The 121896-nt window shown below is 37.3% G+C and overlaps 4 protein-coding genes and 1 long non-coding RNA gene across 14 annotated transcripts; 1 reads left to right on the top strand and 4 right to left on the bottom strand.

The window, feature by feature from the left end:
- Positions 1 to 13330: 13330 nt before the first annotated feature.
- LOC131153108 (F-actin-capping protein subunit alpha) lies at positions 13331 to 33364 on the bottom strand. 3 transcript variants are annotated; one of them, XM_058105162.1, is made up of 10 exons: positions 32913 to 33364; positions 32660 to 32775; positions 32011 to 32100; positions 23872 to 23936; positions 15958 to 16119; positions 14850 to 14928; positions 14647 to 14724; positions 14235 to 14309; positions 14118 to 14153; positions 13331 to 13683 (listed from the first exon to the last, which is right to left on the bottom strand). In XM_058105162.1, exons 1-10 carry the CDS (start codon positions 33010 to 33012, stop codon positions 13576 to 13578), a joined length of 909 nt encoding a protein of 302 aa, XP_057961145.1. In that variant the 5' UTR covers positions 33013 to 33364; the 3' UTR covers positions 13331 to 13575. The 3 variants fall into 3 exon arrangements, with proteins under 3 accessions (XP_057961145.1, XP_057961148.1, XP_057961147.1); XM_058105165.1 differs by lacking the exon at positions 15958 to 16119 and having other exon boundaries at positions 32913 to 33359; XM_058105164.1 differs by lacking the exon at positions 14647 to 14724 and having other exon boundaries at positions 32913 to 33357.
- A 597-nt stretch (positions 33365 to 33961) lies between these two features.
- On the top strand, positions 33962 to 44887 carry LOC131153107 (uncharacterized). The gene is made up of 2 exons (XR_009136163.1): positions 33962 to 34162; positions 44571 to 44887. It is a non-coding gene; the product is annotated as an uncharacterized LOC131153107 (long non-coding RNA).
- LOC131153106 (uncharacterized) lies at positions 35392 to 45024 on the bottom strand. Its single transcript, XM_058105161.1, has 7 exons — positions 44605 to 45024; positions 41614 to 41732; positions 41457 to 41522; positions 40643 to 40840; positions 39863 to 39981; positions 37671 to 37776; positions 35392 to 36348 (listed from the first exon to the last, which is right to left on the bottom strand). The coding sequence occupies exons 1-7, from the start codon at positions 44825 to 44827 to the stop codon at positions 35785 to 35787; spliced, it is 1395 nt and encodes a 464-aa protein (XP_057961144.1). The 5' UTR covers positions 44828 to 45024; the 3' UTR covers positions 35392 to 35784.
- A 1531-nt stretch (positions 45025 to 46555) lies between these two features.
- Positions 46556 to 70150, bottom strand: LOC131153105 (uncharacterized). 7 transcript variants are annotated; one of them, XR_009136161.1, is made up of 9 exons: positions 69552 to 70150; positions 69063 to 69140; positions 68828 to 68970; positions 60438 to 60508; positions 59919 to 60014; positions 47569 to 47661; positions 47336 to 47431; positions 46914 to 47084; positions 46556 to 46830 (listed from the first exon to the last, which is right to left on the bottom strand). XR_009136161.1 is itself a non-coding variant. In XM_058105159.1 (8 exons), the coding sequence occupies exons 1-7, from the start codon at positions 70029 to 70031 to the stop codon at positions 47349 to 47351; spliced, it is 1044 nt and encodes a 347-aa protein (XP_057961142.1). In that variant the 5' UTR covers positions 70032 to 70127; the 3' UTR covers positions 46556 to 47096; positions 47336 to 47348. The 7 variants fall into 7 exon arrangements, 4 of the variants coding, with proteins under 4 accessions (XP_057961142.1, XP_057961143.1, XP_057961141.1 ...); XR_009136162.1 differs by having other exon boundaries at positions 46914 to 47005; XR_009136160.1 differs by having other exon boundaries at positions 46914 to 47096; positions 69552 to 70140.
- Positions 70151 to 84782: 14632 nt separating this feature from the next.
- Positions 84783 to 116353, bottom strand: LOC131153484 (ATP-dependent Clp protease proteolytic subunit-related protein 3, chloroplastic). Of its 2 annotated transcripts, none has more exons than XM_058105823.1 (10): positions 115806 to 116353; positions 96656 to 96757; positions 93526 to 93648; positions 89337 to 89396; positions 86973 to 87069; positions 86805 to 86878; positions 86588 to 86641; positions 86417 to 86500; positions 86182 to 86307; positions 84783 to 85179 (listed from the first exon to the last, which is right to left on the bottom strand). In XM_058105823.1, exons 1-9 carry the CDS (start codon positions 116082 to 116084, stop codon positions 86212 to 86214), a joined length of 969 nt encoding a protein of 322 aa, XP_057961806.1. In that variant the 5' UTR covers positions 116085 to 116353; the 3' UTR covers positions 84783 to 85179; positions 86182 to 86211. The 2 variants fall into 2 exon arrangements, with proteins under 2 accessions (XP_057961806.1, XP_057961807.1); XM_058105824.1 differs by having other exon boundaries at positions 84783 to 85175; positions 115806 to 116332.
- Positions 116354 to 121896: the final 5543 nt, after the last annotated feature.

The raw sequence follows: 121896 nt of genomic DNA, 5'->3' as shown, positions 1-121896 counted from the left end.
TGCATAGTGTTCGGTAGTGCTCCAACATGACTTAACATACTGGATAGCGTTCAACCGTGTTTCTGCATATGGAGTAAGAAGGTGAGAGCAGAGAAAGTGTAAAACTTGCCACTTCCTATATGAGCATTCGCGTCTACCCTAAATGCTCAAAGTTTGGACTTTATTTTATTTATGTGGCCCCAATTGTGCGGTTTTGATGCTAAAACAACCCCTAGATCGGTTGAACGTCGTGACTCAATGTTCGATTGTCTTCAGCTTCCTTCTTTCCATCACTAGCAGGATATGCGGAGTAAATGCATTTCCTTTAGATATTGCATTATGAGCAGCCTCCCATCGGCTATTGAAATAATGTGCAACACGATAAAATGTGAGTTGCACAAAGGTCGTTATTAGGAAGCCATGAGCTCCTTTTAGGATGGCGTTGAAACATTCCACAAGGTTAGTGGTCATGTTCCCATACCGGCGTACGGGCCGTGAATGGTAAAATATGAAATGCCGGCGTACGGGCCGATGATTTTCACGTTATATATGCAAAATGATATGATGATATTAACTTGACAATTATTATTATGAACTACCCATGTATTACTGTTTAAAATATGTTATATGTTATCAGAACCTGGTTGATTTGGTTAAGGTTTACACGTGCACGGTACCATAGCTATGTGTTCATGATCATTATGATATTAGTGTTATCGCTGTCCTATGGGGCAGCATGAGGATGGATAGTCGATGTGGTTTATTGAAGTGTATGCGCCCCTAGTGTACGGACCAGGTCTGACAGACCCATCGTACTTACAGACTGTACTTTTGACTTGACAATGGTCGGTCAGCCATTGTCAGGTCTCGCCTTCGGGCCATAGAACCCAGTCATGTGGGGGTAATACATGACAACAACCAGCTAACCTTCTAGGGTATTTTCGTATTATTGATATATGAGATGAATTATGTTTGTGGAAATCCAGTATGTTCTACCATATGATGATTATATATGTTTTCCCTGATATGATATAGACAGTTTACTAAATATGTTTATGTACGATTTATGTATAACACAGAAAAACTCATATTGCTATACACTGGTATTAGTTTATTTTCCCTTATTGAGAGGTGTCTCACCCTAAATCATATGAACATTTCAGCAGCCCTTGATAGGAGAGCGGATAAAGCTCCCCTAAGATAGTTACAACTGAGCTGCCCTTTTTGAAGGGTAAGTGTTTTGGTAAGGTCGGATGGATTTTGTGGAAAATGACCCTAGGACTCTTTTGGGTTGTAAATATTATTACAAGGGATGTAGTAGCTCTGGTATTGTGTTGGATGGTGTTGTGTATATGGTATTATGAGATGTTTATGATTTTATGTTTCCTACTGCTTAGGCTTTCATACTGCATTTCTAATGTATTCCTAGTACCCACAGGTTCAGGTTGATTATGATATGCTGAATTTGTTATATTGGTTTTTAGTTATCAAATATATATGGAAATTAAGCAGGTTGTTATAGTTTGGTATCAGAGCCTAGGTTGTTAGGTTCTATAAACTTTAAAATGCAGCGGAAAAGATACCAGAGTATAAGAGAAGAATTTGAGGTGTTGTTCTACAGTCTAGAGGCAGGACTTCCATGGTGGTTTCTGTGTTTTTCCTGAGGTGACGATTTCAGGAAAACCATAATAAACTATTGTTGGGTTATGTTCCTAGAATATAGGACTGGGGTTAGGAATAAGCTGAGAATGTTAAGATAAGAAGTTAGGTTAGGCGGGTAAATTATAAGGATAGAATTTCTAAGTTACGTTTGTTGTCTTTCAGGATGGATCCAGGAGGAGGTAGTGCCCATGCAAGTTGCAGTGATGGGACAGGGCCCTCGGGTGCAGGCAGGACTGACTCTGACGCAGTACTATGTAGCGTGGCTCAGTAGGTTATGACTGAAATCACTAAGAGCTTTAGAGAGCAGGGTGGTCCGTCTGCAGGCCATGGGTGTACCATAGAGAAGTTTACGAAGATGAATCCTCCGACATTTTTAGGAGGAGTCGATCATCTGGCTTCCGAGAATTAGATGCAGGAGATTGAGAAAGTATTAGTTATGTTGCAGTGTACGAAAGAACAGAGGGTCCTCTTTGCCAGTTATAAATTGATGGGGGAGGCCAAGAGGTGGTGGAATGCCGTGAGACTTCTGAAGCAGCAGAGGATGATGCCGATAGCCATGACTTGGGATCAGTTTAATTCGATAGATATTTTCTAGCTACTGTTAGGGATGCTAAAGTGGAAGAGTTCCTAAGTCTGAAGTAGGGACAGTTATCGGTTCAGTAGTATGCGGCGCGGTTTATAGAGATCTCTCGCTTTGCTCCGTATATTTTTCCTGATGAGGTGAAAAAGGTGAGACAGTTTGAAAGAGGTTTGAGGCGAAGCATATTCAAGCAGGTGGTAGTGCTAAAGATTCAGGATTTTGCTGAGTTAGTTGACAGAGCAACGTTGGCAGAGGTTGGTGAGCGTATAGATGTAAAGGATTAGAGACAGAGGAAGAGATCTGCATCTTCGAGCTACCAGCAAGATTCTAAACAGAGTCAGTGGAGGAGAGGAAACCATGGTAGAGGACAGAGGCAGGAGAATGAAGGTCATGAGGTTCAAGCAGTGCAGAGTCCTCTTGTTTGTCAGACTTGTGGGAGAAGACACTAGGGAGAGTGTCGAGTTGGTGGAGCTATCTGATATCGCTGCGGTAGACAGGGACATCTGATGTGGGATTGCCATACACCACCAGATGCAAGCTCCCAGATCGTAACAGGGAGGCTATCAGGTTCCACGTGGGGGCCAGTAGAGGAATATGATTTCAGCCAAAGTGTTCGCTCTGACGCCGGGTGATGCTGAGACAGCCGGTGACGTGGTGATAGGTATGGTTAGTATGCTTTCTTTTAAAGTTATTGCATTGTTTGATTCAAGAGCCACACATTTGTTCGTAGGTATGTGGTGTATTAAATTGTGCGGGGCAGAAACACAGTTGTTAAATACCGAATTATTAGTATCTACACCAACTAGGTCAGTAGTGAGGTGTAGTAGGGTACTCCAGGATTGCCCAGTTGATATTCAAGGGGAAATTCTATCTTCCGATTTGATAACGCTAGACATGCATGGGTTCGATGTAATCTTCGACATGAATTGGCTAGTAGCTAATTTTGCTAGTATAGATTGTCATTCACGAAAAGTGATATTCAGACCTCCAGGAATAGCAGAATTCAGGTTCGTAGGGTCGCGAGTGCAATCTTTGCCCTAGTTAATTTCAGCTATTCAGGCGAGTAGACTACTATTGAGTGGTTGTCGGGGGTTCGTGGCTTTTGTGAAGAAGAGGTCAGAGAATGAATTGAAACTCGCTAGCACACCAGTAGTAAAGGAGTTTACAGATGTTTTTCCAGATGAGTTACCGAGGTTGCCACCTGATCGTGAGGTAGATTTTCCTATTGATCTACTTAAAGGTATAATGTCGATTTCTAAAGCACCTTACCGTATGACGCCAGCGGAGTTGGCAGAATTGAAGAATCAGCTACAAGATTTGCTTGATAAGGGCTTTATACGACCTAGTGTATCTCCGTGGGAGCTCCAGTTCTATTTGTGAAGAAGAAAGACGGGTCTATAAGGATGTGCATAGATTATAGGGAGATTAACAAAGTGACAATTAAGAACAAGTATCCTCTACCCCATATAGATGATTTGTTTGACCAGCTCCAAGGTACACGGGTGTATTCTAAGATCGACCTCAGATCAGGCTATCATCAGGTGAAAGTGAAAGGGGAAGACGTCTCGGAGACGACCTTTAGGACCGGGTATGGGCATTACGAATTTTTTGTTATGCTGTTTGGTTTGACGAATGCTCCTGCGGTATTTATGGACTTGATGAATAGAGTCTTCCACCAATACTTAGACCAGTTCATTGTTGTTTTTATTGATGATGTACTGGTCTATTTGAGGAGTTATGAGGAGCATGAGATGCACTTGAGGCAGGTTCTACAGATGCTCAGGGAAAAGAAGTTGAACGCCAAGTTTAGTAAATGTGAATTCTAGCTTGAGAAGGTCGTATTTTTGGGGCATGTTATCTTTGGAGATGATATTTATGTGAATCCTAGTAAGATTGAGGTGGTAGTGAATTGGGCTAGATGAACGCCAAGTTTAGTAAATGTGAATTCTAGCTTGAGAAGGTCGTATTTTTAGGGCATGTTATTTTTGCAGATGGTATTTATGTGAATCCTAGTAAGATTGAGGTGGTAGTGAATTGGGTTAGATCGGGGAACGTCTAGGAGATTAGGAGTTTCTTGGGGTTAGCTGGGTATTACTGTTGTTTCGTTGAGGGATTCTCAGTGTTATCAGGGCCTCTAACATAACTGACTAGGAAGAATACTAAATTTGAATGGGATGATAACTGTGAGTAGAGTTTTCAGGAGTTAAAGCAGAGGCTTATTACGACGCCAATGCTGATCGTCCTATCAGGGGGTGAAGGTTATGTTATTTACAGTGATGCGTCCTTGAAAGGACTTGGCTCTGTATTGATGCAGCATGGTAGGGTGGTAACGTATGCTTCCAGGAAGTTGAAAGAATATAAAAAGAACTACGTTACCCATGATCTTGAATTGGCTGCAGTAGTACACGCATTGAAAATTTGGAGGCATTACCTGTATGGCGAGCGGTGTGAGATTTTCTCTGACCATAAAAGTTTAAAGTACTTCTTTACCCATAATGAACTGAATATGAGGTAGAGATGGTGGTTGGAACTTATTTAGGATTTCGATTGTATCATCAGTTATCACCCAGGAAAAGAAAACATGGTAGCTGATGCTTTGAGCAGGAAGTCTGTAGAATCAGCGTTGACGACTATGGAGATCCATTATCCGGTTATGATGGATCTGGAGAGACTCAGCATCGAATTAGTCGAGGGTGATTCTTAAGTATGTATCGCCAATTAAGTAGTGCAACCTACTCTGCAGGAAAGGATTAAAGCTGCTAAGAAGGAAGACCCAGAATTAGTAGAGGTGATGGACAAAGTGCAGAGTGGTTAGGGGGAGAAATTCAATATTACACTTGACGGAGCTTTGCGGTTCCGTTTCAGATTATGTGTTCCTGCTGATGTTGATATCAAGAAGACTATTTTATAGGAGGCTCATAGATCTTTGTACACAGTTCATCTTGGTAGTACGAAAATGTATAGGGATATGCAAGGGTCGTATTGGTAGAGTGGTATGAAGAAAGAGATTTCCGAGTATGTAGCCTAGTGTTTAACATGCCAACAGGTAAAAGCTGAGCACCAGAGGCCGGCAGGGCAGTTGCAACCATTATTTGTCCTAGAGTGGAAATGGGATCATATATATATGGATTTTGTGTCAGGACTGCCGACGGCGTTGCATGGCTAGAATGTGATTTGGGTGATAGTAGATCGGTTGACTAAGACCGCCCATTTATTACCTATCAAGATCAGCTACTTTCTCAATTGTTTGACAGATATTTATATTCAGGAGATAGTTCGTTTTCATGGGGTGCCAGTATCTATTGTGTAAGATTGAGACCCGCATTTCACGTCACGTTTTTGGAAGAGTTTGCAAGAAGCCTTAGAGTCTCAGTTATCGTTTAGCATGACATTCCATTCTCAGTCAGATGGGAAGACTAAGAGGACGATACAGATACTAGAAGATATACTCCGAGCATGTGTGTTAGATTTTGGGGGTAGTTGGACTCAGTTCATACCGCTAGTGGAATTTGTGTATAATAACAGTTATCAGGCTAGCATTGGCATGACACCATTTGAGGCGCTTTAGGATAGGAGATGTCTTTCTCCTTTATTTTGGGATGAAGTGGGTGAGCAGTAAGTTGTGGGACCAGAACTTGTTCAGTAAGCTCGGGATAAGGTACGGCTTATCAGAGATAGAATCAATGCAGTTCAGATCCGACAGAAGAGTTACACTAATAATCGCCGCAGAAAGTTAGAGTTTGATATCGGTGACCATGTATTTTTGAAAATGGCTCCGTTAAAAGGAGTTATGTGATTTGGGAAGAAGGGTAAACTTAGCCCTAGGTTCATCGGTCCGTTTGAGATTCTAGAGAGAGTAGGGCCGGTTGCCTACATGTTAGTTTTATCACCTATGTTATTCAGGATGCACGACGTATTCCACGTTTCTATGTTGAGGAAACCCTTCTCATATAATCAGTTATGGAGAATTAGAGCTCAGTGAATCACTAGTTTATAAGGATGTACCAGTACATATTCTGGATAGGAAAGTGTAGGAATTACGTAATAAGAAGATTTCTTCGGTAAAAGTTTTGTGGAGAAATCACTCGATAGAAGAGGCTTCTTAGGAGTCCGAGGAACAGATAAGGCAGAAGTATCCGCAATTATTCCAAAAAGTTCAACTGGGTAAAATGTAAGTGATTGTATAATGTTTCTTTTGTTGTTGCTACATGTAATAGTTTAATTAGTAAGTAGCATTTTAGTTTTGGGGGAATTTTCTTTTGTATATGTAATCTCCCAGGACTTAGAATATAACCACGGTATTCCTCCGCCATAAGTGAGGGTAAGTAATAAAATAAGTAGACCGTTTTTCTTTTAAGGGATGATGAATCACATGAATAGCAAATTTCGAGGACGAAATTTTATAAGGAGGGGAGAATGTAGTGATCCAGAGAAATTATAGTATTTAAATAATAAAAGAAGAGGGAAAAAGGAAAATGTAATAGGGTCTCGTCAACGAATACAAGGGGTTCATCGACGAGAGAATATGAGGGGCTCATCAACGAGGTAGCATTTTGTCGACGAGAGGATACCAAGAGGATGTTTTGGCAATTCTGAATTTCGTTGACGAGGGGAGAGTTCGTCGATGAAGGCTAGTCTATAAATAGGCCAAACTTCATTTTTTGGCTGAAAATTGACACACGAAACACTTCCTCTCTCCTCCCTTCGTCCCTCCACCCTTCTCTCTTAAATTCTGGGTCTGTTCTTTGTCGGATTGACGATCCAAAGCCACCATGACACTTCTGGGGAAGTTCTCTGCATATCTGCTGGAGTGGATCGTCGGTAGGGCTAGTTTGAAATCCATCCCAGATTCAAGGTAAGACTTTTTATTCGGAATTTGGATTTACCATAGTTGTAGGAAATGTTATATACGAAGAAATACTAAAATTTAGTTCTAGGAGATGCTATTTTCAAGGTATTGACCGGGGAACCTTGCGGGTGTTGGAGTGATTATTTTAGGGGCTTTTTTAGGAATCAGGTAAGGGGATAAATTAAGTTAGCTGCTTTTACAAAAATATATGTATAAGCGGATAAAGCTCCGCTGAGATAGTTACAGCTGGGTTGCCCTTTTTGAAGAGTAAGTGTTTTGGTAGGGTCAGATGGATTTTCTGGGAGATGACCCTAGGACTTTTTTGGGTTGTAAATATAATTACAATGGATGTAGTAGTTTTGATATTGTGTTGCATGGTGTTGTGTATATGGTATTATGAGATGTTTATGATTTTATGTTTTTTGCTGCTTAGACTTCCATACTGCATTTCTGATGTATTCCTAATATCCACGGGTTCAGGTTGATTATGATCTGTTGAATTTATTATATTGGTTTTTAGTTTATTTTGATACAAATATATATATATGAAAATAAAGCAGGTCGTTACATGATTGGCCACAGTTGTAGCAGTTACCTCCAAACTGCTGGCATTCATCGTTATGCCATTTGTGGCACCTGATACAACGATCACGCGATTGATTCACCTGAGAACTTTGGTGCTCAGTATTTTGACGATAAATTGAGCCCTTGTTCTTCTTCTTCTTCCATGATCTCTGGCGAGATCCAGACTGAGAACCAGAAGATACTAGCCTCTTCTTCAGTTCCTGATCCAACTCATCCTCCCGAATGCCGGTTTTGATCACAGTGACCTTATCCACTAAATTTGAAAGCTCACAAATCTGAAGCATACCCACTAATCTGCGGATGTCCTTCCTCAGGTCCTTCTCGAACCTCTGAGTCTTCTCATACTCGTTCGAGATCAAATATGGCTTGAAACGGGATAGCTCTATATACAAAGCAGTATACCTCTGCACCGTCATATCTCCCTGAGTCAGAGCAGAGAACTCATCCGCCTTTACATCACGCATGGAGACCGAGAAGTATCTTTCAAAGAACACTTCCTTAAAACGACTCCATGTCATCTCTGTAGGACTGGCTCTCCGCTTCTCCAGCAGACTCACCGTAGTCCACTATCGTCCCACCTCTCCAGATAGCTGGAAGTAGTGTAGAGGACTCTCTACTTATCTATGCAATGTAGGACCTCTAGAATCCTCTCGGTCTACTCGACCCAGTCCTCCGCTATTGTTGGATTAGGTCCTAAAAACGTTGGAGGGTGCATACGTGTGAACCTCTCGATGGTACATCCCGCAGCAGTAGGAAAGCATTCACGTCTCCTAACACTCCGCCCGATCTCCCACATAACCTGCCTTATCAAATCTTGAGGCACAGAAGGAGACTCATCGCTCGCAGTTTCCTTGGAGTCACTTTCCAAGTTGTTATTTTTGAGCTCCATTCTAAAAATACAATAGGAATCTACTAGCACTCCTATGTTATGTATAGGTAACACAATTGTTTACAACTAATCATGTTAACTACCATCTCACAGGTCTAGGTCTGTCCTATCACACCAACACGAAAATCATCAATGGTTTGCCGTGATTTTACTGAAATCGTCAGTCCAGGAAAAACACTAAACACCGCCAACGAGTTCTTGTCTAAAAACACAACAACCATCGACCTACTCTACCTATTTCCTACATCCTATACTTTGGTATATACACATAACTATACCTAACCAAGTCTACGAGACCTAACAACCTAGTTAACTCTGATACCAAGCTGTCACGCCCCGAACCTGGTAATGAGACCTGGGGGTGAATTAGTAACCTAACTTGTCCTTGTATCATACAAAAGACCAATGATACACCGTAATGAATGAGGGTCCGACCCCCGTGGGGTTCCCGTACACCCTATACGCATTCACATATATGACAAATAGGCAGCGAAAACTGTTCTTTCTATACATACATTGTACCATACCAGAGTCTATACAAAAGGAGTCTAAGCTCCATAATATAAAACACAACCCAGGTGTCAGCCAAAACCCAAAATGACAACCCAATAAAGTCCTAATACTTATACAAGTACTTCCCGCAGTACACCGACCACTACGCTCCCAACACAAGGATGCTAGTTCCGGTTATCGAAGGACCTAAAAACATGTACGTATGATAGGGGTGAGACACTTCTCAGTAAGGCAGATCCAGGTTATATCGGTGTGTGGCATATGAGTGTTATCATGACATAAAACGTACACAGTTCAATATAGTTATAGTATTTTCACAAAAAAAGCAATACGATTTGGTGTCATCACACCCTTCGGCCGAAACCAGACTGTCTCGTGGTATTTCACACCCTTCGGAAAAAGTCGACTGTCTGGTGGTATTTCACACCCTTCGACAAAAGTCGGTGCCCCCGGTAACCTAGCATAGCATAAGCCCACAGCGTTGAACCGGTGCAGATATGGTGTTTTCACACCCTTTGGTAAAAATCGGCCAATCTAGTGGTATTGTGCACTCTTCGGTAAAAGCTGGACATCAAAACCTGGAACAATTCGGAACCCCGTTCCTATTTCATTTCATGAAAACACAACTCATGCATATTCATATAACAATTCAATCCACACTCATTTGGTAATCCAAAAATCATGATTTTCCAAACATACAATTTAAACAAGTCAAGGTACGACCATCCTCATAACATAATATATATAATAATATATCCACGGTTTTCCAACGAAACCAGAGATGCAACCCAATGCCCCCTTTTTCCCAAAACTGTAATATGCAAAACCCATAATTTTACCCGTTAGATTTCCCCAAATGAGTAACCAAAACACATGCAGGACCGTGAACCACAGTTCTACCGAGTCCGATTTAGAAAATAATCGATTTAAACAGAATCCCCTTACCTTTCCCCAAATATCCAAACCCGAACTCTATGGCTCATAAACAGCGAACCGAGTTCCCAAAACCTATAAATCATGGTACAAAACATACTCACAACTCCATTCCCTACAGAACTATCGAAATGGAAATGAAAACCGAGTCTTACCTTGATTTTGAGTCAAATCCCAAAAATGCTCGAAATGAAGATCCGATCCACAAATCTTGAAGAGAATCCTTCCCTGATCCTCGTTATAACGTCAGATCGTCGATTCTAGCAATATACAGTGAAGAAATCTAGAGAGAGAGTGTAGGTTCGAGTTCTTAAAGAGAGAGAGAGAGAGAGAGAGAGAGAGAGAGAGAGAGAGAGGGAGGGAGAAATTAGCTAACTTAGCTAAGAAGCAACCCAAATGGATATTTATAGCACATTTGACTCGGCCAACCTTGTCAACGAGTCAACGAAGGGAGTTCGTCGACGAAGTGGTGGCCTCGTCGACGAGCCTGAGATTTTCGGATTTCCCGAAACCCCTCGGCTTCCCCTCGTTGACGAGCACCTGCATTTCGTAGCTGAACAACAGAAGAGACCTCGTCGACAAATTCTAGCTTCATCGACGAAGCCTGCTCGATTTACCGTTTTACCCTTCTCTTATTTATTTATTCCATATATCACGGTTTTGGTTCTTACAACTTGTAACCTCTTCCAAATTCAGGGTTTCTTTTCCCCATGTCAGAGTAGTAACCAGATTTTCATACGTATGAGATGCAGGTAGGGAATTCAATAGCATCAATGCCTTGTCTTCTTCTTCGAACTTCACACTAACCAGCATTAAATCACTAATAATCTGATTGAATACATTGATGTGTTGGTTCAAATACAAACCCTCTTTCATTTTAAGCCAATACAATTTCTGCTTAAAATACAACTTGTTCGTTAAAAACTTGGACATATACCAGCTTTCTAGTTTCTTCCAAATAGCTGCCGGAGATTCCTTATGCATGACGTGATTCAACACGTCATTAGCCAAACAAAGCCTGATAGTCGCCCAGCCTTCGCTTCCAATTCCTTCCAACTTGTTTCGTCCATGCTTTCCAATTGACCTCCGTATAATGCCTTCACCATACCTTACTGCACTAATAGATCTTTAACCCTTCTCTGTTGTAGTACAAAATTTTCTGTTGCATCGAACTTAACAACATCGAACTTTGTAGAAGAAATTCCAGAAGCCATTATAACCTAATGCTCTGATACCAATTCGTTGCGCAAATGAATGCGCAGCAGAAACAAACGATCTTGTAATGTAGTAACCAATAGTGAAATATACAGAAAATACAATCACGCAAATTATATGAAAGTAATAAAATAATAACACGAAGAATTACGTGGTTCGGCAATACCTACATCCACGAGAGTAAACGACAGTGATTTTTCACTATCTTCTGTCAAAAGACGTATGAATTATACCATACAACATGTATATATAACCCTCCCGAAGGTTTTTCCCTTGAAACCCAACCTATACAACTTCCCAATTCAAAATTCGAAAACTAGCATTGAGTAACCAAGCAAAACCGTCGATGATTTCAGACATACCGTCGATGGTTTAATGCGGAGACCAAATAGTCGATGTAAGACAACAAAAGAGTCAACTGTTTCTTCTGTATCTGGACAAAATCGTCGACAGTTTCAAGCAAATCATCAAATTAAGATTTAGTCCTACAGACCAGCTTCTCTATTTTCCATAATGTTTTCTTTCATATATGTGTTTCACTCAACATATGAGCCACATATTACAATAGTATAATTCTGTTCGAAAATATCCCGCAGTAGAGTGTTCCAGCAAACGTTGTCTGAGCACGCCCACTCTCATTTTCATTTCACGCCATGCGAGCACACCAATAGGAAAGCTCGAGGTGGCAACGCGAATGTTCTTGATCCCTCCCGAAAGAGTCAATTTGGGGTCGGGGGGATCATTTGGGTATATTGTGTAAAGAACAGGGATAGAGGTGGGACTATAATTTAGAAAACATGCATTGCACAATTGCAGTTCAAAACTCACCATGCAGTCTTTCAATTAAACTACTCCTTGAGATATTTGAAGAATTTTAATTTAAAATTATTTTATTAATTATATATTTTTAGAATAGATGAAATAAATATTTTCAAAATTACTTCATCTAAAAATAAGGAACGTACTTTTTTTGATAAGATACATGGATTTGTAAAATAAGTTTGTTGGATTGTATAATCACGTAATTGTGCATCTGTCCTCATCTTCCGGGTATGTACATAAGTATACAGATAATATATACATAATTAATGTGTTAGTTAATTATTAATTATTTTTTTGTTACATACACATAAATTTAAGCGAGAAATTTGGAGTTCGGGAAAAAAGCCATACATCTCGTGGACACCATGCACAATCAATTATCGTAGTGAATCCTTAACTTACTGAATAATCCTTTATTATGTAGATAAGTATGTAATTAGGTAATTAATAACTCAATTATGTAATTATAAGACAGTATGTAATTGCATATGTATAATTATTAATTTTGATGTATTATATATATTTGATCAAACTGGTATTTACATGGACTCAGTTTCATGTTATGCATAAAAATAATCTCCAATGTTCAAAGAATTACGATAAAGAATTTACACAAAATAGTGATATATGGTTTCTCGGAGTTTTTTAATAAATTTTTTGAAGTTCATTTTTATCAATAAAAAACACTTACATCTAACATATTGATTTTCATTAAGAAAACTAATGGTGTTATGATTATTCATAATTTTGAAAATCACAAAAAAGGGTTTAGTATTCATAATAAACACACAACGGGACTCTGTTTTTTCATTAAACCACAGGGAGGATTTCTATAATTTTTTTTCTTTATTTAAGCAGTGTCTCACTCAATATTCTTGAGAATAAAGAATTTGAAACTTACTCCCAAAGCCCAAACTCCTTATTTATTTGAGGCACAAAAATCAAATATATTCATCATATAATTTTTCATTTCATTTCGTTATCATTTATTTCCATTCCAATGTACCAAATATTTCCCTCCTCACTAGGCTTAGAAGCATCTTATCATACTTTTGATTAGTGGTTAGATCATCTTATCAAAAATTGGGTGTTGCCATTGTGTTAAAATGAATATATTTCTTTATTTTTATTTTTTTTAGAAGTGCTCTAATTCCCAAAAAAAAATAAAAGGAAAGAAAGAAAGAAAATATAAACTCATGAAGAAATTTTACAGTGTATGAATGTTGGAGAATCTCACACGCACACGCGCGAGGGAATATGCGACATAAACAAAAGCTAAGCAAGAGAAGCATTAGCAGCACAGTTTTTGGTAAGTACAAAAAATTTACATGACATCTGATACCTTCCAGCACCAAAGCAGGCAAGTGCAACACTTAATTACAAATGAATTGATGAAAAGAACAGAAAAAACAAAAAGGCCCCAACAGGGTACCCCCTGAAGGAAATCGTCTGTTCAAAAAGCAATGGAACAATATATGTTGGAAAAGGCACAACTGACTTTTGTTCTAGACCTTCCCTAAACATGCCTCGCAAGTTACAATTTAATATTTATTTCCCGATTCCAAGTTCTTTAGTGATATCTCTTGTCAAGCTGAACTGCAGTGTGTTATGCCATGGGAATAGGGTACGCGTAACTGGCAGCTTCCTCCGCAGGTCCTGCATTGCAATCAAAAGTTCAGATGGGAACTTCGAATGAGGAAAATAATTTCAGATGCTTACAAAAAAAATAAAGGAGACGTTGTTATTCCTGAACATGATTTCATTTCCACAATTCCCACTCTCTTTGGTTGAGAAGAAGTGGAGAAAATGAAGGGAAACAAGAAATAGATTTCTCTCCACTTCTCTCATTTTGTTCACATAAAGTTGAGAGACGGGGAGTCTCTCAACAAGTAAGCTCAGCTCAGCTTGGCCCAGCTCGACTTGTTTGCAGCCCTAATGTTATCCCTAAAGAGAAAGTTGCTTCAAACTTAAATTTTAGGCATGTAAAAACCACCAGGTACAAATTACTGAAGTCTGTAACATTATTCTTCCTCATTAACTCAAGTTCAACCAATATTTTGCTAAAATATTAGTCAAAGCCTGGACAATACCTTGAAAGTAGTATCTGGCAAATTTGAATATGCTGCCTGCCAATTTATAACTGTCAGTGAAATATTCCCAGAAAATTCAAGCATTTAACCATAGAAGAAAAAAAAAATGCATAGCACCTCAAGAGATGTAAGATATTCTGTCTCATGATGACGAATGATGTTGGCAACAGAAAATGCACAATCTTCAGGGGACTGAAACAAATATAAACAAATGCACTCATAAGAGAGACTACCAGAAGTGAAAAATTAAAAATTTATGAGATCATAACATCACAGACTATCGAGGACAAATTGTAGATACTTTAGAAGTTGTTTTTTATTTTCTCTCCCACTCTCTTTTTTCTTTTCTTATTTTATTTTATTTTATTTTTATTTTTTTGGGAGGACGGGGGTGGTTTGTTTAAATAAAAAAGAACAATCCCTCTCGCACAGATCAAGACTCATCTACTAGCATTCTTATCCATAGAAATTATAGTCCTACTTGTTGAAATAGTGCCCACGTATAAGACATGCTAATTTTGAAAATGACCTGAAATATTGTTGAATCCTCACATTCATGTTTTGCATCCAACTGCACATTTCCCTCTTCAAAATAATGAGCCCCTACCTAACAAAAGAAGAAAAGAAGGAACCAAGAGTGTTGGTAAACATGTATCTTGATGCACTCTAAGCCATATGGGAACAGAAATAGCACCAACAATATTGCAATGTTTGAAACCGGACATTGGTTACCTGCAGTCTGCCCCTGATTTCCAATCTTTGAATTTCATCCTTAAACTCAATGTTCCATATGGAGCGCCAACTTCCATTGCTATGCAACACACACAACAGAAGCACAAATAGAAATTATACCAAAGAAAATTGTACATAATTGTAGTTGATACTATGTAGGCAAAAGGTCTATCAACCAGGAACAAACTACCAACATAAAGTAATAAGGTATCAACCAAAATCTACCACAATTTTTTTTCAAACAGAAGTCTTGCAATGAAGGAACACAGTGAGCATGCACCTTATATACATTATGTAATATTCAATTCCAAAGAAATTAAAGCATAACAGCAGAATTTCATGATTCATCTAGGACTTTTTTTCTGGGGAAATCTAATAAACTTATAGCAGAAGGATATAGGATAGATGCCCCTGCAGAAGCATCAGAGAAATAATGGTTCTAGCATAAATAAAAATAAAAAGAAAGAAAATGATTTAAATATTTTATTTAATTCTATTTTATATTCCCGTCTTAGACTTTCCTGTATTTGTCTTAATGCTACTTTTATTAAAAAAAAAATGAAGATATTTCAAAATTATTTTATTTCATTCTACTATGTTTACTTTTATTTTTCTTTATTGAAATTTTGTGTATTTAATTTCTTTTCATTTTTGAATTTCAAAAGGAAAAAAAAATGAAAGCCTCTAAAAAAAAATATTCACAAAAAAAAAAAGGCAAAAAAAAAAAATTAATACATTTAAATTTCTTATTTTTATTTTCTTCTTAGCACATATTTCCATGCCTCTCCAGAGATTGGCACCTTATGACTGAAAAATTAAGCAAACGATGAAATATGTGTGTGCAAGCGCAGAGGCACATAAATGTTGGATGCATATAGTAGCTTAACTCAGTATTTCATTCTTCCCACTATTATAACTAGATTTTTACTGCACAGAAATGCACAAAACAAGGGATGAAATGAACCGTACGCCAAACCACCACATGGAATAACATCAATGACAAAACAACATGGAATAACATCAATGAAAAAACAATCTACCAACAAATGATAAGAAAATAAGTACACAGATGGCTACTCCAGTTTGTAATTTGACTAATTTCACACACCAGAAATTCTGCGGGCTATGCCTTGCTGCTGAAATGACAACTACAAACTCAAAATCAGATCCTGGTCCCTCCACATCTTTTCCATTAATACAGTAAACGGAAGATACTCCTTTTGGGTATGCTTCACCAACATACTTCATAATTTCCGCATCCATAGAACATCTGGCATGAAAGAACACTGTGTAATTTATATTATTTTAAAAAAAAATCACTTGTATGATTGGACAACTAAATAAGGGAAGTAGCCACAGGGTAAAAAAAAGAAAAAAGAAAAGGAAGACTGATTTGTTGGTGTTTGCTTTTTCACTCTGTAAAATAATCCTATTTTCCTTCCCTGATAATAGTGCACAAAAGGGCAGAACTCCAATATAATTGCAATAATAAATTGTCAGTAAAACTTATTCCCTTCTCCATGCACCCCAGCTCCCTTTGTATTCAAAATTTGAGTCAGCCACATAACCCATATCCTTTCACTAATAATTTTAAGGACTGTGTCATGAAATCATGCCCTAAGGTTATGCACGCGCGCGCGCGCGCACACACACAGCAGTTAAATCAAAAGAGAGAGGAAGAAGAAAAAGTTTACGTGGTTCGGCAATGTGCCTACGTCCACAGAGTTCCTACGCAATTTCCACTATTATCAAAAGAAAACTACCTTGGGATTTCAATCCTTAGCTACAATATGTATATAGTCTCATATGAAAAACACCAAAATACCGTCATATGATAATACAATTGCATTACACCCTGCGGGCCCCTGAGCCCTCCCATTTATAACAGTCTTCAAGTGGTTAACCCTCTGAATATGAGTCATAACTCAACAATCTCCACCTTGACAAATATTCACCCCCTTGGAGCTTTCAAACCTGTACCTCCACCTGAAACTACACATCACCGATTCAGCAACTAGCAATATGGAGTAAGTTAAAGAAATGCAAGAACTTCTCCTTAGTAACAACCTTCATCAACCTGTCAGCTGTATTTTTTTGTATAGCCACCTTAACCAACTGAATCACATTAGTACCAATCAACAAGTATCTTGTGATATTTCACTACAATTTGCTTTGCTTTGGCATGTTAGACTTGGTTCATTGCTAAGTAAATAGCAGTTTGACTATCACAACGCAAATAAATAGTTTGTTGTTGTATGCCAAACTTAGTTACCAATCCCTTCAACCACATAGCCTCAGCCTTTGTTACTACCATGTACTCTACTCAATGGTAGATAAAGCAACAAGTGTAACATTGATTTCCAACAAATAGGTCCACTTGTCATAGTGAATACATAGCTTGTGTTGGACCTCCTGTCATCCAAATCTCTTGCATAAGCACTAAAGCTAAATCTTGTCATGCACCAAACTCAATGTCAATTTTTTCAATGCTTGTCAAGTACCTGTTCCTTACCTGTATTTGCCATAAACTTATTTACCATATTAACTGCATGTACAAGATCTGGACAAGTACAAATCATAGCATACATCAAGCAACCCATTGCTTGAAATGATTTGCCAATGTGGTAAACACTGACTTAGCGTTGCTCATGCTAAATCTCTCCAATACCTTCACTATGTAAGCATTTTGAGATACTCAAAGCTTCTGACCTTTCCTGCCTCTCTGTACTTCAATTATTTCCATATCAAGGATCTTATTTGCAACACCAAGATCCTTCATCTCAAATTCCTTACTCAATAAGAATTTTAAACCATTGACATCAAGGATATTCTTTGCAACAATCAACATATCATCAACATATAATAGTAGAAAGATAAATGAACCATCAAATGGAATTCTAAAGTAAACACAACAATCATACTCACAGTAGGTATATTCCATACTCATCGTATATATGAATCAAATTGTTTCTACCACTGCCTTGGTGATTGCTTCAAGTCATACAATGATTTCCTCAATCTGCATATATAATTCTCCTTTCCAAGTTCCGTAAAAACCTTCTAACTACTCCATATAAATTTCCTCTTCTAAGTCACCATGAAGAAATGTTGTTTTAACATTTAGCTGCTCTAACTCCAAATCAAACTGAGCTGCCATGGTCAATAAAACTCGAATATGGGTATGTCGGACAATTGGAGAAAATACCCGATCATAATCTATTCCTTCCCTCTAAGAGTACCCTTTTGTCCCTAGTTTGGCCTTAAATCAATCACAGTATATTTCTAAAATATCATTTTTTTTATGAATACACATTTGCGTCCAGTTGCTTTTCTTCCCTTAGGAAATTCTATCAACTCCCAATTCTGATTTTTATGCAAAAACTCCACCTCTTCCATCTGCCTTCCATCCACCTATTTCTCTCGAGGCCAAAAACTGCACCCTGAAAAAAAAAATATGGATCTCTACTACCACTAACTAGAGTAAAGGAGACCATATCCTCATAACCATATCTCTGTGTTGCATATGCAACACGTTTGGGTTTGCCTGTAGCTACACCGTGGTCATCTGATTGTCGTTGATCATGTTGCCCAACTGAGGGCACCTTCAGTTGCTGCACTTAAAGTTTACCAAGTTTCACTTGCACCACTGGCTCCTTCTTCTCAATTTTATTGCCTTATCCACCTTCTTCGTATCTCAGCATTGATGCCTCATCAAACACCGCATCTCTGCTCATAAACACCTTCTTATCCCCTAGATCCCACAACTTGAACCCTTTAACGCTCTTTTCATAGCCAATGAAAATGCACCTCTTGGATTTAGGGTCCAATTTAGATCGAAGCTCACTAGAAATGTAAGCATATACTAGACAATTGAAGATCCTCAATGTAGAGCAATCAACCTCTTCACCTGTCAAAACTTCCTTGCCACTTTACCATCGTAGAAGGTGACATGTTAATAATATAACATGTTGTACTAACTACATTTGTCCGGAAATTCTTGGGCAATTCTACATGTAGTCTCATACTCCTAGCTTTCTCAAATAAGGTCTTACTCATCCTTTCAGTCATCCCATTCTGTTGTGAAGTACAACAAACTGTAAAATGTCTAACAATTCCCTCGGACCTGCAGAAGTTCAAAAATTCATCAAACTTGTACTCCAATCCATCATCTGACCTGAGACACTTCACTTTCCCATTTGTTTCTCAACATCTTCCTTCCACTGCTTGAATTTGGAGAATACCTCTTACTTTTTCTTTATAAAATAAACTCAAAGCATCCTAGAGTAATCATCAATGAAGCGAACAAAATACTGAACTCTATTCCTAAATGGTACCCTTCCAGGCCCCCAAACATCACTCTGAACATAATCTAAAATTTCTTTACTCTTTTGGGAAGATAACTTGAATTTCACTCTATAATGTTTATCCAAAACACAATACCGACAAAAATCAACCTAGCACTCCTTCAACATTTTTAGCAATTTTCTCGTATGAAGTTCCATCATACCCTACTCACTCATATGTCCCAAGCACATATACCAAAGCGTAGTGTCAATTGTAGGGGTGCACAAAAATTACCGAAAACCAGACCGAAATCATAAATGGTTCGATTTTTCGGTTTTCGGTTTCGGTTTCGGTTTACAAAAATAAAAAAATTCGGTTTCGGTGTCAGTTTCGGTTTTTATGTAGAACCGAACCGAAAAAACCGAAAAACCAAAAAACCGAATAATATAAGATATATATATATATAGGGTTTTAACTTTTTTATTATTTATTTTCACTTTTCACAATTTAACTTTTCAATCAATTTCACGCCGTCTTCGGGCTTCGACCCTTCCCAGTTCCCAATTCCCACTTCCCAAATCCCATTCCCAAGTTTCCCCTCCCGCCTCCTCCTCTTCCTTCTTCCACAAGCCTCAGTTTCTCTACTCTGTTCGGCTGTTCCTCACGAGTCATCTCTCTACACTCTACACTCTTGACTCTACAGGGAACTTCAACAGTTCAACGTGACTCTGTGACTGTGACTCTGTGAGTGACTGAGCGCCGTGTGTGCGCAGCGGCCAGTGTGCCTCTCGACTCCGCCTCCTCCTCCTCCTTCTTCATTTTTCTTCTTCTCCTCTCGGCTCTCGTTGTGAGCCTGTGAATCTGTGACTCTATTCAGTCTATTGACTGTTGTGTGCCATCCGTCGTGCGTGGCTGCATGCCTCCCGCCTCCGCCTCCTCCTCCTCCTTTCTCATTTTTCTTCCTCTCTTCTTAGCTCTCTGTGACTCAGTTCCGTCGTGCGTCCGTCGTCACTCCGGCCAAGACTCGCTCGTCCGGCTCTACCTCCCTCTCGGTTCCCGTGGTCCTATCCGGCCATCCCTAGTCTTCACTCTTTAGTTCTTCAGAGTTCAGAGCTGAGAAATAAAGGTTTTTTTTTTTTTTTGTAAAAAAAATCAGTTTAAAACCGAAAAACCGCAACCGAACCGCCACATTTTCAATTTTCAATTGGAGCATATTTTCGGTTCGGTTTCGATTTCGGTTTGAAAATCCCAAAACCGAAAAATTCGGTTTGGTTTTGGCCAAAACCGAACCGCACCGAACCGTGTACAGCCCTAGTCAATTGTGTTAGTATCCAATTAAGCGGATGCTACACTACTTGCAACTGTACTGCCTATTAATCGATACAAATTGTTATCAACTCATTTACCCTTTATAACAACCATAGAATCCTTTGACACCTTTAGGATTCTACTTCCAGGAGTTGTTGCAAAGTCTTTTCTAAGTAACTTAGAGAAAGTAGGTTCTTCTTCAATTCTAGAACATGTCTAACATTTTATAATGTTCTAACAATGTCATCAAACATTATAAATTTCACAATACCAACTCCAATTACAGAACAAGGATGATCATCTCCAAGAACTACCGGTCCACCATCACATTCCCTAAGTATCAAACCACTCCCTATATGGACAATAATGAAAAGAGCAACCAAAATTTATAGTCCAAATATCCTCAAAAGAATTGTTACCTGAAGCAACCAGCAAGAGCTCTTCATCATCTGAATTATTTGCCACCACACTTGCAAAGCTTGAAGGTCGGTCTTTCTTGTCTTCATCTTTCTTCCAAAAAGGACAATCTCGCTGGTAGTGCCCCTTTTGTTTGCATTTGAAGCACTCAAATTTCTTGACCCTTGATCTAGAATTTAATCTACCCTTTTGCTTATACTTCTCCTTGGATCTCCCTCTCCTATGCTCAGCCTTAGCAACCAAGCCCCCTAGTTCATGGTACTCTTTGTTGAATATTCTTCTAGCCTCATTTGACCTAAGAACCCCAAAAACCTCTTCATAGCTTAAAGTGAATTTCCTGTAGAGTAGTATCGTAACCAAGTGTTCAAATGAAGAAGAAAGAGAAGTTAACAACATCAATGCTTTATCTTCATCTTTAATCTTCACATCCAATTTGAGCAAATCACTGAGAATTTGATTAAACTGATGCTAGCTCAGATCCCCCCTTGGGCATGAGAAAAAACAACAATGACCTTTTCAAGAGCAATTTGTTAGTATTGCTTTTTGACATATACAGGCTCTCCAATTTCGTCCATAAACCTTTGGCAGTTCCTCCTCCATCACATAGAATACGATAGGATCTGCCAAACAAGATCGGATAGTACTGAAGGCAATCTGTTCTAGTTCCATCCAATCATCTTCATCCATCTTCTCTGATTTCTCTCCTATCCGAACCTTGCAAACCTTCTATTAAACCAATAGATCAGTTATCCTCATTTGCCATAGGCTGAAGTTCCCTTTACCATCAAACTTTTCAAATATGGCCTTCACGCTGCTCATTCTTGTTACAATCCAAATGCAAACCCTAGAAAACCTAGTGCAAACCTAGGGCTCTAATACCAATTGTTGCAAAATCACACCCTACGTTTATGCACGCACACAAAAAACAGTTACAAAAAATAGAGAAAATAAAAAGAGAAAAAAAGAACAACAAATTTATGTGGTTTGGCAATGTGCCTTCATCCACAGAGTCCTTGCACAATTTCCACTATCATCAAACGAAAAACTGCCTTAGGGCTGCAACCTTTGGCTATAATATGTATATATAGCCCCATATGAAAAATCCCAAAATACCCACATATGATAATACAATTACATTATGCCCTGCAGGCCCTTGAGCCCTCTCATTTGTAACAACCTTCAAGTGGATAACCCTCTGAATATGAGCCATAACTCAATAGACATGAGTTGGGGTAGGTAACCAACCAAACCTATATAGAACAATCATTTTTAATATTAACATCCAATATCTAACAAACACTCAAGATAGCTTGATTTTATGTGAAAAACCACCATAAGAGGTAAAACTACCATAACCCTTAACGATAACACCATTTCCCCAAACCATTACGGTTAATTTCATATATGATTAAGGTTTCGTACAATAAAATATATTCATTTATATTTATATGAAAAAAGTTAACATTTATAAACAATTGCTGATTTAAGAACTTTTAGTTTAGTTATAGAAATGTGTACGGTGCAATTTTAAAGGCCATGACTGGGCAGGAAAGAAAGCAAGTTAGGGCACTGGGAGTTACTCAAATTTGAGACAACACAATAATGTAAACTTAAAATTTGGCCCTATGAATATGATTACAATGTGTCAGAAATGTGCATGCCCAACTGGGGGAAAGAAATCATTCAATTTTCAAAGTAAAGCACACATTACAATTTTGCTAAAAAAATAGATCATCAACGTTTTAATAGTTATTTCATAAACACATAAACCTAATTATATAATGAACATATAAGACATAATAAAATATAGTGTTGTCACAGAGTTAGCTAAAAGAGTATATATAACTTATCAAGTTTTTTTTTTAAGAAAAATGAATAGATAATTAAAAAGTTCTGAAATAAATAATTCAATACGAGCACAAGAGGATTAAATAAATTAATCTAAGAAGTTTGCGCCTGCAATGATCAAACAATCGTCTACAGTAATATGTGACCAAAAGGTTAAAAAAAAAAAAAAAATCCAACCCTCTCACGTAATTATATACTTGGTAACATTCCTATTCCCACTCTCCCCCCTCACCCTACCAAAAACAATAAAAGGAACAACTACCCAGAAACCAAATAATATTAATATTAGTAATATTAACTATAATAATTATAATGATGATGATGATGGTTGTTAAAGAAATTTCATTTTAGCATACAAACAATCCTCCACACCTTCTCACTCCAGCAGTCTTATCGAATTGGCCCAATTAAAGAATCAAACCTTTCTAATCATCAGCATCTTAGCAATTAAAAACTACACAAAGGCATAATTGAGAAGGATAATTTAATAGGGATAGTGTCTATTAAAAAATGAAGCATGCCCTACCTGAGCTACCTCACAAAAAAAAAAAAATTACATTTCAAGTACCAAATATCCATATATTAGACATACTTAATCACATGCGTATCTATTAAGTTATCTTTAGTACATTTTCTTTATAAAACACAGCATAAAGGAAAAGATTTTAAAGGGAAATGTACTTTCTAATTTCACCTCCATTTACATGCCAAAAGAAAAAAAAATTATAAAATTGTCATCAAACTTTTTCATTCCCAAAATAAGGGTACCCTTTTATGCCCAACATTCCCCACATAATTAAGGTATAATGCTTGTTAAGATTTTCCAAATACAGCCAAAATTATGTCTGTGAATGAACCTTCAGAAAAGAAGAGACCTCCTAAGAGTAGTATCATACTACACTCACGAGGTGCAGAAAAGCGACGCTGAAAGGACAAACAAGTGAACACAAATTACGCAGTAAGAAATACAATTATGTCTAACAAATCAGAACTCCCAGGTCATGCTTTGATTTTTAATTTTATTTTTCCAATATAGAAAATTCAAATATTTCTAATCAAAAATTAAAAAATAAAAATAAAGCCATATATTTATTTCAAGTAAAAAGAAACTCCCAAGTGATTGTATGAAGCATTCGTGTCCATTTGTTAAGCAACAAAAGCATACCGATATTCCTCAATATATGGAGATGAAAGTTCCTCATCAGCAGCAGGTCTCACCTCTGTACAAACCTGAACCAATTTAGCACATCATGACAATAAAATAGGTGAAACAACATAGACAATTAGTTGACAACTCACAACAGATGTAAAAAAACAAGATATATGATTTAGGTGCGTTTGTGGTTACAGCTCAAGCAACTGCGGCAAAATGGAGAATTCTTATTGCTAATATTATAAAGTGATTTTTTTTATTGTTGAAATAAAGTGGACTGCAGTTTGCTTGTTCTATCAATTATTTCTTGATTAGCCTCATTATCGTGAATGTATTTACTAATAATTTTTTTTCTGTTGATTCAAAAAAAAGAGTTGTGCAATGATACGGATGCTTGATGATTGGGATTGGAGGATTTTCATTGTAAGAGAGTTTGATGGTTTCTTCCTAGATTGAATAATTTTAGGGGTACTATTTTTCAGGTGGGAATCAGCCCAGGAAGGGAAAAGTTATTCAATTTTTGTTTGGTCAATTGAAAGGGACTAACAGAATTTTTTGCTAATTATTTCAAATCCATGATGAGATTCAATGCTTCAAAATCTCATATTCAGGGTTTTTTTATTTTAATCAGGAAAAAGAGAGATTTTTAATTAAAGGTATCAAGTCCCACCCAGTTACAACAAAAAGAACAAAACAGGAGTCACTGAAAATGTAAAATATTGAAAAGAAGTCCAAAATAGTAAAGGTATCTAGCCTCATATTCTGGGCTATGCAGGCAGCAATTGGTTAAATCAGCTGAAAGGCAGATCGAACAGCAATGAGTGTGAAGGTGCATCAAAGTTCAATAGCGCAATGGCAATGCAGAACCAAGAAGAACCAAAATCGGAGTAATGTCTGATGGCTAAGGTTAGCAATGGATTGAAGAAAGTAAGATGGTGTGCACGGACACAAATGCGGAGGCATGCTATGGGAAGGAATGGTCAATAAAAATTAATGTCATTTTGGACCCAGACCAGTTGTTTCTCAATTCTCATGCATAACAATAGGCAAAAATGGACAGGTTAGTAATGGCCCAAATAATAAAAGAGATCCAAGTTATTTAGGGGCAACACTAGAATTAATGCTCCCTAATGCCCCAGTCATTTCCTCTAAATCAAGTTAACCAAGTTTCAGTTGTGAGCTGAGCTAATAATGCTAGAGCTCTAGTTCAACCCAGTACTAGAGCCCAGTTTCAACAATTCTTAAGGCCTACTTAATGGATAAAGTGTTGAGCATCGCACAAGGAGCTCGGAGATCAATGAGGTTGTTAAAGATTATACTCTGAAGTTGAAGGAGACAAGTTGGATAGAGTTAGTGAACATCATTGCAAAAACAATCTTTGCCTTCTTTCACTTACATTAATGATGGTTGCTCAGATGAAAATGGTAGATTCGAAATCCAACGGATAATTTATTGTGACGAGATATGAGGTGGCAGGTTCAGTTAGAGAATCTTCTCGCTTAAAGGCAATTTAAGCTAGAATAGAGATGCATTATCTAGAATGAGATAGCTTCTTGTGGGAATAATTCTCATTAATCGAAACATAGGTACAGGTCTGTATAAACAGATGTACAGCAGAAGAATAGAAGGAAAGAACCAAGAATGAAAGAACCAAAGATGCTAACTTCTAAGGAAACTAAATATTCTAGGATATTCACACATTTACAGCCAAGATTCTCTTAGAAAAATAGGAAAGTTAACTAAACAAATTTGAAACTTTCCAACACTCCCCCTCAAGTTGGCTTGAAGATATCTTCCATGGCCAGCTTGCTAATGAAGTTTTCAAACTGTTTCTTTGGCAGTACCTTTGTTAGTATGTCTGCTACTTGCTCAGTTGTCAAGATATATGGCAGACAGATTACTCCCTCAACTATTTTCTCCTGGATAAAATGCTAGTCACCCTCCACATGTTTAGTTCTATCATGAACAACTGGATTGTGAGCGATAGCTATTGTAGCTTTATTGTCACAATACAATTTCATTGGTAGTGAATTAGTAATCTTTAATTCTTCCAGTAACCTTTTGATCCATAGTGCTTCATAAATTCCACGAGCAAGAGCCCTAAATTCAGCCTCTGCACTACTCCCTTGCCACCACATTTTGTTTTTTGCTGAACCACGTTACTAGGTTTCCTCCAACAAAGATGCAATACCCAAAAGTTGATCTTCTATCAGTAATACTTCCAACCCAATCTGCATTAGTGTATACTTCAACCAGTGAATTCCCATGTCCTCCAAATAATAAACCTTTACTTGGAGTCCCTTTTAGGTACCTTAGAATCCTCTACACAACATCAAAATGCTCGGGTCTTGGTGAGTGCATAAATTGACTTACCACGCTTGTTGCAAAGGCTATGTCAGGACGTGTATGGGAGAGATAAAGGAGTTTCCCTACCAATCTTTGGTATTTCTATCTGTTGATCACTTCTTCAACCTTAGCTAGTTGGAGTTATATGTTCAACTCTATAGGTGTTTCTGTTGCTTTGTATTTCTCCAAGTAAATCAAGCACATACTTGCGTTGGGAAACAAAAATTCCTTTCTTTGACCTTGCAAATTCCATACCAAGAAAATACTTCAAGTTGCCTAAGTCTTTGATCTCAAATTCCTGAGCAAGGATCTGCTTTAACCTCTCTAGCTCATTGCTATCATCACCTGTCAGAATTATATCATCTACATAGACAATTAGGATAGCCATTTTACCTTCATTCGTGTGTCTATAGAACATAGTATGATCAGCTTGACCTTGGCTGTAGTCATGACTCTTTACTACCTTCCCAAAGTGTTCAAACCAAGCTCTAGGAGATTGTTTTGAGTACATACAATGATTTCCTCAATCTGCACACCTTGCCTTTGCCGCCTTTCCCTTCAAATCCCGGCGGTAGATCCATAAAGACTTCCTCCTCTCTAAGTCTCCATTTAAGAAGGCATTCTTCACATCTAGTTGATGGGCCATTTAGAGTGAGCTGCTAGAGAGAGCAACACACGGATTGAGTTCATCTTGGCTATAGGAGCAAATGTTTCCTGGTAGTCAATTCCATATGTTTGAATGAATCCCTTCGCCACAAGGCTTGCTTTGTACCTTTCTATACTCCCATCAGCCTTGAATTTTACTATAAATACCTATTTACAACCAACAATCTTCTTCCCCTCCGGTAGGTCACCAATTTCCCAAGTGTCGTTAGCAATTAGTGCATCCATCTATTCTTGAACAGCCAATCTCCATTCCGGGTGATCTAGTGCTTCCTAAATGGTTCTTGGAATAAACAGATGAAAAACATTTGAAGTAAAGGCCTTATGAGAATCGGAGAGTCTATGATAGGATAGATGGTTGGAAAAAAGGATTTGTGGTATAGGTTCTAACTCCTTTCCTAAGGGCAATGGGCAGGTCAAGATCAGAAGCATTATCAAAAACAAGGATCTGGAGAAGAAAAAGTACCTAGAGTAAGTGAAGGAGGACCAACTTGTGTAGGAATGATGATTGGCCTTGCTCTGGATTTGAAGAAAGAGCTCTATTATTCTGATGATTTCTTCTTCTGGTATAAACACGAAGCTCAGATGAGGGAATACTTGATAGTACTTCTCCCCCTGTTTGTGAATCAGGTATGCCTTGTATAGGTAGACTAGGATTTCCATTATTTTCGCTGCTTAAAGTATCGGTTTCTTGACCTTTTAAAGAGTGGATGTCAATGTTAAGGAAAACATTTGGAAGAGACTTAGAGGTTTTCCAGAACTCATCTTCAGTTTCCTTTTTCTCCCCCTGAAGATAGTTATGGCCAAAAAAGGACTGATTTTCAATAAAAACAACATCCATACTGATATGAATTTTTCTGGCCAAAGGGTTAAAACATTTGTACCCTTTTTTATTAAGAGCATATCCAAGGAAAACACATTTTTCTGCCCTAGGATCAAGCTTGGATCGAAGATTGGTAGGTATATGAACAAAAACAGTGCATCCAAACACTTTTAGTAGTAGGTTTGATGTTATCCGACATGTAGGAAACAGTTGTTTTAGGCAATCTAAGGGAGTGATGTATATTAGCACTCGAGTGGGCATCCTATTAATGAGATAACATGCAATTAAAATAGCATTACCCCATAGATATTTAGGAACTTGCATTAAAAACATTAAGGCCCATGCAACCTCCAACAAATGGGGATTTTTTCTCTCAACAATGCCATTTTGTTGTGGGGTGTCACGACAAGTAGATTGATGTTGAATACCCTTTGTTGAAAGAAACGTTCCTAAACAAGTGTTAAAATATTCAGTATCATTATCAGTTCTAAGGATACTGATTTTCGTTCGGAACTGGGTTTCAACCATATTATAAAAATCCTGAAAAAAAATTTCAACCTCAAATTTGTCACTCAATAAGTACACCAAAACACAAACGAGTATGATCATCAATAAACGTAACAAACCATTTCTTATCAGAAGTAGTAGTGATTTTTGAGGGACCCCAAACATCACTATGAATTAAATAAAAAGGGTTGGAAGAATGATAAGTTTTTGATTGATAGGTGCTTCGGCGACTTTTGGATATGTGGCAAACATCACAATGAAGAGAATTGCAATCCAGTTTTTTAAATAAGCTAGGAAACAAACGTCTTAAATAGAGAAAACTAGAATGTCCTAGTCTAAGATGTCAAAGCATTATTTGTTCACATACAGAAACAAAACTAGTACTACAACTCAAACCCTAAGCTTGTTTATAGTAGAATAAAGTCTCATCAAAGTAGTAGAGTCCATCAATCATCCTAGCACTACCAATCATCCTCCCCGAGAGTTAATCCAGAAATTCACAATGGGAATCAAAGAAAATGACACGACAATTAGAATCCCGAGAGTTTCCTAACAAACAACAGGTTACAAGCAAGTTTAGGGACGTGAAGGATAGATTTGAGAGATTTGGATAGAACCTGTTCCAGCAATGGATGAAAAGCTTCCATTTGCAATTCTAATCTTTTTATTACCAGAACAAGGAGAATAAGATTGAAACAATTGTGAGGTACTGGTCATGTGATCAGATGCATCAGAATCAATAATCCATGGTGCAAGATTTAAGCAACAAGGGTAGGCACTAGAGTTATCACCTGTTTAGTGGGCCAATGAACCAATAGGAAGACAAGAGGCAGAAGTAGATTTCAGCAGTTGAAGAAGATGATCCACCTGCTCAACACTTAGGAAATTAGCTTTATTGGCTTTAGGGACTGCATGATTGCTACCAGAGAGTCCAGATTTGTTGCTCTTCATGTTTGCTAGCTTTCCATGGAGTTTCCAGCAATTTTCTCGAGTGTGGCGTCGCTTATTGCAATAATCACACCATACTCGAGGCTTATCTTCCAACCTCCTTTGATTAAAGTAAGGCCGTTGAGCAGAAATATTGGCGGTAGCCAAATCTATGTTACCAGCAGCATGAGGAGCAAGATTATTGGCAGCAAGTAGAGCAGTTTCCACAGTCACATCCTCCTTTTTCTTCATCACCACACTCCTTTGACAATCTTCTCGTCGTACTTCAGAAAATACTTCCACGAGTGGGGGTGGAGGCTTCCTCCATAGGATTCTTCCCTTAACTTCATCAAACTCATCATTAAGTTTAACCAAGAATTTAAAAATTCTTACATTCTCCACCATCTTCTTATTGTGATTGCAATTAGCAGGATTTTTCCATTCATATCATTGAATAAATCCAGATCTTGCCATAGGCCCTTAAGAACATTGAAATACCTTGTTACATTGCAATCTCCTTGATAAGTATTTCTGATCTTCTGCTTAGTTCATAAATCTGAGAGTAATTCCCAAGGTCGGAGTACATCTGACTCACATTGTTCAGAGTTCCTTTGCAGTAGAATAGCACATGTAATTAGCCTTAAATCTTAATCTCTTCATCCATAGCATTCACGAGCCATGTCATCACCATGGAATTTTCAGCATCCCATATAGCATAAGATGGGTTTGACTTCTCGGGCTCCTTAGCTTCACCAGTCAAGTACCCTATTTTCCCTCTTCCACGAACATACATCCTGATAGATTGTGACCACCGCAGGAAGTTGGCCTCATTCAATCGTATATTGGTAATTTGGACAGAGTAAGGTTCAAAATGGGTAGGTCTAGTTTTAGGTTTGGTTTCGGGTTTAGCTTTGTTTGAAGTTTCAGCCATGACTACAGCAACAGAAGAGATTAGGGTACAGTTGAACAAGGAAGAAAATCCTATAGAGATTAGGGTCAGATTGGAGCCGCCAAGGGAAACTAGGGTTTTCACAAAGCCAAGAGCTGGACCTAACTCTGATACCATCTAGAATGAGGTAGCTTCTTGTGGAAATAATTCTCATTAATCGTAACATAGGTACAGGTATGTATAAATAGATGTACAACAGAAGAATAGAAGGAAAGAACCAAGAAGGAAAGAACCAAAGATGCTAACTTCTAAGGAAACTAAATATTCTAGGATATTCACACATTTACAGCCGAGATTCTCTTAGAAAAATAAGAAAGTTGACTAAACAAATTTGAAACTTTCCAACACATAATCATTTTGAGCATAAGGCTAAACAAATCAATGTATCCACAAGGTTGTTAAGAGAAATGGAAATATTAGTTTTCTAGATTGTAGAGATTCAATCTAAAACAGATTTCTATTCTTCTTGTGACTTGGATGAACAAAAGGTGGGGTAACCAAGGTGATGATTGTAAAGGGGATAAGAATTGGGATGATGAATAAGGAGAGGAGGGTGACTTCAAGTTCAAGGTAATATTGGTAGTTTTGATGATGGTTTATTGTAGGAAATATTACTAGTATGGATAATTCTGCTGGAAAAGGCTTCTCAAGTTCAGAAAGCCAAAAAGGAGTTAAAATAGTTTACTTACGAAGATGCTCATGATAAAGGAGTTGATACAAGTTAGGATGGCTTCAAAGGCATGCAAGGTTCTGAAAATAATCAAAATAGCACAGATGGTCTTCTGACTTCGCCCCAAATTCCTGCTGGAAAAGGCTTCTCATGTTTCAGAAAGCTCAAACATTTATTGGAATTCAGAAAGGAGCTACAATGAAGAGGTCTTTGTCCCATTTCTCAGCTGGAAAACGCTTCTCATGTTTCAGAAAAAGCCCAAAAGTTTATTTGGAAGGAGCTAAAATATTTTAACTATGAAGAGACCCATAATAACAGAATTGAGACAGATGAGGATGGCTTTGGAGGCATGTGGGGTTCTCATATACTCAAGAGTAGTAGAGGTGGTGGTCTTCGTCCCATCTCTAGACAAAAATGACTTCTCTACCTGAAGTCAAATGAAGCTAGGCAAAGGACTCATTAATATGAATGGATCAACAGAATTTACCGGATAAATTGGTCTAGAATTGGTCTTCAAACTGGTCAAAAAAATTTGAATTTCTAACCTGGCAACATGTCTTAAAAAATAATGGGGCAAGGGAATTGAACAACTTAAAAAGAGCTCCAAAAATTAGGGAGGGGCTTCTTGGCAGACTTCTCGTTCTTTTCATACTTCCTACTTTTCCCTTCAATAAGTTTCCTTTTAATACCAAAAGAAAATAGATATAGATTATGTCAAGCAGCAATAGAAATCATTAGATAGGTTTAAAGCAGATTCAGAGCCTTTAATAATTTTCTTATTTTCTAGCTATTGCATAAATCAATATGAGTCTGAAGCCAAATCAAGGTAGCTTTTTGGTAGAGCTCCAATCTACAAAACATTAATGGTTAATTCCCAAGCCTCCTTGAGGATTGATTCCCAAAAGATTTAGAAATTTTTTTTAAATAGATTAATTGAAAAAAAAAAGTTAATGGACAATTAATAAAACAACAATTCCTAGACTGTTTGCAGTATAAAGTTACAACAGAATGGAGCACAAGTATCCTCACCCTTTCTAAAATTTGACATTCTTTTATACTTAATTGATCAATTATGCAAGTTCCAATCATCTGATAATTGAGATTTATGTTCTACCATACAAGAGTTTCTACCATCAAACTCTCAGATCTATTATTTACCATTAAAACGATGACAATATACTATGACACCTTACCTTTGTTTTTTGTTTGGTTGTTTACCCTAGTAAATGCAATGTACAATATAGTAATATAGAAAATGTAGCTTACTTGCTTGACATGGTCGACTGTAGCAACTTGGGCAGTCCTAGGATCAAGATATTCATTCTCATCAAGCTCACTAAATGATGAAATCAGCACCTGTAAATACATAACAAAGGTAGAGAGAGAGAGAGAGAGAGGGAGAAAATTAGCACCTCTAAGAAATGTTGTAGCAGTTTATTCAGCATGCAGAGGGAGAAATCAAGAAATCCTAAATTATTATAACCATCACGTCCAAAAGCATGTGTCCAAGTGTCCAACTGCCCAAGCTAAAGCCTCAGAATAATTACTTTGCTGGGAAATGACAAACAGATAGAGACAATGTACGAATGCAGATGCCCTAACTTAACTCCAACTCAATTTTCTCACTACAATGAAAAGTGATGGCTCAAATAAATAAAGGTATATTTGGACCACTAAACTTTGAAAGTACTTTCGTGCTTTTGAGTGCAAAAATAGCATTGATATCAGGTGAGCAGTAACCCAAGCACAACTCTCACAAAAATTTCCCAAATGCAAATATAAATTGCAGCTAAAAATAGAATAAGTAAACCTAAAATTAAATAAATCAAGGAATGAGATAAGAAAATGTAGCAAACACAACTGAGATGAACCAAAGAGTCCTCCAGCAATAAAATAAATGGATCATAAGACTTACATCACCGCTTCTGTCAGGCAGTTGGAGGCACATCAAGTGAGATTTGTTGTACAAAGGAAATGCCTCTGAAGCCGCCATATTGTATGCATTGTCGTCGTTCAAAACAGATCGGAGGTCTGCAAATCCAAACGAACATAATGCGAACCAAAATCACATAAATTTCACGAAAGACCAAACAACGATTGATGGAAAAAGCAAAATGCGAATAATAATAAAATTTTAGAAGAGAAAAGAGAGAGAGAGAGAGAGAGACCTTTGGCAACGTATTTGATTTCACCGGCGGGCGAATTGAGGAGGAACCACTTTGCGATCTCTTTCTTCTGCTTCTCGCTTAAGTCATCCTCGTCGGCCATCGCCAACCGCTGAGAGACGGAGACCAGATTGATCTGATAATGGACAGTATGGGAAAATCACTTGTTCAGCCTCATACTGAGAATTAAAATGGCGAGGTATGATCGGCAGAGAGAGAGGATGGTGATGCCGTGATGGTGATGAGGGGGGTAGAACTGTAAGGATGATTGTGGTGGGGGCCTGAAATGATTTCGATTGGTGGGAACTGGGAACTGCTACGAAGTACGAACGATCTGCTGATTGTGGCCGTGTATTTACCACGCCAGCGACGCATCGGCGGTGTGCTTCCTCTGACAGAAAACGACGACATTTAGGCTTCTGTTTTGGGCCAAACCCAACAACTATGGCCGACCCGATCCAAAAGCTAGAACTAACCATTAATGGCCTTATGGGCCATTTAGGAATTAGGGCATCTTTCATTGGGGATTATTATTATTATTTTTAAATAACAGAATGTAAGAAATATATTAAAAATGTGTTCATTTACTTTTAAAAGTATGATTTTAGAATTTTGTTTCAACAAGGATGTTATTTTTCTAATTTTGAAAAAAAAATTATTCTTTCCCAATATTTGGAGAGACTTTAGATTTGGATTTGTATTAAGTTTGGATAATATGTTTAATATAAAATTATATTAAAATTTGTCTAAATCTAAATCAAAGGCTTAGAATTCATACTTCTAAACGTAGTATTTGTGAATTTGTGCACAATTTAACCGATACAAATCCATTAATAGATACAAATCCATTAATCTGAACCGAATTTGACTCATTTTAATCGATTTATAATTAACCAATTGTTTGGTAAATGAGTCGAATATGATTTTTTATTTATATCCACCCTCTTAGTGGGTCGACTCGGGTTTATCCAGCGAATATCTGCCAACCTGCTTAAAAGTTCATTACTAATTAACCTATAAAAGTCCTACACCCCCCAAGACCCCAACCCACCTAGCTCACTGCCCACACCCCATGGCCACGTGCACACAGCCATAGTCCACACGGCTCTCACACGCCAACGTGTGAAAAGGGGTCAGGTCAGTGGTAGAGAGAGATGGATTGCGAGAGAAGCACGCTGTCTGCTGCTATCTGCTGTTGCCAGAAACAGAGAGACGGAAGGCTTGAGTGAACGACGGCGGCGGTGATAAAGAAGGTGAGAAAAAAATAGGTTAAAAATACTTAGGGCTCTGATAGCATGTTAAAATTGAATAAAGACATTATTCTCTATTTATTATTTAACATTACAAGGGTGTATTTATATACATGATTCAAGGAACAAGATCCCAAATTATTCCTAAATAATTACACAATAAATGAAAAATGAAAAGTGTAGATATTTCTCTAATAGTTTAAACTATTGAAAGTTGGTTTAGATTGTTAGATATTGATCTATTTAGTTATCTAAATTAATATTTTCTTACCATGTTGCTTCATTTGATTAATTGAGAAATATATAATTTTGTGATCTCTAATGATTATTTAACAACTTAAAAAGTATTTAAAAATACAAAAAATGGAGAGTTATTCATTCATTTATAAATTATTATGACACAAAATAAATTATTAATAAAATAATTAAAAAATTATATTTTAGAATGGTGGATCATTTGCCATCCGTCATGAATTATCCGATCTGAACTGCCACCAATCCACCACTTAAACAAGTCGAATATGAATTATAATTTCTTCACTCGATAATTTGCCTATTCCGCCACAAATTATCCAACCTAATCCACTTTGTCAGGTCTAGGGAGTGGCTTCCACCAAAGATGGTGATCGAAAAATTGATATGGGTATATGTTGTGGTTGTCAATGACTTCCACCAAATATGGGAATAAAGTCAAAAGAGGTGAACCTAAATCAAATTTTAGTTAATCAAATACATTTTTTACTATAAAAGATACGTAATACACTATCCTTTCATTTTCATGTTTTGTTTAAATTGCAGTTTTAGTTAAGGACCTGGTAATGATTTGTTTGTCTTAATTATAAATTTATGTTGTCAATTTTGAACTGTTGTGACAATAGACAAAAAAATTTGAGTTATGGTAACATGTGACAAATGAAATGAAAATGACATCACTTTTTGTCAGCCCCAAACTGAGTATTTTTTTTTTCATTACCATCATTTTTTGAAGATGGCATCATTTTTAAACGAAAATGCTTTTAACAGAACAGTATTAATAAATAAAATAAAATTTGAGTTCATTACCATATATAAGCATTCTAGAGCTTAAAGGGAAACAACCAAATTGGTACCAACAAAAGGATGGGAATAATTCTTATTAGACTTTTTAAACCACCAAAACCAGAAGCTCTACTAACTCATTTAACTATCTCAAAATTCTCAATCACCTCATACAACATTTACCTGGAGAGCTCTTGAAAATGAAATTATATTAGATTTGAATAAAATATAATATAAACTTATATTAAAATTTATCCCAATATACCATAATCTAAATTTAAGATTCGAACTTCCAACCTACCTTAAAATTTTCACAATAAATGCATCATAGGGACTCAGGTGGGATGAAAATAGCTTCCAGCTTGCCATCATATACAAAAATCGAGTTTCAAAACCACACCCTTAATCTTGCAAGCTCGAGTCCATTCATCATTACCAATAAGTGCTTGATTTCTACACAAAATAATCCAACATATCGGGAGATTTCATATCACTATCCTGATGCATTTGTCATCTCTAACCTGAACAAAGAACACATCAACAGTCCCCCAGGAGGTATTTACAGCTTGAACTTCTAGACAATATTGCTAGCATGAACTCCACTGTTGTAACACATTAGTTTCCAAAAATTGCTTCCATGCCTTTAAGGGTTCAATCCTGGAAAGACTAGCAGGATGGTCCTCTCTTTGGCGATTTATAAATAAGCCTCTAGCAGCAAAGCCCATTAGCTCAGTTGGGTAAATGTAACCACGAATCCTCGACATAATCCCACCTTCATAAGAGGAACCCATCCTAAAACACCGCTCTGAAGTGGGCTCAAGTGACGGGGCGAGATTTAGCTCTGGTTGCGTATGGATTTTGAGTTCTGATGAGTTGGAGTCATCTTCAGGGAAGATGTAGCTTTTCATCCCAAATGATTCCCAATCAACTTGCTGCAACATCCCAGCAGCTCTTTCTGTGCTCTGCAGGGGATAGTTTTGCAGTTGGAGCTGCTTAATTGCTAATTTGTCCACTTGAACTTTTAATTCATGCAATCGTTGACCAATCCTTGATGAAATCGCATCATATAGTTTTCCTCTTGATACATGCTCAGATCCTTCCAGGTTGAGTAAATCATCGAAATTAATAGGATCACCAATAAGTACTGTCACCTGCAGATCCAGGCAAAGAGTTGCAATCCACAGCATCAGTGCAATAACCCAAGATTAAGTGAATGAATTTCATAATAATAATAATAATAATAATAATAACAATAATAATAATAATAACAGAAATACCGATGGACAATGAACCTCCGGAAAAAATTAAATTAACAATTACACACCTTGCCTCCAAAATAAAAAAATAAAAAATAAAAACACACAAAAAAAGGCAAGCAAGCAAACAAACAAACAAAAAACAAAACAAAAGAGAAGGATACCATCTAAGCTATTTATATGGTAAAATTATTATTTATATTCCTTTTGTTCTCTTTTCGTGACAATTGACCTTCGGGGTAGTTGTATTTCAGCTGCTGGATGCAGTCCTGAGGTTTTGCACCAAGGGCCAAAACCACCAACTGCTTCATTCTCTCCCCAACCATAAAAACATGCAGCCATTTGCATATGTTACCAATAAATAAATAAAATAAAAACATAAAATAATTATCAGTTCAACCAAAAACAGAATGAAGTCCTTGAGGCTTGTTTGTACTCTCTTGAAAAAAAAAATCTAAAAAAGGCAAATCTAGAAAAGAAAAAGAACGATATGATGACCATAAAAAAGTCATAAAACACCTCTTAGGTATGTGAGTACCAAATGTCTCACTACGATAGAAATATTTAATAGAGGATCAACACCCTTCCATGGTACAACTTGGAAAATCATCTGATAATACTGTCAAGGACTCCAGCTTTCCTCATCCTATGCCCTGATGGTGACATTTATAGCTTGATATTATGAATGGAAAGATAGGAAGGTGTTTCATCCAAAGTTTAGGCTATAAAACAGAAAATAAGGCTGGGTTTCAGCCATTGGATCAAGAAACTTTCCTCCCACTTTTCCACCCAAACGAACACAACACAAGTTTCTATGAAAAGCTATCTATGGTGCTGCTGAAAATGCATCAAAAACAAGCTTGCTTCAACAACAAATGTGTCAACCATTGTGGGTAAGGATACAGAAGAATAAGAGATTCACGAACACAATATTGGCTACCAAATATAAAGCAGCTAACTTAATACATCATAAGCAGTTTATGAAAAAAGTGCATGCTAGCATTAATCCAACTTAAAAGTTCTCTCTTATGAAAAGTGACAAGTTCAGGTAACAGGCTGTCCAGATCTCCTTCCCATACTCTGTGTATGGGATATATGAAGGGAAATTGGTTGACATAAAAATGACGTGTAAGCCTAGGAAACCCGGCGTATCGAAAAAATATATAAAAATGACGCCTTCACATGGCTTGTGTAAAACAATAAATAAATATACTCACAGTCTTGCCAATCCTTGGGACTTTGGCTCCAATAGGCATGATCTCTTGCATCCCAGTATGTACAAATGGGACAACAATAGGGATATTATCTGCATCCAGGATCAACCTGTTGAGGTTTGCAAACACACAGCAAACATATCATCTTCAAAACCCCAAAAAGAAAGCAATAAGAGAACCAACAAGAGAAGCAATCAGAAGTGTCAAAACATCATTTTCTTTATGAACACTAGCAGTGGGTGCACACTGCATGTGTGGTCCACAGCCCTAAATTTAGGGGGAAATGGGGGATTTACGAGTAGTTTTTAAGGAACATTAAATTGCCAAATTACCCACTTACTCAGAATTTTATTTTAAATTCAAACTTATAGAAGAACATGGCATTTTAGGAGCAATGAGGGAGGGAAATACAGATTGAAAAATGCCTCAGGTTCCTTTAATGACTAGTATAGATATCATGGTTTAAATAGCAGCAACGGGTAGCATAGCATAACAGTAACAGTCGTAGCAGGAGTCATGGATGTTACATAACAATGGCCATGAATCTTTTTCAAGCACACACAATCTTATGTATACTGGCCTATTTGCATGTTTTAAGCTCTTAACCCTTCTTAAAAAGAGTTTTCATGCATTTTGGATTCTTTAGTTCAACTTACTAACGATATTTAGTAAACAAAATAAATTCTACATTTGTTTTAAATCAGTATTGACAAAAAAAAATTGAATTTTTTTCACTTTTTCATTAATGATATAAGTGATAAATTAATTAATAAAACAAAATGCATTATACACTCCAATATCTTATTAGGCACATAAGACATACAAATAATACAATAAATTAAACAAGTTCTATTATTTTATTTGTTAAAGTAAAAAAAATCTAATAAATTTAGACCAACAAGTTGTGATGTATAACTATAATCTCAGATTGAAAAAAAGTTAAAATGATTATATATTATAAATAAAGTGCTAACAACTTGAACACAGCATAAAATAAGAAAAGAAAGGAAGGTTGAAGTTGAAAACTATAGAAAAGAAATATCAAATTACTAATGTTATCTAAATAATTTTTTTGTTTTTTAACAAAATAGAGTTCATGTTAAATTGTTAAGTAATCAACTCTTGTGAATATTCATAAAAATAAATATTTTTTGTCGCATTATCATCCACGACATAATCTTCTTCCCCTCTCTTCGCATAACTTATTGAGGGTATTTTATGACAGGGAAAAAAAAAAATTTTTTGAAGAGAGTTTTAAAATATATATATTCGTAACAGCTCTATGGCGGTCCTTAATGACCACTACAGCTGTGAATTTTCTTCCCATCGATTTAGCAGTGGCAAAAGGAACCAAAGAAATTGTGACGTGACTGCTTAGATAATGATCACAGCCGTTATTTAAAACCATGATATATATACATCACAACAATAGGAATATTGTTTGCATCCAGGAGTAACTGATTAATGTTTGCAAACACAGCAAACACATTATGTTCAAAACTGATAATCAAGAGTGCAAACAAAAATGTTAAACTCCACATTTCTTTATGAATATAAAAACATACTTCACATACATGCCCACGCACGTCACACCCTCCCCCCCAAAAGGAAGGTAGTAAAGTTGGTGATATATGCCCATGTTTGTTGTAACAAATAGAAATATCAACGGTAAGATTGCTCCTTTGTGACAGGTTGATCACAAGTTTGAGTTCAAAGAAACAGTCTCTCTGCATAAAAGCAGGCTAAGGCTGCGTATACTTTGATGACCCTCCCCCAACCCTCACAAAGCAAGGAACCTTGGGGCCCAGGGGCAGCCTTTAAGGAAAGAAGAGGCAGTTTTCAATCTAACATTTTTCCACCCCATTATTCTAAGAATTCCCTCAAACACTACAAGTAATCATTTATTTGCGAGATTACAAACCATGGATGCATAAGTAATTTAATAAAATAATTTTAATATTAAAATTTTAAAATATATTATAATCCTCACATTAGCCACATAATTCCACTCCTCCCCAAAAAGAAAGGGGCTATGGAGCACACATGTAGTGAAAAATCAAATTTTCCCTAATTTGAACCAAAATGTTCATAAATCACAAAAAGACAGTTGACTTGAAACAAGGAACTATGCCTTTTTCCTATAATAGGACAAATGCTTCCTTCAAATTTTAACAGCAATCATCATAAAAACGCACCTCCCAACACCTCTCTTGGCAGACCCTACAGTCTTCCCACCGTCTCGAGAACGAGTTCCTTCTGGAAAGATGTGAACCCATCCACCAGTGTTCAATTTTGAAACAGCCATATCCAACCCCTGCAATGCAAGGAAATAACATGATAGCGACAGTTAGCCAATGTCACTAGAAACAGATATTAAAATTTTCTTCACCTTTTCTTAGTCCATTAAATGGCTATCTACACCTGAACTACATGATAGGACTACAAAATCCTCCCTCCCAAACCCTTCCTTTCCCAGAGTTCAAGCATACAATCTGTCTCTTACTAAAACTTCTACTTTGTACTGGCATGCTTCCTGCACACTCCATGCAAGTGGATCAACCAAATGAACATATTTAAATCCTTTCAAAAAATTCCTTGCTTTATAAACTTTTTAGGTTAGATTTGTTATGCTCTTCAAAAATTATTATGCCACATGATGACAGAGAATTAGAAAAATAAAAACATCATTGAATAGATCCCACTAGATAAATTGACAGGTAGAAAGGATCATTTTAGTGATTGTACCAGTGTGCCACATAATAAGCGATACACATAAAAACTAAATAACCCCCAGGAAATAAAGTGCCAAGTTCCACTGAGAAAAACTCCTAGTATTTTCGAAAATTTAGTACATGAAGAAGGCCCTCATGGTGCTTAAAATCCAACCAGAACTGCCATCAATCCATTAAATGGTTATAACAGCACTCAGCAACCTAGTTACTTCATAGAGTGCATGAACACAGATTTAGGAATACCTTTTGATAAACTCCCTCACCGCGAGAAATTGGCAAAACCTTGCCACAGCGAAAGAATGCAGAAGTCACAGGATTGGTAAAACATCTATCAGTCGCACAAAGTGTCCACCGCAGGATATGTGCATCAAATAAAACACTTCGAGGAAGCAAAGAAGCAATGACAAGTGGATCATCCATGGAAGCAACATGATTGCTCACCTGCAGCCAAATGCAAAATTCAACAACTCTACCTACTGGAACATAACATGCCATTCAGTCAAAACTGAACTAATAAATCAAAACAAGAAAAAATCAGTTGATTTGGTTCACTTCAATCATTAATTTGGTCGGTTCAGTATGATTTTTCAAAATACTTTGTTTTCAGTAATCGGTTCACTTTGGAAAATTTGTACACACAGGGGCACGTACACATACACATTAAAGATCAGTAAAGAAAAGGGAATTCTAAAAAGTTGAAAATGCTTTGAGTAAGCATTATAAAGATGTTCTACAACCAAATTGGTAACTGGGAAAACTAACTTGGTTTGGTTAAATCTTGGTCAAAATATGCAATTAGATTGGTTTAAAGAAAATAATTAATCGTCATTTCTTTGTTTAGTCAAAAAATTTGGCTGAATCAACAGAACTGCATAGCTATAGCCCTAGCTCTAACATCATCTTCTTGATTTGCAATAATCAAAAATGGGGATGCAGATTTGGAGGTAGCATAAGGTTAAAGGTGTAAATAGAAACCTAGAGAAACAGAAAAAAAAAAAAAAAAAAAAAGGTTCAATCGAGTCCATTAAATCCATTCAATAATGTGCCTGCTACATACCGTTATAAGAGGCTTGCGGTCTGGTCTATGTAGCAATGCTTGATGTAGTTTTTCTGCACCATATACCTGGGATATCAGCCAAGGTGATTATTGTTGTGTAACAACTGCTGGATAAAAGTGAGATAAACAAATTTTGAATAACAGACAACCCAAATACCTGAACACAGTTCAAGCCATGCATAAAAACATGACAAACATTTCCAATTACAGGAACAGCCAGAGACTGAAGCATGCGTACAATGACTGGATCTTCTTCTGCAGCAATGTCCTTACTCACTGTTATCATAAGAAATTCACAAATCAATATCCAGGGGTTCCCCATCAAGAATACAGTTGCTTGCAGCATATATAGTGCAGAGCATAGACAAGTTTATCAAAATATTTTTTAAAAGTTAAGAAATGGTTACCCTTGGTACCCTGTCAAGAATACTTTTAACAAAGCTCTTCATCCAAGAGATCAGTAACTTAAAATATGCTTAGAAGATAAATGCCAAAGAGTATGTAATAGGAGCTCAAAGATCAACATGTGCAGGCATAGAAACTCAAGACAGGCCCAATCGATAACAAATTATAAACCAGAGACTAACCAGGCAGGAAGCAAAAACTGCAAATAGAAAAGATATGCCTAGTTATTCACAAAGGAGTCAAATGATTCTCTTTCCCTTTTCATTCTGTTTTGTGTGGGCAGCGCAGTGGCTTAAGATAATACAGCAATAGTGAAGGAATTTTGTAAGGGATTCAGATTTCAGAGATGCTAAAAGCCCCGGGTTCTGAGCAATGATTTTGACGATTTCCAACCTGTTACTTTGATTTGAAGCTTATATGGAACCATTTTCTAAGTTTCAGCTTCTACGCTAAAGATCGTACTCTGATTTTTGATCCCTAATGTCTCTAAATTCAAGAGAACAATATTCTGATTTTTTTTTTTAATTTCATCAATTGATGCATCGACTCTAGTAAAATGAGCAGCCTTCTTAAAGTAACTTCCAAAATGAAAATGGTTAACCTTATGATTATTTTACCAACTTTCTGGAGAGAGTGGTGAAACTTTTGAAAAGTAGATAATCAAATAACATTGTCAAGTGAGATAACTACCCAAAAACTGACCTAAAAACTGTCTGTGGGACAGTTCATGGAGGATGACCATTTAAAAAAATATAAGTATATAAGACAAGAATAGTTTAAAATTTAAATGAATCTTGCCTTTGGGAGGGCACCAAAGTCACCTACTTGCTTAATCAGTACTTAATAATAATAGATTGTATATGAACACATAAAATTGAGCAAATACAATTGTAACAAAAAAACCAAATGCAATGGCCTCCAATTATGAGATATTTAAACATGCAAGCATTGATTAGAATACAACTGGACAAGTGTGATGCAAAATAAATACATAATTTGTTATTTAAAATAAACTTAAAATGTTACAGCATCCTAGTCAGTGTTGATAACCCAAAAAAAGCACATCAGATTTCTTTAAAATAGCCAAGTATTTGTCCAACGAAAGAAAATTAGTAATTATTAAGAACCACTTTACCTTAAAGCTTATGTTATTAGGTTGTGGCCAACAATGTATATCAAGCCTTAACACTCACCCACACAGTCTAAGTGCACATGAAGAGATAAACAAACGATAAAAAATGCCCATTACAAGGAATAATATAATTTTTAACAGCCATACATGAGCAACAAAACTAGAACCCTGGACCCTTTGGTAACAATGGCTCCCACTTTACCTAAAAACTTAAATTGTTACATTGTGGGCCAACAATGTATATCAACCCTTAACTAAGATAACCTTAATACTTGGCTTATCATACATGGTCACAAATTTGGACCACCCCTCCCCACCTAAAGAGAATTTTTTATTTTTTGGGTAAATTAGAAACATCAAACTCAAGACATAAACCGAAATCTCGCCCTATCCTGTCATCCGGCTACAGCCTTAGCAGCACCTAAAAGTAAAATTTACCTTTCATAAAATAACCATACAAAGTAAGGAATTTCTTTTCTAGCATTATAGATAAATATAGCTATAGATGCTAAACAATCTCTCAAATGCACAACACTTGTTTGTGATGCAAGTAGTAAAAACTGATGTACCAAAATAAATAATAGTATGGTGGGAACATAATTTTATATTTACTAACCATGGACGAGCACAAAAAGTCTGCTCCATAGCGCCCAAAGTCCTATTTTTTAGGGCAGGTATAGAGATCAGGATAGATTATCTCAAGGTAGTGGTTGCTTTCTTTGCCAGAAAATTTGACCAGTTTCACCTCTCTGGCTGTGAGAAGGATTGATTAAGCTCTCAGGTAGGCATCAACAATTGTGATCCTGTACGAGTGAAGAAGTATATTATGACCCACTGACTTGCCAGTAATTCTTTCATACTGGCCATGGGCACACATCATGCGACACAGCCCTAAGTTATTATTTTTTTAGAGCAAATAAAAGAGATAGTTTAAGAGATAGGATCAAGCTACAGCAAAAAGGTGTGCTGGATGAGAATTTGCTTATAGTAGTACGTAAAGATACCTATTTCAGAATTTTTTATTAAATGGTTACTTGTAAATTTGGATAGGTTTCTTCGAAATACGTTGAAGGAAAATAGTTGAGATAACACAAGTTTTGCCATATATAGGTAGCATCTGAAATCCTTTCTGAATATCCTGGTGGAAAATATGCTAATGAGTGCATGCTTGGCCTTTAAATGGGAAATTTTTTGACTCAAAACTCAGACTGCTGAGCACATGTCGAGCCCTTAACTAAATACTTCCCAACTACAGATAGAATTTAATAACCTGCCGCAAACTTATCTGTTAATGGGATAGATAAAATTTAATAAACTATTTAAAAATGTCACTTAAAGAACATTAACGTATATCTTCGAAATAATTTAGAAGTTGAATTGTTCAAAAAATTTTAATCATCCCACTTCACTAACCCGAAAAGAAATGAACAGAACCCTATGAAGATCATTCATTTACTCATCTATTTATATTTATACATTTTCATAGCTCCAACATCAATAACTCTATCAAATCACAATTAAATTCTGCACAATTTAGCAACTTCTCTTCACACTAACCGTTGATCCACATTACGCAGAGAAGGGGAGAGCGGGGAAAAGATAAAGATATACCTCTTTTACGGTAGAAAACCGAAGAAGAAGGCAAAGACTCTCTGCGAAAATCACGAAAATGGTGAAGCCACCGCTGCATCGTCGAAGAGAAATATCCGTCGGAGAGGCCCGGCCGCCGGCAATGCCGATCGACGGCGACCCTGAAATGGTCTCTGAGCCGAAGCTTCAGGCACTGAGCCTTGTTCATCCACAGATCCACATGCTCAATCCATTGCCCTACCATGACTATACCGATCGAGTTCAGAGAGAAAGCGAGCCAGCGTGCGCGCGCGAGAGAGAGAGAGAGAGAGAGAGAGAGAGAGAGAGAGGTCAGGACTGTGTATCCATGGTTTCTGCAGGGAGGAGGGGGAGAGCGGAGTGGGAGGGAGGGAGTGGAGGGTTTATGAGCATTTTTCTAGGGTCGGCCCATATAGCGCCGGGTGCGCATTGCGCATGGTCTGGTCAATGGATAACATGGGAATGCAGAAACATACCTTGAGGGTCCCATAGCGCGGTGACACGTTTCGAACAATGGGCCAGTGGGGCCCACCACTACTGAGGAACGTGACAAGTGACAACATTAGCATGCATACTGATTTCTGTTACACTACAAGTATCTGTCTGAATTGATTGTTTTGGTTCGGTTTCGGGTTTGAATTCGGGTTCGGGTTCGGGTTGTAATTAGTAAATACAAGTATTCCCAAGTACTTAGGATTTAGAAGACATTTCAAAATATAAAATAAAATATTGAATAGTGAATTTAAATCCAATTTTCAAGTTAGTTTTAAGTTTAATATAAATTTATTATTAAATTATTTTATTTTACATGTCAAAATATGCATTATTTTTAAATTTAATTTTTTAGTTATCAAGAGTATAATTACATAAATTATAAGTTCTTTATTTCACTAAAGGTAATTTTTGTATCATATATTTAACTAAAATTATAAACAAAATTAATGTAATTTATTTTTAAGAAAAATTTATTATTTTCATTTTAACCACTTGAATTTTTTTGTCATTTTCATTTTTTATAAAGGATAAAATTATAAAAATAACCTTTGAGTTTCCCTTTTGTCAAAGACATGTTTAACAAATTTTAAGTAAATTAAGAACTTTATTTCTATCTACAGGCATTTAACTCAAATAAATGCTCTCCTAATATACAAACAAAACAATGTGATGCATGAAATTGACTTTTGTAAAATTTAGTAAGAATATACACATCTTTTTAGATATTTATATTCTTTCCTAACTTACCTTCTGCTAATAATAAAACATATTTTTCTCCTTTAAAATTTGATCCAAAATATAAAAATTAAAAAAAAAATAAAAACCACTTTTGAATTTCGTAAATCCCATGAATCTTCGACAAAAAAACGTAGTCCTCCCATGTTCAGCAAAGTGTACAAAACATTAATTAATTCAATTTTCTTTCAAAAGATTATAATTTTTAAAATTTTACATAGTTTTAAATGGTTGCAAATGCAAGAGAATGATTTTTAAGCAATTTAAAATTTGTTCTTTTTAAAATTATTTTTTATCATTTTTTAAATATTTGATTACAATTTTTTATGAATATGAATATGCTAGTTTTCAAAGATTTTCTTAGAAATAACTAGTTGGGTCTTTTTAAAAGTGCAAATATTTGGCACAAAATCAAATTGTGGTTTTGATTGGTAATTTGGCCGACTTAAATGTCAATGGATATATTAGCAATTGACAAAAAATTATTAATTTTTTCATTCAAAATATGCATTGTTACTAGCATATTCCAACATTAACAATCACATCAATTTGTCAATCTATTTTACATAAACATTTAATATAATTGCATATAAAATATGAATATAAAATTAATAATGAGCAATGCTTGAACCAAAATGATCCATCCTGAATCAATCAACTGACTGATTCACTTCTAAAAACCCATCAAACCAAGATGGGTTTTAGGACATTGAGCCTCTTAAAATTGGGAACTTAAATTTGTATTGTCATAAATTTAAAAATAATTTAACACAATTTTACATTTTATTTCAAATTTATACAAATTCAAATCTATAGACTAAAGTTCGTTCCCAAATGAACAAACAAAACGGCAACACATTGAATGTTATCCCAACACATGAATCGATAAATCTGATGGGAGAAAGAAGGTAGTATTGAACTCCAGACACTCTTCCATCTAATGCTTGAGCATACATAGCCGCAGCTACTAGCAGCAATTCAGGGAGTACAACCAGTAATCTACAACAAAATTTTTGTTGAGCAGTTTAAAATAACAAAGGTGTACAAGTCAGCGGCAGAAGGGCAGGGCCATGAGGCATTACCAGGGCCACGGTCCATTCACATGCCACACCACAAGCCACCACCTCAGTTTCCATCCAAAATGTAAAACCATATCATGCTGGGCAGAATATATCTGCAAGTATTGCCTATAATTATTCTTACAGATTGCTTTCAAGCTATCCTTAGCTCCATAATTCGTCCATAAGCTCGTCCTATGATTAATACTAGACAGAAAAATGAGTTGATAATTTATGGAATAAAACGTGATAGCAATGCAGGAAATCATCATTCAGCATCATTAAATCAAACATTAGGGCTTTTTTTTTGGGGGGGGGGGGGGGGTGGTGTGGGGAGAGTTTGGGGAGAATTGCTGCCTACCTTGAGAAAGGTGTCAACAGATGAAGGGGCGGGGGCGGGGGCGTGGGGGGGGTGTGGGGAGAGGTTGGGGAGAATTGCTGCCTACCTTGAGAAAGGTGTCAACAGATGAAAATCTGATAATCAGGTGTTTTATCCCCTACATTTAAGTAGTTGACATCAACCACGACTTCCCCAAAATCATCTGCACAACTCCAATAGTTAACATTAGTTTGATAGTCCTGGATTGATGCCATAACGGTGAATTAAAATTCTACTTTTGATTACTATAATACTTAATAATTTAAGATTGCCTACGAAAGATGACACTGAAATTCAAACCTTCATATATGGTTCTCACGTATTTTACGTATTCAGGTATGAGATCTCTATATATGATTCCTCCAGGGTGTGCATCCAGCACCACCAGAACACCTATAAAAGCCAAAATTAAACACAATTCAGATATCTACAGAACCACAATAATGAACATTCCTTCATGCTATGTTTGACAATATGATTCTATAAAATCATATCTGCAGCATCGAAATAAAATTTTAAAAAATAATAATAATTAGAAAACAGTTGGACAAAGATGGTCACCGAACTGGTCACTTCAACCCAATTTGGTTACTGTACTTTAATTCCTACGATTGAAGTCATTCAGCTTTTAGAATTGGTTCAATGTCATCCAAAATCCAATGTCTGTTAAAGAGAGTGGACAGAATGCTGCACTAGCATCCCAGCCAGCCTTCTACAATGCCTACTCATCAGTCAGCTTGACCAATTTTAAAGTGCCTTTTACTAACACCCAAATCCTGAAAGAGACTCTCTTGGCTTCCCTTTTACCCTCACTCGTCTATACTCCCAGTCTTCTTATCTTACCCTTCATTCCCGCCTCATCACTCAAAACCATTTTTTTTTTTAAATTCTCGTTGGGGCATGTAGCTAATCTGGCAATGACCTTGGCTCCTCTCTTGCAACTCTTCAATTTGATCACTGGCTGCTGCCACAAGGACATCACAGGTGTCACTGGACTCTTCAATGATGGAGTTTTCGGTTGTCAGGAACGACTGCTACTTGCTGAGATGTGCTTCTGGCGGCAACCAGTGCTCCCCAAAAATTAGTTATAGCTCTGTCATTGCTCTCTGAGTGCATCGGTCTCGGGATTGGTTTTGATTAATGGCATTGATTGGTGGGGAAGAGGAAGGTGTGGTTTTGATGTGAGGGGTGTTAGGATGTGTGGCTCGTATGAGTGTCGGCAGCCACGGCAGCCACACCACCCAGCAGAAAATGTTGAAGCTGGAGATGGACGGCCACCAACAATCTGCCTACCACGTTGACATTACAGCTTCCATATTTGACTTCTTCCCCCTCCCATGTGTATATATATGTGTTTGTAATTGTGTGTGCTGTGTGTGGTGAACTGCAGCAGTGTGTAATGAGTTGCAGCTGAGTGCAGCAAAGTTGCAGTGTGTGTGTGCATGCAGAGAGCTGCATTGTGAGAGTTCAGAGAGCTGTGTTGCAGAGAGTGTGTGGTGCTGTGTTGTGAGGCAGAGTGAAGAGAGAGTGAGAGAGGAGTTGAGGGCAGTTGCCTCCTCCTTCTTCTTGTGTAATTCTCCCAGTGATTATAGTAAATTTGTGCTCTCCCGTGAACGTAGGTCACAGTGGACCAAACCACGTAAATCTGGTGTTCCATTCTTGTTTGTGTATTTTTGCTTGTGTGTGATTGTTGCTCATAGATTTACCACCAACAAATGGTACCAGAGTGAGGTTTGAGCAAAATCTCCGGATCGAAGCAAAATTCCCAGATTTGAGCCTCTGCCCAGTAGCTCGAAACTTGATTTTGAGACCACCACAATATTCCTCTCGTCAAGACGAAGCCAACGGTAGTAACCGGAGCTCAAACGGAGCTCGTAAGAAGCCGCACGCGCCACTGGCGTAAAGACCGCAATGCCTTCATGCGTCAGCAACTGATTGAAAAGTGTCCTCGCGCGCGCCCACGCGCCGGCAAACATTCGGCGCACGATTCGAAGGTTGAAGACACTGACGTCAGCAGCCATGTAAGCGCAGAGTCAGCGCTGCGTCAGCCAGCGTCAGGCCACAACAGCGCACCGCATCAGCCAGCGTCAGGCCACAACAGCGCGCTGTGTCAGGCCACATCAGCGAGCCACATCATCGCTAAGTCAGCTGCACAGTCAGCGGCCACGTCAGCAAAGGACCGGTGACACGTCAGCAGCCGTAAAGTGACACGTCTGCAGCCGTACAGTGCCACATCGGCAGCCGGGACCCACAGCCACGCTAGCAAGTGGGCCCCATAGGAGGTGGGCCCCAGTGACACGTCAGTAGGTGGGCCTCACAGAAGGTGAGCCTGTTGCCACATCAACAGGTGGGCCCCAGGCCACATCAGCAGGGTGAACGCGGCACCACGTCATTAACGGAGGAATATTCCGTTAAAGTTAACGGAATAGTTTACTTTTGTTGACCAGTTTGACTGAGAGTTTGATCGGGCTTGTCGAAGCCATTTCGGGTCGATTTTTCGAGCGGCTTGAACTATTTCTAAGGTTTTCGGCCGTTCCGGAGCCATTGACGGTGTCTGTTTTGTGAGAATCGGAGTAGAATGGCAGGTATTGACACTTCGAAGTTTGAGGTGGAGAAGTTCGATGGGCGGAACAACTTCAGTTTATGCCAGAGCACGATGAAGGACATTTTGGTTCATAAAGGCTTGATCAAGCCGTTGATTGGGAAGAAATCAGATGATTTCAAAGATGATGATTGGAGCGAATTAGAGATGAAGATGGTCAGCACAATCCAATTGTATCTAGCAAATGAAGTTAAGTATTCGGTGTTAGACGAAACCTCACCAATGGAGCTCTGGAAGAAATTGGAGCAAAGGTATATGTCAAAGTCCCTTACCAATAAATTGTTTCTGAAGAAGAAACTGTATCAACTTCGAATGAACGAGGGAAGTAGTCTTTTTTATCACATAAACTATTACAATAAGATTTTGACCCAGTTGTTGAGCCTCGGCATAAAGATTGATGAAGAAGATAAGGCGTTTCTACTATTGTCGTCTCTACCAGCTTCATTTGATGGCCTGGTAACTGCATTGCTCGTGAGGAAGGAAATCTTGAAGTTGGATGAAGTGATGGCATCACTTCAAGATTCTGAGACGTTAAGAAAGCTGATTGTGGCGTCTCGTGAGCAAGCTTTAGTGGCTAATAGTGAGAGACAAGGAAGAAGCAAAGATCAAAAGCTTGGAGGTAAGCAATGGCGTTCGAAATCAAGAGGACGAGATACGAGCGAGGTCGTATGTTACTGGTGTGATAAAAAGGTGCACTTCAAGAGGGACTGCGAAGATCGAAAAAAATACGAAGAAGAAAAGAAGACAGGGGACGGGGTCAATATATCGGAACATGCCACATGGCACGGTAATGACAAGGCCCTTGTAACGGTAAGTAGCTCACATTGACAAATCAACCGAAGAAATGTGCAGTGTCGATACTGTAAGAAGCACAACAATATGAAGAGAGAGTGCCGAAAATTGATAAAGAAGAACATGAATGCTCATGGTAGTCCAAACAATGATGGATGGGTTTGGACTCTGGGAGTTCAGTTCATGTCTGTTTTAAGAAAGAATTTTTTCATTCTTTCAAAGAAGTTCGCGGTACGGTATCACTCGGTGACGAGTCTTCATGCGATGTCAGAGGGATTGGATCTGTGAAGCTGAAGATGTCTATTGGAGCGGTCCGTATTTTGGATGACGTTAACTTCGTTCCACAGATGTGAAGAAATTTGATCTCCCTTAGTCGATTGAATTTTAAGGGCTGTCAAATCTATGTCGCAGGCAGAGCTATGGAGGTTACATGACACCATGGTTCGAAATCGCGGTCGCGGGTAACGTCGCGAAACGGTCGCGGGTGTCGCGGGTGTTACGTAACGGGAAGCGAGCGTAACGGTCGTGAATTTTTTTCACGCATACACAACCATGCCAAAATTAAAAAAATAAGCATGAAATCCATTAATACATGATTTTTAATGAATTTTGAAGGCTTTCATTCAACCTACAAATGCTTTTTAATAGGCATTATGATTTTTATATTAATTTTAGTGCGCTGTTTACAAAAAAAAACATATTTTTTTATAGTTTACATTTATTTAATGAGTAAAAAGATGTAGAAATGTAAGAATCAATTAATTAAAGTCATAAAGTTACTAAAAATGAATCAATACTCAATAGACTTGATACTCAATATACACATTACACATACATGAATTTAAAAAGTGATTAATATCAAATATCAATAAATAGTTGAAAATATATGAATACAATATTACAAATTTATAACATAACACATGTCACCATCAAAAAGAATGACGTGGAGGGTCTTCATAATTTGCATCTGTATCTTGAGATTGGGATAGGAAATTATCTCCCCATCCTTGTGGAAATACATAGTTGAATGAACCCAAGTTTGCGTCATTTTGTTGTTGCTCCTGAAAATGTACTGGTGATGAAAATTCTCTTGAATAATGTCTATAAGTTGGGGCAGGGGCTGGCTCTGGGTAGTGTGTAGAAGAAGACTCACTAGATCCTGAGATTCCTGATCCACTCGGATAAAAATGTGAGTCACGAAATGCATAATGTGGATATGCTAGATGAGATCCATATGATTATGATAATGAACCATCTAAACCAAAGTCGCCAAAACTACGAACCACACCATATGAATCTTTAGTAGAATCGCTAGGGTCACCACGAGCACTCCTTCTCCTGGGTTGTGAAGATTGGTTCCCTAGAGGAATACCCAAGTCATAATTTTCAGGTATGTCATGTAGTCCATAAGAATCAGAAGGATATATATCCCTTGCAAATGATGTCCCTGTATCATATCCATAATTATATTCTACACCGTCGCCTCCACCACCACCACTGCCACCCCCCCCAACCCCAACTCCAGCACCACTATTACCATCATCATCACTTGGTGGCCTCAAACCAAGATTGTCATCACTTTGTGTACGTTCAGGGCTTGAACTTGAATCATCATGCACGTTTATTGGTGGTTGATCATCTCCTTCTGTAGTACCACCAACTTCTTCATTTAACCAATTTGAATTGTCCTAACCGTCGAATAGTGGTGTCTCTCTCTCTTCTAACCATTGACTTAAAGGATCATCTTCTTCGAAAATGTAGTCCAAATTGATAGGATTGAAACTCTCTTCAATTTCTCGTTGGCTTCTTCTCATTGTACATCTTAACTTTAACCTCATGTTGTAATGTACGAAAACAAGTTTTTGTAATCTCATGTACTTTAATCTATTTCTTATTTTCATATGGATGAGGCTAAAGGTGTTCCAATTACGCTCACAATTCGAAACTGATGTGGTCTGGCTAAGAACTCTAATTGCTATTCTTTGGAGCTCAGGAGCACACAAGCCATAATGAATCCACCATTCAGCTGCATGAATAATTAAATAGAGTTTTATGTTAGTATAGCGTATATTTCAAAAGTCAAATTTGAACACAAAGAGAGAAAATAGAGTCATTCTCCATTATTTAGCTATATAGTCATATTTACTAGGATTTGTTTGTTTCACTGCCTTTTGAGCCAACGGGGTTCCAAAAGTCTCCTACCTATCTCGATATAGCAACAACTAAAAAAGAATGATTGTGAAATATAATTAATTAATTAGATGTATTAATAATTATTCTTAAAAGTATTACAGAATACTAGAACAATTCATTATTCAATTTAATGGAACCAATACTTACTTGATTAATAGCCCGAATTTGAGTATCTATATCGGGTACCAACTTGGTTATCACTTTTTTAACTCCATCCATGACTTCTCTAGCAACTTCAGGAGAAGGTGGGGCACCATTAAGAAATTATGGGTTTAAAAAATACCCTACAATTAAATTTAGAAACATATTAATCAATAGTTTTCTAATGCAACTATGCATAATTTAAAAGTTAAAATAATAAGAAATTGTATTTGATTTACACTTACCAGCAGCGTGCAAATCTTAGTGCAACTGAAAACTCCACTGGTTGTCAATAATTTTCCAATAGTCTTTGTAAAACCGGCAATCTTTTTGAATGACCAACTTCGCTCTATCAATTGCCTCGTATATGAAGCTCATGGTTGGTTTTTCATCACCATCAACCAATTTAACAACTTTCACTAAGGGTTCTTACACTTTAATCAGAGGCATTTTGCCAAAACTCTTTGCCTAAGATAATTTTCTTTAAATCATATGCTGGGTCTGATTTTGCCATTCCAAACCTTGAGTTTTTCCAAGCATCAAATATAAACATTTCCCTTAGTGCTTGTTTATGCCTGACAATAGTCTCTAAAGCAATGAAATTTGTGACAAATCAAGTGATGGCAGGGCGACGTAACTCTCTATTATTTGTGAATTTCTTCATAAAATTCACTGTCCATGTGTGGTTGTAAATAAATGAGGTTATTGTTCTTGCATCTTCTAAAACCTTCTTAACGTTACTTTTCTTACCAATATCTTCAAGAATAAGGTCTATGCAATAAGTTGCACATGCTGTCCAATAGAGATTAGGCCTTTTCTGCATTAATAATTTTCTTCCTACCTTCATTGTAGCTTCATTATCAATCACTATTTGGATAACATTCTCCTCTCCAATTTCTTCAACCACCTCGTCCATTAATCTGAAATGAAGTTATAGATTGAATAATTACTACTATTTAATTAAAAACATGCAAGTCCATAATACTATTTGCATATACAATTAAAATTAAAAAATTACCTAAAATAATATTCAGCTGTTCTGCTTAGCACATCAGAGGCATCAACTGATTTATGAAACACGGTGCCTCTATCGCAATAAACTAAAAAGTTTATAATGTGTTTTCTAGTTGGTCCTGACCAACCATCACACATAAGTGTTACACCTCTCTCCTTCCAAATTCAAGCAAAAGAAGCTATATAATTTTTCATTTCTTGATACTCTTGCTCCAAATAAATTTCAGATATCTCATAGGGTGATGGACCCTTCACCCCCTTTCCAACCTCTGCAGCAATATCAAGCATAGGCTGCATAAATGAAGAGTCAGTTACATTCGCTGGAATCCGATTATAAATTAGGAATTTTCCAACCACTTTTCCTAATTTACTTCTTAAACCTTTCAGTAACTTTGTGTTGATTTTTAGTTGTTTCGCACTATTTACTTTTTTCTAAAATAGGATCCATTGCCTTTAGTCTAACTTCAGGGGCATCAGGATTGATCCATTGTCGTCCACTACCTCCAGTTTCTCGACCATTATAAGATCGAGCTCCTGCTCTATTGAAACCACTGGTAGCACCACTGCCAGAGCCACCTCCTCTTCATAAATATTACCCCTTCTAGTTGTTCTTACTCAAAATCTTTGTCTCTCTTCCCATTGTTGTTGTGATCGTATGCTTTCTTGTCGAGCAAATCTCATACTTTCTTCTTCCAAGTCTTCTTCATCGCTCAAATTCTCAAAATCTCCTCTAATTTGGGCTTCTGCTTCTTCTTGCCTTTTTTGTTTATCTCTTTTCTTCTCAGCATACTGTTGTAGATGTTTCATCATTTGTTCTCTTACTTGTGTAGTCACATTTGAGCATCCAGCTACTTGACCCTTTTTATTTGCCAAGTGTTGTTTCAAGCGTGTAATGCCCCCTTTGATTATCTTCCCACATAACTTACACATAATAACATGTCTATTACCGTCCACCACAGTACCAAAATGCCATCCAATATCCTCCCTAGGTAAGTTTTCATTTCCTCTATCACGTGACATATTGATAGACTTAATTTGATGATCTTTCCTCTATCACGTGACATATTGATAGACTTAATTTGATGATCTCTACACAAAACATAAAGAAAATACAAAGTTACAACCTTTCTACAATGACAGGAATAATATAATTAGTAATTTAGTACATATTAAATAATAAGTACTAAATAGTCCTAATTTTAAATATTTATTACGTAAAAATAAAGTATAATATTTGATTAAAAATAATAAGTAATGTTTATTATTTTTATATTTAAATAAACAAAATTATAAAATATTAGATATTTTATTACAAAAAATATATATTCCGTTATCTTTAAAAAGATATTTTCATTATTTTTTATAGCTTGATTTTATTTTCATTTATAACTATAAGAAATTAACATTGTAATTTTAAAGGTGAAAAAGATTTTTGCTCTACTTTCATATGCATCATAGCATCATAAATAGAGATCCACACATTACAAATTGACTATTTAATTTTTAAGCATTTTCTCAGTATATGGATTAAAAGTAAATTTTTCTACAAATTCTAGTAGTAATTAGTAAAAATCAGATTTATTAATGTATTAACTATTAGGTTAATTTTTTTTAATTAAGTTATCAATTTTTACTTTATTTAATAACTAAAAACAAAAAATCGATGTAAACATTTATTTTACCTAATTTTAAATTTAAGGTCAAAATGATGTTTTAAAACTTAAAAAATATTAATAAACAGGGTCACCCTACTCAAGAAATGGCAAGTAGATACACATGTAACATAAAATGGGTGACAGATGTTGTTTAATTTAATTTTTTTTATAATATGAATATTATTTAATATTTTTTCAATAGATGGGAGTGAATATGATATCTTCTTTATCAAAATGACCACTTTGTCCTGCTGACATAAATAGTATGTTAGCCAATTGGTGCCATGAATTAATTTTATTTCTATAAGTTTGGCAAATCCTAAGACTAAATATTATAATAATTGTGCAGAGCATTCCTTGGAATTCTTTAAATGGTGAAAAATAGAGCTCAATTAAGCCTAAATAATATAAAATGCCATCACATGGATGTCTTGTGTACATACATTATTTTAATGCTTTGTTTATGACGGTGATTGGTGAATGCAGTAGTGGATATTCAAATATTATTATAAAAAAGGCTTCAATTATTATTGGTAAATATTAATTATTTACTAACCTTAAAAAATATTAATTATATACTATTAATAATTGCTTGCTATGTCATGGAATTAATTTTCATAATTATCTTTCAAAAAATATAATACAATTAAAATATTTATAAATTAAGAAAATTTTATTTTACATAATTATTAATGATTTCTAATTTTTTACTCTATTAAATTACTTTTTTTTTTTAATTCAATTTAACAAACCTATTTTACAACAAAATATAATTTAAAAAAAAAAAAAAACATAATGACAAGTGCTGTGGGTGTTAAGTGTTGAGAGTTAGAGTGTCTCATACGCTGGGGCCTGGGAGTCGAGTCAGACCGAGAGAGGGGAGGGGTTCGAGGGAACTTGGAGGAGCCTCGAAGGAGCGAAGGCTGCGAAGCACAAAGCAGCGATGACTCCAAGCTCCAAAGCTGAAATCAAGAGGCTGGCTGGTGGCGACTGCGACGACTAGCGGAGGAAGGTGCCGATGGGCTATCGGCGACTCGCAGGGGTGGCGGAGCTGCTACAGACCTGTCGCCGATGACTCGTCAAGCTGTTGCAACTGCAAGTCTGCAATTCCTGAGTCCTGGAAGGCTACAAAGTGCGAAGATGAGTAGATCTGCTTGGTGTGCTCACTCTCAGGCTTCGAAGCCATCTTATTGCTTCGGCCAACAAATTTTCAAGGTCAGTTTGTAACTTTCCATTTTACCCTTTGAATGGCAGATGGGTGTGGGGATTAGGAAGAGGGGGAAAGCAGCGCTGCTGCCTGCAACAGAAAGCCTTCAGCGAATCTGCAACCTATCAGCCATGTAACGGTCCGTAACGGACCGTTACGACGTGTAACGTTAGGTATTGGCCGTTACGTGCCGTTACGTCTCCGTAACGGCCATTACGGCCGTGAATTTTTTCCCAACTGCATTATCGGCCCGTATTGGTTTCGGGGCCTCCGATTTCCGTTACGTATCGGCCGTTACGCTACGTAACAGCCGTTATTTAAAACCATGCACGACACGACTCAATGATATTCACTGGGAAGGAGTTTCGTGGGCTATATCAGTTGATGGGAACCACGATGATTGGTGGTTTGACCTCGGATGATGATAGCGGCACGTCGTCAAAAACGAACAGACGAGTTCGGTTTGCCGATGAAGAAGGCAGTACTCTTTACATGGTTCAGACGTTTGAACCAAGTTATGAAGACTTGCCTTGATCAAGTTCGTATCAAGGTGGAGTTGTGGTTTTTTGGGAGTTGATACTCGCCAAGGTGGAGATTGTTAGGATGTGTGGCTCGTATAAGTGTCGGCAACCACACCACCCAGCTGAAAATGTTGAAACGGGAGATGGACGGCCACCAACAATCTGCCTACCACGTTGAAATTACAGTTTCCATATTTGACTTCTTCCCCCTCCCATGTGTATATATATGTGTTTGTAATTGTGTGTGCTGTGTGTGGTGAATTGCAGCAGTGTGTGGTGAGTTGCAACTGAGTGCAGCAAAGTTGTAGTGTGTGTGTGCATGCAGAGAGCTGCATTGTGAGAGTTCAGAGAGCTGTGTTGCAGAGAGTGTGTGGTGCTGTGTTGTGAGGCAGAGTGAAGAGAGAGTGAGAGAGGAGTCGAGGGCAGTAGCCTCCTCCTTCTTCTCGTGTAATTCTCCCGATAATTATAGTGGATTTGTGCTCTCCCATGGACATAGGTCACAATGGACCGAACCACGTAAATCTGGAGTTCCATTCTTGTTTGTGTAATTTTGCTTGTGTGCGATTGTTGCTCATAGATCTACCCCCAACAAAGGGATCACTTTCTAGGTGCCAGTGGGGCAAGCAATCAAGAATTCTGATCTGAAGTCGATGTCAATCAACAATCCTTCCCCTTCCAAAATCAAGTCTATGAATTCATATTCCACCACAGTTAAATTTGTTGCATAGGGGGGCAAAATAAAATCCAATCTCATCCCCATTTCATCAATCACAATTTGATGATCACTGTGTTGCTTAAACAAGACACTAAATTGATTCCGTCTTTTCGGAGTCCAAAAACAAATTCAAAAGTGAAAGCACAACTAATCATGCTTTAGAATCCCCACCAACAATCCATGGCCCATTAAGCAAATTTGAGGTATGATTTGTCAATCTCCATTAGTTGTGCTTGGACTCCAACAGCAAGAGTGATAAAGAGTGCCCCACTAAATAACAGCATCTTGTTTCCTTATAAATCTTCTTATTTTTAGCTGTTTCAACCATCCTAAAAATTTCTTCAGAAAAGTAAGGTCAGTAATTTGAAATTTTTCTTTTTTTTTATTGATTAAAACCACATTATTTATCTCACAGCTCTATGCTCCCCATTTAGTTTATCTTTCTCGCCATTAATGACTATTTTTATGAGCACTGAAAATACTTTTTCATTTATTGAGAGCAGAGCACACATATAAAGAGGCAAATTTAAGAATTTGCAGAGTACACCCTGCACCTCCAATTTTGTGAATCAAACAAGAAAATATAAGAATTTGCGCAAAGCCGCAGAGAAGCTACACATGCCACCATGACACCAAACTGCACATCCATAGCTCTTTCTTCAAAACAAAATCACACAAACCACCAAATCAGACGCAACCAGAAAAATTTGTAAAAGCATATATGTGAATATCATCAGAAAAATCTTATAATATTTGCATTTACGGTTTGTTTTGAGATCAAAGAATATCAAACATACAAGGGGTTACCAAATTGTAAGTCTTCAGTAAGAATCCTTCGGGAAATCAGAAATCAGAAATTCCAGTCAATTTTGGCATCCTTGACATGGACGAGTCCAAAGCCTTCACCGGACTTGTGCTTCGGACTCGTTGGTGGAGAAGGCGAAGAAGTAGCAAGGAAAGAGAAGACGAACAAAGAAGAAAAAGAAAAGGAGTCTGAGAAAAGAAAAGAGAAGGAGAAAAAGAGAGAATGGATGCTGACTGGATACCTAGGGTTGTGACTGGGTTGCCAGCGCAGCATTGCATCCACTCTCTTTACCGAACATTGAATCTTGGATGACATTGAGTCCATTCTAAAAGTTAGATGACTTCACTTGCAAGAATTAAAGTATGGTGACCAAAGTGGATATAATTGACAATTTCAGTGACCACGCTTGTCTTAACCCCATTTCTCTCTCTCTCTCAACAAAATCCAAAAGATAGTAAGTGGGATCCAGTACAAGGCTATTTCCTTTCTCTATTAATAGGAATAACCTTCCATGCTTATATTTCTATTCCCAAATCCAGTCCTTACATTTCGTACCAAATCATAACAAAAAATTAAGGTAAAAAACATCCCTACTTTCATATATTGTTGATTGAAGTTAAACAGGCCCATAGAAAGAAATCAAAGAATAAAAACAATATATTCATATTAACAATTATTGATGCTAAATTGGTTTTCATGAACTCAACTACCATTATTCAGGACTCACTAATGTTTAAGCATGCAAAAAAGTTATCAACTGCAGTATGAACACGGAGCCTTCTACATTTCACTCCTAATCAATCAGCAACATAACATCAACTTATTACATGGTTAAATGCTGTAAACCATGCCAATAACACATCAACATTGCACATATGGCCAGCTACACTCAAATTGAACAATTTACACTAATTAGAGCACAACATATAAGTTGTATCAATGAGTAGAAATGGTTTAATATTGGAGCAGGAAAGTTTTTCCAGAAGAACAAGGTAGGAGAGGTACCAGGGGCCGCCCAAGGTTCAGTGGAATCACCAGGCAATGGAGCCAGCCAGAGAATGTTACGGAAATTCATTGAATCATCATATGTCACTGTAGATCCTGGAGGTGAGAAAAACACATTTCTATCAGCACCACAACTGCACAATGGGATGGATCAAATTCCCATGCCCAGTAGCTCTATAAGGTAGATTGTCACTAATCATTTCACTACTCAATATAACATGATCATTAGATTTTGCCATCTCCCAGTGCTTGATTTAAATATCAAAAGTGTATGGAAAGTTTGAAAACAAAATTACTTTGTAAACTCCATTCTAATTTCTTTATTGTTATCTTTTGACACTTTCAAGTCACAGGTTTCAAAAGATATAAAAATAATTGAACAATTAAATTATTAGAATATTAATCTTCAAAAAAAAAAAAAAAGGTTCTTGAACCAATTCAATCTAATGCAGAATGAAATTTGAAAGGAATGAGCAAAACCGTCAAAAACAATAAATATCTCATACAGCCAAATATTACCTAATTGACAATAGCCCATATTGTATGGGAATATTTCTTTTTCGCATGCCGGGTATTCCTTAGCATGGAACCTGCAAATTTTGGTGCCATAAAGTTATGAACCTGTGACAAACCAGAACATACATTTATTTCAAATAAAGGTCATGAGTGATATCTCCCCCCACCACACACACACGTAAAAATCTATTCTACTATAACTCATTATGCATTCACCAAAGGAACAAATACATTATTAGGGGGGAAAAAAAAAACACGCACACAATTAAGCAAGCAGATGCCTCAGATTCCCTGTGCTTAGAAAGCAAGCAGGTCAAGATCACTTTGGCATGCAATAAGCACGATAGACCATCATAAGACAAGTCCTAGCGACTAAACCCCTACGCAAAAATAGATCTTCTTCCTCCTATTCATCTATAATCTGTAAAGTGGGAGCGACCCCATCCTACCTCAATCCTAACTCCTACAAAGTTAAGGCCCTCACAACAAGCACTCCCACTAAGTCTTGCAAATTTATCTCGAAATTCTTCAAAAATATTTTGAATCATGATTGTTGGATCTCTTAAACTTATAATAAATAGGGACAGTAGTTTAGGCTTAACATTGAACTGCAACTATTCTTTTTATTGTACTAGCAAATATGTCACATGCATTGCACATGATTGTGAATAATAATGTGCAAAATAATGTATTTCTAAATTAATAATATATTGTTGTAAATTAGTTTACAAACATAAATGCGTATCCAAAGTTATTTATGGAAATTAATTTTTTAAAAAAATTAAAATTACTAAACACAAACATCAGCATGAGATTCTATCATGACACCATGCGAATATAGGGACAAGGAAACTCAAAAAAATATTAGATTTGACAAGACAAGAATACTCTAATTAAAATTAATATTTACATAACATTATAGACAAAAAAAATTAATAAGTAAATTTTCATTAATTTTATTATTATTTTTTATTTTATAAAAAAATTCAACATATGACTTCTTGCTGTTAAAATATTAAAAATTTTATTGTTTCTAAATTGTGATTTGCTATCTAAAATCTTAATTATTGCTATTAGTTTACTTATGATCATTTAATGAGTTTTTAAATCTTACATAAATTTAAGATTTATTATTTGGAAGGTGCTTCTAGGTCTATAATTTCATTTTAATATTTATCTTTTAGAAATTGTATTAATATTTACCTAAATGATGCAAGACATTTCAAAATAATTTCAAAACACATCAAAGGAATTTATCTATTTTATTTTTGAAAAGTAAATTTTATTTAACATTTTAACACCATTGCATTCAATTTATTTTTTTTATCAAAATAGATTTTTTTACGTCCAAATCTTGATCTATTTAAAATAAAATTTTTAAATGCAAATTTATCTAATTTAATTTAATTTACTTTTTTTCATAAATACTTGCCTTAGTTCTAAAAGATAATAATATTTTTGTCTACAAAATTATTTACATTATTTGTACTTTATATATGATATGTATATACTCTGTCAATTTTTATTTTTTGGCTAATAGAGTTTTTTTTAGGTTCAAACTTTACATATCTGAAATAGATTTTATAAATATAATTTTATCTAATTTTAGTTGAATTATTTTTTTATGAATTTTTTGCATTGCTTTTAAAAATATAGGGATATTTTTGCCACAAAATGATTTACTTCATTCGTACTTATATTAATTTTTATTATAGTATATATATGGATATAGATATATTTATATAATATTGGTTTTTCTTCTTTTTTAACCAAATGCAGGTTTTTCTTTATGCACAAACTTTGATTTTAAGACATTATAAATATAATTTGATCTAGTTCTTTGTTGAATTTACTCTCTCTCTCTCTCTCTCTCTCTCTCTCTCCATATATATATATATATATTATGAAATTTTACTTCATTAATTTAAGAATATTTGGTCTTGCTTTCAACATATAGAACATTTTTGTCAATTAAATTATTTACACTTTAATAATATAGAAATTTACCTCTCTTAGGAATGTTCATTTGATAGAATTTTACTTTTAAAAGTAAGGATACTTTTATCCACAAATTAATTTCTTTTCTTTTTTTTTTTTTTTAATTTGTAGTCTTTCTTTCAAAAGACAACAATATTTTCGTACACAAAATAATTTACACTATTCGTACTTTAATATATGGTATAAATATAAGCTTCTCCAGGTAACTGTAAAGACATGCTGCACATGCATGGATGCATATACAAATGACTGTATGCTTAGCTTATGCATGCTCTCTATCAAAGGGTTCACACATATAAAAATTAAGAAAACAAAGCATATGTAAGAATTCAACATTTTAAATTTAAGATCTAATTATCTAAAGTTCAATAAAATAGCAAGCCTCAAACATAAATTCAAAGAGTGATGCAAAAATATAGTGGCCATTGGCTTAGTCATTACTCATTAGATAGATTATTTGAGCATTCTATAGGTGTTTAGCACATCATGGCAAAAAGCAAAGGAGATAAATACAAGACACAATTAGTTATCCTTTTTTTAGTAGAAAAAGAACTTCATTAACAAGAGAGAGAAGAATTCACAAGAGGCAAAGGACAAGATCCTCCTAAAAAACCAAAGAGAACAAAAACAAAAGAAATTAAAATAATGTCTCCCCCTCCAATTCCTCTAAAGACACAAGTCATCTAACAAAAGTAATCCCCAGAAAAAACCAAAAGAATGAGCCCAAAAAGACAAGGGGAAGCCCATTGTATCCCATGGGAAACAAAGTAGGATTGCTTTTCCATTAAAAAACCTTGCATTCTACTTCGTTCAAAGAGTCCAAAGGATGGTGAAGATACCACATCTCCAAAGAACCATCCCTTCCTTGCTTCCCCCAAAACCTTTATAACACACTTTTAAGAAGGCTTCAAAAGTCCATGGAGAAACCACAACCTCACCAAATACTAAAAACAATAGAACCCAAATCCCCTTAGCCATCCGGCAATGAAGGAACAAGTGAGCAATAGTTTCATTTGAGTCATGGCACATAAGACGCATATCTAACTTATAGATTTGTTAGGCCTCCTTGTCTACAACAAATCGTTGGTGTCGGTAAAGGATCAAAGTCCACATAAAGCTCCTATTTTGAAGGGAACTTTTGCCTTCCAGATGAAATTATTAAAGGAAAAGTGCATGACTCGAGAATTTTATAAATTAAGCAAAAAAGATCTAGTGGGAAAAAATTAAAAAACATTAAAAAAAAAACAAAGGAAACCACTACCCAAATCCTCAAGTCACCTCTCACCGTGGAAGAAAAAAATTCCAACACTCAATAAAATAATTAAATCATCAACCTCTCTCGCATTAAGATTCCTAAAAAAGTAAAAATCCCAAGAAAAAGAGCACCCTTCCAAAGTATAGAAATTAATAATCGGAGAATTATGTAATCTAGACAATTTGATAAGATTTTTTTTGGGTGGGGGGGGGGGGGGGCGGCGCTAAAGACTCCAATAAAACCTCACCTACAAAAGTATCTTCCAAAAACAAATGTTATTTTCAATTATCAACCTGAAAACAGGTAGGAGGGTAGAATAAATGGGCTATCGGAGAAATGAATTTCCAAGGGCTTGCATGAGAAGCACAACCACTTCCTCTAGTATACCACCCATTCTGATGCAGACCATATTTACTTAATTGTCATGTTCCAAAGGGAGTCAACCTCTAAGAGAAACCTTCAAAGACTTTTTTCCAACTAGCGAGATGTTTTTTTATGCCATATTCCCAAGACCCAAACCCCCTTCAAGATAAGGTATTCTAATCCTATCCCAACTTAGTTATGATCTCTCTTACCTTCCCCCAACTCCTGACCAAAAAAAAAATCCCTCATAATCCTCTCCAAGGTCTCTGCCACCTTAGCTAGAATTTAGAAAAGCAACAGCAAATATAAAGGTACATTAGAAAGAGCAGGATTAATAAGAGTAATGTGGCCTCCTAATGATAAATGAGCCCTCTTCCACCCCTTCCCCCACCCCCCCCCCCCCCCAAAAACTCCCTCAAAATCTACTCCCCAATCTCTCTCCACCACAAGGTCCCAAAATGAAGTATAGTTAGGATTACCACCAAGTAGAAGAACAAAATAAGTTAGAGGCCACTCCAAAATGGTACAACCTGCTAGGCCAGCCAAGCCATCTAACTCGGCCAAACCTAATTGATAATCGCTACACTACTTTTTGACATGTTAATTTTAAGGCCTAAACATTCTCAAAGATTTCTAATAAGGTAAGAGTGAAAATTGATAATACTATCCTTTGGAAAAAAAAAAATAGAAGGGTATCATCAACAAATTGGAGATGGGACACTATGACCTCCTCCTTGCGTACCTTGAGACCTCGGATGACATTTGACCCTAAGCATGATTAATCATCCTACTCAACACATCCACAACTAAGATAAAGAGAAATGGGGAAAGAGTATCCCCTTGCCTCAAGCCCTATGAGGCCTGAAACCACTCTCTCAATTGGCCATTCACAATAATTAATACTGTCATTATGGAAAGGCACCCTTTTATGCACTTCCTCCAAACCCCACGAAAACCCTTCAAGGCCAACACATGATCCAAGAAACTCCAACTAACCGCGATGCATGTGAACCGAACAGAATAAACTTTTAACTGAACTGAGCCAACGCATTTACTCGATTAATTCGGTTTTGGCCAAATTATTCTCACCCCCTATTCCCTAACACCTTTGGAAGCCTATTTGATAAGACCTTGAAAAGAACTTTGTATAGGCTAGTTAGCAGGCTTTCTCAATCGGAAGTCTCTCCCCCTCTTTGAATGCTCCTTCTTAGGGACAAGAGCTATAAATGTGGCGTTCACATTTTTCCCCATCTACTCGTTTCTATGGAACTCACAAAAGAAATCCATCATGTCTTCCTGAATCACCTCCCAACTATCCTAGAAAAATGCCATGGTAAACCAATCGGACCCTCAAACCTTACCCACTATCCATCTCAAAACTGCCCCTAGTCTCCTCAATTTCGAAAGGTCTTTCCAAACAAGTAACAAGGATATCATCAATCGGACTACAATTCATACCATAGTTGTTAGAAACTTACGATTCGCGGTTTGATTCATACGATTCGTATCAATCCTACAACAAATCAATTTAAATCTTACTAGCGAATCTAAAAACAACTAAATCATTGTGAATCTAACAATTCGATCTGAAACTATAGATTCACACGATTCTGACCTTGTTATATTCGAACAAACTTGACTAGTTTGAAACCCCCAAAACAACATTTCTTTCCTTTTAGTACTTTTATTTTACACAATTACCTTCCATTCCATGTCTATGTCAATTTTGTGCTAAAAAGAGGCGCAAATAAAGCTTTAGGTCTGAAGTTGTCTTCACAAAATCTTCTTCACACTAGGAGGAGTATAATGTGCTACCATTGATAAGAAGCAACAGACCACTCACCGGCTAAGTTGGTACTCTTGTTTCGTTGTGTTGTTAAGGTTTATAAGTTGATTTTTTTAGTAGTTTGTTCAATTATTATCATTTTTAAGTTAATTTTTTTTTCTTTTTAATCTGTGAAAAAATATGAATGAAATATAATTATTTTTTTTAATTGTTGATAAACATCAAAAGTTCAACTTTTTATTCTTTTTTCTTGATTCCTTTATTTAAACAACATAAAGTTCATTTTTTATTAATATTTCCTGACTTATTCTCTTACTTTTCATTTGTTTAGGGAAAGCATACACATGAAATATGATTTTTTATTGTCAAAATTTAAATGCATTTTACTATTTTTCTTGTTGTTTGTATATCAATATATGCATGTCATTTAAAAATTAATTTTGGAAATTGGTACCAAATCTTACGATTCGATTCAATTCTCGATTTTCGATTCCCAAAACCAAAATTTTAATTCACGATTTGAATCTCGATTTGACAACTATGATTCATACCTTTAATCATCAATGTATTTGTCTCCTTGATCAAATTCTTTCACCTCCTACCACTTGCGACTTTATAGAATAATTTGGAATTACAATCCCCTTCTTTCACCCACTTCATCCTAGATTATGTTTCCAATTCATACTCTCCCTGAAGAGGATAATCTCCAAATCATTACCAAGTTGGTCCCTTCTAACCCTATCCTCTTTGCCAGCCAAGCCACACTCCTCCCACCTATTCAAACACTCACTCATATAGAACTAGATTTTTTCCCTCCCAAATAATAGAAAACTTCCTTGTTCTAGAGTTTCAATCTACTTTTCACATCCTTCAACTTCCTCATTGTCTAAAGCCTGCCTGCCCTCCCTTGAACGTTGCACTCTCTCCATCAAGACTTAATGCATTCCCTAAAAGAAGGGTGCGTCTACCACCTATTCTCAAAGAAAAAAGGAGTACAGCCCTAGTGAACAAGGTTGTTATCCAAGAGAACTGGGCAGCAATTTCGAAACTGGTCTAACTAGAACCCACTGGGGAACATTCGAGAAGGTATCCTCCCATTCATTGGTGAACAAAAAGTAGTCAATACAAGAGGAAGCAATCTTGTCTCCCAAAGCTACCAAGGTAAAGTGGCTTCTAGTCTCTCAAAGCTACCCAGGTAAAGTGGCCATTATTCAATAAGAAATCCTTAAGCCACAATCACAGATAATGGAATCAAAAATTATCATGCTACTACAATTAGTTTCCAACACTAATCATCTCCAATGCAACTGTAATTTCTTGTATGAGCTATGAAAAATGATACACCATTCCTATGCCATAACACAAACATACATGGACAACTTGAAGGACCCATTGTGAGTACAAAAGGAAATGAGAATGGAGTCAGTGATGCCTTATTGAAGGGATATGCACAACCATCAAACCCAATCCTTTGAAAAATTCATAAGGAGACACTCCAAGCTTGGAATCAAACTCCAAACCCCCTTGAATATGAAGCCAATGCTAAGGAAAACAATCATGTGCATTCCTGCAACTAATCATCTCCCACATATGATGCATCTGCCTTCAGCATTTCAAGATTGCCTTCCACAATTGTCCTATGCGTATGTAACCTTTCAAACACCAGTAAAGCTTCAAGGGAGCTCTTTTTATTGTATTTTATTCCACATGTAATAGTATTAGGAACATAATATCTAAAATAATATATGTCCCTGCCTTACTAATGTAGAGTTGAGAAGAAAAAATTATTGTCTAGTAGCTAAAGGATAAATCAGCTTTTAGGGTTTGTAAACATAAGAAAGAAAATGCGTCTAAGGTTTTACTAAATAAGTCTGCAAAAACTAGACCCTCCAAGAGAGGCTTTTATAATGAGCTATAGAAAGGCCTACAATCCCAACCTCTGATCCTTCTAATGAACTTTTATGTCAACCTTACATTATTTAAAAGGCCATATGCTAGTCATGAGATAAATTAGGCAGAGCACCTATAGAAGATTAAGGTGAGGGAGGGGCTGCTAAGATGTTTAGGGCACCTACAACGTAAACCAAATAATGCACCAATGAGGAGTGAGCTAATTAACATTAGTCACAGATGAAGGGGGAGGGATACACTTAGAATAACTTGGAATGGGATAGTAAATATTTAACAGCCATCATTTGTCGAACAATAATGCCACCAAACCTTGCAAAGTGGTGGAAAAGGAATTAAGTAGTTGACCCTACCTAGTGGGACTCAAGAGCTTGGTTATTGTTGTTGCTAGTCATGAGAATACTTAGACCTGGACAAAAATGGGATGCACATTTGAAGTGGATACCAAATTTATTATATATAACATGATTGACATGGCAATTGATCGAGTAGTCCCTTCTTATATCCAAGAAAAGATATTTCAAATTTTCTGGGTCTAATCACTGACCACAAAAATTTCTAGATAGGATAAGTAAGTTGCTATTGTAGCTTCATGTATATGATTCTACTATTTATTGGAATAAATGATCAAAAGATAAAAAAAACACAAGAATATCTAAAGAGACATAAATGCCCTTAAAATAAATAAACTACTGTGGGTTACCCATAGTACCCCTAAACTACTATGGGTTACCCATAGTACGCCTACTCAGTAAATATTCTTCTTCCCCTCTCCTTTAAGACTCCTGCTCTAGCATCCTCGACAAAGTGGTCTTCTTTCACACAAACACAAAGCACATTTAGTAGGCAAAACAACATCACTACATGCATGATTGTTATTTATGCTTCAAATTATGAATATTTTTAATGGAGAAAAAGGTTTTCACCAAGACAAAACAAGTTCCACTCATCATTTACCTCCACACACTTTTATACTTTCAGTTTGGCCCACGTCAAAATATGTTTCAAAGCTTCAACCACTGCTTTCCAAATTCAAGGTAAATAAAATGGAGAAAGACCCCGAGTTGCCAAGTGCCAACTTACAATATGCCAAGTCTTCTTGAATCCGATGCAATGAAAAGGTGACCATGAAATAGATCATAACGACTCAGTGAAACATTCAACCCAATACTAGGACCCCGGGCAGCAATGAGTTCAAATAAAAATTTAATGTATGAATTCAACTCCTGCAAGTTGGGGTGGGGAAGGGAGATACATAACTTTTAAAAGAATCCCGATAATAATGTCAAAAGAAGAAGAAGAAGAATTTGATGCAAACCTCATTAATGAATCGCCTTCCATATGGAGTTCTAGTTAGCTCACATTTGTTCTCCTTTGATCCCTCAACATCAGGCACCTATCACATTACTAAGCAAACCATGATTTACTTAACAATTTGGAATTTTTTGTAGATATCCTCTCTATCCTTTCTACAAGTCAGACATGTTTATAAGCTTTGATATGCGGAGCAAAGTTCAAGCCTTTGATTTTTGAAACCAAAGAATAAAGGCCTCTCTAAGCTCTAGATCCCCCAATACAAATTTGCAGTTTTTGAAATAAAATAGATTTTTTCACTAAACGTGTTATGCACTTTTCAAAATTTACAAGTCTGTTAATATTCTTATTAATAATCTAACTCATTTAATCCTATTTGATAAATAATACATAATTTGCATTCTGCAACACATGTTCGAGTAGAGAAACACGTTATCAGAAGACATTTGTAGCATGAAAATTATAAATAAAGATGAAAAAAATAAACACTTACAGGGATCACAGTTGGATCTAGGGTTAGGTGAATAGCCCCCGGATCGCCGCCTGAATCAACTGCAAGGCGAGCCAGCTCCAGCACTGGCCGAGGGGGCCACCACACGAGCTCGTCCACTTCTCTCCGACTCGCGCCAAGCAAACGGCCCTGGATACCGGTGCCAAGTTGACTCGGAGAGAAAGGAACGAGAAATTTCAAGCACGATCTGAGCTCGTTGGCGACCAGGGGGTTGACGGTCGAAGCTTGCTTTTCAGCTCCCAGAAGAGAGATAAGGTCCGAAGCAGAGGCTTTTGGTGCGGTAGAAGATGACCAAGGCTTGATGGAAAACGACGACAATGGCGGCGACGACGACGATGCCGATGATGATGAAGGGATGGGGGTTGTTAGATGGTGAATGCGTGCGGAAGACGAGGAGTAAGAGGCTGCGAGAGAGAGGGAGAGAACAAGGGCGAACCTCATCGACAGTGATGAACTGCTCATTCTCTCTCTCTCTCTCTCTCTCTTCTGCAAGAGGGACGGATTGGAAGCCGGTTCAGCTTGAAGAGGCCTTTTGGTTTACAACATCAAAATGTGCATGTAAAATTAGATTAGGGATGCCCTCTTTAGCATTGGGGATGGTAAAATCTCCTGGCCCTATTCAGCTGGTTTCTTCAAGCCGGCCTGGTCCATAGTAGGGATGATGTCACCAATGCTGTAAAAGAATTTTTTAACAGTGGTAGATTATTGAAGCAATTTTATCATACCAATATTGCCGTACTTCCTAAAGCTTCCCATGCCAACTCACTCAGTGTTTATAGACTCATTTCATGCTACAATGTAATGTACAAGATTATTTCTAAGATCTTGGAAGCCAGAATCAAGCCTTGCCTGGTGGACCTTATTAACCCTGCTCAAGTTGCCTTTATTTAGGCGAGAAGTAAGGTGAAAAATATTTATCTAGTGTAGGAGTTAATTAAGGGATATGCTAGAAGGAGAATTTCTCCTAGGTGCCTCTTGAAAATAGATCTAAGGAAAGCATATGACACAGTGGACTGGACTTTTCTCTCTGATTTATTGGTGTACCTAAAGTTCCCCCCTATGATGGTTAGATGGATTATGGAGTGTGTCTCTTCCACCTCCTTCTCATTTCCCTTAATGGAAGATTATGTGGGTTCTTTAAAGGTAGGAATGGCCTTCAACAAGGTGATCCCATCTCTCCTCTTTTATTTGTTCTATGCATGGAGTATCTGTCAAGGCTTCTAAAATCACTGGAAGGGAAACTTTTATTTAAATATCACCCGAAATGTGAAGAACGGGGAATAACAAACTTGATATTTGCTAATGATCTCATGTTATTTTCCAAGGGTGACTATGTGTCTGTTAAGTATTTAATGGATTGCTTGGAAAACTTCTCTCAGTGCTCGGGACTTGCAGCTAACTCCCTGAAATCAAGTATGTTCGAAGCTGGGATTAAGGATCAGGAACTGGGGAAAATTCTGAATTTAACCGGTATGTGCTTGGGTGAATTCCCAATTCATTACTTGGGTGTCCCTCTACTTTCTTCCAGGTTGACTTCTATGCACTACAGTCCCTTGGTCAATCGTATTTCTGACTTGTTGAAGGTTTGGCCAAGGAATACCCTCTCATATGCATGGAAATTGAAGATTATTAATTCAATCATTCAAGGGGTGCAATGTTTTTGGCTTGCCATCTTCCCCATCCCCTTGAATGTGCTCAATCAGATTGTGAAGCTATGTAGGGTCTTCTTGTGGAATGGAAGAAGGAAACCACTGGTAGCTTGGCAGGATATCTGTCTCCCTAAGGATGAAGGTGGACTTGGGGTTGTTGATTTGAAATCCTGGAATAAGGCCTTATTGACTAGAGGGCTTTGGAACATACATGCCTAGAAAGACACCTTATGGGCTAAGTGGATTCACCATTACTATTTAAGAAATTGCAGCATTTGGGAGGTTACAACAGAGAAGGAGGACTCTAACCTATTCAAGAAACTGTTGGAGATCCGAGATCAGCTGGTGGAGAAATCTAGGGGTGTGGAAAGTGCTTCTATGCTACTGGAAGAGTGGAATTGCTGCTCCCATAGAGACTATGATTTCTGGAGAGAAAGGAAACATAAAATCCCTTGGGTTAGCGAAGTATGGTTCAATGGAACCCAGCCAAAACAAGCCTTCTGCCTCTGACTGGCAGTGAAGGGAAGACTCCCTACATGTGATAAGCTAGTGGGGGTCGAAACTGATATGGAATGTACCTTCTGTAAAGCTGAAACTGAAACTATGGATCATCTCTTTTTCAAATGCAACTTTTCAAATGAGGTTTAGAAGATCATTAAAGAATGGTTGGGCTTAAAGAGGGGTATGACAACCATAAAGGCTGCTGTGAAATGGATGCATAAGGAGGCTAAAGGGAACAACATTATATCTGCAGGGAAGAAAATTGGCTTGGCTGTAACCGTGTATTTTATATGGCATTTTAGAAACAAATTCAAATTTGAAGGGCAAGCTATCTCTCCCCTTGAGCTTGTTAAAGTCATTCAAAGACACACTTACATGGCCGAATTTAACAAATTTGATATGTATGTGGTTAGCTAGTTCCAAGTATTTCACCCTAAGCTAGTTATGTATGAATTGGTTTGAATGACCCCTAGGGATGCCTAGGCTTTGATGAAATTCTAATATAACTCATGTATGGCTTATGATGTATCCTGGGTATGCTCGGGTCTCCGGATGTAATTTTAGTATGATTGGAACCTTTGTTCCTGGGAAGTTGATGTAGCTTTTGAATTTTTTGGAACCTTTGGTTCCTTAGTATTGCCTAGGGATGCCCAGAGTAGTTGTTTATACTTACTTTGATCAATATACATTTACCTTTTGATAAAAAAACAAAAAAAAATTAGATTGGAGTGATAATATATGACATTATGTTATTAATAGATAAATAAATTAGATAAAATTTATGTGCTATAAAATATTTAGAAAAAAAATAATTTTAAGTAAAAACTTGTAGCTTCATTAACAGGTAATAATTAAAAGGTATTTAAAATTTATATGTAATATAATAATTTAAAATTTTAATATTTGGATAATAGTATCATTCCCACCAATAGCAAGGGTAATTAACATTTGTGTGTGTTTTATTATTTTTGAGAAGTTATTATTTATTTAAAATATTCATAAATTTCAAAATCATCAATTGGGTAATACATGTTAAAATATTTATATATAAACACAATCTTTTATATATATATATATATGCTATTGTACATTAAGAGGTAATAGTTAAAAGGTACTTAATGTTTACATAGGATACCATTCATAGGATTCTAATACTTGGTTTGAAAAATTATATAATATAAATATGAATAGTTTCAAAAAAAATTGTAATTATGTGGCACTAATTTTGTAATGTAGTTGCTAAAAGGATTCAAGAAAGTAACATGTAAATAAAAAAATCACAGTAAGATTAATTTTGTTATTTTTAATGTGAACTAATACCCTGAAAATGTAATTTACGAATAAGTCTTAAATTAAATATAAAGAAAATAAAAATTATTGTATTACATGTAAACATGTGAAGTAGAATCTAAACAATTGTTGTAAAATAATAATCAATAGTGATTCTTGATGCCCTACTAATCATTTTTTATACAATTAAAAGTTTGAAAGATTTTATTTACAAAGAAAAACAATTATGTGGCCTCCACTGCTATGCAATATAATCTTTGAATACGTAACTTAACTTTCTTCCAACTGCTTCTCATTAATGTTTGCATTGAAATTGCATAAATAATAAATATTGAACCTAATTTTAATTTGTAACTGAAATCTCACGAAAACCCTAACTTTTTCGCAACCTCAAGCACCTGAACACTATTCTCTCCTCCCTTGAAGCTTCGTCTTTCACTTCTTGGAGTTCTGCCACTCAAATTTAGCCACTAAACCTCCATTAAACCTCCAAATCTTGCTTCCTTCTCTCGTTTTAATAGATTTAACCGAACCATTTTCTCCCAAATCATGCCTAGAACGAAGTCTAGGGCAAACCAAAGTTTAACCTTAGGGAAGGATGATTTTGAGACTAATAAGAGGTGGCTCATCTCTCCTGCAGCAAGAAGGATGACACGACCCCAAAATTATTACCATTTTTTTCTTTTCCTTTTTTATAATATACTGTTACTCTAATACCCAAAATACTAATCACTATAACGTCTCGAATTCAAAGTGGTACCGAGGATATACTTGTTATATTACATACCATCTATGTAGCGGAAAACATAAAAGCACTTTAACCTTATTTACAATACCAGAGTTTCAGTATTTCCTAAAATATATATATACATCTCCCAAAAGAAACCCAATGTCCTAGGGGCATACCCAAAAATACAACTCCTAACTCAAAAACTTACCCTACCATTAGGGCAGTACTAAAGTCCCCTCTATCTCGGAGTTCACTCTGCACATCCATCTGGATCACCTGAAATGTTTGGAATTATTGGGTTAGACACCTCTCAAAAAGACGGAATAAATTACGACGAGTGTGTGGCAAATGAATTTTACTTGAATAACATAATTATTAAATCAACTATAACTGTGATAACACTTCAATGTAAAACATCTCATTACTCACACTTATGCTTTTAAAATAAGTTTTTTATTCGAACATACTTTCAACTGTAATAGATAGTTTATGTTCTTTGTAAAACTATATACATTTATTTATATAACTGTGAAAACTTCCCTAAATGGATACATGTATGCATGAATTAACCCTACATGCTCGGGTTGTGCGGCCCGTGGGCGGGACTTAACTCTGACTGGCCTATCAGGCTAAGTCAAACTATAAACCTCTGTAGTACGATTGGCCTCCTCAACCTAGACCTGACTGCCAGGGAGCTTTCGTCTCTCCTCTAGGTAGCACAATCGACTGTCAATTCCACACTCTATCTGAGATGTGTGGTTGCACTATCTATACTGTATAGTTACGGTACTGTACTCTGTAATCTGTTATGATCCATCAGGGATCGATCTGATACTATATAATACTATGTCTGTATATTACTGTTTTACCATGATTTTGTATAAACTGAAATAACCATGACTCTATATAATAACTATAAATCATAACTCTATAATAACTACATCTCTAGGTAAAGATAATATCATGGTAAAAAAAATAATATCATGGTCAAACTTAGTGATCATCTTGTCGGTTCTTGCCGACTGAGAGAGTGGTGATGATGGAGTGAGGAGTGAGGACTGCTCGCCACCTAGCCGGACGACGCCATGCAACTTAATTAATTGCTGCATGCATAGCACAAATAGTGCCAAATTAAATTTGCGTTGTCCAAAGAAAAATTAAGTGAGGAAGTCGCCGACAGCCACTCTTACCATACATCGATCCGATCCATATCTATGATGCCCACATCAAAGCATTAACTAATGGCGACTCGGGGAAGAAAAAAAAGAAGAAGAAGAGACCAGAGGAGCCCATGTAAGGTGATGTCATGTGGGATGGCCTAAATCTAGCTAGCTAAAGAAGGGGAAAGGGTGTGTGTGGACAAGCACCCTGCTTCCTCAGCATATAGACCAGCCTGCAGTGCTTTAGCAAGCCAGCTTTAGGTTAAATCCGAAGTTGAAGAATGATCACCACTGCAATGGAGAGGAAATCACTAACCCTTATCTTCTGCCTCCTCCTTATTCTTGCTTCTCCTAAGACCATCTCTCTCCCTCTCTCTCTCTCTCTCTCTCTCTCTCTCTATTGGCACACCCTAGAAAAACTTGCATCTTTATTTATATTTTTTCCAGTTCATATCATTTTGATCACGTTAGTTTTTTTATTTTCATAATCCGAAATTTCTATCTAAATAAATTTTTCCGACCCACGCACCAAACCGAAGAAGTGCAATCATTGTCTCCTATTCAATAATACATTCTTAGTAATTCATTTGACAAATCATAAAGTGAGAAATTAAATTCAAAACCTTATGATGACCAATTTCTCTATTACCATTTGAGCAAAGGACTAATTGATTAAGGCAAATTAATCGAATCCTAAAGGGATACTTAGACACGGCCTGCAGGGTCCTTAAAAGAAAATACATATACATATGTTTTGAATACATGAGCCAAATTGCATGCATGCGGAGAGTAATTATTCTGATGATAAACCGCGTATTATCATATTTATGTATGCGTATATAATACAAATGTGTGGAATTAATTAATTAATGGATGGAATATGGTATGTGCTGCAGGGGAGATGGTGAAGGAAAGTGAGGGGAGAATATGCGAGGCACCGAGCGAAAAGTTCTTGTTGGGGGTGGATCTAGAAGCAACAATCGCACGCGGGAAAATAAACAAACAAAATGAAACACCAAATTTACGTAGTTCGATCGAATCGACCTACGTCCACAGAGCACACACAACTTCACTATGACCGAGAGAACAATACAAGGAGGACGAGGCTATTGCCTTCAACTCAACTCTCTTCTCTCTCGATCTCTCTCTTTCTCACAACACACTCTCTGCACAATCTCAGCTCTATGCACAACACTACACACACTGTGCACACTTCCACCCACACACACACACACACACACACACACATATATATACACAGATGGAGTAAAATTCAAAGGAAGGCGGCTGCAATTTCAGCATAGTCGGCAGAGGTTCGTGGCCGCTGGTCTCCAATGTCAAAGAACACGGTTGGGTTGGTGCGGTTGTCGACGACTCCACACCTGCAATCTCAACAATCTTCCACTTGGAGACGGAGACACCATCTCAACCAGTGTATAGGAAAATGATGTGCTCATGTCTGTCTTCAAGCATGAAGATCAACTGAAGTTGAGCACAAATTCAGCTTCTCTGTAGTCACCACCTTCAACAACATGTCAGCTGGATTCCTGCTACCTTGAATCTTTTCAAGTTCCAACACTTTATCCTCTAATAGAGATTTGATGAAGTGATAACGCAGTCCAATATGTTTGGTTCTAGAATGAAATGCAGAGTTCTTTACTAGATGTATCGCACTCTGACTGTCACTATACAAAACGTTCCTCTCCTGCCTTAATCCAAGATCTGTCAACAAACCCTGAAGCTAAATCATCTCTTTACTAGCTTCTGTCACTGTTATATACTCAGCTTCTGTAGTGGATAATGCAACAATATTTTGTATCTGCGACATCCAACTAACAGTTGTTGTGCCAACAGTGAACACATATCTGGTGGTGCTCCTACAATGATCAATTTCACCAGCAAAATCGACATCTACATACCCTTTGACTTTTAAGGCTCCTTTGTCAAAATATAAGCACTTATCCATAGTGCCTCTGAGGTACCTAAAAATCCACTTCACTACTTCCCAGTGAGTCTTCCCTAGATTTGACATGAACCTACTGACTGCTCCCACTATTTGGCCAATGTCTGGTCTAGTATAAATCATGGCATACATGAGACTTCCAATGACTAAGGCATAACGTACCTTAGCCATTAAGTCCTTCTCTTCATTTTTCTAGGGAACCTGATCCTTGGAGAGGCGAAAGTGTCTTGTCAATGGCGTATATACTGCTTTGGTGCTGCTCATGTTAAACCTTTGTAAAACACGACTAATGTACTCCAACTAAGATAACTGCAACGTTCCCTGTCGCTTATCTATGGTGATCCACATTCCAAGTATCTGCTTCGTTGAGCCTAAGTCCTTCATGTCAAACTCTTTTGACAATTGCTGCTTCAATTTCCTAATCTCTTCTATATTTGGTCATGCGATTAGCATGTCATCCACATACAACAACATAATGATATAGCTATACTGATAACTCTTGAAGTAGCAACAGTGGTCGACGTTGCACTTTAGAAAATCATTCCTATGCATAATGTCGTCAAATTTTCGGTACCATTGTCTGGGAGCTTGTTTGAGACCGTACAAGCTCTTCTTCAACCTACACACTAGATTCTCTTTACCTTTCTCTGAGAATCCTTATGGTTGATGTATGTAAATTTCCTCATCAAGATCACCGTGAAGAAATGTCGTCTTCACACCTAACTGCTCGAGATATAGGCCCTCTGAGGCAACAATGCTCAAGACTGATCTGATGGTTGTCAGCTTCACAACTGGTGCAAAGATGTTGGTGTAGTCAATTTCTTCCTTCTTCTCGAAGTCTTTGACTACCAACCAAGCCTTGTACCTCTTGGAGCCATCATGCTCCTCCTTGATCTTGTACACCTACTTGTTGTGAAGGGCCTTCTTACCTTTGGGCAACTCAGCTAGTTCCCACGTACAATTAGAGGTGAAGGACTTCATCTCGTCTTTCATCGTAAACTCCCACTTGCTCACATCTACCACCTAACATGCTTCATCATAGCATTCGGGCTCTCCTCCATCTGTAAGAAGTAAATAATCTATATACCTTCTATTTGATACATGAGGCCGAGAAGATCTCCTAAGCTCCGGAGCTGGAGTAAAAGGCGGTGGTGCGACGATCTGCTTCACTGGTTCCTCCACCTGAGGATTCTTGGCATTTTGTTGTTGCATCCCGACACATTCAAGGACGTCATCCATATCTACATAGGTTGAATCTCTCTGAATTGGTTCGGTGGATGCTATTGTGTGCCTATATTTGTACATCACCTTTTCATTGAAAATCACGTCTTTGCTTCTGATCAACTTTTTGTTTCCATCATTGCAAATGTGATACCTATATTCATCTTCACTGTAACTGATGAAGGGGCATTTTCGAGACTTAGGATCAAGCTTCTTTCTGACATAATCACTAATATGTACATATGCAACACAACCAAAAACTTTCAAATGTGAAAGTATCACCTTTTTTCCGCTTCATGCCTCTTCTGGTATACGATGGTCCAATGGTATTGATGGACCCTTGTTAATCAAGTATGCTGCTGTGCCGACTGCTTCTGCCCAAAACTGCAATGATAAGTCTGACTGCATACGCATGCTTCTGGCTCTTTTAGTCAACGTTCGGTTTATCTGCTCGGCTACCATTGTGTGAGGCATACCTGGCACAGTTCTTTCCATCTTGATACTGTGCTCGTAGTAGAATTATTGAACTCGGTGTCTTCATACTCACCACCATTGTCTATTCTCATCTTTTTGATTCTCAAACCAATTTTGTTTTCAACCATAGCTTTCCATACCCTAAAAGCATCAAAGACTTCCGACTTATACTTTAAAAAGTAAACTCATACCTTCCGAGAATGATCGTCAATGAATGTGATGAAGTAATTCCTTCCGCCTATGGATGAGACGGGCGTTGGTCCCCATACATCTGAATGGACTAGTTCTAGTCTCTTCTTCTTTGGGGCACGGGTGTTTTTCTGGAAATTGATCCTCTTCTGTTTCCCGAATATGCAATCCTCGTACATGTCAATCTCGACCGACTGTAGACCACTCAATTTTCCATTTGAGTGTATTACTCTGAGTCCTTTCTCGCTTATGTGACCAAGTCGTTGGTGCCAGATGTTGCTATCGTTATTTCCTGCAGCAATTGAAATAGACATGGAGGCATTGGAGGTTAGATAAAGTGTTTCGTTTTTCTTACCTCGTGCAATCGTTAGTATACCCTTTGAAACCTTCCATTCATCCCCAATGAATGTTGTCGTGTATCCCTCATCTGCCAGTTGACCAACTGAGGTCGAGTTCTTTATCAGATCTGGAATATTTTTGACATCCTTCAGCTTCCATATTGACCATTTTATCTTGATCTCCACAACTCTCTTGCTAGCTATGTCGCAAGGATGATCACTGCCAAGGTACACCTTACCAAAATTGTAGTGACCCGAAGAATAATATTATTTTAATAATAAAGAGGGAGGAAAGATGAAAATAGGAACAGAAGGAGGCAGTAGACTTCATCGACGACATCGCATTTTGGAGATAATAACAATAATAGTAATTTTAAGGGATTGCTAGGATTCGTCAACGAATACAGGGGTTCGTTGACGAGAAAATACCGAGCGAAGGTTTTGGGCTGCTCTGAATTTCGTCGATGAATACAGGGGTTCGTCGACGAATTTACTGAAGGACTCGTTGACGAGGTGACGTGTCTCGTAGACGAATCTGGAAATATAAATAGTGGAAAACCTAAATTTTTATCCATTTTCAACGCTCCTCTCTCTCTCTACGTCCCTCTCTCACTTCTCTCTTTGTTTCCGGGCCTGTTTCTCGCCGGATCGAAGATCTGAGGCTACCACAACGCTCCTAGCAAAGTTCTTTGAAAGTTTGCCGGAGCTAATCGTTGGAAAAGTTGGGTTGGATTTCGTCACAATCTCAGGGTAAGACATTTTATTCAATATTTGTCTTTTCCTCAGTTATAAGAAATGTTGTAGGTAAGAAAATACTGATATTCTGTTCTGACAAATGTTATTTTCAGGGTGTTGTGTAGGAGGCCTTGCGGGTGTTAGGCCAGTATATCATAGAGGCTTTTCAGTAGTTAGGTAAAGGAAATATGTTATGCTAGGAAATTTTGTAATATTATATAGTTTATTAAATTATGAAATTTATGTATTAAAGTATGGTGTGGCTTGAGAATATGAATATAGTACGGAGATATGATTTTATGAATTTCAATATCCTGATTTTACGAATTTCAGTACCATGATTTTATGGATTTTAGTACCATGATTATACGAATTCTAGTACCATAATTATATGAATCCCAGTACCATGCTTATACAAATTTCAGTATTATGATTATGCAGTTATCAATATTACGATCGTACAGTTCTCAGTATTATGACGTATGAATTACAGTTATTTTAGAATCATGGTAAATCAAATAGCTGTATATAGAAATATATTATATAGTATCAGACCCTGTTGGACTATGCAGGTACAGAGCACGATACCGTTGTTACATATATTTATGTTATGAGTGCAATCACCTATTTAGATAATACGCGGTAGTAAGTCGATCACCTAGGCCCTTGACGTGGATAGGCTCCCCATCAGATATGGGTTGAGGTGGGTAGATCAGACCGATGGAGTATAGTAATTTATTCCTGGTTGGCCAGCCAGAGTAAATCCCTCCTACGGGCCGCAAAACCCTGTCATGAGGGGTTAAATCATGACACACAGTTATCCACAGGGAAAGTTTTCAGTTACTATTACGTATGTACAGATTTACAAAAATAGGAAACATACTTATGTACACTAAAAGTATTTTGAATAGTAACCTATAACACTGTTATGTTAAGCAACATGGAAAGGGTGGTGCATTTTATTACTTGTACTGTACTTACGTATCCAGTTATACATAAATATATGAAAACAGATTTTCATAATACTATAGCTCATTTGTCACACACTAGTAATAGCATATTTCGTCTTATTGAACGTCGGCTCATCCCAGTGTTGAAATATTTTTCAGGTGATTCAGGTAGGCGAGCAAACCAGGCTCGCAGATAGAGGGGTCACAGTACTACCCTATCAGTGAAAAGTGAGTATATTTTGGGAGTGTTTTTGTATAGCCCTCACCAGTTAAGGATATTTTGGGAGCAATGATATATGTATATTGTGGGAAACTTGTTAGCACTCTGGTATTGTACATTATTATATATGGATATGTTTATTTGATTTCTGCTTCTTGCTGTTTAGGCTAATAATTGGATTTACCCCAGTATGGTCTCAGAGCATGTAGAATATCATAGTATGGAAAATATATATATATATATATATATTCAGTTAATTAAGCAGGTCATTACAGAAATTACCTAATGTGTATTCCTCTAGGCAATCTCTGCTGCAAATGGCATAAAATGAGGCTTCGGAGTCTAAGACCCAAGACTCCTTCTTGCTCTCTAGAGAGCATATCACTGCATCTTTTTCTCTTGAGGAAGAGGTGAGATTTGCTTCTATCTTCGCCTCATATTCCTTTCTCGGACTTTTGCACTGGTTTTTGAAATGCTCGCCCTTTCCACAATTCCAGTACTCAACGTTCTTTGTGCCCTGCGAACCTCTAGGATTTTTGGATCTAGACCGCCTGGTCCTAGATCAGCCGCGATTGTTTGATCGTCCATGCCTGCTTCCTTTTCCTTTGCTTTCCACATTCAAGGCTGAACTTGAAGTGGAGGTATTGTTTGACTGCATTATGATCTCTTTTGTTAAAATCACGTTGATAACCTCGTCATACTTCAGCTTCAATTTTCCTGCGGAGCTACTGATCGCAGTAACAATACATTTCCAATTCTCAGGTAGTTGATTGCGAATAAGTAGGGCACGGATCTCACTGTCAAATGTAATTTCAACCGAGGCAAGTTGATTTGACGGGTCGTTGAAATTATTCAGGTGTCTGCTAAAACTTTCACCTACAGACATACTCATGGTAAACAATATTTTCATCAAGCATACCTTATTCGCAGCTGATGGCTGTTGGTACATATTAGATAATGCATCCATAAGGGACTTGGTGGTTGTCAAGTGCTTGATGTTAAAGGCAACATACTTTGCCAACGTCATTCTGATAGCTCTGAGAGCTTTTCGGTCAAGCAACTCCCACTCACTTTCCTTCTTGGATTCTAGCTTCTCCTTCAATAATAAATGCAACTCCTTACCAAACAAGTAGTCTTCAATTTGCATTTTGTAAAAACTGAAGTTTGTGCTGTCAAACATCTCGATCTATGAGCTCTTTTCATTCGATATCTTGATTTGTTGATCTAAAAACTGAATTAGCTTAAACGGATAGCACAGATGGATCCAAAACGGTCGAAAACCTTAGAAATCGTTCAAATCGTTCGAAAAACGGACCTGAAATGGCTCCAAAAATCACGATTAAAGATCTGGTCAAATATGGTCAACTATAACAGAAATTCCTCTAATTGACAAAATATTCCCGTCGGCGTTAGTGACGACGTTAACTAACACCGTTTGCTAACGTGGCAGCTTGGGGCCCACTGCTCACGTGTCTATGTGGGGGCCCTCCTTCTAGAGTGTTACTGTGGGTCCTAGCTGCTGATGTGGTAGCTGACGTGGCGTGGGCCCGGGGTGACGTGGTGGCTGACTCACCGCTAATGTGGGCCTGACAAGGTGCTAACGCGGTGCGCTGACGAGGCGTGGGGCCCGGCTGACCTTGTGCTGACGTGGACAGGTGACATGGCGCTGACATCACGTTGTCTTCTTCCTTCCGTTGCTTCACCGGGCATTCGCCGGCGCATGGTCGCACGTCGAGTGACCTGCCGATCACTAGTTGGTGCGTGAAGGCGCGTGGGGGCACGTGGAAACGTCGCCCCCACGCGCCTGGACGTTGGCGGCGCGTGCGGTGGCATCTGAGCTCGTTTCGAGCTCTGGATACCACCGTTGGCCTCGTCTCGACGAGAGGAAAACGATGGTGTCCTCAAAACGGAGTTTTAGGCTATTGGACAAAGGCTCTAATCTAAGAATTTTTCTCCGATCTGACGATTTTGCTCCAACCTTCACTCTGATACCAATTGTTGGGGGTGGATCTAGAAGCAACAATTGCACACAGGAAAATAAACAAACAAAATGGAACACCAGATTTACGTGGTTCGGTCGAATTGACCTACGTCCACAGAGCACACACAACTTCACTATAACTGGGAGAACAATACAAGGAGGAGGAGACTACTGCCTTCAACTCAACTCTCCTCTCTCTCTCTCTCTCTCTCTCTCTCTCTCTCTCTCTCTCTCTCTCTCTCTCTCTCTCTCTCTCTCTCTCTCACAACACACTTTCTACACAATCTCAGCTCTACGCACAACACTACACACACTCTGCACACTTCCACCCGCATATATATATACACAAATGGGGGAGTAAAATTTAAAGGAAGGCGGCTGCAATTTCAGCATAGTTGGCAGAGGTTGGTGGCCGCTGATCTCCAATGTCAAAGAACACGGCTAGGTTGGTGCGATTGTCGACGACTCCACACCTGCAATCTCAACAGTTGCACACGTCATGCTTCAACAGCCCTAGGTGAGCTATAGTCTGCAGGAGGCTCGACGGCCATTGCTCCGGTCTCCGCTACCTTTGCTCCCGTAACTATTGAATCTTATATTTCATGCAGCTCTGACCCTCCAGCCACCTCCACCATCCATCTATCATATAATAAAACATAACATGGCATATCCATCCATCCATCCATGCAACTATATATCTATAGCTATACATAATAAGTATTGCTGCTGTAATATATATATTCAATAAATTTTTGCCATGTTAATGCATATCTATATATAATTATAGGTTACTTTTGTCTTTTTTTTTTTTTTTTTAAAAAAAAAACACCTTTTATCAATACCCCTACGGAGGGATACTTTTGTCCTAAAAAATGTTTTGCGTGCATGTGGAATGAGCTCACCTTAATTATATTTCAAAAGCCAACCACTTATATGTTTCTTGGCAGGCAACTTTACTGACTGATGTTAAAAGTTGTTTTGTTATTCGCGCAAGATATTGTCAATTTAACTTATAAGACCTCTCATTATGTGATTGGAGTGAATCCCAAGAATATTACAATAGAAATCTCAACCCTTAATGCTTCTATATTTTATATATATATATCACCATATAAGACAAATAATAAAGAGTACCCAAACGGGTATAATTGCTTCTACTCCTTTACCATTTAAGATTGCTGCATATATGTTTAACAGTACTTTTTAATACGTTACAATCTTTATAACCTACAAATTGTCACATTGGTTAAAGAGGCTTTCTTTATTCTCTTCATTATACAAATTTAAAAAGAAAAAATAAAATAAAATTACAGTGCATCTGCCAATCTTGCCCTAGGACAAAAAAGAACACTAATGCTGCATTTTGAGAATTTAGATTTCATACTTAGTTTTAAATAAATGTGAACAAATTTTGATATAATTTTATATTAAATTTTATTCAAATTCAATACAATTTCAAATGAAAACCTCTCCAGACATAAGGAAAACCATATAAAACCCAAGCAGGGACTACCATTGTGATTCTTGGAACAGGACACCTTTGAAAAGTTTATTTTCCATGAGGAATGGGTGCGTGGGGCGTCTTGGACGCCCTTAAGCAATAGAAGTTTTCATTTATGCTAGAAAATGTTTCCAAAAATATTTCAGTAATCTCTAGCTGTGTTCTGGACAGACTTAAGAACAAAAGGAACCAAATTCAAGTGAGGTAAACATGCATCTGCTACTACCTCCATGAACTTCTCATGCAACATGGAGACCGGGCATGATCAAAATTCTTTAGATTAGTTTTATGCAGCATGAAAGACAAACCAATAACTGACAATTTAACAGCTTAATATGTAAGGTTACGAGTTAATTTTTACATAAAATGCTTCAACACATGGCTTCAGGAATTCGATGAAAGATGGGAGTAACAATTTGCCCAAAAAAAAGAGGAAAAGCAAAAAAGAACGTTCTGATTATCATAATTTGTTTGTGGATCCCCTATATTCACCATGACCAAAAACCAATCTACAAACAAATCAACCTAAATGTGAGTTCAAGTCCCTGCTCAAATGCTGCCTCAAAGCTGTGCATTCCAAGGATGACTTCTTTTTCATTTTTACGTGTACTGTATGATTACCTTCAACCTGCCCAAATGATTGAAGCTTCAGGCTTCAGCCCTTCGTTCCAGATTCTGAGTGCATTGCCTGAACTTCGGGATGACTTCCTGCATTGAAAATTAGGGATTATATAAGGTCTATTGGACATATTTCTTCCCAATCTCCACAAATGCACAAAGAAACAATTTACTACCCACCCACTGCAGAGGGAAAATAAGAGTGGGGAGGGGGGGAAAATTTTAAAAGGAACAAAAAAAGTTAGGGCTTAATGGGCACTGGAAGCTGCGACTTCGTAAATCAATAAGCCAAAATCTACTGCAGCTTTTTCATGATCCTATACATCTGAACCAATTTACAACATGGAGTACTTGCAGCATCATTCTTCCTCCCTATTTCCTCTATCACTTCTATTTTATTTAGAGGGGGGATGGTACCACCACACTATGTTGTAAGGATTTTGGTTTCTACCCTATGAATCCCTTTACGATCAGCTATATGCCATGACAGCTACTGTTTTGTTCCATGCCGACATTTTATATCTAAATCCACCAATCATTTTTGTTTTCCTAGGAAATAATTAACTTTAAAAAGATTCATCCAATCATCACTTTAAATTTTTTTTGCAGCTTTTGTTCTAAACTTCAAACAATAGGGAAAACTCACAAAGCACTGTTTAGGCTTAACCATTTAGAATGCATCAGGCAAAAGGATTGCACATAATAATAGATCATGAAGTCTTGATCCATCAAAAAAAAAAATAAATAAATAAAAACAAACTTATGGGACTGCATGAACAAGAACATATTACTTCAAAATCACCATAGGTAAATCTGCTGCGTCCATTACATACCCCCTCCCCCCTTGCCCGTAGTTTCTCTGCTCTCCGCCCTTCCCCGCCTTCGAAGGAGCAAAAGCAAACACTAAAGGCTTCAGGTAAGCCAGACCCCAACAGTTTAACACGAGAGAGAGAGAGAGAGAGAGAGAGAGAGAGAGAGAGAGAGAGAGAGAGAGCAACTTGTAACAACAGAATGACCTATCTGAGTGCATATTGCCATTTCTATTGACTTGACCCAGTATTTAGCCGTGAATTATAAGATGAGTTCACTTACATTAAAAAACGAGCATCTAGAAAAACAATGTTAGACTGCACCAACTTCTTTAATGCTAGCATTCTTGTCCCATAGCTCTGGTGGAGCCACTTCTGCCATTATCTTTTCTTGACCACGCCAAAGAACCTGAACCCCAAGAACCTCGCAACAGTTCAGTCAAGTACAGAAGCAGCACAAATTTAAGAAAACAAACGAACTTTTAAAACTTCCAAAATGGTATGTGAGAACAGCTTGCCTTGTCAATGACACCAAACTCCTTAGCTTTCACAGCATCCATGTAAAATGGTCTTTTCATTGCATTAGATACAGTATCAACCGACTAAAAAGGTTAAGTCATCAAGTGAGTCATTTATTTTTGGTCATCCTCTAAGTGTCAAAAACAGCTAATGTAGATGACCATACTCACATTTTCAGTGTGCTTGGCCAGCAGTTTTACAAGTGTGTCCCTGTTAACAATTACCTGCAAAAAGAAAAAAGGAAAAAAAAAAGGAGGTAATTCAAGATCGCTAATAGAAAATGTAATATGTGGAGCTTTTGACACAAAATCCATTTAATTTACCTTAAAACCATCATTCTCTAGTAAATTCAAAGCCAAGGAAGCTCTCGAAAGAATGGACACTAACCTCTTTAGCACGAATAAGAACATCACTAGCTGGCATTTGCCCATATGATGGAACGCGAGGTTGTTGGATCATGGCTGAAACAAAGTCGAGTGATCTTGATTGATATTGGATGCAAGACAGTCATAAGGTAGGCTTACAAGCCCAGAAACACAAGGAAAAACATCAAACCTTTGGCATGAGGCATCATAAACCGTTTACCCTTGGATCCCGCAGCAAGTAAGAGACAAGCCTGACCTATAGCAGCTCCAACCGCAACAGTATGTATCTACAAATGAAATAACAATTGTGTAAGTCATAGAACTCTTCAGAAATCAAGCATCTTCTTCTATTCACGAAATTAGAGTAGATGAAGTTAAGTTTGCATTAAAAAAATGAAAAATGGAAAAGTTGTAGGGGTGGATAACATCCTAGTTGAAGTTTGGAAATGCCTAGGTGATAATGGAATTATATGGTTAACGAATTTAGTTAACACAACTATAGAAACTAAGAAAATGTCAAATGAATGGAGGAAAAACACTTTTATACCTATATACAAAAATAAAGGAAATACTTAAAATTGTAATAACTATCGTGAAATTAAACTTATGAGTTATACAATGAACTATGGGAAATGAGAGTTGAACAAAGATTAAGGTTAGAAACAAGGGTCTCAAAAATTCAATTTGGGCTATATGCGTAGGAGATCTACTACAAGAACTATACATCTTTTAAAAAGTTCAACGGAAAAGCTTAGGGAAAAAAGAGGGACTTGCAGATGGTTTTTATTGACTTACAAAAAGTGTATAATAGGGAACGTAAGGAAGTTCTATGGTGTATTTTGAAAAAAAGGGCGTATGTATTAGGTATATTAATGTCATTAAGGATACGTAAATTAATGAGTAGCGTTAGGACTGTTAAAACTCAATATATATCGTAGGCCACAACCTAATAGCTTAACCTTTTAGTCAAAGTGGTTGTTTAACTTGGCATCTGAGCTTCTTACGAGGAGGTTCTGGTTCTAGTCTTGTTGTCAGCATTTATTATGTGGTGTTCAAAAAATTATGGTATTTCGTGTAATGGGTGTCATCTAACTTGCGTTTATTTCTCCACATGTTGTCAAGCTGCACATTTGTAGGTGTGTTAAAGCTTGATATACATTGTTGGCCCACCACCTAACAACTTGAGCTTTTAGGTAAAGTGGTAATCTAACAAGGACAAGTGGAGAGGCTAGAAAATTCCTAATCACAATAGGTATACATTAAGGATTTTCTTTGAACGCTTATCTTTTTTATTTACTGACGGATAAACTTACTAGGAGCATCCAAAGTGAGGTTCCATGGTATATATTGTTTGAAAATGATATTGTCTTGATTGATAAAACTAATGGTGGAGTAGAATCTAAGTTCGAATTATGAAGAGAAATTTTAGAATCTAAAGGTTTTAGGATAAGTAGGAATAAAACAGAATAAATGTAATTTTTGTCATAGTTGGAAGAATATTGGAGAAAAGCTACAACTTAATGGTCAAGAAATCAATAGTAACAGTAGATTTCAATATCATGGATCTATTGTGTAAGCTAAAGGAGAAATTGAAGAAGATGCAACATATAAAGTTAAAGTAGGTTGGGTAAAATAGAGAAATGCTTCAGGAGTTGTGTGATCATAGAATACTCTTAAAATCAAAAGGGAATATTATAGGATGGCTCATGGCTGTAAGACTATATAGAAATATTAGGTAACTAAAAAAAACAATATATCCAAAATGTAACAGTTGCCAAGATGAGAAATGAGAATGCTAAGGTGGATGAGTGGTATAACATTAAAAGATATATTAAGTAATGAACATATTTGCATTAAGTTAGGCGTAGCTGTTTGGGCAGAGGCAACTTAGGCCAAATAGTGTGCTAGCGAGGAGGAGTGAACTAGTTCTTGTGAGGGGTCGTAGAAGGGGAAAGGGTAGGCCTAAAATAACTTGGAATGGGATTGTAAGAATCTAATAGCCCTGAATTTGCCAAAGAAAATTGTCTATGATCATGTAAATTGGTGTAAAAGGATTCATGTAGCCAATCCCACCTAATGGAACTTAAGGCTTGGTTGGTTGTTGTTATACAAATACCCACATGCATGCACACATAAGCAAACATTTGAGCCTGCATAGTTTGTTATTCCCAAAGAAATTGCACCATGTTAACTGAGGAAAAACATATAGACCCAGTAAATTCAGTGGTGAATTATAAAATTTATATTAAAAATGAACTTGTTTAGATGGTATTGTGATTCATTTTCAATTGAAGATGAATGGTCAAATAAGAGTGCTTAACGTCAAGAGATTTGAAAACAGAAAGCTCAGACGGGAAAATCAACATATAGACGAAACGTATTTTTCTTATCTCTTTCAGGCACACTTTACCTACTGCACACATTTGATAGTGGTCCAAATCCTGTTTCTTTAGCATACAAGATGAGTAAATTTTATGCAAAGTACTAATCAATAAGATCTACAAATTTACAAGTATGAATGACATAAAATTTCACAAAAACAAATGAAAGTTACCTCATTTTTTAGCTGCCTCATTGCATCATAGATGGCAAAACCCTCCGACTCCATCCCAACCTGAATTATTCAGCATTTTGAAATGGTGAGAGAGGGAAAAAACCAAATGAATATAAATAAAAATATACGACACTAAAAATTGGAATAAAAATCAATAAATGACTTAAAATTCTAACACTATTATCTAAGAAAACATAAATCATTTTTTCCCGATAAATATGTGAACATGACCTACTCTGTGAATGGTAAAAAATTTCCATAAACATATATAGTGGGCTCGAATTGGGCAACAATGGTCAATAATTTTCCACAAATTGATTAAAATTTCTTGTCTTGGGCTTTTGCTTAATATGGCTGACAAGCCTAGTCAAGTAAGACATGATGCCATGATGGTGCCAGCGCCTGCTTGGCTATGTAATGAAGCCTGCAGCCCTGCACTTTAAAAAGACCCACTTACTGGATTAAGTTCTAAATTCTACATATTTAAGCGTATTGAATTAAACCAGTATAAGACTGATATTCTATCTTTTGGCTAGTTCAGGTTCATGGGCTAGACATCATCACACAAATATAACAAAGTTTTCTCAACAGCTCTCCCTCCCTCCCTCCCTCCCTCACTTAGTTCCTCCTGTCCCTTTCCCTCTTCCTCTGCAGGTGCCCTTGACTACAACGATATACAATCTCCACCACTTAGATATAAGGAAACACAAAAAATTCTAAATTTAGCTAGTCCAATCCCTCTTCTACATGAACAAATGCACCTTATTCTCCTTTTCCAATGAATAAATAATTAAATGCATCCTACAAACCATTCTGAAAATTTATCAAGTTCTAACCATCTTAGACTACATGGTTTATATATTTTTTGCGCCTGCAACACGCCTATCTTGAAAGTACTGTTTAGTTGTAATCTATACTATTAGGGTGCAATTAGTCCAGTGGAGGCTAAGCTAAGGGAAAGTCTAAGGACGCTTAGCCCATGTTTGGTGCAACACACAAGTTTGTGAGGCAGTTAGCCCATTAAAGCAGCATAGGACTGGCCAATCACTGTCCGGCCCCACCCTGAACAACCAGCCAAGGTTAGCCATCTCCATAACCAAAAAAAAAAAACGGAAGTACAGAACAAAGATGCTCACAAGAGTTCCCCAACATAGTCACAACCCCAACACCCAGTGCTTCCCTCTGCCAGCCTTACTCCCTGTCCTTCTCCCTCCCTCTTTCCCTCCCTTCCTGTTGGAGGCACCTCAAGAGCTCTCTCTCTCTCTCTTCCAACACCCCCCCCCCCCCCCCCCGGGGACCCCCACCCCCAGCAGCCACAAGACCTAGTGACAGCTAATTTTGACATTTACAGTTATAATCTATGGATTTGGAGTTTTGTGCTTTTGGGGATGGAAAACCTGGGTCTCATTATTTGGAATGTTCCTGTATGTTTTGCACTGTATGCTACAATCTAATAACAGATGCATTTACATCAGTGCTGTAGCATTTTAAATTGAATGAAAAAGATTATCAATTGATCATTTAATTACTTTATCTTCAGAAAGAAGTGAACAAATTTGGCTCTTGAAAAAAAAAATACAAAACAAAACAAAACTCAGATTAAAAAAAAAAATTGCAATTAAGCACAGGCGCTTGTTTGGGAATGATGATGATGATGAATGATGATTCAATCTGAAGATGAGCTACAATTGAGTTACAGATCTGTTGCAGAGAGGTAGAGGAAACGAATTTGAGTTACAGATCTTTTTGTGGAGAGAGAGAATGAATGCTCCTCTATGAAAATTAAAGGGTATTTTGATCTTTTGAATAATTAGCTCATCCAACAGGTGTTGCAATCCAAACATGGCAAAGATAATCAAAGGCAGTCCAGTCCAGCAGTTTCACCCTGTAACTGATATATATAAGGGGGAAAAAAACAAAAAAAAAACTCACCCTTATGCAACAGATAAATAAAGTTCATAAACCATATACTCTTAACTTATGTGTGTATAATATAAGAGGACGGCTGATTTTGCTTATCAGGAGGTTTCGATGTGGTAAATTCTAGGCTGAATCAAGGAAGCATAAGAATTTGGGAAAATTACACTTCCCTTGATTTATAATTGATGGGGACCATTGCTAATGTTTCAAAAATAATGTCCACCTCCCTCAGATTTCGCAAATTCTATCATTTACCCCTCCTCCCCCCAAAAACCATTACAATAACAAAAAATAATGATATAAATAATATTGTAATTTAAAAAGCTAATCAAAATGCAATTTAGAAGGATAAATTTTCCATGCACTAGCAAGTCAAATGACATTTTTTGTTCGAAAATTTTGGAGAAAAAGTAACTAGCATTGTTTTGGACAAAATTGTTCTTTTAGATAATAATAATAATAATAATTCTTAATATTATTACTTTATGTAAATAGTTTTAATAGTCAATGCATTTGGGGGAGCTAAGTGATCGAATCAAAACATCTTACCGATGTTGGCATTACTTTACCCTAAAAATGTTTATGGAAATATTGGTGTAAAGGTCGGGAAAGTTTCCAATAAGTGCTGTATTGGAACCACTTAATCCTTTCAATGCAACTAACCACATTTTTCCAGAAAAGGTAATGAAAATATGCACACTATAGTTCCTTTTTTCCTATTTGTCCTCTTTTGTTTTGGTCGGAGGAAGTAAGTTCATGAACACCACCACTACATAACCTCCTCTTTGCCCATACAGTTACAGCACCATCAACTCCATCGATATTATGCCCAAATGTTCCGTGCTAATGTTATTGCTAACATAGACAAGACACTTCTAAAGAAGTCCTTCACAAATCTGACTAATCAGATGTGATTGCATGCTCCACTTTTTAATTCTAATCAGTGGCATTGGCAAGCCCATCTCTCTATAATCAACTAAATTACATTTTGTAAAATCTTTTTCATGCAAACTACATTAAAAAGTATTGCAACAATAACCTTGGGACTAACATAATGTGGAGAGGGGGCAGAAGAGCAAGTGGATGTAGCCCAAACCAGAAGGCAGAAAAAATCAAGCTTCCGAATGGAAAAAAATTAATAACAAGTCATTAACAAATCAGAAGATTGGTGCATATTGGGAGCCAGATGAAGACGGTTGGACTATTTTCTAAATAGTATTGTTTTATATATATATATATATATATTTTGTAGGTGAATAGCTCAACAAAATTCCAAGTCCTGCTATAATTAGACATAAGAAAATTTTATTATTTTTTCAACCATATATATTCATTTTGGATCATTCCTTAGTAACCAACCATGAGAACAATAAAAAATGTGATTATAATAAAATCTTAAAAAATGGACAAGCTGTTGTGAAATTTATGGAATTCAATTTTCTTCTCATTCCCTCTTATCAATCTCAAAAATCTATTTTATATTACTTTGGTACACAGGCAACCACAAAGCAGACAATTCATTGAATCAAGTGTCAGGAACCAAAATATGGTAATTAGGTTGGTTTAAGGCAGATGCAAGTACACAACTGACACACAGATCAAATTTGGTGTATGAATCCATTATATAATTGTGGTTTATCAAAATTAGTCAAAAACAACATAGAAAAGTGATAATTAATATACTTGAATTCTGTATTAGATTTCGCATCCTGTTTTCTTCAGAACAACCCAAAAAAAAAAACCTTCGAAGAGTTGAAACATGATAAGCCGACTGATCTTTCAATTTTAATTATTCCATTCTAAATCACAATTTTATCTGCAACAGACATTTGAACAGCATAGTTTCCATGGTTTCCCATGCAAACAACAGTGTATATACACATCACATGCATATGCATAATGGTCAAAATAAATTTGCATAATCAAATTACATAAAAGATATATAATCATATTACATCAAGAATATTTAATCACATAACATCAAGGATACAGACAATTATCCTTTCAAAAAAAGAGTACAAACAAATAGAATCAAACAGGATTACAATGTGAAAATAAATTTGCATAATCACATCACATCAAAAATACATGCATAGTATATAATACACCAATAACTCTACAAGCTCACACTAAACTTATTTAATAAAAAATATTGGTTATTGCATGTAAATTTTTGGTATAATCCTATTTGGAAAATAAAATAAGCATGCACAGGATAAGAAATACAAAACTTGTTCACCAAAAAAAGAATAGCGGATACAAGGCTCACCGTTTCATTATCATCACGAGTCGTTCCCGTAGAATTTATGTAAAGATATATTGGCTCTTTAGGATCCATCCATTGCAGATACATCAATTCTGCAATCACGAGCTCAGTGACTGCCGGCACCAACTGGAAAAACAAATTGTTTTACTCATATAGATTTTATGACACAAATATTAATAAGTAAAAAGCAAGAACTAATAAATAGCTGATAAACATGTTCATAAGTAGTGAGTGCTTGAACAGATCATAGAGGTTCCCACTCTATGAACTTACATATGTTCACTTAAAGACACTATTCCACAGTGACACATACAAGCTTATGCATTTGTCTATCTCTGCACTTGAATTGTGTATATGTATATATTCGACAACAACTAGACGAGACTAAAAGGGGGTGTGAACATTAGTTCACACATGGCATCAAAAAAAGGAATGAGAGAAAAACTTCACAAAGAATTATTTCCGCACAGACCAACAACTGTAAACTTACTTCATTCAGGCACAAGCAAAAATTTGAACTACAAGTTTTTACTTGTACATCAAGCAAAAAAATGCCATTTTTTTCTTTTATCACAAAAGAAATATATAATGAGAGAGAAGAGAGATAAACACAACCTAGGAGCAGACAAGAGATTCTCATAGCAGCGAAACAAAAAAAAAAACACAGAAATTAAATTAAAACAAAGCAAAACTTAACAATCCCTAATTAAGAAAAGGGCAAAAAACACTAATCTCCCCTGAGGTTTGACAAAAAGACAGAAACCTCCCTTGAGGTTCCAAAAATACCATAGACCTCCCCCGAGGTTTTAGAAATGCCACAAACCTTCCTTGAGATTTGCCAAAAAGACACAGATCTCCCTCAAAAAACTTATCTTTTTGTAAAATACAAGGGGAGATTTATGTCTTTTTGGCAAACCTCAGGGGAAGTCCTTGGAATTGTTGAAACCTCAAGGAAGGAACTTGGAATTTTTGAAAACCTCAAGGAGATCAATGTCTTTTGCCCTTAAAAAAAACCCTCTTTATGCCCTTTTCCTTTGTAATTGACAGAGCTCTGTAATCTTGCTGATTCCTGCTGTCCTTTGTACACTTTCCTTTTTTTATCGCAAAATAAATATATTAAGAAAGATAATATAGAGTAAAATCTAGGAGAGAACAAGAGATCCTTGTAGCAGAAAAAACAAAAGAAATAAAAAAAAACAAAAGGAGAATAAAAAGAAAGCTGAAAAACTAACCCTAATTAAGAAAACCCCTCTTTAAGTGCCTCTCTTCATAATTGATAGAGCTCCATAATCTTGCCAACTCCTGCTAACTTATATTCATTTTTCTTTTAGCTCCACCCAATCAAACTTCATTCCCTCCAGAATCAGCCACCCTAGTTCCATACAAATATACCATCCAAAATAATTTGAGTAACAACATCCTGCTCACTAATCTTCTCCACAGGAATAGGTATTATCCAATCTATAAACCGAATATTTGTAGCCAAGTTTTCATCCAATCTCCCCTCCTCAAAAAATAGATACATCCTCCAAATCTTCAAGCAGAGGAGGCCCATAAGAAACATCCTCCAGTGTACACAAAAGTCTGACGAATAATCCAATTTTTCGCAATTCTCATCCAAGTCCAACAATAGACCACTATCACATGTAAAATCACTATCAAACTCACTGTTCTTTTCTGAGATATCACCCCAATTTTTCTCCTCTGGAAATGATTTCCTCCTTTATCTATGATTCTATGTTAAAATTAGTACAATTCTGAGATTACTCAACAAAAAAATTTCTATTTTAAAATTTTTCCTCCCCGCATGTTTGAATTCATACAATTATTATCAAGCAACTTTTTCTTACCTTTCTCCTCCCTCATTGGCGATCGACACTTGTGCACCTATACATCCACAGCTGTCTTACTTCCGTTTCCATCCTGTAATTTCCTGGCCACCCATGGGCTATAACGCCTACCTCCTGGGCTCTGTGATGGAAAACCACCAATGGAGAACTTTAGATGTTTATTTGGTAGCAAAGACTTCTGTTTTAGGTTGAGATATTTATGGTTATTTAGAAATTTGGCTACTTTAGGTTTATTATGTAGTTAAGTACTTGGGGTTATTTTGTAATTCCTTGTTTTATTGGGGTTTTTATGTAAATGTGTGTTAGCAGGAGTGGTGAAGGGAAAGGCTGCATATGAGAGAGAGAGAGGGAAACCAGTTGAGTTTCAAATGACAATCTTAATAAAACGGAGAGATGGAGTACAAGATTTGGAGGACAAGGGGTCCTTCCCAACCAGCTAGACAAGCCGAATAAAAACTATAAACAGCGAGGAAGATATCAAAAAAGGAAAAAAAACAAAATACAATACAAAAAATCCATTAAAAGAGTGCTGTGTTCCAATCTCTAGCAAGGTTAGACAGTGGAAAACCCCTAAAAAAAACCCAAGGCGTGCACCCACAAGGAGGCTAGGAAAGTTGCTCTATCCCACAAAAGCTGTGGGCAGGTTGATCGACTTCTGAATATCAGTCCTCTCTATTCCATTTGCTTTCATGGAAGTGCCAAGACAACTTCTGGATTAACACCCCAAAACACCAAAGAATACATTCATGAAAATGTAATAACATTCAATGTTAAGGATGCCCTTTTCTTCCCCTCCTTTTAAGGTTTACTTGTAACAAACAACATTTAACACCATAGCAAACAGCAAATTGGTAAGCTAGTTCCCAGACATGGTAAATTTTCCTTTTGGAACACCAAATCTAGCAGTACAATGTTTTAAATCAATATTCTCCATATGACATTTTTATCAGTAAAAGGGAGGCATTATCACATTGTAATTATATTTTCAATTATTATCAATCTACATCACCAAAGAAAAATCCTTTAGATTTAGAAACACATCAACATCCTATTTTGAATGTACAAGTTTTGTCAAACGTGTTTAACCAATTCATCTATGCTGGTATACTGCTAATATACCAAATTTCACAGCATACATCATGCTGCAAACTCATTCCCATCCCAGCAAATTGGAATGTTCCATATTCCAGCTAACATTGATCTTATACAAATAAAAACATTGTTATTCCAAAAAAAATAAGTAACATCCATAACATCAAGATAATGTTAGACTAAGCACTCACAGGCATGCCAATGTAAACAATTCTCCCATGAAGCAGCAGTGAAGGCAAGTCTGGTGGAGGTGTCTGTGGCCTGTGGCCGTTGTAAGAGACAGATCTTTCCACCTATTTCACATAAACAAAGATCCATATGAGCACATACAAATTCAAAAAGAAGAATAAACAATAACCTACTAGTACACAAAAGCATGCAAACAGCTGAGTTTACAAAAACTGCAAGGCAAGGAGCATGAGAGAGATGTCAATGCTTAATAGCTTGACTTGGCGAATGAACTTTATGAAGTTTACATGCTTAGTATGGAATCAATATTTGTTCTATATGAAAAGGATACCCAGATAACCGTGATTAAACAATCCTGCAAAACTTTATTCTACAAACAGCACAAAGAAAAATAAAAAATAAAATAATCACAAGAAAAGAGAATGTTATCATTTATTCAGTTTAGCTTGTTCAATGAATGTTTCCAACTATATTTGCTTGATAAGAAGTTACATACTTTTATTGCCTAATTTTTTGGTATTTATATTGGCCTTGTTCTATTTTCACCAAATTCTATCCAAAAGAGAACGAAACCATGCATCTCGTAACTTGAATTTCAAAATAATCATAGAAAACATCAAACTATATAGGACAGCATAAGCCCTACTCACCAACCCTAGAAATTTCCATACTTTTTTCATATTAGCACCTGTTTGTAGCATAAATATGCACCTTAAGACATGGCGATCCTTTGACAAAATGGAGCTTAATAAAAGGACAGTCAACCAGATGGAAGGGGTGGGTCACCCAGTTGGAATAAAATGACCAACTAGTCACTCGAGTTACTCGACCATGAAAAAGATCATCAGCAAAATCAATTTGGCCATCACATTTCAGGGATTCATCATCTGATTGGCCACAAAGATTAAGAACCTAGGGATTTGGTTGCCCACGGCCCGCCCTGCAGCTGTTAGAGATAAACCTTATCAGCATCATAGATTTGAATAAAGTCCTGCAATCCCTACCTTTCTTATTTATTTATCTGTTATCTTCATCTCCTAAAAAGTCCCTGAAATCAGGTAGTTTAGTTGATGTGGATTTCATCATAATCTCTATAAATATTTTGGAAGCAATGGCATACAAGCCTCTCGCCAAAATCACAAGCTTCTCTCTCTCTCTCTCTCTCTCTCTCTCTCTCTCTCTCACACACAAAAAATTTTCCGACATTCTTCTCTTCCTTCTTCCTTAGTTCTATTCTTCTCTCATCTACAATCTCCATTCTTGTTCAATTTCCAAGGGTGCAACCTTGACGAGTAGCAAATGAAGGCATATCACTGCCCTACTCGGGATGGATTGGCAATCAGCCAGCCCCAACTGCCTTGGGGCCAAACACTGGGTTCAACCCATTGAAGCAACACTAACAACATCAGCATTTTCCACAACAACTGACCCCTGTGACGGCCGACTGCCAAGAACTTCTAGACTTCTATTATAATTGAGCAGCCCTGAGTTCCCCAGCTCCTCTTTACTTGAAGACAACAAATAGTGGAGGCCATTCCACAGTCCGGTACGAATGCCCAGCACCTAGCTTGCCCACCATGATAGGCCCACCCTTTCCCCTACAAAGCACAAGAATTCGTGCTTTGCTTTAGTGAGAAAAAGTCTACAGTGGAGCACATTGCCTGATTCTCAGTGCTATGTGGTGGGCCAAAGAACTTGACTATCTTTAAGTCATTCGCCAAGTCCTTCAGCAGATCAACCTTTCATGTGGGATGTGAATCTCCAACCATTGTGACATATGTTCATGACAGCAAATTAAAAACCAGTGTCATGAGCAATTTTATTGGATAGAGCCAAAAGTGAGAGTGAGCAATTTAGCCCGAATAGCTCAAATGCCAAGTGAATCTAAGAAAAAGTTTATTTCCATGTATAAACAGTCGAGTGGTTATCTATTTGAGAAAGAATGAGTAAGTCAGTCCTTTAATGGTCTCAGTCTTCGCATGGGAATACACATTAAGGGACGGAAGATTACTAATATTTTCAACCTGCCTTCTCAAGGGACCCATTACATAAGAATTCTGAAAGAGATGGATAAGAAGAAAGCTTCCTCAAATGGATCTTATTACAGAGACTTATTCCAGGTCTCTAATATGGAGTTAGATTCTGAAGGATCAGAATCTAAAGAAGAAATTTGAATGACTGAAGTTGGGCAGTCATAAGAGTGCTAAACAAAATTCAGGCAAGAAGCAAGCACGAAAGTGGAGAAAAACCAAGTTGCCACAACAAATGTCAGGCAACAGTATCCTTTCAATATCACAAAGACCGCAGAGATATTCAACCATCTGCTGAGCCAAACTATAGCAAATTGCATAGTTTCTAGGAATCACATCCAAAGGCGCATATTCATGCCAATAAAGATCCCTTCCCTAGAAATGGGTCAACATGGCAAGGATAAACTCACCTCAGCAACAACAGTCACCTCCGCAAACACCCCACCAAAGGAATGGTAGGTCAAGGCTCCTGCCCGCCAAAGAAGGCCGTTAAAAGGTGGATAAGAGGGAGAGCAAGTAGCCTCAACCAAATAAGGATCTTGTCGCTGTCAAATATGGTGACCACCCTCCTTGTAGATTGCAATGGCCTTCACCTAGCCAGCCAAATTCAATGCCCCATAGGGCTGAGGCGAATACTACAAATATTGTAGATGTGGAACAGCAGTTCCAAAGTTGGCCAATTGCGTTTTGCCCACCAGAAGAGAAGGGGTTAAAGAAATAGTACTCCATGAACCACTTAGAGTCCGCATGTCAGCAATTGAAGCCACCATATTCTATCTCCATTTTGAAGGGCAAACAATCCCAAGAGTCTAAATAAATAACAGCACAGTTGTTAATGTCCTGCAACTTACACATTTAAGAAGCTTAAAAGGCAGATTGAGACACTGTCACCACACACATGACCATGATTTATTTTTTATTTGTATTAATTTATTATTCTTTTGTATATGTGTGTGTGGGGTGGGGGGAAGGACCTTACTATTTGTATTAGTGGATTTTTTACAGTGGGCCCTAAAATAAAGAAGCCATTTTGTAGAAGATTTCAGACCAATCTAAAATGCCCTATTGGGAAGGATTAGAGGATTGGAAGCATACAAGCCTTTATGTTCCACTCTTCCAACACTTATTCTTATGGAGACATAATGAAATTGTGAAGATTGTGGTGGCCAAAGGTAGACCCCTTACAATGGATTCTCACACCCTTGAAGCCAGGTCATTCATAGGCAAAGCTAGTATGAACGGGGCCCAACAACATTTTCTGTCTCTATGTCACAATCCAAGTTCCAAGGTGACAAGGCTGATTAAACCAATAAGCCAATTCTCTCAACTCAATGAGCAGGCAATGGCCAAGCATGGGCCAATATTGTATGCACGTGCGATATTACCATGGACGAGTATTATCAACAAGAAATTAGACAATTTGAAGTGCCTAAGTACAAGTGATCAACTGCATTTATGAACATGATAGTCAAGCCCAAGACTTCTCGACCAAACTCACAAAACTTCCGTGGCTCCTAAATGCATGATTACTCAAAGGCCAAGGCACAAACCCCTCAAAGAAGTCATTTGTGTGCCCATGGAGCAAATTAGCAATGAAATAGTCTTCATCTGTTTAACATTTTAGTTGGAGAGAAGTGAAAAGAAAAGAAAAGAAAAGAGATACTTATAGGAGAGAAGAGAAAAGAAAATAGTTTCTATCCAAATTGTTTGGTTTAACAAAAGAGAGTGGAGAGAAACATGGGAAAAGAAAACAAAAATCAATTTGCATTTACAATAATATCCTCCACGAGTTACTTTTCAAATTTGTAGTAAGTGTGTTTTGGTCTTTTTGCAAAATTTCTCTCCATTTATCTCCATTTTGGGGGAATAAAAAAGTGATTCTTTCTTCACCTCTCTTCCCTTTCCGCTCCTTTTCTCTTCTCTTTGTCGAGCAAAGGCCTTACGCTAATCGCTTGCAGCTTTCGAGCCGTACTTTATTCCACATAGGCTAGCTAAATGAAACAACAAAAGAAGTGAACAAAAATCCATATCTTTACTCCTCTTCTCCCCACCTCAATCCAATTGGTCCCAACCAAATGGACTATTAGGGAATTCAAGGATTATTTTTCTTGGATTATAATGAAACTCACATCTAAACAAGGAATTAATCAAGCACCAATTGCCCATCAAGGAGAATTTTAGGTTGTTGATAACCAGGAATTGAACACAAAGGTCAAAGAAGAAATAGAGTTCCTCCTTTCTAATATCTAATGGTCATACCACTTCTTAGAATTTCCATTTTCATAGATCTGATAGGGAGGTAGAAGAGCTTTCTTCTTTGTTATTAGTATTGGAGCATTGTCTTTCGTCCTTTAGGAGGGATAATCGTTCTTGGTCTTTAGATTCTTTGAAGGTTTATTCTTGCACATATTTTTTTGATCATTTAACCAGTGCTAATATTTTCTTTTTATTCCATAAAGGTATTTGGAATACCGAAATTCCTTCAAAATCAAGGTTTGTATTTAGTTGGTTGTTCCTAATAGAGTTAACACCAACAATGTTTTGATATTTCAAACTGCTTCTCATCAATTTTTGCATTGTGCCTTTGCTTGGATTTATGCAAAAAGGATTTAGGTTTACTACGAGAGCATTGAGTTCAGAGTTGGTGGAGAATTTGTTTGTCACTTCATTTTCTAGTTTTGATAGAAGAATGCAGATGGTTTGTGTAGATGTGCGGTTTTTGCAACGTTATGGGTGGTTGGAGTGAAATGCAAATATTAACAGGGAAAAAGGTGAATTCCTTTTTGTTATTTCGACATTGGATTCTGGTCCGAGGGCGGTTTGCCGATGGATGGGGTATGTTTTGCATGGCGATCCCCCAAACAAAAGATAGTCAAATAGGGGTAGATAAGACTTGAGAAAATACAAAGATTGAAAGGGCGGAGTAGCCACCTTTATTTTTTTTTTTATTTTTTGTTAGGGAAAAGAAAGGAAAAAATTCTAAAAAGATCTTCGACACAGAGATCATGGGTTCAGAAGTACACTTGTGTGTAGGGAAGGTGGTAGACTAACCATTCTAAGGGGGGTTATTCTACCAGCACCCTACCAACACCCATTCTAAGAATGGTTACCACCATGTGTCTGTGTCTTGGCTATGAAATAAAGGAGCATAAAGAAAAGAAGTTCCCCTTTTGGGTCATTTAGTGAAATATAACTGTCCAAGAGTCTAAATAACAGAGCTGAAAACCCTGAAATACTCTTATTTGAAAAGGGGAATTTGGCCTAAGATAATCTCAAATTTTGAAAATATGAAGTGAAAAAAAATTTTGGTTGATTGCCATAGGTAAAATCAAAGGTGACTCTTTCCTTTGAACATGAGACACTGGAATATCTTATTTCAAACAGAGACTAGATGAGGTGGATTAGATTGTTGATAGAATTTTGAATTAAATGAAAAATTGGTCACAGTCCCACACTTAAATTAGAGATTTCAATGCTGATAGGGTGGAAAATCTCCTGATTGACATCAGGGTTTAATGAAAAGTTAAAATAAATCAGTCATTAATGAATTCGCAAAGTCTTCTAATTGACAATTGGGAGTTGAATGTGGTTGAAATCAATCATTAATGAAGTTTTGACAATCTCCTGACTAAGTCAACTCTTGAAGATTTGAAAATCCCTAATTGAAAATCAAGGTTTTAATGTTTTAATGGAGTCAACTATTAAATGAAGATTTGAAAAATCTATGGTTGTCAATTAGGGTTTTAATGCTCCAATTGAGTCAACTCTTAATTGAATATCTGAAAAATCTCTAATTGACAATCAGGGTTTTAATGCTTTTATTGAGTCGACTCTTAATTGAAGATCTAAAAATCTCCAATTGACAAATGCTTTGATTGAATCAACTCTTTGAAGATTTGGAAAATCTCTAATTGACAATCAGGGTTTTAATGCGTCAATTGAGTCAACTCTTAATTGAAGATTTGAAAAATCTCTAACTATCAATCAGGTTTTAGAGCTCAAATTGAGTCAACTCTTAATTGAAGATTTTGAAAATCTCTAATTGACAATCAAAGCTTTAACGCTTTTATTGAGTCAACTCTTAATTGTAGATATGAAGATCTCCAATTGAAAAATGCATTCATTGAGTCAACTCTTTGAAGATTTACAAAATCCCTAATTGACAATTAGGGTTTTAATGTGTTGATTAAATCAACTCTTAATTGAAGTTTTGAAAAACCTCTAATTGTCAATCATGTTTTAATGCTCTGATTGGATAGAGTATCTTTGGCTAAGGCAATCACCATTTAGGAAAGATATTTTGATATTTTTGAAAAAAGAGAGTTTCCATTTTGAGGAAAGATGCTTTGATGAAGAAGGAAAATTTTAGAAAAATTACTAAACTCATCATTGGCCATGGATAGAAACAATTTGAATGGACTTTTGAAAATGGAATTCCAAGTTTGCCCTTGGCTTCTCGGTTCTGTGGTGCGAGCACCGGCTCCCATTCGCCTCAAGGGAGAGCACTTGTTCCTTGCCTAGGGTTGAGAAGGGAGAGGACACCATACGGTGAGAACTCCCCCATCATCCATCACTAGCCGGGTTGAGAGGCCCTTGAACTAACCATGGAGACACATTGAAGGACACATTAAGGACTATAGGCAAAAAGAGGGTGCCTGATGAGCATACATGAGCAATTTGACCATTAATAACAAGCATGCATAAGAAATATAAACATTATTAACAAGTACTTGAAATCATGAACAAAACATTCATAAGCAATTGTGACATCATTAATGAGCATAACTTCAAACTTTGGAGGCCAAACACATTGATTACATTCCATCTTGATGACAATTTTCTATGAAACACTTCACATAGCATGGGGTATTTGAACACTTTCATGCAAGTTACATTATTTTCCCAAAAGAGACTACCCTTCTGATGTAGGACGATTCTAAGTAGCCCTAGTCCTATAGTTGACCCTCTTTGTAGCACACACACAATATCACAATCTATGAGAAGAATTGAATTAACCAAGCATGAAAACATATTATAATGATCACAAGTTGTTGAGATTTTGAAAACATATATGATTTGGTTCAAAGCCCTTAGTTGATTCATTCAAGTAATCAAGTTCACTTTAAAAGATGTTATATTAGAAGTCTTAGATCACAAGTCCTAGCGTACAAATCAAATATCCCTAAGCATGGTACTAGCAAGCATGTTAATGTTGAAAATCTAGGAAGATTCAAAGAGAATGAACAAGGTTTTTCAATCAAGGCTTCGGGTAGAGTTTCAAGGCTTACAAGGTACTTTTAGGGGCTGTTTTAGATGGTCACAAATAAGGAATTGAAACGAGCTTACCAAAAGGTTCGGAATGTCAAACACCAAGACACACGAGTACTTGATCACACCACAAACAAGTTCGTTGATCCTTAGAAATCTTGAGACAAGAATGAAGCTTGAGGTGGTTGTGGCTGTGAGCTATGAAATAGGTGTGGGTGTGTAGTGTTGATGATGACGTTGATGTTGTCGTGGTCTCTCACCACCCAATCTCCGGGGAGACGGAACGTAGCCTCACACTACTCACTCACCAAGAGAGGAACAAAATTCACAAGTTCAAGCAAAAGCCTCTTTTTTTAATTGATAATGCAAGATGCCTTTTACAATACAAGTGATGGCATATTATAGCCTTACAAGTACATGACTTGCACATGGCTTCTTAAAAGATTAAAGAAAATACAAAAGTAAAATAAAACATTTAAAACATAAGTAATGAGATTCTTAGGAAATAGTTTGTCATAGGAAATAGGTTTCTAGGAACTAGAATAATTATGATAATGGAGTCTAAGAACTTAAAATGAAATAAATGCTTCTTAAAAACCCAAGACTCTTTGACTCGCAAGTTGTCATCCTCTGTCCAAGCTAGCTTCTAAGAGAAGTTTCAATTGCTGTAAATAAAGTTCACATCAATGGTGGACTTCGGGTGGTCGTCCACGTGTCACAATATCCACGAAAGATACTCGAGATGCATTTTGATTCCCATCATCTCTCCCCGACCGAAAAGAATTCTTCTCCGAAGAATTATGTCGAAAATACTCAGTATACAGCTCTGGGTTAAGACGAAGGACATCATATTTAAGAATCCAACTGCTTTCTTGTAGTGGCTTCTCTTTCCATTTGACCAGAAACTTTTGGTACGTTCCAGCTCGTGTGTTTGTTGTTTTAACATCCAAAATGTCTTCAATTTGCTTAAGTTTCTTTGGTGGGACTAATGGTGGTGGCAAAGGTAAATTTGGCTTTTCTGGTGCAATTGGAGTTATGAATGGAGTAGGTTCATCTACAGGGTTAATAGGGCTAGTATGTGCAAAAGAATTAGCTTCCAGAAAAGGCGTTAGATCTTCAACATTAAATACATTGCTTATACCAAAATCATCAGGAATATCTAACATGTAAGCATTAGAACTTATTTTCTTGAAAACTTTGAATGGTCCCATCTTTTTGGCATTAAGCTTTCTTACCTTTCTTGAAGGGATCCGTTCGGAGCGAATTTGAACCATAACCATATCACCTTCTGAAAATTCCTGCAACCTGCAATGTACATCAGCAATAGATTTATAATCCTCATTGCTTAAATTAATTTTCATCCTTATCTGAGAGTGTAAATCATGTATGTGCTTTACAAATGCATCAGCCTGCTCACTCACTCAAAACTCCGATGGTAATAGAATGAGATCTACAGCCTTCCTAAGATTATATCCTGTAACAACCTGAAATGGCCTAAGTCTTGCGGTCCTATTCACTGAACTATTGAATGCAAACTCGGCCATAGGAAGGCATAAATCCCAAGCTATGATGTTCTCACCTACCAAACATCTCAATAGGTCCCCAAGGCTCCTATTTACCACTTCAGTGTACCCGTCAGTCTGCGGGTGATATGCACTAGAAAATTTGAGCTTGGTACCTAGTAATATGCCCATAAGGTTTTCCAGAAGTAGCTCACAAACTTCACATCCCTATTAGAAACAATGGTTTTGGGAAGACCAAGAAGTCTCACTACTTCCCTGAAAAAAATAGTGGCAATCATATAGGCATCGTGTGTTTTATTGCATGGAATAAAATGTGACATTTTTGAAAATCTGTCCACAACAACAAACACTGAATCATTTCCCCTAGCAGTCTTGGGGAGACCTAACACAAAGTCCATACTAATATCCTGCCATGGAATGTGTGGCATGGGCCAAGGGGGATACAATCCTAGGTTATGTTTCCTACCCTTCGCTATCTGACAAGTACGACATTGTGAAACAATCCTAGCAACATCTCTCTTCAGACTAGGCCTGTAGAACCTATCCTCAATCATAGCTATGGTCTTATCTCTACCGAAGTGACCTGCAACACCTCCAACATGTCATTCCCAAATCAGCTGATCATGTAGATATGTGGATGGGATACACATGATAGCCCCTCTAAAAAGAAATCCATCATGAATCACAAAGTCTAGGTGAGATCTAGGAACTTCCTGCAGCAAATCAAAAAAGATATCACAAAAGTATTTACACTAAGAGTATTGTTGCTTGATGTTATCGAAGCTAACAACTTTCACCTGAAGAGTTTGTATGGTGGCTACAACTCGACTTAAAGCATCAGCAGCCTTGTTCTGAACACCAACTCGATGTTTGAGTACAAAGGTGTACTATTGTATGTACTTGACCCATTTCATATGTCTATGCCCTAGCTCTCTTCTGAGTATGTAAATACCTAAGGGTCTGGTGGTCTGAGTACAAGACAAACTCCTGAGGAAGGAGGTAGTGTCTCCAGTGTCGCAGTGACTGTACTACAGCATAAAATTCCCTGTCATAGGTAGAATACTGCTGTTTTGCCTCAGTCAACTTCTCACTAAAGAAGGCTATGGGGTGTCCCTCCTAACTAAGTACTCCTCCAATGCCTACACCTGAGGCATCACATGCAACCTCAAATAATTTCTGGAAATCTGGGAGGTGTAGCAATGGTGCCTTAGTCATCAAATCTTTTATATCCAAAAAGGCTTTTGTCACAGATTTCGACCATGTAAATTCTCCTTTCTTGAGGCAGGTTGTAATAGGGGCCATGATGGTGCTAAAGTTCCTGATGAACCTCCTGTAGAATGTGGCTAACCCATGAAAACTCCTCGCATCATGTATGTTCCGGGGAGTAGGCCAATCTCTAATGGCTTTGACCTTATCAAGGTCAACAAAAACGCCATGCTCAGACACAACAAAACCAAGGAAGATGACGTGTGTAGTCATGAAAGTACACTTCTTAAAATTGGCATACAACTTATGCTCCCTCAAAACCTCAAACACTCTCCTCAAATGGACAAGGTGCTCCTTCTTAGTCTGGCTATAGATCAATATATCATCAAAGTAGACTACAAGGAAGTGTCCAATGAGAGGCCTTAATACCTTAGTCATAACTCTCATGAAAGTGCTCGGTGCAATAGTTAACCCAAATGGCATCACTATCCACTCATATAACCCATCCTTCGTCTTGAAGGCAGTTTTCCACTCATCTCCCAGTCTGATCCTAATCTGATGAAATCCATTTTTAAGGTCTAGCCTTGAACAATTCTTGGATCCTACCATCTGATCAAGCATATCATCTAGTCTAGGTATGGGAAACCTATACTTGACGGTGATCTTGTTGATTGCTCTACTATCCATGCACATCCTCTAAGTGTCATCCTTCTTGGGAGTGAGGAGAGCAGGGCAGGCACATGGACTCATGCTCTCCTTAATAAAGCCCTTTTCTCTCAGTTCATTCATTTGTTTCATCAACTCCTCATGTTCTCTCAGGTTCATTTAATAATGTGGCAAATTAGGCAGAGATGAACCAGGAACAAAGTCAATGACATGTTGAATATCTCTCATGGGAGGTAACTCACTAGGTGGCTCAGAGATGACATTCTCAAACTCGAAAAGTATGGGTGATACTTCCGCTGGTGTTTCATGCTCAGGAAGGGGCGCCTCAATCTCCTTAGTAACAACCACATACACTACCTGTGTATCTCGACTCTCCTGCTCAAACTGCTTTTTACTCATGATATTTAATGATTTTCCACAAGTTTTTGTCTTTTCCTTCTTCTTTTTCTCACCTTTCGGCTCTAGTGGACTCAAAACAACTCACTTGCCATTACACCTAAAGGAATAAGTGTTAGCACGCCCATTATGTGAAACATCCAAATCATACAACCAAGGTCGTCCTAACAAAATATGGGCAACATCCATGGAAAGAAAATCACACCAAATTTTGTCAACATAATCACTAATCTTAATGGGGATTAGGCATCTATGGCTCACAAGCATGGTGGTGGCATCAACCCAAGCTACCTTATATGGTTGTGGGTGTGGCTCAATTTTCAATCCCAACTTCTCAGCTGCAGATTTAGACACAACATTCATACAGCTACCACCATCTACGATCATCTTGCAACTTTTACTCCCACACTTGATGTAAGTATGGAAAATAGAAGTGCGATGGCCAATCCTTCTGATCCTTGGAAATGATCATAATGCATCTCATCACACTCAACTAGGCACTCTCATCTGGCTCACTTGACAACTCATCCTCACTAGGTATAACTTCAGGAACATATACTTGATCCTCCTCAGGCTCACCCTCACCATCTTCCCTATCAAGTGCCAAGTTCCTGGTGGGACATTGTTTGGCAAAGTGTCCTTGTTTATGGCACCTGAAACACACTGCATTGCCAGAACTCTAGAGAGAGGATCCAGTTATGGGTGCTTTTCCCTTGTCCATAGGCTGCTGGACTGAGGGATTGCTCCCTCAGGAGGTGACTTGACCTAATTGCGCTAGTCGGGAGTTGTCATAACTATGTACCTTTTGAGAGTATGACTCATTTGAAGAGGCACCGAACCATTTTCCCATTTGCTCAAAGTCATGAGCTAAATTATAGGCATGTTCAAGGGACTCAATGTTATAGGGAAACAGTTCTCTCCTCAGTTCAGGCTTTAATCCTATGCAAAATCGGGAGATCTGCTGAGTAAGAGTCTCATAGAAACAACATCTTATAGACAACTCATTGAATTGACTCATGTATTTTGACATGGTCATGCTACCCTGATGCAAACTATAGAGTTAATCCATAAGGCGCTCTCTATAGCTAAGGGGTACATACTTCTCCCTCAACCTATCCTTCATTAGGTCCCAATGCTCAATGGGCATATGATCTAACCTCGCCTCTTGCCTCTCGACATTCAACCAATGGAGCTTGGCTTGCCCCGTCAACCTCATTTTTGCAAACTTAACCCGATGAGGGTCAGTTATCCTATACCAGTCAAAATAGGAATCCATCTCAGTCAACCAATCTTGGAAGACTTTAGGGTTCATCTGTCCATCATAGGTGGGGGCCTCTATCTTCACTTGCCTCATCACATCCTCATAAGGATGTGATGGTCCCTATGGTAAGGTCTCCTACCTTGAAAGTCATCAACGTCATAGTCCTCATCACCCCAATGTTGGGCATAGGGCTCATGACGTGGGGGTCTCCTAACAAAGTCATCTTGGCGATTTACTCGCCTTTGTAGAGGAAGAGGAGGTCTTTCTCTAGGAGGCATATGTGGCTCTCTTGGTTGTTCATCATCATTGCCTCGCTCAATAGGCGGCTCTAAATTGTCTTGGGGGGTCTAAAAAGTTGGACTTCCAACCTATCTAGTCTTTGGCGGGTCTCAACTAGCTCTTGATTCAAGTCACGGACTTGATCTTGAAGCTCATCTATTGAGGCATCTCTCTCAACATCAGTCCTACGACCTCGGTAAGGATTCCCGGCTCGAGTAGACATCCTAGGGGTTGAGGAAGGATTCGGCCAACACTAGGGCAGCCCTTTGGCATGGTTTTTGGTCACACAAAGCAGGGTCAAATGTGAACCTAACCTAGGCTCTGATACCAATATGAAGTAGGACGATTCTAAGTAGCCCTAGTCCTACAGTTGACTCTTTTTGTAGCACACACACAATATCACAATCTATGAGAAGAATTGAATTAAGCAAGCATGAACATCACAAACATATTCTAATGATCACAAGTTGTTGAGATTTTGAAAACATATATGATTTGGTTCAAAGCCATTAGTTGATCATTTCATCCAAGTAATCAAGTTCACTTTAAAAGATGTTATATTAGAAGTCTTAGATCACAAGTCCTGGCGTACAAATCAAATATCACTAAGCATGGTACTAGCAAGCATGTTCATGTTGAAAATCTAGGAAGATTCAAAGAGAATGAACATGGTTTTTCAATCAAGGCTTCAGGTAGAGTTTCAAGGCTTACAAGGTACTTTTAGGGGCTGTTTTGGATGGTCACGAACAAGGAATTGAAACGAACTTACCAAAAGGTTCAGAATGTCAAACACCAAGACACAAGAGTACTTGATCGCACCATGAACAAGCTTGTTGATCCTTAGGAATCTTGAGACAAGAATGAAGCTTGAGGTGGTTGTGGCTGTGAGCTATGAAAGAGGTGTGGGTGTGTAGCGTTGATGTTGTCATGGTCTCTCACCACCCAATCTCCAAGGAGACAGAACGTAGCCTCACACTACTCACTCACAAGGAGAGGAACAAGATTCACAAGTTCAAGCAAAAACTTTTTTTTTTAATTGATATTGCAAGATGCCTTTTACAATACAAGTGATGGCATATTTATAGTCTTACATGCACATGACTTGCACATGGCTTCTTAAAAAATTAAAGAAAATATAAAAGTAAAATAAAACATTTAAAACATACGTAATGAGGTTCCTAGGAAATAGTTTGTCATAGGAAATAAGTGTCTACGAACTAGAATAATTATGATAGTGGAGTTTAGGAACTTAAAATGAAATAAATGCTTCTTGAAAACCCAAGACTATTTGACTTGCAAGCTGTCATCCTTTTTCTAAGCTAACTTCTAAGAGAAGCTTCAATTGCTGCAAATAAAGTTCACATCAATGGTGGACTTCGGGTGGTCGTCCACGTGTCACAATATCCACAAAAGATACTCGAGGTGCATGTTGATCCCCATCACCTTCCCTTTTATTTATGATCCTTTCCTTCATTTAAAGGGGAAATTTAAAGGAGAACTAGTTCAGACAAAACAGAAGAAAATGTAAAAGGGTTTATTAAAACCATTCCACATCAAATAATCAGGACCAAGCTAAAGACTCTCATCCATTCAAGACAAAAAGAAAATTTGATTCAATCAATCCAAAGATCAAAGGATGAAATATCACAACCACGTGTGATTCTAAGTAAGAAAGTAAAGAACAACTTTGGGGATTGGCTCATGTGAGCAAGCAAAAAAGAACCTACCCTCATCTCTTCTTATCATGTTAAGCTTTTTTATAAGAAAATCCTAACCTTCTCATCCTGCAACTCCTGCTGTTTGCAGCAGCTGTGCTTGCAGCCACGCACACCCAAAAAAAAAAAAAAAACAGCAAACCAAAAAAGACCGCCTAAAACCCAAGCCTCTTGCTAAAAAAACCCAGCTGCTGCTGCCCCTTGCTGCCCTAGCCGTCACACCAATCTCACTTCACCCTCCTGCTGCTGTCTGCAGCAGCGCTTGCTGCTGTTATTCAACCTAGCCTCCCTCATTTCAACCTCACGCATCTGCCCTAGCCTCCTCTAGCCACTTAGGATCCTTAGGAACAAAAAACCGTAGCAGCCACCCCATATTTTCATCATTACACAGCCATAGACAACCTAACCTGAAGTTGCTGCTGTCTGCAGCAGCTCTTGCTGCTGTTATTCAGCCTCACAACCTGCCCTAGCCCCTGCCATCTTTGCACCGTTAAAACAAAGAAACCCTAGCCGCTACCCCCTACTTCCTCACAACATAGCCCTAGACAACTTAACCCGAAGCTGCTGCTGTCTGCATCAGCTCTTGCCGCTTTTTTTTTATTTTTCCTGCTAAAGACAAGCCCTAAACCTCACCAAAAACCCTAGCCAGCCTCCTAACAGTTTACACAACCCTACACACAGCCTTCCCATGCTTTCTTGCACCCACCCAAAACCTTACCATGCTCTAAATCGACAATAAAATTAGTAAAGACGACAGAGAGTTAATGAAAAACACTAATGAAAAGCTGAAGGCAAAATTAAAATGAAAACCCTACCTGTTAATAGACCAATCTTCAGAGAACCCATTTTTCCTTAGCTCTTCCTCCCTTGAGTGGCTGTGGGTGCCTTCTTGCTCTCCTTCTTAAGTGGCCGTGAGTGCCCTCTTGCTCATTGCTCCCTTTTAGTGTTCGGGTTGCTGTCCCCTTTCTCTTCTTCTCTCTTTTCTTTTTTCTCCTTAGCTCTCTTCCTCTTTTTTTTTTAGCCGTCGACTTCCCCTCCCTCCTTAGGGTTTCCCCTTTTTTTTAACTCTTAGACTCTACATGAACCTTTTTCTCTCTCTCCTATCTCCCCCTTTTTCTAGCTCACCCTCTTTTCTTTTTGACTCCCATATTCTCTGTAGCTCACTCTCTTTTTCTCTAGCTCACTCTCTTCTCTCAACAAGCGAGCTCCCCCATCTAGCTCTCTTTCCCTCCTATTTATAGGCAAAAAAGGAGCTAGGGCTTCCTTTAAAAGTAAGAATGACAAGACTGTCCTCAAGGGGCAAGGTTAATTACAACCTTACCCCTAGGGCTTAAAAAGAGTGCTCTTAGGCCCTTGGGGGCTTAACTAGACTCATTGAAGCAACAAGGAGTCTTCTCATAACCCTCAACGAGACCCAGAGAAGCCCAAAGAGGCCTTGTAGGCCCAAATAGGCCTAATAAATCTACAAAGAGCCTTACAAAAGGCCTAGAGGAACCCTGAGAGGCCCAATAAGTCATTTAAGACCCTCAAAACACAAATTAAACTCTAGAAGGTCCCTGAGGGCCCCTAAACTTCAATTGAAGCCCCTAACAGGGCTTAGACCTCCCCTAAGCCCACTGCTTAAAGCAAGAGACCGTGGGTCAAAATGGGCACCAATAGTTATGGGGAAGGATCCATTATTTCACCTTGCTTTGAAGTGTTATTTATGGATGCTTTAGAGGATTGAGGTTCTCATATTGGCTAGAATTTCTTATAGTTTATGTCTCTTTTGTACAAGAGGATTTCTTATTCTTCTTTTTATACATTTTTTTCTTTTCTAATGAAGTCGTCTTATTTTTTCATAAATGAAAAAAATGGAGTTCATCCTTAGAACCAGTTTCATAAGTATAGCCAAATATGTTAAGTGACTCTCCACCATAGTTCCTACAATCAAGAAAAATGGAATGCTCACGGTATGCATTGATTCAAAAAAAAAGTTGAACATAGCACCACCCAAGGAAAAGTACATAATGTCAATGGCCGATATGTTGATAGTCATCACCCACGATGATGTCCACAAGATAGCATTTCGTTACCCAGGATCCTCGGGAACATTTGAGTGGGTAGTTACGCCATTCAAATTGAAAAATATCGGGGCCAATTATCAGAGAGCAACAACCCTCATCTTCCACAACATGATTGGACAAATAATGGAAGTTTAATTCAAAAGTGTAGCAATAAAAGCACGTGAAAAGATTCTAAATTGGCTGATCTTAGAAGGGATCTTGAGCAAGTAAGAAGCTACCAGCTGAAAATGAACCCTCATGCACCTTTTGAGTCTCAAAAAAAATGAATTTCTACTTATTACACAAGCCAGAAATAAAGGCAAACAAGAACAAGGCCAAGGTTATCATTAAAGCCAAGCCACTAACAATTAACAAACAAAACGAAGCTGCAAAGATTGCTTGACCAAACTAACATCTTGAGGAGGTTCACCTCAAACATAGATGAGTGAACTAGGGATTTCACATCATTGTTGAAACTAAAGAAGGAGCTAGAGCACATCTGCACATGTCAGAGAGCAATGAACATCATTTTTCATGACATAATCAGCAAAATAATGCAAGGTTATATTGACGATATAGGGGTGAAAGCTCATGACAAGACTATACCTGAACGAATCTCATAAGGACTTTTGAGTGAATGAGGAGCCAACAGCTGAAAATGAGCCACTAAAGTGCAACTTTGGAGTCTTACAAATTTTCAGGACTCCTTACTACATCAGCAAGGAATAGAGGTGGACAAGAACGAGGGAAGGGAAAAATTCATAAGCCAATCCACCTACAAACAAAAAGGATCTCCAAAGATTAATCATCCAAATTAACTCCCTGAGGAGGTTCAAGGATTTCACATCATTGTTGAAACTAAAGTAAGAGCATGTATCAGAGCAGTGAACATCATCTTTCATGACATAATCAGCCAAATAATGCCAATTTACATTGACGATGCAGTGGTGAAAGCTCGTGACAAGATTCTCACTTGGCCAACCTCATAAGAGGAGGAACCAGCTGAAAATGAGCCCCTTAAGTGCAGCTTTGGTTCTTACAAATTTTCAAGACTCTCTACTACATCAGCGAGGAGTAGATGTGGATAAGAACAAGGCAAGGGCAATGAAATAATCCAAACCACCTACACGCAGGAAGGAGCTCCAAAGATTAATCGTCAAAATTAACTCCCTAAGAAGGTTCATCTCAAACACAGGCAAACTAGGGGTTTCACATCATTAATAAAACAAAAGGAGAAATAGTTTAGATGAAGAGAGAAGCATCATCATGCATTCGATTAGTTGAAAGCATATTTGTCTAATCCACTAACTGTAATGCTCTCTAGCCCAAAAGGGGTGATGATACCATATTTTTCAGCAATAGGAGATTCTAAAGGAGTTTGCTTTAGTGATGGACCAATTGACTAAGAGTATTCAAAAGGAGGTTTCATGGTATATGTTGTTTGCAGATGATATTGTATTAATTGATGAAACTAGGGATGGAGTAGAGGCTGAGTTAGAATTATGGAGAGAAGCTTTGGAATCTAGAGGCTTTAAGATAAGTAGAAATAAAACAGAATATATGAAATGTAATTTTAGTAATGATAGGAGGAATATTGGAGACAAAGTTAAACTTGATGATGAAGAAATAAATAGCACTTGTAGATTTCGATACCTTGGATCTATTATGCAAGCTGAAGGAGAAATTGAAGATGATGTAATGCATAGAGTTAAAGCAGGTTGGGTAAAATGGAGAAGTTCTTCAAGTGTTCTATGTGATCGTAGAATACCCTTAAAATTGAAAGGGAAGTTTTATAGGACATCTATAAGACCAGCTATGCTATATGGATCAGAATGTTGGGCGACGAAGAAATATAATATCCAAAAAGTAAAAGTTGCCGAGATGAGGATGCTTAGATGGATGAGTGGTATAACATTAAAAGATAAATTAAGGAATGAACATATTCGTGGTAAGTTAGGTGTAGCTCCTATAAAAGATAAGATAAGGGAAGGACGACTCAGAAGGTATGGACACTTGCAACGTAGGCCTTATAGTGCACCTGTGAGGAAGAGTGACTTAGTTACTGTGGGGGGCAGTAGAAGGGGTAGGAGTAGACCTAAAATAACTTGGGAGGAGATAGTGAGTAAGGATTTAATGTCTTTGAATCTATCAAAAGAAATGGTCCATGATCACATAAATTGGCGGAAAAGGATTCATATAGCCGACCCCACTTAGTGGGACTAAGGCTTGGTTTTGTTGTTGTTGTTGTTGTTAGGAGATTCTAAAGGAGCTTCCCTCGCCCAAGAAAATAACGTTGGGTATAAGAAAGCAATTTAAGCAAACCACTTTTTTTCTCTTACCTCTGTCTAATCCTCGACTCTCCAACATTCAACCTTCAGTCTTCTTCTTCCTTAATTTTTATTCATTTCCTCATCTTCGGTATACCTTCCTCTTCTATTTCTAAGGGCGCAACCAGAACTCGGCACCTAATTCACATTCTTAACTGTCTTTCTTGCAGTCCATTTCATTAAAAGATTTTGATACAACACCATCTAATATGTACATCAATCACAATATAGACTAAAAACAAAGCATAGCAGCAAGAATAAACAAATTACGACATCAAATCCCAAAGAGGGGGTGAGGAAGGGAATATAACGCTTAACAAGCAGGATACAAATTAAATAAATAAATAAAATAGAGTGCCACTTCTTGGCGGGAGTGAACAGTAATTGTGCTTGTCCACACATCCACGGGAGACGCCGAGAGTGATGAAATACTCACCTGGGCAGGGGTGGCCATGAGCCTAGGAGATTCGAATATGTCGAGATACGGAGGAGTATCAGAAGTGGAAGGTCGATTGAGAAGCGTCTCGGGAGAAGTTGCAGCTGCTGAAGCGAGCTTGGACAAAAATGGGTCCTTAGGGTTTAAAGGAGGGATGGGAAGCTTAGCAAAATTTGTGCTATTACTGGCACAAAGTGCCTTGAAGGGTCGTCGTCTTGGAGGCACTGAAGACGAAGGAAGGACTGAGGCAGCCATGGGCGCTTGCAGAATGCTTGCCATTTTGGTGGTCACAAATTTGCTTCTCTCTTTTGTGCTATGAGAAGCAAAAACAAAAACCAAAAAAATAAAAAATGAAAAACAAAGCACAAAAGCTCTCGAATGTTTCAGAAATCAGATTAGTCTGGACATGAATTTTTGGATGGTAGAGAATTTGCTCTGGATGAAACTTGGGCCACAACAAAATAAGCCCACTGGTTTCTGTTTCTGTTTCTGTTTCTGTTTCTTTTCTTTTCTTTTCGTTTCCAAGCTACAACAATTATTATTTTTGTAGAAAACAATTATTAAAGAAAATTAGTGTATATAATGATTTTTCAAAAACTATTTAAGATAAAAGTTCTTAAATATTATATTGAATGTTCGGTTATTAAACTGAATGGTAATTTAAAGATCGGTAAATGAGTAATTTCAAATTCGTAAACATCATAATGTAAAATAAAAATTAATAATGTTCTTAACATTATTTTACGTTAAAAATAGGGGTGTAATGTTCATTTTTGTTAAATTTAAATTATTTAATTTTAAATCAACCTTATTTTTTTGCTATACGAAAAAATATTATATGTTATTTTAGTAAAAAATTATGTAATGTAGAGATTGTGTTTGCCACTTTAGATTTGAAGACTTGAAATTAGAAGAAAAAATAATTTTAGATCAAATATTTAAATTATTTATTTTAATGAAATGCTAATAAAAATTTTTGACACTTAAAAGAGGCATATGAATCCGAAAATGTTCAAGTAATTTCATAATGTATCACGAATTAACACAAATTATTTAAATACATGGTTATTTTTTACAAATTATCCTCCAATCAATCAATCATAAGTTTTGATTTTTTTTTTTATCTCCATCTTATAGTTGCACAACTCAATAATAGTCATACTCGCAATATAGCGATTGTTGAGTTTCAGTATCCCTCGTATGTGGAAAAATGCATTAATTGATGTTCATGTTAGGCCTCCTTAAACCAAAGATAGAACCAATAATTTTTGTCTCTTACTAAAGGTTCGGAAAATGCTTTGTTAAGTTTCACATATTGATACTTTTAAAAATTGCATGTAAAAACATTGAGTAATACTTCAAACTTTATTTGATTTCAAATTTGTGATTACCAAGAGGATTATCTAATTTCAACTAAATTAAAAAAAAAATAAACATACAATTTTTTTGTTGCTCATAAATCGTTATCCATTGGTAGTAGCCATCCCAAGACACATTTATCGCTTCATTTCCAAGAACACGAATGATGCAACAAAATGTAGAATTATGACCCACATGAAATGGAAGGTCAATGGACATTTTGGATTAATGGATTAAGGTGGCTTTTGGTTTTGGACATTTTGGATTAATGGATTAAGGTGGCTTTTGGTTTTCAAAATGTTGTGAGAGTTAATGAGAAAGTGGAAGGGTTTTTTTCCTATTAATGTCTACTTTTATGGGGAGTGGGATAATAGCTATATATATAGGGTTGGATATTGCCCTCTCGCTACCAATCTTTCTTTTGTCAATTTACCCATATGATCTGGTGAATAATAGAGATAGAAAGAAGGTTAGGCAAGAGAAACGATTCCTACATGTCTTCTTCAAATACTAGTTTACATCATGACTGATCCAGATATATTTATTTATGGATTCTTTAGTTAACATGTAATGACCCCAAAAATACATATACAATTAAAGCATAATAATAATAATAATAATAATAATAATCATTAAGTTAATATCAATACAGATGTGTTTTCTTGTACGATCCTTAATTTCATGTTTAATGCATTAAAAAGACCTTATCTTAGCGACTGCTCAAAAACCATTGCGGCTCAGTCGCTCCTTGGAGGATGGTCTGGTCAAAATGGAATTTCATAGATTAAACAGGGTAGACACTGTTTGTACACATAAATAAATACATATACATAAAATAATGTTTTAACTAACATAATTTGTAGAAATATAAGACAAAATAATAATAATAATAATAATAATAATAATAATAATAATAATAATAATAAAATAGGTACCCTATGCGGGACCCACATGACCAGGTGGGCCCCACACGAGTCTCGGACTTGAACTTGCTTCGGCATATCAGTCAGGGAGGTTCTTCTATGTATATATGTTGATTTATGTAAAAAGGACTATTTATTGAGTCGGAATATGTTTTGAGAAGAAAATATGTATTATAAATTATATAGGTGTGAGTTACAATATATAAATGTTTTTTCATTCAAGTTAAATTAATGGATATATTTGCTTACACTAAAACTCATGTTAGCCACACATTGATAATAATATATTTCGTCTTACTGAAAAGTGTCTTACCCTAATAATTTTAACATTTCAGAAAATCCAGGGCGCTGAGCGTAGCAAGCTTTGGAAGAGGGGGCTTAGATACTATAGTTTAAAGTGAGTACTTGTGAGACACTGTGTCACGCCCCGAACCCTGTAATGGGACCCAAGGGTGAAAATGTAACCTAGCATGTCCCTTTTCATACAAATCATCACAGATACAGTACAATGGATGAGGGTCCGACCTCGTGGGGTTCCCAAGCACCCTAAACACATCCAACTACAATCATATACGCAGCAGAAAAAGTCATTCTATATCAACATATGCAGTACCATACCAGAGTCTATACAAAAGCAGAAGATGGCTCTAACAAGACGTACAAATTGGGTGCCCAAATAAAACTCAAAATGGCAACCCAACAAACTACTGTCCTAGCACTTACCCAAGCGCTAACGCAGTACACCGGCCACTACGCTCCCTACACCAGGACACTAGTTTCGGTTGCTCGAAAGACCTATAAAAATGTACGTACAGCAGGGGTGAGACACCTCTCAGTACGGAAGAACATAGGTTATATCGTTATGTGGCATTTGAGTGTTATCATGATGCAACATACACGCAGTTAAATGCAAATCTAGCACTAATTTACATAGTGCATACACGCACACACAACACATGATCAGCAATCCTGGTGTCATCACATCCTTCAGCCCGAAGCTGGTCTGGCATTCCGGCGTTGGCCCGTAGCCAACCCACGAAGCACGGTGCCACCGGCACATGGTTAGTCCTCGACTCCCACGGCATCGTATCGGCACTAATTGGTGGATCCACACCCTTCGGCCTGATCTGCCGGAATAGGTTCACGCCCTCAGATATAGAGCCGGACACTCTTACCTATGTGGCATGCGATAAACACGCCCTAGGATATAGAGCCAGTCACTCTCAGTCCCCGAAATCATTGGAATCGCGATCCTATCAGCAATTCTGCATATCACACACACATATATGCTCATATAACCAAACAAACCACACTCATTTAGTAATCTAAATCATGATTTTTCAAACCTATACAGTTTAAACAAAGTCAAGGCACGACCATCCCAATATCATAGTATAAATCACACATATACTCGGTTTTCAACAAAACCCAGGATTCAGCCCGTTGCCTCCTTTTTTCCAAATTTGCAATAATGAAAACCCCATAGTTTTCCCCACTAGATCCCCCCCAAATGAGTAGCCAAAACACACACAGGACCGTGGACCATAGTTCCACTGAGTCTGATTTCGAACAGAACCAATATAAACATAGTTCCCCTTACCTTAACCCCGTATAACAAATCTCAAACTCCAAGGCTCCTAAACAGCGAACCGAGTTCCAAAACCTACAAATCACAGTACTGAACATGTTCACAAGACAGTTACCTACAAGACTACTGAATCAAAATTGAAATTCGAGCCTTGCTTTGATTTTTTGCCAAAACCCAAAAATTTCCGAAACGAGATTCCGATCCGTAGAAGTTGTAGAGAATCCTTCCACGATCCTCGTGGTAACTTTCGTTTTCCGATTCCGTCAACGATCGACGAAGAAATCTAGAGAAAGAGAGAGTAGGAAGGGGTTTAGAGAGAGAGAGAGAGAGATTTTTCTAAGTCACTTAGCTTGGAAGTAATGGAAATTTCCTTTTATAGCCCTTTGACCCGGCCCAATTTCGTCAACGAAATGGTACCTTCGTCGACGAATCTTTCACTGAATTCGTCGACAAATCGGTGGCCTCATCGACGAATCCTAATATTCCCGTTTTTCGAAACTTCTCGGCTTCTCCTTATCAGCGAGTCTCTAAATTTCATCGACGAGAAAAGCACACACTTCATCGACGAAATCTAGCTTCGTCGACGAAGCCTGGTAAATTCAAATTTTGCCCCTCTCTTAATATTTAAATCTAATTATCACGGTTCGGGTTCTTACAATCTCCCCTCCTTACAAAAATTTTGTCCTCGAAATTTGCCATCTCTCATTCATAAAGTCATACATACAATCGATACCAAGCTGTCACATATCTACCACTCTAGAGAAAACTGGCGACCACTACAGCGCAGTCCCATCATACACATACACATACATACCCTCACTTATGGCAGAGGAATACCACGGTTACATATACAATGGTCTCAGGAGTTCACAATATACACACACTCCCGATGACTAACCACCTATCCCAACCCACAATCGGATTATGTACAAGTGCTCAAAATAACTGTGGACACTTCCGGCGTATTTCCGTTTCCAGTTCCCAAGAAGCTTCCTCAACCTTGTGGTTTTGCCACAATACCTTCACTAATGGTATCTCTCTGGTACGAAGCTTTTGAACTTTACGGTCTAGAACCTGAACAAGTATCTCCTCATACGCTAAAGTATCCCCAATTTCCAACTCATCATAACTAATAACATGTGAAGGATCCAACATGTACATCCTCAACATGGAGACGTGAAACACATCATGGACCCTCGAAAGTGTTTGAGGTAATGCAACTCTATAGGCTACTGGACCCACTCGCTCAAGTACCTCGAAATGGTCTGATATACCTTAGGCTCAATTTACCATTTCTCCCAAATCTCATCACCCCTTTCATCGGAGCAATACGTAGAAATACCTTACCCCCCACCTCAAACTCTAAATCACGGCGGGGAACATCTGCATAACTCTTCTGCCGACTCTGAGTAGCTCTAATCCTCTCCCGGATCAAACCCACCTTCTCAGATGCCTGCTGTACAAGTTCAGGTCATAACACCCGACGTTCACCAACTTCATCCCAACACAAGGGAGATCGACACCTTCGAACATACAAAGCCTCGAACAGTGTTATCCCAATACTAGACTGGAAGCTGTTGTTATAAGCGAACTCCACAAGTGGCATAAACTGTATTCAGCTACCACCAAAGTCTAACACACAAGCTCGCAACATATCCTCCAATATCTGTATCATCCTCTCCGACTGTCCATCAGTCTGGGGGTGGAACGTCATACTGAAAGTAAGTTTCATCCCCAATGCCTCTTGCAAGCTCATTCAAAATTAAGAAGTAAACCTCGAATCTCAATCCAAAACAATGGACACTAGTACTCTGTGCATTCTCACAATCTCATGCACATACAACTCTGCTAGCCTACTCAAAGGATAGCTAACTCTCATCGGTATGAAATGAGCAGATTTCGTCAATCTATCCACGATCACCCAAATAGCATTCTGCCCGTGAAGCAATGATGGCAAACCAATCACAAAATCCATGGAAATATGCTCCCATTTCCACTCCGGAATAGGAAAAGGCTGCAAAGGCCCTGTCGGCCTCTGATATTCAGTTTTCACCTGCTGACACGTCAGACACTGCTCCACAAACTGAGCAATCTACCTTTTCATACCAGACCACCAGAAGGTCTCGCGCAAGTCCCGATACATCTTTGTACTATCGGGATGTACCGTATACATAGAATGATGCGCCTTCTCCAAAATCATCCTTCTAATCTCATCATCGTT

Source organism: Malania oleifera, chromosome 4 (genome assembly GCF_029873635.1).
Source record: "Malania oleifera isolate guangnan ecotype guangnan chromosome 4, ASM2987363v1, whole genome shotgun sequence".
Classification (NCBI taxonomy): Eukaryota; Viridiplantae; Streptophyta; class Magnoliopsida; order Santalales; family Ximeniaceae; genus Malania; species Malania oleifera.
The sequence above is the reverse complement of the archived record's forward strand: the minus strand, read 5'-3'. Positions and strand labels throughout refer to the sequence as shown.

What these genes read in the sequence shown, in the direction of transcription:
- LOC131153106 (XM_058105161.1), bottom strand. Translation starts at nt 44,827, where the DNA reads ATGGTAGGGCAATGGATTGAGCATGTGGATCTGTGGATGAACAAGGCT. An exon ending in GGTTTTCTACCGTAAAAGAG is followed by an intron (nt 41,733 to 44,604) that starts GTATATCTTTAT and finishes TTATGATAACAG; the next exon opens with TGAGTAAGGACATTGCTGCA. An exon ending in ACCGCAAGCCTCTTATAACG is followed by an intron (nt 40,841 to 41,456) that starts GTATGTAGCAGG and finishes ATTTGGCTGCAG; the next exon opens with GTGAGCAATCATGTTGCTTC.
- LOC131153105 (XM_058105159.1), bottom strand. Translation starts at nt 70,031, where the DNA reads ATGAGCAGTTCATCACTGTCGATGAGGTTCGCCCTTGTTCTCTCCCTC. An exon ending in TGAACCTTGGGCGGCCCCTG is followed by an intron (nt 47,662 to 59,918) that starts GTACCTCTCCTA and finishes TGGCTTTTATAG; the next exon opens with GTGTTCTGGTGGTGCTGGAT. An exon ending in CGTGAGAACCATATATGAAG is followed by an intron (nt 47,432 to 47,568) that starts GTTTGAATTTCA and finishes GGAGTTGTGCAG; the next exon opens with ATGATTTTGGGGAAGTCGTG.
- LOC131153484 (XM_058105823.1), bottom strand. Translation starts at nt 116,084, where the DNA reads ATGGCAAGCATTCTGCAAGCGCCCATGGCTGCCTCAGTCCTTCCTTCG. An exon ending in TGAGGCAGCTAAAAAATGAG is followed by an intron (nt 87,070 to 89,336) that starts GTAACTTTCATT and finishes TTTCATTTGTAG; the next exon opens with ATACATACTGTTGCGGTTGG. An exon ending in TATGATGCCTCATGCCAAAG is followed by an intron (nt 86,879 to 86,972) that starts GTTTGATGTTTT and finishes ACTTTGTTTCAG; the next exon opens with CCATGATCCAACAACCTCGC.
- LOC131153108 (XM_058105162.1), bottom strand. Translation starts at nt 33,012, where the DNA reads ATGGCCGACGAGGATGACTTAAGCGAGAAGCAGAAGAAAGAGATCGCA. An exon ending in TGCCTGACAGAAGCGGTGAT is followed by an intron (nt 32,101 to 32,659) that starts GTAAGTCTTATG and finishes ATGTATTTACAG; the next exon opens with GTGCTGATTTCATCATTTAG. An exon ending in CATAGCCCGCAGAATTTCTG is followed by an intron (nt 14,929 to 15,957) that starts GTGTGTGAAATT and finishes TGTGTTGCATAG; the next exon opens with CAATGGAAGTTGGCGCTCCA.